Genomic DNA, 128909 nt, shown 5'->3' with positions numbered 1-128909 from the left:
AGACGAGTCAATTGGCTAGGAAGCTCCTAGGAAACAAGTATTGGTAGAGACTTAATAGTCACATGAAAAAAGGTGGTTGATCAGGATGAGTCAGCAGAGTAGGCAGACAGTTCATAGATAAAGTTCAGTGCAGAAAATGTTGAGATGAACATAGATAATAAAAGACATAAAAAGAACACAATTCTAAATAGGGGAGCAAGCGTGTAGAGGTATACAGATCACTCAAGTTGGCAGGACAGGTGAAGAATGCTATTACTAAAGTATATAGTATCCTGGGCTTTATTAACAGGGTTGTAGAGCACAAGAGCAAGGAGTTGAAGCTAAACTTATACCTCAGCTAAACATGTGCATATAGTTCTAGGCAAAATGTTATGGGAATAACGTGAACGTATTGCAGGGAGTAGAAGAGGTTTATAAAAGTGGTTCCAGAAATGAGGAACGCCAAGAGGAGATCTGAGAAAAGGTTTTAAAATCAAGACAGGGCTGGATAGAGTAGGTAGGAAGAAACTGGTCACACTCATAAAAGATCAAAAATGAGAATGCACAGATTTGAAGTGATTTGCAAAAGAAGCAAATGCAAGGTGAGAAAAAAACTTACAATGCATGACTCGAGTCTGCAAGGTACTAAGCAAATTTAACTGATTCGATTCAGACATTAGATGACAATTTAAATAGAAAAAAAACAAAGTCAAGGATAAAGGAAGAAGATGGCACTAAACCATGACACTTACTTGGAGCCCATGCAGACGTAATGGGCCAAATGGCATCCTTTTGTGCCATAGCACACCTGCACTTACTGGGATTTGGACAGTTATTGCCCGCTGCCCTGAGAAGGTAATGAGTTGCCTTCTTGATGTGCTTGGATTATAGGGATATCCACAGTGCTATTAAGAAGAAAGTTCCGTGGTTTTGATTCTGACAGTGAAGGAACTGCAATAAAATTCCAAGGCAGGAAGATGTGTGGCTTGGAGAGGAACTTGAAGTTGTGGCATCTATGGTTTAGTGCTGACATCTTGTGTATTAATATTGAAATGACGCTGATTAAGAATATAACCCAAAATGGCATAAAAAATGGACAGTTATCAAAGTACATTTTTAAACAATCAGGTAAAAAGTCCAGAACACTATCTTTGGAGGAAAAAAGGAATTTCGACTTAATGGGTTACTCAATAAATCTGCTGTTTATTCCTATGTGGAATAAGCAACTTTATTGTTATAACGTCTCAAATTCGCCATGAGCAATGCCACAAGAAATCCCATTTTAAATAAAAATCATGCATGTAACATGCAGACTAGTTACATGCAAAGCTTTGGTCATAATTTCTGCCTTATCTGTCTATGTACTTATGCCAAACTTAAACTGATGTATTTTGCCTCAGTTTTCCCACCTTGTCCCCAAGGTTTATGATGCTGGTTTTCTCAACATCTGTCTTTGGAGTGTTTAAAGACAGGTATATTAATAAGTAAACTTTTATTTTCACTCCCAAGTCCCTTAAACCACCTCTTCTTTCCTCCAAAAGCCATCAGAACATTTTGCCCTCTGCTCCTTTCATGTCATATACTCAGTGTTAATTAATACCGTGCCTGAATAAATTACACATGCATTTCACTTCCAACGGATTAAAATTAATGTGTAATGAACTTGAAACAAAAGTTGTTGCCCACAGTAAACATCAGGTCACTTTCTACATTTCACAACTACACGAATAATACATATTACTTAAGTGCTTTGCAAACATCATCCCCCAGAATTTTTTTTAATAGATATTTTAATTGAAAAAGATTACTTTTTTTTACAAAAATAATACAAACTAGTGTATTCCACTTTACAATATAATAACACCACCAATATAAGATTTTTAAAAAACTTATCTATTTTACAAACAACCAAAACATAAAATAGGATATCATACATTACTAATAATAAACAAATAGGTAAATAAATAACTAAATACATACTCAAAATAGATTTACATCAAGTCATAACAAAATCCATATTTATACGGGAATACTCCTCCTGGGGGCCCGAATCCTGCCAGAACCATTACCACAGCTAAGCAAAGGCCCTGGACAAAATGGCTGAAATATCTGTGTCAATATAGTTCAAAAAGGGCTGCCATGTTATATAAAATAATTCCGTTTTTTGGTGCACCATATTCATAAGGAAGTCAAGGGAGATATATTCCATGACTATCCTGTGCCAGTTTGAAAGTCCTGGGGGACCTTCGGATATCCAATTCACTAAAATATTTTTCCTCTCACAAACGGAAAGGATAGTGAATAATTTCCTCCCATATAAGAGGGGAAATTTGGGGAGCCCAAGAATAGGGACACTTGGTCCAATCCAGTCTCCGTACCCAAACTCTTTGTGAAGGCATTTGCTACTCTATCCCAATACCTGCAGATCTTATGGCATGTCCACAGAAATGCGTGAGAGTACCAACTTCGATTTTGTATTTAGGACACATTGAAGATGCTCCTGCCTTGAACCTTTCAAGTTCTTCAGGTGCCATGTGAGCCCTGTAAAGTATCTTCAATTGAGTAGCCTGAGTTCTGTTACAGATAAAAATCTTCCTGGCATTTTCTCAGAGGTCACCCCACATTTCCAAGATCTCGAAACCTAATTCTTGACTCCAGGTTTTATATAACCGTTCCATGTCTTTCGATACCTTATTGCATAGAAAGTGGTAGAGAGTAGTGACTGAGGGCGGACCCATCAGCCGGAGCACTCTCTCTATCGATTTAAACGGATTGATTGTCAGTGTGGTCTTCTTTTGTATAAAGTCTGGTATTTGAAAATACCGAAAGAGGTCTTTGCTGGGCAGCCCAAACTTCTGGCGCAGCTGCTCAAAGGACATCACAACCTCCCCATCGAACAGATCTCCGAAACAGGAGATACTTCTGGACTCCCAGATTTTGAACATAGCATCGGTCAACCCTGGCTGGAATCCCAGTGGTCCCACTGTAGGGGTATAAGGGAAGGTTTTTTGCAGGTTACCCTCATCTTGTCGCATTACCCTCCAGGCTTAGATTGTATTTAATACAATAGGGATTTTAAAATAATCCATAATAACTCTCATCTTGTCAATAAATAGTAAATTGATGAGGAGACAATTTGCTTGGGAGGCCTCAATATCTAACCAGATTGATTGTGGGTCACAAGAGACCCAATCAGTTACATAAGAAAATAAGGAGCTCAATTGGTAACTCCTGAAATCCGGAAAGTCCAGCCCTCCCCTTACTTGTGGAAGCTGCAGCTTTTCTAATTTGATAAGGGGTCATCCACAACTCCAAATAAAGGAGCCGAGCCAACCATAAAGTTTACTCAGCGCCTGTCTCGGCAGCATCAAGGGGAGCATTCTCAGAGTATAGAAGATGAGGTGAAACATTCATCTTAACTAAGGCTACTCTACCTAGCCAAGATTTTGGGAGTTCTTCCCAGTGTTGAAGATCCTGTCTTATTTTCTCTAATAAGTGTGTATAATTGGCTTTATATAGCTGACCAAATGCCGGAGTAATGAAGATACCCAAGTACAGAAAACCTTTTAGTGAACACCGACAGTGAAAACAGGATCCGTCCAGAAAATTGGACATACTGGCAAGGCCTCCCAATGGCATGGCCTCAGATTTCACAAAATTGATTTTGAAACCTGACAACATACCAAATAAATTGACCATTTGAATTAAGCAGCGCACAGATGTCAAAGGATCACTGAAGAAAATGAGGACATCATCCGCATAGAGAGTAATTTTGTGCTTGCCCAATCCAACCTCCAGAGCTGTTATGTTAGGGTCAGTTCGTATAACTTCTGCCAGTGGTTCAATCACCAGCGTAAATAATAATGGTGAGAGAGGACACCCCTGACGACAATCTCTGCCAATGCTAAAGCTATCTGAAGTTAAACCGTTGGTGATCACTGCTGCTTTGGGATCATTATATAATACTGAAACCCATTTAGTAAAGACCTCTCCAACACCAAACCATTTCAGTGTACAAAAAAGATATGGCCATTCTACCCGATTGAATGCCTTCTCTGCATCGAGGGAGACAACTAAACCCGGTATCGCTCCCATATTTAAGACTCTTCTAATGTTATTTGTTGATCTGCGACCCTTTATAAACTCTGCCTGGTCCTCTTTTATAACGAATGGTAAAACCCTCTTCAGTCTTAATGTTAACCTTTTTGAGAGAATTTTAAAATCCACATTTAACAAGGATATGGGTCTATATGAAGAACAGTCTTCTGGGACCTTTCCCTTCTTAAGAATGAGAGAAATATTTGCTTTTCTCAACGAAGGCGGGAGGCAGCCCTGACTATGTGAACAGTTATACATATTTATAAGTGGCCTGGCCAGTTCCCCTATAAATTCTTTATAGAACTCAACTGGTCCAGGCACTTTGCTGGGTTGTCAGGAGGACATTCAAGAATGACACCTGCTCAGAGGTTAGGCCTGCGAGGGCCAGATTTTTAAAGAAAGACTCCATCTTCCTCGTTCTATCCTCACAGTCCTGCAACTTATACAATTCAAAATAGAACTTCCTAAAGGCTGCATTGATCTTTTTACGATTACGAGTCAGGGTACCAACACTCTCTCTAATAGACGTAATGGGAGCCTTTTTCTTTCTGGCAAGGTATGCTAGATACCTGCCAGGCTTGTCACCATATTCAAATAGTCTCTGCTTCACGAATAATATCTCCTCTTTGCTGTTTGAGTAAGTGCCGTGTTCAAGGTGATCCGCTGTAGTTTAGTAATGGAGGGACCATCAACATACGCTGTCTCAGCTGCCTTTAGGCAAGCCTCGAGCAGACGCTGTTGCTCTCCCTCGTCTTTTCCGGGTCACAGAAAATGAGATAACCAAGCCTCACGCGTATGACTTAGCAGTCTCCCACATTGTTACTGACCGTGCCGGAGTTGATATCCCAGAAGGTTTTAAATTCCTGCGAAAAATATTTTATGAACTTGCTATCCTTCAAAAGGGGTCCATACGTCAATGTCGGGGACCTATCCCATCATCACTAGTCTTAACCTCCATATATACTGCGGCATGGTCAGAAATAGTTATAATACTTATTTTAAAAGACAATATAGAGTTCAAAAGGGTCGAGGGGACAAAAAAAAGTCGATTCTGGTAAGGCACTTGTGTGGGTTAGAATAGAAAGTAAAGTCTCTACCCACAGGATGGAGACACCTCCACACATCTACCAGCCCAAACTCCCTATTCAGATCCGCCAGCTGCCTAGATCTCAAAGATATATCCACAGAGCTCCTAGGTATCCTGTCCGCCCCTGGGTCAATGATACAATTAAAATCTCCCCCTATAATTGTATGGTGGACCCCAAGAGCCATCAACTTGGAGAACGCTTATATTACAAATTTAAAAGGGTGTGCTTGGGGGCAATAAAAATTCAAAGTCCCGTATTCCTCTCCATATATTAGGGCTTTAATCAATATATACCATCCAGACTCATCTGTTATCTGGCTTAGCATTTGGAAGGGAAGATTCTTCCGAATAAGAATGGCTACTTCCCTGCTTTTTGAGCTGAAAGATGAAAAGAACACTTGGCTCAACACGCCCTGTTGCAGCTTCGAGTGCTCCTTATCAAGTAGATGTGTCTCCAGTAAAAGAGTTATATCAACCCTTTTTTGTTAAGACTTGATAATATCTTTTTCTTTTTGATTGGCGAGTGGCTCCCCTTGACATTCCAGGTGCACCACCTAAATGAATGGCTAGCCATGATCGTCCAGATAGACCCGAGACCCCCCAGGAGGAAGAACCCCACCCAAAAGACATTGCATACAGACCAAAAACAACTCACATATAAAAAACTCTTTAAAACAATTAAATCAAAACAACTAAGACTACTCCTACATAAAAATAACATATCATATTTAAAAGGAGACTTTCCCCCTTGCTCACAGGGGGCACTACTATCTTCCAATAACTCCACCATAACCTCTCCTAGCTAGAGCCCTGCCCTGGGCCCAGGTATTACAAAATAGAGTAAATAAATTCCAGTATCTTATAAAACAGGAGTTAAAAGTAGATTACCCACCCACCACCTAGATACGCTTAACAAAACAAGTTAAAAATATATAAGATTACAAAATTACAATCCCAGCAAGTATTAACCAACTAATTAAGGAAGAAACATTCACCCAAGAGACATCCCCCAATAATCAAATAAACCGTGCGAACTATAGATAAGAGACCAAAGACCAAAGAATAAGGAACAAGAGTCCCCTCCCCCACAACCCAGGGAAAGATGGAGAAAAGGAAGAGGGAGAAAGGAAGAAGGAAAGGCAAAGGGCGGGGGGGGGGGGGGAGCAAAATAAAGTCGTTATCCATACAGTTCAAGTCCCGCAGTCTATTTGAGAGCATCCAGGAATTCTTCTACTTTTTCCGGTGACCCAAAGTTATATACAGATCCTCCATGACTGAAGCGCAGCATTGCCGGATGTCTCATGGAATATTGAACATTTAAGTCTCTCAAACGCTTCTTCGCCTCGTCAAATGCCCTCCTTCTTGCAGACCACAACCGGAGAAAGGTCCTGAAACAACATTATCTTGGAGCCTTGCACATCATGGCAAGGGGATCGTTCCTCAAGGCTCTGCAGACCTCCAGCAGCATTTGTTTTTCCCTAGTGTTGAAGGCAAACTAGTACTGAGCGGAGGCACTGGTCTGACCTGGGCCCGCGCACAGCAACCTGGTGGGACCGCTCAACCTGCACCCAGCCCAGACTCCAATTTTAGCAGCTGTGGGAGCCACTGCTCCAGAAAATCCACAAGCTGGCCTTCCTCCTCCCGTTCCAAAAGGCCCAGCAACCGAATATCTTTCCTCCAGGGTGCGGACCCGCCACTCCAGAGCCCGGACCTGACCCACTGATCACTCAGCAGCAGTCTCCGAGGCCGCGGTCCTTTGCTCCACCCCTCCTACACGCTGCCCAAGTTTCTCAATCATGCTTCTGCAGCATGACCGAGATCGACTCCCATCTGGACCGGGTCTCCTCGATGGATGCATCAGTTTTCTCTTGGAGTTTAACGAACTCCGAGATCAGGCTCGCCTCTGCAGATAAGTCCCCTGGGGTGGCTGCGGACATCTCTGCTGCTGTGGGGGGGTGGAGGGGTCCCTGCTTGTTGTGAACTACGAGAGCCTTTGCCATTAGTCATTTTAAAAAGCACCAAACTGTTAGAAGTTTGATGCAAACTGGCCAAGGGTGCTGGGCAAAAACTATTTTAAGTAATTTAGCAGGTGAGGTGAGTGTTGGCACCCCACTTTGCCCAAGTCCTGGGCAGAGCTCTGTAGACTTAGACCTGCTGGGTCACCGCTATCTTGGATCTCCCCTCTCCCCCCACCCACTGAAATATTTTTAATGAATCACTTTCCAGGTTGCAGCCAAATCAATCACAGGATTGTTGAAAGTTTAACTTTCCCTTTTAAAAACTCCAAATTGCAACAAACATTTCAGAAGCACAAGTAAACTACAAGCCAGAATAAGATTATATTTCATAAAATGATGCCAAATGCCCTGCGGTGTATTATCCATGTTCTCCTGCTTCACTTAAAGCTTCCTGAAGCTTATTTCATGATTATTACAAAGGAATTCAAGATGAAAATTGCAAAATAGTACATTTATTTGATACTGTTTTATGTCCATACTGGATATAAAAAGGTACGGCTCTAAATCTTAACTGTTCGTGTACATAATCATAAATCTGCATAAACACCATAAATCAGCATGAAATAAACTTCAGGGATTGTCTGATTGCTCGTGCAATGACAGAAAATTGTTCAACTCACCATCATAACTTTTACTTCTCAACATCGACTGATCATTTCACTGTCTCACAGTTTTACATTATGCTCAAAAGAATACTTGACAAATATCTTTTGTATAGAATTAGTTCAGTCTAATGTAGCATTCAAATAACCTTATGAAGAAATGAGCAATAACTCTAAAGTGTGTTTGTTAATTAGGTACTGAAAAGAGTCCCCATCTCCAGCCATATTCCACAGACTGCAATATTGTGAAATAGCAAATGCTGGAAGGTCACCATAACAATAACGTGATGGAAGCTTAATGCTGACTGTACATGCAAAGAAAATGGAACACAAAACACCATTCCCAGCATTATTAATAACAAAAGATTGCCAAGGGGAAAATAATAACTCTAAGCAATTAGAAAATTTACAATAAAAAAACAAGTTTATTGTTTTATCATAATAGAGCATAGATGGACCAGAAAGTACCCATTCAATCTGTTCTGCGTGTGAATAGCATTTAAGAAGTAACTGAAAATGGCACCTTGTAGAACACAAGGTAACACAGATCCAGTGTCTTCATTGCATTCTGCATGGCTGGTGAAGTTTAGCATATGACTTATTAATAACTTTAAATGCTGCTAGCTCTAATAACTAAGCCAGGAGTCCAACTTGAAAAAGGGAAATGGGAACACTTGCATTCATAGTTAAAGAATTTAATATCAGAAAAATGAAGTTTTACAATTCAGTAAAGTATTTAATAATTGGATATAGAATTGTAACTTGACATTACTTGATTTCTTTTAAACCCTTAGTGGCTATGATGAGGTATTTATAAACAGAACAGAAATACAAATAAATACATTCGGTAAAAGACAACAGTTCCTGGGACGTGCACACATTCTGCAACAGCAGTGTTTAATGAAGTATATGGCACTATTGTCAGTATTCAAGGATCTATTCTAATGATGGGAAACTACATTTGCAGATTTCATAATGTGAGATTACAGAATACATAGATAAGAACTACTAACGTGTTGCCATAAAGAATTTTCATCAATCCTTTTGCAAGATTTGATTTTCCCGATCTTTAAGTCCAACCTCATTTTCTTTTCGCAAGGTGCTATAATTCTGTTCAAATAACTCTAAACTCTCATACAATTAAGAGTCTTATTAGTACAAATAGAGTTCCATGGAGATGTAGTCAAGAAACATTTTCTTTACTAGGAGAAAGTGAGGACTGCAGATGCTGGAGATGAGTCGAGAGCTTGGCACTGGAAAAACACAGCAGGTCAGGCAGCATACAAGAAACAGGAGAATCGATGTTTCGGGCAAAAGCCCTTCATTTACTGACGAGCTATCATTATGGGTAGGGCAGGAGCTCCCTTTTTTAATTTTAGGGAAAGTGACAGAAGATTTGTGGAGACCAAGCTGTTGAATGAAAAATCTTTGTCTCAAACGTTTGAACATTTTTCTGGTGTTTTATCAGGTTTGTACCTGAAAACTATAGAACGACAGAGATGCATCAACAACTATTAAGCTCTTCAGATATTCCAAAAAAAGTACATCTTACATTATATGAACAACTCAAACATTCAACAAGTTCATTTCAAATCTGCAATCAGATGCACCTTTCTGTCATCACAATTAATTTTTGTTCTGCAAAAAAAGGCAAGTACTGAAAAATTTAACAGTATGCCACTTTCTCAAAAACAAAATGAGCAACATGTAGTGACAGCAAAAATAAATGAAGAAGCACCATTTACCACAACTTATGAGCTGCAGCTGTCAGTTTATACATACAAGGGTGACCCAGAGGCGCAAGTATTGTTTTACTATGCTTAAACAAAACATTAAAAAAGAAATATATTAACCAGAGATATTTTAACTTTACCAGCATGAAAAGAAATTTAGCCTTCAAAATATACAGCTCCTTTCATTTCACATTTTTTTTCCCTGCACAATTGTACCAAAAGTGAAAATATAAAATTTATCAACTTGGTATATTCTTGGAATACACAAACAGATTTTTTTTCTACTTTTAACTTTGATACTGAAATGCTACTATAGTCAGAGTCAATATTTAAAAGATATAAGAATAGCTATAGACAAACATTAGTCATTACAGTTTGCAAAATAAATGGGTACTGTATGAAAGGTTGCAGAATTACATATTCAAAACAATGGCCATAGAATTACATAGTAGAATGAATTATTTCCAAACTTCATTAGTGATCACTGGTCAAGAATTACTCTTCAGGGTACAACTATTCCATAAAATTACAATGCTTCAATAATTCTTAAAAATGAACTTTATAATATTCTAATCTCTGTTCAACTCTGCAAATAATCTTATTTCAAGACAGAACATTTAAAACGCACAACTAAATTACAGTAATCTCAACCACATGAAGTTATCCTAGAATTGCAAACTGTCAATGGTAAGAGATCATGATATGGAACTGGAAAATAAAAATAATTAAAATTTCCCTAAAGGAGCAAAAAACACTTAGTTTATTAACCAAGGACTAAAGTACTCTCCAAGCATGCCCTCATGAGTATACCCTATTTTAATTGCTCCATCATTGGTGATTATTAAGCTCTGTAGCACTTTTTCTACACCTCTATTTCTCCAGCTCTTGGGCATTTAACTTTATATTGCCTGGATTGGTTTGGTTTCATGCTTCATTTTTATAATGCTCGTTTGAAGTAGATTTATTAAATTAAGGTGATATACAAATTGATGTTATCACTAATCGTCATCAATACTACAGGCTGTTTTAAGGATTGGGGATTATAATAGAACCACTGTAAATGCTACCCGTCAGGACAGCAAAGTCAATCAAGAAAATTCTGTGTCTACCTTCAACTATCACAGGCTAGAAATTAGTATGAATTATTACCACCTTTTAGGCATAAAATAGTTCACAAACCATATCATTTTAGCTTGTGTTCAATTACATTGGTCCCCCTCTTATTTTAGACATATTTAAACCTCTCGCAAATATGTTAGTATAGAGACTCAATGTGTGCAGAACAACCATTTTTCAAAATTCATACTTAATGAATTTGGGAGATATTGGGTCTAACTTGCCCAGGATTCTACAGACATCCAATTTGCATAAGAAAATTTCAGGAAAAATTAAAAATAAACCTTCCTGTGGAATGTTTTCACCAGCTACAAAATCATTGTTGCTGTCTCTTTGTGCCTACAACATATATTGCTTCTTTTCTCGTCCTAGATCTCAACAGCAGGTCACTACCAGCAAACAAGTCAGCCCAACAAAGACTCAATCAATCACTGGAGTTCAAGTTAAGGTGCAACCAACACCAGAATCTCGTGCAACTATTTAGCTGAGACCCAAGGGCCAAATTCGTTCAATCCTTGGACCTCTTGGTTAAGGGGTACACTGGCTGCATAATTAGGTCTGGACTAAATATCCACTCCAAAGACTATAATTAAGACATAAAACTCTATATTGTAGGCACAACTTGCAAAGTTGTCTAAGTTGAATTCTAATTCTTGACAATTGTTTAAAATTGCCAAGCTTACCTGAATTGGCCATTACATTTTGTGACCACCTGGATCAGGGGAAAAAAAAAACTGTCCTTGCAAACAGGTAGTTCCAAACAAGCATTCTTCAACCAGAGAAAACTATCACATTAGAAACACTATGACCACCAGATTCAATTTTCAGAATTGCTTAAAAAAAGCTAAAATGTACAGGTACAAAAATAACTTACATGAGTAAGAGAATGCTATGCTTTATCATAAAGGAATTGAATTCAAAGGGATTGAAGTTATACTGCAGTTGCGTAAGATTCTGAGTAGACTAAATCTGCATACAGTTTTGGGTGCCACATCTCAGGAAATGATTAAATTATGAAGGAATAAAGCCTACACAATGATGAAGGAGCAATCCGATCATGTTATTTAAAAATAATATTATTTGAAAAACTTTGGGACATAGGTCTCTGCTCCCCACTCTTTAATTGGATTGCCAACTTCCTGACCAACAGACTGCAGTCAGTAAGGACAAGTGACAACACCTCATCCACGATAATTCTCAACACTGGTGCCCCACAAGGCTGCGTATTAGCCTCCTACTATACTTATACACACATGACTCTGTGGCCAAATTCCACACCAAATTAATTTACAACTTTGCTGACGACACCACCTTTGTAGGTTGAATATCAAACAACAACGAGACAGAGTACAGAAAGGAGACAGCGCTAAGCAGTATGGTGTAAAGACAACAACCTCTCTAACCAATGTCAGCAAAACAAAGAGCTGATCACTGACTTCAGAAAGCGGAGTGGAAAGCAGGTCCCTCTTTGCATCAACGCTGCTAAGGTGGAGGTGGTTGAGATCACCAAGTTCCTGGGAGTAACGATCACCAACAATCTGTCCTGGTGCATTCATGTTGACAAGGAAACACAATGCCTCTACTTCCTCAGGTAGTTAAGGAAATTCGGCATGTCAATAATGCCTCTTTCAAATTTTTACAGAGGCACCACAGAATGTATCCTATCTGGATGCTATGGCAACTGTTTTTTCAAATATCACAAGAAACTACAGAGAGTTATGAACACTGCCCAGTCCATCACATAAACCAGCCTCCAATCCATTGACTTCATCCATAATTTCTGCTACATTGGGAAAACTATTAACATAATCAAAGACTCCTTGCACCTCATTTACACTCACTTCCGCACTCTTTTATCATTAAGATATAAAATTTTGAAGACACATTTGAAAAGATTCAAGAATAGCTTCTTCCCCCACTGTTATCAGACTTTTGAACGGACATCTTAGTATTATTGTTGATCTCTACACCTTGGCAACTCTATACCCTGCACTCTGTTCCGTTATTCTGATGCACTTGTATAATACGATCTGCCAGTAAAGCACAGAAGTCAACGCTTTTCACTGTATCCCAGTACAGGTGACAGTAATAAATCAAATAGAACAATGAAATATTTAATGGAAACCTTTCTTGGAAAAATTCAGAACAGGTGCATGACATTAAAATTAGTGCTGGTCCATTCAGAAGAGATGCAGAAAGCACAGCTTCACTTAACGAGTTGTGGAAATCTCCAATTTCCTCCCTGCCAAAAAGATTTTCAACCTAGGTCAATGATACATTTGAAACTGAGATTCACAGATTTTTGATAGGTAAAGGTATTAAAGGATATGAAACTAAAATGGTCCAAGTGAATGACAAATAACAGCTTGAAGGGTAGAATGATCTCTTATTGTTCCTAAATTAAACTACATAAACGTTTAGATAGGAGGTATCCTTTATTCAAGGAGGGGTTTCAACTAATAATTTTTCAGCATTTTTACCTAGAACTACTGTAAATAAGTGCTATTTTCAGCTTTTATTGCATATTCTTACCTTTACAAGACATTAATCAATGTTGTATTTTGAAATAGAAATTAAGTTATAATACATTAAAATTAAAAAGTAAGAAAAATGAGTTGTAAAAGTTGTATTCATCCACAGGTGATAGTACTCGACTTCTTTATTGATACAACAAACAACATGGCTAATAAAGGGCAGTAAATATTGAATAATTATTTACCATTAGGTAAGGAAAATATTAAGTGACAAACTAATCAATGTGTGAGGGATCCACAGCAAGCCAAGGAATGGGGAGATTTCCACCTCAAATCGTGAACAACTTTTGAGCATATACATTTAGTATGCCTTAAAGTAAAAGTTAAAAAAAAACCACCCAGAGCTCTGAAAATGGAAGACCTAAAACCATTTGAATCACAATGGCATTAATATTTTTCCACAAATATTTTTGGTTTTGTGAGGAATTAAATGCTGAGTTTTAAAATAAAACTACTAAATACTTATGAAAAATTCTCAACTGCATTAATACAGAAGATGCAAATAGTTTTACACTATGCCAGGTAAGCAGCTAAAGATATTTCAGTGACAAAACTGAAGTAAAATGAATATAAAATTGTGATTGATTACAACATATATACTTTAGTCTGCAAAAGTATTACAAAGCATTTTCAAATGACTACATTTAATGTTACCCCTTTAAACAACTTGATGGATTTCTTGTAAAGTTTAAAATACTATCAGCCATGCTCATCATTATTAAATACAAATCAATACGTAAAATTCAAATTAGAATTGAAATTCTTCATTAAAGGCAACAGGGCTAATGCAGTCTGAAACACAAACAGGTTTTAGCAAGACAAATTGTAGCGTCATCTTCAAAATACTATGTTTAGCCTGTGTCAGATTAAGTTATGAAAACAAGTTTTGACAGAATTTAACACACTTTGCTTTCAAAATTCTGGATGCATGCTTTGGAATGTGCAATGCCATGGTTACATCATACTCAAGAGAAAGATGTCTAAATAACAATCATTGTTGATTAGTTACAAAAAAAAAAGCTAAGCTAAGGGCATTAATGCTTGAATTTTCTGCAATCCGACATGGAGCTATTTTAAACAAGAATCCAAATTTTGCTCAGAAAACATCTTATTTCAGTCTCTAAAACATTTCCAGTAAAACTAAGCTGGTTTGATTATTCATACCATAAAACAACCAAACAACTCCTGCATACAGTTAGCACCCTTCCAAATATAACAACAGCAGTAAAAATTCTGTATTTTAACCTAAGTTGGAGGGAAAACAAATTAAGATTGTTGATTCTTTTCCTCATTATCTGTGCTCTTATCTACTTTGTCTCTTATAATGTTCTAAATCTACAAAGTATTTTAAAATGCACCAAAATAAACAGTTTTGTCAAAAAAAACCTTCAGTTCACCATTTATATTAGGTGATTATTAACACTGAACAACAAAAAATGCTCACTTCATTACAGAAGCATTCACTATGTCCATTGAATTTTCCTTCATTTAGTCTAGAGGTCACCATTTTAATGCAGACATTTTGTGGATTTGAATTGGTACAGGGTTTGTAGTCTTCATCTGTAGTGTTTTCACATAAGCACTTTATGCCAGACTTCGCTGTCTTGGTTTAATCCTTGGATAAAGCTGTAAAAGGAACAACAGAAGGATTCAATCAACTTAAAATGTAATTATTTTCCTCATCAACTTGTCCAGAGATATTTTGACGCAGCTTGGTCCAAATGGCACTTGAACCCACACAATACTACTGTGCCATGAAGTCCTAATAAATTAAACTCACAGTGAATTTCCCAAATTGTTTATCACCCATTAGCTTATGTAGAACATTAAATCCAGAACAACACTTGTACCACAGCTAAATTATGCTCATGAATTGGTGTTGGTTGATGGAACAATGCTCAGCAAGTGCCATCAACTTCAAGAAGGATACAGAAAGAAAAGTAAAGGAAAAATTACTTACACAAGCTACACTTGGTTCTGCTTTGGTGCACTGGAGGCTGAGGGGTGACTTTATAAAGAATGAAGGACATGAATAGTCAAGGTCTTTTCCCCTTGCAGGGGAGTCCTTGTAGGGGAAACCTATGAGGGCATAGGTTTAAAGTGAGAGGGAAAAGATTTAAAAGAGATCTGACGGGCAACATTTTCACAAAGAGGTTGATGCGTGTATGGAATGAACTGCCAGAGCAAGTGGTGAAGTCTGGTGCAATTACAATATTTAAAAGGCATCTGGATGGGTATATGAATTGGAATTGTTTAGAGGGATATGGGCCAAATGCTGGCAAATGAGACTAGATCAATTTAGGATTTCTGGTCGGCATGGATGAGTTGGACCGAAGGGTCTGTTGCTGTGTTGTATGGCTCCATCTTTCAATAGTAGGTCATCTGCAGCCAATTAATGCCCAAACATAGTGGGGGGGATTCATTTTCAGAGATTATACATTAGGAAGCAATTATTTATTATATATGAAACTTCAATTGAATATTGAAACCACTGATGTTCACAACTACCATTTCGGTTCCCCTACACTAATTGGTTCCCTTTCAATATTTCACCACAATAAATTAATAACATCACAAAAAAAAAAACCAGGTCTTATTCTTGGAAAAACCTACACCAAGTAAGTTGCGCGACACATATCCTTCCCCATCATTTAGTCGTGCCCACCACCATTCAATCTCAACTTCATCTTCTCGCTGGATAATTGACATACAGTCTCCTTCCTTAAATGATAACTCATCTTCAGTTTGAGAGTCATAATCCCACAGACCATACACTACTCCTCTGTTCATTATGCCCATTTTCTCTTGCACACCTGAAGGAAGAAGCAAACATATATTTCAGTAGTTTTACTTCTCTACCAAGCCAATTACAGGATTAATTTCCCAGAAACATTTCATAGGCTCCTGATATATAGATCAAAACTAGACAGTCTCAGTTCACAGTTTAAGTCAAAAGTCAAACACTTCTGCTGGATTATTGGAAATGAACAATAAAGCTTCTAAAGTGCAGAAATCCAACATATGAATGCTTAGAAACAAAATAAGAACATTATCAGTTTCTACTGTCACAGAGCGACACTGAGGTACTACAGTGGAATTCCAATTACTTATTGCTATTACTGGAAAAATACACATGCAAGAATTGAACATGAACATTGGAATTCCCTTGGGAAACATTTACATTGCAAGTTCCAATATAGTGCGAGACTGTCATGATCCCAAATGATGTTAATACTGGACAAGCAGATCCTAGAGTGAGGACTGGCTTGAGAGATAAGTTTTATTTTTCTTTTCATTTACCGCGGTGGTTACTGAACATATTCACAAGAGGCTACCAATTATTTGTAATAAAAGAACAGAAAAGTTAATTAAATAAAAGAAAAATATTGTATTACACTATGTAGCAACTACTTGAAACAATCTTATTTTGAATATCAGAGAGAAAGATTGAACTCTCTTACAACAACACTGCAGATATCAAAATCTCTGAAAGATCACCTTGCCAATTTGCCAAGCCCCCTTGCTCAGGTGGCAGTGTTGCTTTTGGTTTCTGTTTGGAAAACTTTTGTATTCACTCAATGCTATTTCCTTTCATTATTGCCTCTTCCGGAGACCCTGAAACAAACTAAAATCTCAGCACGCATTCCTTAATCTATATTCTCAACAGCCTGATAGGATGTCTTGCTCATTCATGTTTTAAAGTCTTCTGATTCTCCAGCTTTTCTTACTAACTTCTAAGGCACTCAGGACTTTGCTTTAGTCATGACTGCCTGCACACTGCTCAATTAACAGCACTTCTGCTGTTCAGGATTGTTCTGACTTTGTGTCACTGGATTCCTGTCACGCGGCTTCTGCCTTTTCAAAAAAAATCTATAGCACTGACTGTTCACCTCAAGAATTTAACTACCTCATTAAACGTAAACAAAAATTTCCAGGCTTACTTGCACCACACAAAATCCAATAACATTGTTCTTCTTCCAGTAAGTCAAACATAAAGCTATTAATTTTCTTCAACTTCAAAACAAAAGTTTCCAAGTAAAACCATGAATCTTCATTACACCATATATTAAAAAGCCTTTTTAAAAGATCCAAGTTCCTGCCAACGGCTAGAAAAGCATCAAGAGCAGTCATGTACTTGTTAAGGAAAACAGTATGGACCAAATACACATGCGCAACTGTTCTTGACGCTTTACATGTCACTTGGAGTTAATTTAAAAAAAATACTTTTCATGTTGGTGACGGTTCCTTTGAGGATCAATGGTTAAGAACATAAGAAATAGAAGCAGGAGTAGGCCATTCAGTCCTCTGAACCCCTTCTGCCATTCAATGAGATCATGACTCATCTTCACCTTCAAAACCATTTTCCAACACTACCTTTATATTCCAAGATTTCTTATGTAGAAATCTATTGATCTCAGTCTTGAACACACCCAAAGACTGAACCTGCACAGTTCTCTGGGGCATTTTCAATGATTCAACCCTCTGCGACTGAAGAAAAACATCAACTTACTCTTAAATAGCCTGCACCATATTCTGAGACCCTGTTCCCTAGCTCTACAGAACACCCAACAAAAAGAAACACCCTTTCTGCAGCCTCCCCCCTCCCATAAGTTTCTCTAATTCATACTTGAAGGAAGTAACCACTCTGCTCTAAACCAGCAAATTTCCTCACAAGACAGTCCTTCTCCCCCAGCAATTAGTTTGGTGCACCTCTGCTGCACCCCTCAATGGCAAGTATGTCCTGTAACAGGATGTACTCAAATGCAGTGTGATATCTTTATTCCTACAATCAAATCCTCCTGTAACAAAATAAGTCACAATAAAATAAGACATTCTCCTGAACACAGTGAACCAACAGCACTCAAATCAAAGCAACTCAACATTACAAGACCTGCTTGTGGTATTAGGCACACTTCTAACATGTAATGAAAGGCTACTTTGTCCATCATGTCATACCCATTTTGCATCTGTAATATGGGCAATTTCAAGAAAGGCTTATTAACCAATAGGTAGACAGCTCAGACAATCCAAATTATTCTTGCATAATGTTCATGAAGAACAGCTCCCCAAGTTACAAAGAACCATGGGTATTGCTTCAGTCAGTAGTAGTTAATATACATGAAACCACAAAACAAAATAATAGTATGCATTGAGATAACATATTTGGCCCATGGAATGTACTTAGAAATGGAAAGAGCAGAAGCAAAAGTGTCAGAATTGTTGACTGAAATTGTAGAACAGTGGAAACAAGAAATCAAGACAGAAGACAACTATACCATGGAGTAGGGCATCAGGAAGAAATTAAGAAAAGCAGAGTTGTAACAATGTATATGTGTTAAAGGAAAACATACCACATAGCTAAGCTAATGAAGCTGAGAACTGTCACCATTGGACAGTGTGGGTGCACAGAAAATTAGAGGATTGAAAATGCAGCTTGGGATGGATGTGTGAGAGTCAAGATTATAAAACCGGGGGGCAGGGAGGGGGTGGAATTGGTGGAGAAGAGGGCTGAGAGATAAGTAGGACGGTGGGAATGGGAAGGTAGCTGGGAAGGCAATAAGGAGATGCAGGTAGGGGGTGATGGTGATAGGTCAAAAGGGAGGGTGGAGCGGATAGGTGGGAAGGAAGATGGAAAGGAAGGACAGCTCAAGAGGGCGGTGCCGAGTTAGAGATTTGGATCTGTGATGAGGTGGTGGGGGTGGGGGGGGGAGGGGAGATGAGCAAACTGGTGAAGTTGACGTTGATGCTATGTGGTTCTTCCTCCAAGCGTCAAGTTGCTTGGATTTGGTGGTGGAGGCGGCCCAGCACTAGCATGTCCTTGATGGAGTGGGAGGGGGAGTTGAAGTGGTCAACCACAGGGCGACGGGGTTGTTTGGTGCGCATACTAGAAATGTTCTGTGAGTTGGCATCCTGTCTCCCCGGTGTAGTGGAGACCACATCGAGAGCAATGGACATAGTAGAAGAATGGACAGGAAAATTTCTGCCAGACGTGGAAGGATCCTTTGTGGCCTTGGATGGAGGTGAGGAGGGAGGTGTGGGCACTGGATTTACAACTCCTGTAAAGGCAAGGAAAGGTGCCAGAAGTGGAGGATGGGCTGGTTGGGGGGGAATGGACCTAACGAGAGAATCACAGAGGTACTAGTCTTTGCGGAATGCTGATAGGAGTGGGGTGGGAAATATCTCTCTGCTGGTGGGGTCTGATTGTTGGTGGCGGAAATGGTAGAGGATAACGCTTCCTCACTTTCTCCAACTAAACTATGGAGCAGGGTTTCAGGAAATGAAGGGCAAAAAGCAGACAGTATTAAGAAATAGAAATAAGCAATTATGGCAATAGATAGAAATAGATTAAGTACAGCAAGGCCACAGTTGGACATACACCATTTGTTTAAGAGTCTTTGTCAACAGAGTGGTGATTACTATTTTGGGTACACCTGATTGGAGATTGCAAAAGGGCCACACTTTCAAATTGTTATGAACTTTTCTGATGCGCAATGGCTCTTCAATAACTTTGCCTAATGAAACTCGTTTAACTAGTGCAATTTTAGTGTTTAGCAAAGTGTATATGTCATCATATATGGGTCCTGGTTTTCAAATTTCATTCTGTATGAGTACAAAACACTAAGGAATACTAACTATATAAACAAAAGAACAGCATTTCAGTACATTGATATTTTCATATTATGCCCAAATAACAGTCCATCAAATACCACAACACATACCATATAGAAACTGAGAGCATTGGATATAACCCTCCTCCATTTCCTCACATTTATCAGCAGCAGTCTGCAGGTCACTGTAGGTTGTAGCAAATACTGCTGCCCCAGATTCAACTAGGAACTTGCAAACTTGCACATTATTACAGGAGGCTGCACAATGCAAAGGGGTCCTAAAGAAGGAAATTAAGAGTTAGTGATATTTAGTAAACTTAAACATGTTTTAAAGATTCACTTTTCTCACAAGCTTTTGCTCAATCTGAAAGAAAAAGGTAAGAGAGCTTTCTTAACACAGTCATCATGAACAGTATCTGGAATCATCAGGTGAGACACATTAAATTATTCCCAATCATAGAGTGATGCACAGAGTACCCATTGCGCATGGGTTGGTTCCATCCAATTAATCCTACTCTCCCCCTGCTTTTTATCCCCAATAGCCGTGAAAGAAAGCTTCACGTTTATACTCAATTTCTTTTCAATGTTACTGCTGAATATACTTTCACCATATTGCTATTCATTCCAGATCATCCCACGGGAACATGACTTCATAATTCCCGCCAGTCTGAAATGTAAGAGGACACTAACACCTTATTCTTTTTCACCCTCTATCAATTTTGCATCGTGCCAATGGCTCTTTAATTCCAATGTTTTAATTTACCAATTATCTGGTTTTTCAGTCCACACGTACCATGAAGAACCATCTTGCTCTAATTAATCCTTTCTGTTGTTTCAAAAGAAGATTTACAAGGATGTTGCCAAGGTTGGAAGATTTGAGCTATAGGGAGAGGTTGAATAGGCTCGGGCTGTTTTCCCTGGAGTGTTGGAGTCTGAGGGGTGACCTTATAGAGGTTTATAAAATCATGAGGGATAAATAGACAAGGTCTTTTCCCTGGGGTTGGGGGAGCCCAGAACTAGAGGGCATAGGTTTAGGGTGAGAGGGGAAAGATAGAAAAGGGACTTAAGGGGCAACTGTTTCATGCAGAGGGGGTATGTGTTGGGAATGAGTTGCCAGAGGAAGTGATGGAGGATAGTACAATTGCAACATTTAAAAGGCATCTAGATGGGTACACGATTAGGAAGAGTTTGGAGGGATATGGGCCTGGAGCTGGCAGTTGGGACTAGATTGGGTTGGGCTATCTGATCGGCATGGACAAGTTGGACCGAAGGGTCTGTTCCCATGCTGTACACCTCTTTGACTCTATAATTCAATCAAGCTATTCAAACATGATTTACCTCTAACAAAACTTGAAAGCTTTTATTTTTAGACTTTGCCATGGATTGTCTCTGGAAGTTTCCCAATCACTGATCTTAGGCTGACTGACAGGTCACTGCTGGGTTTACCTTCTATTTTTTGCACAGTGACTTAACATATAAAATCCTCTACCGGCTTGGCCACATTCTCAAATTGAAGAAAAAACTGGAAGATTGTTATTAGAGACCCTGTAATCATTACCCTTATGTCTCTCACATAAGTAGGATGGATCAAATCAGTCATTTCTATCCCCATTTTCATTTACTGGATAGAAACATGGCTGGCTAAGCCAGGATTTATTGCCCATCCCTAAATTTCTGCAGGAAGGTGAACTGCCTTCTTGAATCATTGTGATTCTTGTGATATAGGTATACCAACATTGCTGTTAAAGGATGAATTCCAGGATTTTGACCCATCAACCAAAGAGAATGACAACACATTTCCAAGTTGGAACGGTGTGTGAATTGGAGGGAATTTGCAGGTGGTGGTGCTCCCCTTCACCAACTACCTTTATGCTTTACATAGCAGAGTTTGCAAATATGGAAAGGCACTGTTGAAGGTGCATCTTGTAGATGGTACATACTACTGCATTGGTGGAGGGACTAAATGCTTGTATGGTGCCAATCAGGGTGCTGCTTTGTCCTGGACAGTGTCAAGCTTCAAGTGTTGTTGGAGCAGCATTCATCCAGGCAAGTGGGAGAATTGGATCATATTCTTGACTTCCACTTAATAGATGATGAACAGACTTTATGGAGTCAGGAGGAATGTTACTTGCCACGGAATTCCTAGCCTCTGACCTGCTCTTCTATTTATATGGCTAGTCCAGTTGTGTCATCATGAGAACAGTCAATGCTGTCAATATACCAGTAAAGAAGTAGACAGTTAATACACAGGACAGGACAAATATAAAGAAAGAGTACTTAAAAGATTGGTCACCCTATGGCCAAATATCTTCAGCTGCTTCACCTTGTCTCCACTGTAAGGTCAGAAATGGGGTGATACAGTTCGGTGTGGACATACTCAATTCTTGATAAGACTTTAAAATATTCATTTAATACTTCAGCATTGCTCTCTGTATCCATAAGTGATCTCCTTTCAGATCCCTAATCACTCTAACCTTCTTGTGACTATCTTTTTACTGTACTGCAATTTATAAGAGACTTGTGGGTTCCTTTTCTGTTAGCTGATAATTTTATTCTTTTTTAAATCTACCCTTGCACTTCTCTTATTCAGCTTGGTAATAATCTTACCACAGACTCTCGAGTTCTTCATAGTCAATGATACATGAACAGTTGAAGGATACTCGATCTCCAAATCCCAAACATATGGCCTCATTCTCCTAGATTAGCTCTTTTGTTTTGCCATGTTAGAATTTGAGATTACTTATTTTAACCTAATTTGATTATTTTTCATGTTAATATTTTTATGAGCACAACAAAATCTATGTTTAGACTACATTATTTTTGAGGCGTACAAAGTTGAGGTTTGTGGGCAGCATGGTGGCATGGTGGTTAGCACTGCTGCCTCACAACGCCAGAGACCCAGGTTCAATTCCCGCCTCAGGCGACTCTCTGTGTGGAATTTGCACATTCTCCCCGTGTCTGCGTGGGTTTCCTCCGGGTGCTCCGGTTTCCTCTCTCAGTCCAAAAATGTGCAGGTTAGGTGAATTGGCCATGCTAAATTGCCCGTAGTGTTAGGTGAAGGGGTAAATGTAGGAGAATGGGTCTGGGTGGGTTACGCTTTGGCAGGTCGGTGTGGACTTGTTGGGCCGAAGGGTCTGTTTCCACACTGTAAGTAATCTAATCTAATCTAATCTAAAGTAATCTAATCTAATCTAAATACAGAGCATAGATACTTAAACTGCTATTTAAAAGTGATTCAGTATTTTACCGTAGAAGTCTGTATTTCAAGACAAAACAATAGCAGGCTTTTAGCTTCACAACATTTGAACGACTCCATTTCAATAGCAAACTTATCCTAATTTGGAGAACCGGAAGAGTACACATCCTTGCAAAGAACAAGTGGAATTGGAACTCTCAAGGACACTCATAGCACAGTTCTTTCACTGAATGATGTGTGTCTCAGACAAACAACTTTGTAAAAAGCTTGTAAGTAATGAGCTCAATATTAGCAGATTTTATTTTCTCCCTTACAAATGAGAAGCAAAAGTTAACATGATTAAATTAAATACTCCAAAAATTCTGACAGTGTACACCGAAAATAAGTTGGCCTTAAGTACAGAGTTTAAATTACATTTTAGGAGAAGCAAAAGCTTGTTTCTCTATCGAATTTTGATTGGTAAGTGCGCATACAGACGAACAAATCTAAAAATAATCAAAATCAAGTACAGTTTTGGACCCCTTGGAAAAATCAACTTGTGAGCATGAACAGTTTGCTTCCATGTACCTAACTATTAAAATATAGGTTTTATTATCTGGAATTATTTAATGGTAGAAACGGGCTTTTTAAACAATTGCACATGCTTTCTCCTAAAATATTAACAGTGCATAAAAATTACTTCCGCATATTTTCAATAATGAAAAGATATCACAAAGATATCAGGAGATGGCTTTATTAACACAAGGTAAGAATTGAATACTCTTAGTTCAGCAATTCTGACATGAATCCAATTATGAAAGAAGCCACCATCTGTTCATAATGTTCAATTCTGCAATAATTGTAACCATAAAATGAATGGGGTGCGTGAGAGAATAACTGAAGGAAAATTCAAACCATATGCAATAACTAAAAGAACTATTTTCTCCAAACATATTTCATTTACTATATTTTATATCTTCAAGCACTACCTATTGTTTAGAAATTCAATGTAATTCTGTTAAACTACTGAGTTTTCTGATAAAAAACGTATTTTGAGAAACAGTCCCCCACAATGCTGAAAGAACATGCTCCAGCTGTTGTACAAAATGTGATTATACACTTGGAATTAAATAACCATGCGACTCAACAAATATCAACCATATTTATTTTCCAACTCACCATCCATCACTATCTGCTGCATTAACATTTACCCCAAACTGTACTAAGAACTTCACAATTTCTGTGTGACCTGCACAGACAGCATTATGTAGGGCTGTAATTCCTTCATCATTTGCTTGGCTAGGATCCTCTACCTATACGAGAAAAACAGATTACAAACAATAATGTACTGATTTTTTAAACCATTAACGACAAAAATTGATTGTGATTGCGCAACCACAATCATTAGTAACAAATACAATGTTCCTCGGTTACATACTTGACACTAGAACAATTTCCAACACAATTCAACAACAAATTAGAGACATCTGCATTGTCCAGATAAATTGAGAAATAAAGTCCATACTCAGCAACTGTTTTCCAACTGAGTTCTTCAATATTTTGAAAATCAGTTCTGAAAAATTAGCATATAGTTTACAGCTTTTCCAAGAATGAAACTAATTATGTGCATTAAATTCATTCTAAATCAAGTTGCCCACAATGCTCCTTATTCTGTCAAGTAGGGGTAAAAGACTCACATGCAAATAATACTTGGCAGGAAACCATCAAGCATAAAAGATAAACACTGGGCTAAGTTTTCCAGCCCTTTGTGGGTGCAGCGAGAGGCTAAAGAATATCATGGGTAGGTGGGAGTGGAGTTTCCACCATCTTTCTGCTACCATGACATTTTATTAGCAGTAAGAAAATGGAGGATAGTTGTCCTTATAGCTTCTTGCTGCCACTGTTGGCACTTTCTGAGTGGTGGGTGAGCTGTCTAAATGTCGAGAGACCATCCGTGAACAGCGGTGGTTCAAGTTTGGGATTCTCTTCTGGCATCCTTAGCACATGGAAGACTGCATGGCAACACTGACTTTCCTTCAGTAACAACAACTGTCCTGTTTTGCTTGGTTGGGAGGATGGTATTCTTCTTTAGCATCCTCCTTTTCAAGGTGCAGTCCCAGAAGTGACCACAGACATTGGCAGCAATGCCAAAACTGCAATCTATCAACTTTGTGAATAGCCAGCAGTTGCAAGGAGTGGGCAGGTGCCCTTTAAAGGAATAGCTGGGATAAGAACTAATTAGTTACTCAACAAAGGGTAGAGTTAAGGTTGCACACCCTTCATGTTTGACCCCCACACCCTTTGCCATCAACCCAGCTTCACAGCAATTGAGCAGAATGCATTCAACCCCAAGAATAAAACAAAGCCCTTTGTCTGGGTTTCAGTTCAAATTGTTCCAGATCCAGTAAAACTGGGTAGAATGAAAATTTAAACACACTTTATATCAAGTGACATCAAAGGTCATAACATACCTCATAAATAATGCGCTGGACTAGATCAAATTCACCTTCCAGAGAAGAATCAAGCAACAGTGCTAGAGGATTGAACTTAACCCTCATTCCATGACCAATACGTTCTGAGCCTAGCTTTTTCAGATTTGTCCTCTTTCCCTGAAACCAACAAAAACAAAATAAAAATTGGGACATGAACAACTAGGCAATGAATTATACTTCTGCCCAAAGGGTCGAGTGCAAGACATAATTTGGGCTCTTAGCAATAACCAATAGCACATGTACAAGTCACTGCGGAGCTTTAGTTTATTTCCTTAGGAGATATGGGCTTTGCTGGCTGGTCCAATTATGTTTTCATATCCCTGGTTGCCCTTCAGGCATTTGTGGTGATGGTGAGCTGCCCTTTAGAATCACTGTAGCCCATGTGATGTAGATACATCCACAGTGCGACTAGGGAGGGAGTTCCAGAATTTTGATTCAGCAAAAGGTGAAGAAATGGTGACATATTCCCAAGTCAAAAAGTGTGGCGCTAGAAAAGCATAGCCAAGTCAGGCAGCATCTGAGGGGCAGAACATAATGTTACAAGATTAAATTGTGTTCTCTCTCTGGACATTAATGTAATAGTAAAGAGTTTAGCTGCACTCTCTCTCAGTGGGGACGACATTCATGCAAGAATGCGGATGACTTCCATTCCATTTAGACAGCCATTTGCTCCTACTCCCCCTACTATTATCAAATTAAACTATCATTCAATCTCTTCCATTAAGAAATGCTTTCTAGCCATCCCCTGAAGCTTGGTATATCACACCGACATTGTCTTGGGAAATCACTGAGTCAGGAAATCATCTGCATAACGATTCCCCAGAATTAGGGCATTTACATTATCTCAGAGGATGGTCTCATCACACCATCATACCTGGGGTAACATGTGACTATGAGGGAGTGGCTGAGGGGTTTTCTTGAATGGCATGTGACTGTGGGAGAATGGCCAAAGTAACCGTGAGCGTGACCAACTGACCTGTATAAAGGGGTTATGTTTTCTTTGTTCAGGGCCTCACTTTGACTCGACTTTGCATGCCTGTGAAGAGTGTCAAAAGTGGTTACCTATCTTGTAACAAGCCTTAATAAACTTTAACTGTTTGCATAAGTTGGTGTGTGTGAATTGCATCTCCTGTATGAAACCTCAGGAAAAAAACCTAACAAGGAAGGTCAACGTTTCGAGCATAAGCTTTTCATCAGAAACATAGGACTCTGATCTCCAGCATCTGCAATCCTCAGGCTTGCCCCAATGTAATCCCAAGGCAGGAGATGAATGTCTTGGAGGGAACTTGCAAGCGTTCCCATGTAACAGTTGCCCTATCTTCCTAGATGGCAGTGGTTGTGGATTCTGAAGATGCTGTCTAAACAATACTTGGTAAATTTTTGCAGTGAAAATGTGCCGGTGGTTGAGAGAGTGACTGTTTGTAAATATGTTGTCAACCAAGCAGGTTTATTTTTCCTAAATGTTGTCAAGTTTCTTCAGTATTGTTGGAGCTGCACTCATTCCATCACATTTTTCTCTTGGAGTTGGTGGACAGGCTTTGGGGAATCAAGAGATGCAGGATTGAGAGCCTGTGACCGGTCCTTGTAGCTACAGTATTTATATGGTTAGTCCAGTTCAGTTTCAGATCAATGGTAAACCCAGTATGTTGATGGTGAGGGATGCTGCAATGGTAATGTCACTGAATGTTAAGGGGCAATGGTTGGATACTCTATGGTTGGTGACGGTCATTGTCTATTACTTGTGTGGTACTGTTGTTTGCCACATTACTCCCCAAGCCGAGATATGTTCAAGTCTTGCTGCATTTGAGCATGGACTGCTACAATATCTGAAGTGTCACGAACGGTGCTAAACATTACAGTCACCAGCAAACATCCCCATGTCTGATTTCGTAACAGAGGGAAAGTCACCAATGAAGCAACTAAAGATGATTGGGTCTAGGACATACCCAGAGGCTCTCCTGCAGAGATGACTGACGTCCAAGAGACACAGTCATCTTCCTTTATATGACTCCGACTGGCAGAATGTTTTCCCCCAAACTGATTTTGATTACCCAATAAGCACCTCTGAGTTGACAACTCGTACAAATTCTCAGGTTTTCTCTTTTGCGGTGGGGTTCCCCACAGATCAGGATGGGGATATTCATACAGCCTTCTCCTCCAGTGAGTTATTTAATTCTCCACAACTCATGATTGAATGCGGCAGGACCAGAGCGCGATTGATGGTGGAATCATTTAGCCCTGTCCAGTACTCGTTGTTTATGCCATTCGCCATGCAAAGTTGTATTTTCACCAGATTAACACCTTGTATTCATGTATGCCTGGTACTGGGCCTGGGATGCCCATCTGCACTCTTCATTCAAGCAAGACAGATTTCCTGACTTGGTAACACTAGAGTGGGATATGCCAGGTTATGAGGTTGCAGATAATTTCAGTGCAAATCTGCACAAAGCTGATTATCCACAATGTTTCGTAGACATTTAGTCTTGAGTTCTCAATCTATTCAAAATTTATCCCAATTAACAGAATGTTACTAGCACACCACACATTCTCGTGCATCCACAATGGGAATATAATGCTTCAACTCCACAAGGACTGTATGGTGGTCACTCTTATCAAATTGATAAAGTCACATCTGTCTGAGGCAGAAAAATTAGTGATGAGGCCGAGAATGTATTTCTCTCTTGTTGCTGCCTTCACCATTTGCTGCACATCCAATTCAGCAGCAATGTCCATTAGAACTCTTACCAGCTCCATTAGTAGTGGTGCTGCCGAACCACTCCTGGTGATGGACGTTGAAGTTGCTATCCCAAAATACATTCTGCACCTGTGCCACCCTCAGTGTCTCCTCCAAGTGGTGGTCAACATGAAGGAGCACTCATTCATTAACAGAAGAAAGGGAGGTAGTAGGGAGCATAAAGTGGTAATCGGAAAAAGGTTTCCTTACTCATATTTCACCTGATGCCATGAGACTTCATGGGGTCCAGAGTCAACGTTGACAATGTCCAGAGTAACTCCACCCTGACTGAAAACCATGACAACTTTGCTGGGATGGTGATGGTGCTGTCTGGGATAGTCATTCTCACGGAACCATAGCTCGTACTCATTAGCAAGATATTACTTAACTAACTAGTTTGAGTGTTCTCTCAATTTTGGCACTAGTTCCCAGGAGTTACGAAGGCTGACTTTGCAGGGTTGACAGGACTATATCTGTTGTCATCGTTTCTGGTGACGAGATCAATGTCAGGTTATCTATTGAGTTTCATTCCTTTTTTTGATTCATAGCAATTGTTACAATTAAATTGCCAGCGAGGCCATTTCAAAGGGAAGTTGAAGGTCAATTACACCGTTGGGCGTCTGAAATTACACGTGGGCAAACGAGGTATTTCCTTCCGAAAGGACATGAGTCAATCAGATTTTTTTTTAATAACAAAAATCGACAACAGTTTCATAGGGATCGAGAGAGTTTTAATTTCAGACATTTTTTCAAATTCAAATTTCACCATCTGCCATGGTGGAATTTGAACCAAAGTCATTTGAGCATTACCTGGGTCTCTGGATTACAAGTCCAGGAATGGTATCATGTGCCATTGTCTGTCCAATCTTGCCCCAATAGCTCAAGAAGTTTACATGTGAACAACTGAGCCCTACAAGTTAGTGAAGTCTGAACGGACTTAAGGTCTGAGTTAAGATTGGCAAACAAAAATATACCTTAACAGCCCAAACTTAAGAAGGGAAAACAATTGCCAAGCTATTTTACAAATGCAATCACTGTTCAGTGACCATTGTTGGAAGAGTGTGTGGGAGGTATAGGGCAGACCAGATATGCATATGATTCAAATTGATGGTGATGATGTCATATAATGCTTCCATTCTCTACCTTGGTCAGCAACAAGCAGCTACATTTATGCAGAAAATCTATGGTAGTAAGACATCTGAAGGTGCTTCACAGGAGTGCTATCAAACAAGACTGAAAAATTGAATGAATCATGGTATATCGTAGGTCAGTATCTCTAAAACTATACCAGTGACTCAAAGCTTTTAGTGAAGGTGATGGTGGGGAAAAAAAAACAGAAGTTACTAATTTACCCAGCAATCTTTGAAAATCATTTATGGGATGATGACCAGATTGGTAAGCAATGAATCATGGATCAGAAATTCTGATTCTTATTCTTATTTCATTTGCATGAGGGAAGGAGGATCATGGGAACCCATGCAGCTTTTCTTCCTAGCCACACACCACCCTGACTTGGAACTATATTGCCATTCCTTCACTATCACTGGATTCCAATCTTAGAAACTTACAAACAGCACTGTTAATGCACCAACACCATATAGTCAGCAGCGATTCGAGATGAATGGGAAATAATTTCTGGTCTTGCCAATGGCACACTCTTCTCATTTAATAATAAAAAATATGAAAAAACTTGGGAGGTGATAATGTACACAATATATTTTCAACTTTATAAAATTCAGTTTTCTATGGCATACTTTTGAATAAGAGTTCTTTGTATTAGAATAAAAGAAAAACATGTCAAATAATCTTTAAGGTCCTACACCATAAATTAGAAAAACAACAAAAAAGTGTTTTACAGACTTATATGTCCAAGTTATATTGTTATGGTTGTACATTTATATGGGATGATCACTGGATTGAAAAATCCATTCTATGTTACATTCCATTCAAGGTTTTATTTTGCCAGGTTCTCCATCACGGACCAGCAGCACGGTGGCTCAGTGGTTAGCATTGCTGCCTTACAGCACCGGAGACCCGGGTTTAATGCAGAGGCTGTATGGAGTTTGCACATTTTCCCCGTATCTGTGTGGGTTTCCTCCTACAACCCAAAAATGTGTAGGCTAAATGAATTGGCCATGCTAAATTGCTGATAGTTTTGGGTGCATTAAATATAGGGTGGGGGAATGGGTCTAGGTGGGTTACTCTTTGGATGGTTGGTATGGACTGGTTTCCACACTGTAGGTAATCTAATCTAAAACAAAACCTGTCAAATTCCATTACTTGTCCATTATGGCAGTGAAGTGAGATTCCACTGAAGCTTCTTCTGAAGCTTTTTTGGAAAAGATACTGAATGCAATACAGTTGATATTAGATTACATTACAGTGTGGAAACAGGCCCTTCGGCCCAACAAGTCCACACCGACCCGCTGAAGCGCAATCCACCCCGACATTTACCCCTTTAACCTAACACTACGGGCAATTTAGCGTGGCCAATTCACCTGACCCACACATCTTTGGATGATGGGAGGAAACCGGAGCACCCGGAGGAAACCCACGCAGACACGGGGAGAATGTGCAAACTCCACACAGTCAGTCGCCTGAGTCGGGAATTGAACCCGGGTCTCTGGCGCTGTGAGGCAGCAGTGCTAACCACTGTGCCACCGTGCCGCCCACATGGTTTACATGATATGGTTTACATGAACTTTAGTAAAACCTTTGACAAGGTCTCACATGGAAGGATAATTCAAATGTTAAGAGCCCATGGAATCCAAGGCAGTATGGCAAACTGGATCCAAAACTGGCTAACAAACAGAAGGCAAAGAGTCATGGTGAAGGGCCATATTTGTAATTGGAAGCTTGTGATCAGTGGTGTTCCCCATGTTTTGTTATGGGACCCTTGTAGTTTGTTATTTACATTAATGACTTGGATGTGAGTGTAAAAGTTAGAAGTTGTAAGCTTGCAGATGATCCGAAAATTGGTGATGGTCTTGACAGTGAAGAGAATGTTCTCAGTCTACAGCCTGATATTGATCAGCTGGTAAATTGGGCACAGCAATGGCAGATGGATTTATTCCTGATAAGTGTGAGGTGATACATTCTGGGAGGCCTAATGAAGGAAGGTAAAGCACAAGGAATGGTCGATCCCTTGGAAGTATCGAGGAACAAAGGGTTCTTGGTGTACAAGTCCATAGATCCCTAAAAGGTCTCAGCACAGGCTGACAAGATGGAGAAAAAAGGCATATGGGATGCTTGTCTTCATTAACTGGGGAAGAGAATATAGGTGCAAGTCAGTCTTGTGACAACTTTATAAAACTTTGACTCAGTCACAAATAGAATACTCTGTGCAGTTCCCGTTGCCACACTATTGGAAGGATGTGATTGTTTTGAAGAGGATGCACAGGAGACCGGGGGGGCGCACGGTGGCTCAGTGGTTAGCATTGCTGCCTCTCAGCATCAGGGACCGGGTTCAATTCCAGCCTTGGGTGACTGTCTGTGTGGAGTTTGCACATTCTCCCAGTGTCCGCATGGGTTTTCTCTGGTTTCCTCCCACAATGCAAACATATGCAAGTCAGGTAGATTGGCCATGCTAAATTGCCCATCGTGTTCAGGAATGTGTAGGTCAGATGCATTAGTTAGAGGTAAATATAGAGTGGTAGGGGTCTGGGTGGGTTACTCTTCAGAGGGTCAGTGTGGACTTGTTGGGCTGAATGGCCTATTTCCATGCTGTAGGGCTTCTATTCTATTCTAAAAGATTCACTAGATTGTTTCCTTGGTTGAAAAAACTCAGTTACTATGAGAGACTGGATAGGCCAGGTTTTTTACCTTGGAGTAGAGGAGGCTAAAGCAGGATCTGATTTAGGTATACAAAAGCATGAGCAGCATAAACAGAGGTAGATCATGTGAATCTCTTTCCCACGGCAGACATGGCTGAGGCCAGAGGGCATAAGTCTAAGAAAAGGAGTAAGTAGTTGAGTGCAGATCTGAGGACAGGTTATTTTTCAACCACAGGGTGGTAGATATATGAAACATGCTGCCTGAGAGGGTGGGTGGAGGCAAGTATTCTCGCAAAATGTAGGAAGAATCTGGCTAAGTACTTAGAGTCATAGAGATGTACAGGACGGAAACAGACCCTTCAGTCCAACTTGTCTATGCTGACCAGATATTTCAACCCAATCTAGTCCCACCTGCTAGAACCCGGTCCATATCCCTCCAAACTCTTCCTATTTATAGACCCATCCAAATTCCTTTAAAATGTTGCAATTGTACTCGCTTCCACCACTTCCTCTGGCAGCTCATTCCATACATGTACCATTGTCTGCATGAAAAAGTTGCCCCTTAGGTCTCTTTTATATCTTTCCCCTCTCACCTTAAACCTATGCCCTCTAGCTCCGGACTCCTGCAACCCAGGGAAACCCAGCCTCTGACGCTCCAGGGAAAACAGCCCGAGCCTGTTCAGCCTCTTCCTATGGCTCAAATCCTCCAACCCTGGCAATGTCCTTGTAAATCTTTTCTGAACCCTTTCAAGCTTCACAACATCCTTCCGATAGGAAGACCAGAATTGCATGCAGTATTCCAACAGTGGCCTAACCAATGTCCTGTACATCTGCAACATGACTTCCCAACTCCTGCACTCAATACTCTGACCAATAAAGGAAAGCATAACAAACACCTTCTTCACTGTCCTATCTACCTGTGACGCCATTTTCAAGGAGCTATGAACCTGCACTCCAAGGTCTCTTTGTTCAGCAACACTCACTAGGATCTTACCATGAAGTGTATAAATCCTGCTAAGATTTGCTTTCCCAAAATGCAGCACCTCATATTTATCTGAATTAAACTTCATCTGCCACTTCTCAACCCATTGGCCCACCTGATCAAGATCCCAATATAATCTGAGGTAACCTTCTTCGCTGTCCAATTGCGGTGTCATCTGCAAACTTACTAACTGTACCTCTCATGCTCGCATCCATATCACTTATATAAATGATGAAAAGTAGTGGACCCAGCACTGATCCTTGTGGCACACCACTGGTCACAGGCCTCCAGTCTGAAAAACAACCCTCTACCACCACCCTCTGTCTTCTACCTTTGAGCCAGTCCTGTATCCAAATAGCTAGTTCTCCCTGTATTCCGTGAGATCTAACCTCGCCAACCTGTCTTCCATGGGAACCTTGTTGAATGCCCTACTGAAGTCCGTATAGATTACATCTACTGCTCTGCCCTCATCAACCTTCTTTGTTACTTCTTCAAAAAACTCAATCAAGTTTGTGAGACATGATTTCCCATGCACATAGCCATGTTGACTATCCCTAATCAGTCCTTGCCTTTCCAAATACATGTTCATCCTGTTCCTCAGGATTCCCTCCAACAACTTGCTCATCACCGATGTCAGGCTCACTGGTCTATAGTTCCCTGGCTTGTTCCTACCACCTTTCTTAAACAGTGGCACCATGTTAGCCAACCTCCAGTCTTCCGGCACCTGACCTGTGACTGTTAAACTGTCAGGGCACAGCAGATGATGGACCAACTGCAGGTAAATGGGATTGGTGTAGTTTAGTGTTTGTTGGACGGCAGAGACATGATGGCCTGAAGGGCCTGTTTCTATGCTTTATGACGCCATGATGCTATAATAGAAAGAGTGAAGGTAAGACCAAGAGATAACAATGAAAAGACAATTTCAAAGAAACAAGTAAAGAAATGCACCAAATAATAAAGGAAATTTCTTCCTCCATTTCATTTGGACATGCAGATGAACTGTATAAGATGAAATGCCAATTTTGAAATTATCCTGGAGCCCATCTCTATTACAACAGTGTGCTCCAAATAGTTTAGAATTAAATGGCTTAATAAGTTTCACTGCAGCTAGCTATCTCAGATACAGCAGTAAGGAAAGTTACGTATACTGATCCAAGGAGGGGGTCACAGCAAATAAAGTGCAATTCAAATCAGCAATGTTTCTAAAATACAGATTTATCCATGTTCTTGTCAAAATGAGAACATGTATTTTTGTTCTCTCTTTAATACTAAAGCTGTAACTAATATAGAACATTAAAGAAAGTGTGGACCATTAGCATATACATGCATCATTTCAGGACCATTAGATCACAAGCTAATGTTTTAAACAAAATTCTAGGTTATAGGTAATAAAATTTACCAATGCTAACAATAATCTAATTCCAAAATAAAGCATAATTTTCAAAAAGATCTTTTTGAAACCTTTTTGCATATTATACATGAATGAACAAAGTACAGCAATAACTAGTGGCTAAAGGAGTTAAAAATATCAAAGCTAAATTCTGCGAATGCTGGGAATATGAAATAAACACAAAACACTGGAGAAATTCAGCAGGTCTGGCAGTAAAGAGAGAATCAAGTTAATGTTTGGAGTCCGGTATGACTCTGCAGACTCTTCAGATTATTTTACGAATTAAGCTCAGGAGCCTTGAGGTCCTAATCAATGATCTTTTAATAAGACCATAAGACATAGGAGCGGAAGTAAGGCCATTCGGCCCATCGAGTCCACTCCGCCATTCAATCATGGCTGATGGGCATTTCAACTCCACTTACCCGCATTCTCCCCGTATGATATGGATAATGAGCCAATGTTGGGAGACTCGACCCCAAAATGAATTCAAAAGTGGCACTACATTACTTGACTTCCAAAAAAAGTCTGTTTTAGACAAACACATTCAAAAAGTGGCAAGGTATCCATGATGCCCCTGGCTCCACTTATCTTTCTAAGTGCCATACTATTTCCTGTCCAATGCCTGTGTTTTGTTTCATCATTGTCTCAGCCCCATTACTTTGTCTCAGGGTCAATACTGTTTCAGCCACATTGCATTTTCACAGAAACTCTGCCAGCTGCATCAGCACCCGAGTGTCTTTAATCAGTTCAACTAATTTTTCTTTAAATATCTCTTCTTGAATAAGAATAACAAAATTAATCTTAAATGACTACTATGATTTGCTTTTGAGGTTAACTAAAACTCTCTACCTCATTCTAATCCCTGGCTTACATGTTAATGGATAATAAACCTAAGCTTCCACCTAAGAAACATACCAACTCAAAATGTTAACTGTTACTTTCCCCACAGATGCTGCCAGATCGGAGTTTCTCCAGCACTGTCTGTGTTTTTGTCTAAATCTTTCCATTTTAGAAAAAAAGCAAGCATGTATTCAGGAAAACGAACTGCATTTGATAATTGGAAAGTTAAGTTAATATTTTTGGAAATTTAAATGAAAGAAATAAAGCACCTGGTCAAAAATACAAATTGCATCGCTATCAAAATTATTTGTGCAAACTAAAATGAGATCAATTTATGATTTCAAATTTTCAGCAAAAATCTTAACAGTGTGGACTACTCACAGGTGGCAAGATGGTATGTCCAGTAATTTCAGGTGCGCGCATATTAAAAGTATCATCTCCTACATTCTCCTGTTCACCAGTAATAGGATATGGAGGTGGGGGGTATGGGGGATATTCGTCTGTTAATTCTTCTGAAGAGTGTGGGCTATCTTCACTTTGGTGCTCTTCCACAGAAGATAGAACAGAAGATGTTGGTATCTGTCCCTCCAGAAAAGAACCACGTGGAGAAGATGAAACATGTTCTTCAGCATCTGAAGTTTCAGCTTCCTTCTTCAGAATTAGTTCAGACTGATCTGAAGGAATATTTGTTACAGCTGGAGAGTCTTCCTCTTGTTTAATACCGTGATCTGTGCTTTCATCAACAACATTCGCTTCTGCAGATAAAAGAGCAGGTTGTTTTGGCTGGTAGAATGGCATTGGGCTACCAGTCTCCATAGCAGCCAGTGTCGTGCGCTGGTACAGCAGCTTCTGAATATTAGGTCCATTTGGTCCCTCTGGTTCTGTAATTGAGCTACGCTTTTTCAGTGGCCTGGGAGCGTTGGACAGTTTTTTCCTTAATGCTTCCAAGTCAGCATCACTCTGATTTCGGTATGGATTGTACATAAAAGGCAGGAGCTTCGTGGGGCTCAGTGGTCGTGGAATGCGTTCAGTCTCCGAATGGTCTGCTGGAGATGCAGCATTATCAGTCTCAGAATCAGGACCATCTGGTTTATCTTGGCTCTTTGAATGTGTACTACTAATCTCCTGGTCATTTTGATGCTGATTGCCTACGTAATTCTGAGAGGACCCAGGAATAACTGGTTTGCCATACACTGCAATTGACAAAATAACACGGAACACAAATTTAGAAATAGCCAAAGTTAATTTGATTTAACATTTCACGGAATAATTTTCTGCTTGCGAATTTTCCTCTTAAATTTTATACACTTACAAATAGGTTTGTTAAAAATGTGATACTGAAATGATCCCCATCATTTTGTTTTTTATCCAATGTTACCAATACACTATCCTGTTGTTGTTCATCACAGAAGCTAGCTAACCTGTGGCATTTCCATCATTTCCTATTTTTATAGGGACAACTTTACTATTGCAAACTCTGCTTGAACACACAAATAGCAGCAGTGGTGGGCCACCCTTGATAACAGCTGATCACATCATATTCTGTTCTCGCCCCAATAACCTGAAATGCCTTAAGTTCGAAAAATGTATCAATTTCTTTAAGTATATTCAGTGCTATTGCCTCCAGTCTTCTGTCAAAAATTCCACAGATTCATCAACCATCTGAGCCCTGTCAGAAATTTGTATGTTTCAAGAGATCCCCTTTTATTCTTCTCAATTCCAGTGATGACTGACCAGTCGACCCAATCTCTTTTTACAGGAATAATGAATTTGCTATCCCAGCAAAAGTCTGGTGAACTTTTTCTGCACTCCCCTTAACATTAAGTAATTTTTTTTTAGGTAAAGAGAGCATAGGGTCATAAAGACATAGAGATGTACAGCACGGAAACAGACCCTTGGGTCCAACTCGTTCATGCCGACCAGATATCCCAACCCAATCTAGTCCCACCTGCCAGCACCTGGCCCATATCCCTCCAAACCCTTCCTATTCATATACCCACCCAGATGCCTTTTAAATGTTGCAATTGTACTAGCCTCCACCATTTCCTCTGTAGCTCATTCCATGCACGTACCACCCCCTGCTTCACAAGTTGCCCCTTAGGTCTCTTCTTTATCTTTCCCCTCTCACCCTAAATCTATGCCCTCTAGTTCTGGACTCCCCCACGCAGGGAAGAGACTTTGCCTATTTATCCTAACCATGCCCTTTATGGTTTTATAAACCTCCATAAGGTCACTCCTCAGCTTCCGACGCTCCAGGGAAAACAGCCCTAGCCTATTCAATATGTCCCTATAGCTCAAATCCTTCAACCCTGCCAACATCCTTGTAAATCTTCTCTAAACCCTTTTAAGTTTCACAACATCCTTCCAATTGGAAGGAGACCAGACTTGCACGCAATGTTCCAAAAGTGGCTGAACCAATGTCTTGTACAGCCGCAACATGACCTCCCAACTCCTGTACTCAATACTCTGACCAATCAAGGAAAGCATACCTTATACCTTCTTCACTAGCCTATCTACCTGCGACTCCACTTTCAAGGAGCTATGAACCTGCACTCCAAGGTCTTTTTGCTCAGCAACACACACGGTCAAAACTCCAGTCAAGGTTGTTTGCTGGGAGGCGTTGTGCAACACAACTTCCTAGGTTCATAGGATGGGAAGGGAGGTTTGGAAAAAGTTTTCTGCATGTAGAGTCCAAATATTATGTGCAGTCTACCATACACCATTAAAAGTAAAAACTGTCTGACAACAAACCCATCTTAACATTTCCACAATTCTAATCTGAGCATCATACAGCATATGGATAAAAACATTTTTTTAAAGAAGAAGTTCTATCTTATGGAGAGATTTCCACTGTAGTATTTATTTCCTTAGTCCAAAAAGATTTTAAATTCACAAACTCCGTTATTGGACAAGCGCTACAAAAACAGCCAGAGTACACGAGCAAAAAATAACATGACTATCTTCCCTATCAGAAAGTATTAATCCACACCACTATCACTTAACATGAAGACACAAAATATATATCTCAGAGCAAAAATCAATTGTTTAGAAATAACAATGTTGGGAAAGGGAGAAGGGAATATTACATGCTAACACCAGATCACAATGGAACCATCAGAAAACAAAATCCAAAAATTCAATTCAAAACAGCCAATAAATGAAATCTTCCTTACCACTTGTGAATTGAGGCCGTGTCTGTACTTTGGTCAATGCACTCTGAACAGCCTGTTGGAAGTTTTTGCCTGGTGCCTGTTGTTGTGTGTACATGGTGTAAATAGAACTTGCAGCCACTGTCTCTGGTTTTTTCAGGGGTTGGGGTGGAGGTTCTTTAGATGGTTGTGGGGTGAAAGGTCGTACTGTAGCGGCAGGTGGCGCCTCTGGAGAAGAATGAATTTGCATACTTGAAGCACAATGCTGTGATCCTGAAGTTTGCGTTGGTTTCAGCTTATTGACTATGGTTCCTACATTCCCAGGCAACTTTTGAGTGATTGACTCTGGCTTATTCTCTGCTATAGCAGCTAAATTAGATGGTCCAAAATAAGGTAAGGAAATCTGCTTTGGTTTGGAAGGGACAGGGGGTGGTACTTTAACGACATTCTTGTTAGCAGTCTGAAAATCAAAATTGAATAAAATTAGTTTACATAAAAATAGAACTTCAAACATTTTGATAAATGAGGATCTGGATTATTCCATATTTTTACTGATCTTCAAAACTTTGCACTTAGAACGGAATCATTTTACTCTTCACAAATTAGTCACTGTGCGTGCCACAAAAATCCTCTCCTGGTCATAGAATCCTCCCCTCACAGGTTGAACCAGAACACCACCAAATGTGAGATCTTGTTAAACTTGATCTCCTATCGTCTCCAGTGTAAAGAGACCATAAGATGTAAGAGAAGAATTAGGTCAGTCAGCCCATCGAATCATCTTCACCATTTGATCATGGCTGGTGTTTCTCAACTTCATGGGGACTCTCTAGTCCGAGGTACAAATAGATGTTTCTGTGGCCAGCAGCGAAAAGTCAGAATGGTGTGTTGCCTCCCTGGTACCAGGATCAAGGATGTCTCAGAGAGGGTGAGAATGTTCTCAAGGAAGAGAGGGACCAGCAGGAGGTCATTGTACACATTGGAACCAACGAGATAGGAAAAGGATGAGATTCTGAAGGGAGAATATAAAAAATTAGACAGGAATTTAAAAAGGAGATCCTCTGGAGTACTAATATCTGGATTACTCCTGGTGCTGCAAGCTAGTGAGGGCAGGAATAGGAGGATAGAGCAGATGAATGCATGGCTGAGGAACTGGTGTGTGGGAGAAGGATTCAATTTTTGGATCATTGGAATCTCTTCTAGGGTAAATGTGACCTGTACAAGAAGGACAGATTGCACCTGAATTGGAAGAGGACTGAGACACTGTCAGGGAGATTTGCTAGAGCAGCTCAAGAGGATATAAACTAATAAGGTGGTTGGGGGGGTTGTGGAGAACCCAGGGAAATAGTGAGGAAAGAGATCAATCCGAGATTGGCACAGTTGAAAAAAGAAGCGAGTCGAACAGTCAGGCACAAAGCAGACAACAATGTAGGGCTGACAAATAAACGCAGTTTTATTTCAATGCAAGAGGCCTAACAGGGAAGGCAAAAGAATTTAGGGCATGGTTAACAACATGGGACTGGAATATCAGCAATTACAGAAACGTGCACAGGGATGGACAGGACTGGCTGCTTAATGTTCCAAGAGACAAATGCTACAGGAAGAACAGAAAGGGAGGCAAGAGAGGAGGGGGAGTGGCATTTTTGATAAAGGATAGCGTTACAGCTGTACTGAGGGGAGAATATTCCCGGAAATACATCCAGGGAAGTTACTTGGTTGGAACTGAGAAATAAGAAAGGGATGATCACCTTACTGGAATTGTATTGTAGACCTCTAAGTAGTCAGAGGAAATTAAGAAACAAATTTGCAAGGAGATCTCAGTTATCTGTAAGAATAACAGGATGGTTATGGTAGGAGTTTTTAACTTTCCAAACATAGACTAGGACTGCCATTGTGTTAAGGGTTTAGATGGAAAGGAATTGTTAAGTGTGTACAAGAAAATTTTCTGATTCAATATGTGGATGTACCTACTAGAGAAGGTGCAAAACTTGACTTACTCTTGGGAAATAGGGCAGGTGACTGAGGTGACAGTGGAAGAGCACTTGGGGCCAGAGACCATAATTCTAGTTTTAAAATAGTGATGGAGAAGAATAGACCAGATCTAAAAATTGACGTTCTAAAGTGAAGGAAGGCTAACTTTGATGGTATTAGGCAAGAACTTTCAGAAGCTGTTTGGGGGCAGATTTTGCATGAAAAGGAATGGCTGGAAAATGGGAAGCCTTCAGAAATGAGATAATAAGAGTCCAGAGACAGTATACCCCCATTAGGGTGAAAGGAAAGACCGGTAGGTATAGGAATACTGGATGACTGAAGAAATTGAGAGCTTGGTTAAGAAAAAGAAGGAAGCATTTGTCAGGTATAGACAGGATAGATTGAGTGAATCCTTAGAAGAGTATAAAGGAAGTAGGAGTATACTTAAGAGGGAAATCTGGAGGGCAAAAAGGGGACATGAGATAGCTTTGGCAAATAGAATTAAGGAGAATCCAAAGGGTTTTTACAAATACATTAAGGACAAAAAGGGTCACGAAGGAGAGAAAAGGTTCCCTCAAAGATCAGCAAGGCGGCCTTTGCGTGGAACCGCAGGAGATGGGGAGATACTAAACGAGCATTTTGCATCAGTGTTTACTGTGGAAACGGACATGGAAGGTTTCGACTCTAGGGAAATAGATGGTGATATCTTTAAAAATATCCATATTACAAAGGAGGAAGTGCATAAAAGTGGATAAATCCCCAGGACCTGATCAGACATTTCGTTACCTTACTAGGTAACATCTTCAGTGGACCTTATGCGAAGCGATGCTGAAAATTCCTGCTTTCTATTTACATGTTTGGGTTTCTTTGGGTTGGTGATGTAATTTCCTGTGGTGACTTCACCACTTCGACTGGGCCAACACATCCATCCTAGGACAAGCCAAACAAAGACACACACGAGAATTCCTAGAAGCATCGCGTTCTAACCGGAACTTTATCAACAAACACATCAAGTTAGACCCCATCTACCACCCCCTGAGAAAAGGAACAGGAAGTGACTTCACCACAGGAAATTACATCACCAATCCAAAGAAACCCAAACATAAAAATAGAAAGCAGGAAATTTCAGCATTGCTTCACATGAGGCCCACTGAAGGTGTTACCTAGTAAGGTAACGAAACATCTGGAAATGAACCTTTCAGCTCAGCGAGCAAACCTACATCCAAAATTCAGAAAATAGCCTGTGCCTCTATTCTTCTTACTGCATTACCTTGCACTTTTCACATGGCATTCCATCTGCCACTTTCTTTGCCTGCTCTTCTAGTGACCCACTACTTCCTCAACACTATCTGTCCCTCCAGCTTTGTGCCATCTGCAAATTTATTCACAATGCTGACAGTTCCATCATCCATATCATTAATGCATAATACGAAGAGTTGTGGTCCCAACTCTGACCCCTGTGCAACTCCATTAGAACACATTTCTCTATCTCTGCCCATATTTCAGCCTCCTACTATTGGAACCCTTTTGTCACTGTCACATTAAATTAATTCAGTTCATCATCCATCCATTACTTTACTGAAACATCAGTTTGACTAAAACTTTATATTCCAACATTATGCACTGTTTATTTATTACACTTGTCCTCACTTACCTACATTTGACTCTGACTGCCTCAAATCCTTGAATAGGTGAAGGTATTAGAGATAGGAGGTCAAATTTATTTAAGGCTCAGGATTATGAAATGCAGATAACAAAGTGGAGCTAAGACCACAACCAGATGATCCATGATCTTACTGAAAGGTGCAGAAGGCTAATAGGCCCAAATGGCCTACTCCTGCGCTTACCGTCTTAGGTTTTACATCCTTCATCTTCTCTTCATATCGGTCAACCATTTTGTTCCATCTTATTTCTTAAATCTCCACCAGCCATATTTTATTTTGTTGAACATTCTATATCTCAAATTCTCATCGTTCTCACCACCCCATTACTGGCAGTATATCCTTCAGCTAGTTGGTTTCTCGACAATTCTCTCCAGATCCCTTCCTCTTAAACTTCCAGTAGCTAGCCCTTGCATGAAGCTTTTGCGATTCAACTCTAGTGCTTTTTCATCATCTCACTATTCCTTTTACATATTCTGATCCATAAATCAATTTGACACATTCTCTATATTAAGGATGCAATCTGTTCTGATATAACACATTAGTTCTGTTCCTGTGCAATCCAAGAAAATCATGTAATAGCAGCACCATTTAAACAAATGGGGCTGGCTTTGTCTAACAGCCAATACAAGTAAGGAAAGTTTTTGTTTTATAAATAATGGTCTAAATTCTTCAATTGGGTTATAACCAAATCAAATTGAAGAAATGCTTGTTATAGCAGAACCGATATTATATAAATAAATCTAAGTTCTTATTGATACTCCTTTAATGATCAAATGCATAAACAATCTAAACAACAAAAAGATACCTGTACTAACAAATAAGATAGCTTAGTTTGATCCAGGGAGAAATTGCAATATCAAACTGATTAATGTTTTAAACTTCCACAGTTACATCAGAGCAAGAGCAAATGTATTTTCTAATTATTCAGTCCCATAATTTTCATATATTTATTGCAAATAAGATTTCAAAAAACAGGTTTTCAATTCTGAAATACATTTTCAATTAAATAGAGCATTTCACTGAGAAAACTATTGCAGATTTGAAGAATTCATTAACTAAACACAAAAATGCAGTGATTAGATTAGATTACCGACAGTGTGGAAACAGGCCCTTCGGCCCAACAAGTCCACACCGATCCGCCACCCACTCATACCCCTACACTTGCTCATCACCTACCACTACGGGCAATTTAGCATGGCCAATTCACCTGACCTGCACATCTTTGGACTGTGGGAGGAAACCGGAGCACCCGGAGGAAACCCACGCAGACACGGGGAGAATGTGCAAACTCCACACAGTCAGTCGCCTGAGGCGGGATTTGAACCCAGGTCTCTGGTGCTGTGAGGCAGCAGTGCTAACCACTGTGCCACCGTGTGTAAAGGTTTGAAACTTCAGGGAGGTCCCTACTTAATGCCACCTAAACATAATTGTTACTTCATACAAAAGATTCATTTTGTCTTAATTAACACCCATAGATCCAACATGAAATTTTCTGAATTCCGACTCTTACTCAAAAACCCAATTCTCTCAGACACAGTGGTAGTCCAGCACCAGAGACTCAGGCAAATTCAGAGCTGAATCTTGTGAATATCGGGAGTCTGACAGCAGAATTATGCATTGGTCCTGAGCCTGTGCATGCTGATAGGAACTATATGAGGCATCTTTTATGATAGTTGTGCAACTAAGGATAGTGGACAGATCAGGCAACATGAGCAACTCAACTGAAGGGTCACAGCAATGTCCAATGTGGAAAATAAGTGCTGCTGGAAAACAGGGAATCAAAGGAGGTAATCTCAAAGTGGAAGTGCCTATGAAGGTTCCCTCTATCAGCATTAACTCTATGATGAAAATTTCTTTGAGAGGTTTCCGTACATACAGTTGACTTTTCCAGATCACCTATGGTTGCCCTGGAACCCTATGAGCACTGCAGCTCTTCGACACTGCCAATTTAATTCAATCACCATGGCCTCTCAAATTCCTTGAGATAAGGCTGCCTTTGTAGCGTTATTAGATTCCTGGCCGGACAGGGTATGCATGTGATACTAGGAAAGTTGCAGCACTGTTGGAGGACGGTCCTTGATTGGGACCTTATTTAGCTTCATTACTTATCCATCTCGATGAGTTGCACTGCTGATTCTCTCAGCTGCAACTCTTCCCTTCGTCCACGTCTCCTCTATTCTAGCAACCAACATTACAATGTAAATGTATTCCCTTTCACATTTTCTCCTGGCCTGCTTCATGACAGGACTCTATTCAAATCTCCCAGTTTCTCCATATCTGTTTTGAGAATACAATCCTTGATACAATGTTTTCATTTTCCTCAAGCATTCTTTTTAAAATCACAGAATTATTACAACACATGAGGCCCCTATTTAGCCTACTGCATCTGCGCTTCAAGAGAACAATTTCTTTTTTTTCCTTTATGCAATCTTCACTTTTAAAGAACATCCAATTCCCTCTTCAATGAACCTGTGTCCATCACACACACAATTTATTACAGATCACAACTACTTGATATGTAAAAATATTTTTATGTTGTATTATTCTGCTTAATTCTGTGCCGTCTTGTCCTCAATAATTCCTGTCATTGGAACACTTTTCCTCCTTAGTCTGCCTGGGTCTCTCATGATGCCATGATCAAATATCGTCTCATCCTTCTCTTCAATCCATTTTTAAAAAACTGAACTTCCTCATCCCTGGGAATATGGTAGTGAACTTTTTCTGATCTCTCTAATGCTTTCACATCTTTCCCAAAGCATAGTATCAAGATATGAATACATCACACCAGCTGAGCTCTGGACAAGTTTAACACAACCTCTGACACAGACACAAATAGCATGGCCAAATCCGCTTTTCTGTATCTGCATTCATAATATGGTAAAACTGAAACCTTCAAAGACCCTCAAAATTAACTCCAATATTTCCTGATTAGACTTTTGAACAACCAATTCCAGAATAACCTGCCTTCCTTCATGACAGGACTCTATTCAAATCTCCAAGTTTCTCCATATCTGTCTTGAAAATACAATGCAAATAATCAATTCCAGACACCAGCTATTATTTCTTTTAAATTCATTCACAGGCCAAGGGTGTTGCTGGCTAGGCCAGCATTTATCACAAATTTTAAGAGGGCAGTTGAGAGTGAATCACATGGCTGAGAGTCTGGAGTTACTTCTCGTCCAGACAAGAGAAGGATGGCAGTTTCCTTCCCTAAAGGACTTTGTGAGCCAGATGAGTTTTGTAACAATTAACAATCATTTCATGATTGTCACTAGACTCTTAATTCCACATTGTTATTTAATTTAAATTTCATATTTGCCATGGTGGGATTAAAAAACCAAGTCCACAGAACATTATCTGGATCTCTGGATTAATACTCCACTGATAATATAACAAGGCCATTGCCTCCCCTTAATACTTGTATGTTATACAAAAGACTTCACAATTTATTTACAAAAAGTAACTTGGAGTGAAATTAAACAAAGTACACTTGAGTAAGTCAAACTTTTTTGACTACTTTTAATGTTAAATTTATAGGGTCGACTATTACATGGATACTACCTTTGAAGGGCTGAAATTCATGTTAGTCAAAATTCATACCATATCATTAGCAGAGCCCTAACTGATCTCCAAATGAAAAAAAAAGTGTTATGGTAATTCTGAAAACCCAGAGCAGAATGCATCAGTCAACAGACTGGAAGAACGAGAGTGGAGCAGAACAACCAGCAGACTGGAAAGCTGGAGCGGGATGTGACGGCCAGCGCACTGACACATTAACAGTGATTTGTTGTCTGTGAAGAACTAGGATCGACTTTTACAAGATATATGGAAAATTCCAGGTTATGTGGCCAAAAATAGGAGGTCAAATTTTACATGAAATCAATTATTACCAGAGTATTATCTGGTCTATTCTCTAAACCCACAAACTTTTGTTTTCAGCCTCATTAACACAAAAGATAAACAGAAAAACGCATGCAGAGATAAGGGATAAAAAAAAATCAAAATTGGTGAGGTTACTTTAGTTTTCACAATTGTTATTCCAATGAACAGATGCTGGTATCGTGGTTGATTTTCTGAAATGTTAATCAGGTCACCTTTGGGAGGTGACTTAGATCAAGGCAGTAATACTTATAACTTAATTTGTTATTCTCTGAACTTCCAAAAGCTGCTCATGGACGGTTAGGCTTGGAGCTTTCAAATCTAAACACTAACATCAACATCCAGATTCCTTTTCCTCAGAAAATGCCCAAAATGCAATGCTCTTCCCAGTGACAAAGCTCTATAGAACCTTATGATCATGAACAAACCTGCATTCAACTTACAGCCTAGCTTCACGCATAAACAAAAGCTTGTTCGGTTTGTTTCCTCTTTAACACAAGCTGTTACCCACAGTCCAAAAGTCACCTTTAGCTCACAATTTATAGCTCATAACTCCAAGCCAAAAATAAAACAAATAATGAAAAATTAGCAAGGGTTCTAGCACCTGTTAGTAAAATCAAAGATGCTCCAAAAAACCTTTTTAGCCACAATATAGACCTGTTTTTCTCCCTTGTAATTTATGCACATATTCATCCAAATTCCTCTGTTCCTTCACCCCCTTTAGATTTGTAATATTGTCCCACCATATTACTCCTATCAAAATACATTTCTGCACACACACAAGGTTCCACATGGTAGGCTGATGGAGAAAACGCAGAGGCATGGAATTGGGGGTGATTTAGCAGTTTGGATTAGAAACTGGCTTTCTGAAAGAAGGTAGCGAGTGGTGGTTGATGGAAAATATTCAGTCTGAGTCCAGTTACTAGTGGTGTGCCACAAGGATCTGTTTTGGGACTACTGCTGTTTGCCATTTTTATAAATGACTTAGACGCAGGCACAGGTGGATGGATTAGTAAATTTGCAGATGACACTAAAGTCGGTGGAGTAGTGGACAGTTTGCAACAATGTTACAGTTTCCAGGGGGACTTGGATAAACTGCAAAATTGGGCTGAGAAGTGGCAAATGGAGTTCAATGCAGCTAAGTGTGAGGTGATGCACTTTGGGAAGAATAGCAGGAAGGCAGAGTACTGGGTCGATGGAAAGATTCTTGGTAGTGTGGATGTGCAGAGGGATCTTGGAGTCCATGTGCATAGATCCCTGAAAGTTGCCACCCAGGTGGATAGTGCTGTTAAGAAAGCATACGGTGTGTTAGGTTTCATTGGTAGAGGGATTGACTTCTGGAACCGCAATATCATGCTGCAATGATACAAAATGCTGGTGCAGCCACACTTGGAATATTGTGTACAGTTCTGGTCCCCCCATTACAGTAAGGATGTGGAAGCATTGGAAAGGGTGTAGTGATTTACCAGGATGTTGCCTGGTCTGGAGGGAAGCTCTTATGAGGAAAGGCTGAGAGACTTGGGTCTGTTCTCATTGGAAAGGAGGCGGCTAAGGGGGGATTTGATAGAGACATACAAGATGATCAGAGGATTAGATAGTGTGGACAGTGCAAGTCTTTTTCCTAGGACGATGACATCAGCTTGTACGAGAGGGCATAACTACAAATTGAGGAGTGATAGATTTGGGACAGAGGTCAGAGGCAGGTTCTTTACGCAGAGAGTGGTAAGGACGTGGAATGCCCTACCTGCTAATGTAGTCAACTCAGCCACATTAAACAATCCTTAGATAAGCACATGGATGATTTTGGGGTAGTGGAGGGGGACGAGCTGAGAATAGTTCACAGATTGGCGCAACATCAAGGGCCGAAGGGCCTGTTCTGCACTGTATTGTTCTATGTTCTCCACTGTGAATCACAGGATCCTTCATCTTGCTTGGCCAATTTATTTTAACTCCTGATCTCACCCCTACCTAGCTCACTCAGAACCACAATCAGGCACCCTTGACTTCACTTTTTACCTTACCAACCTCCAATGTCAATCATATACACAAGATGATGTCACCAACAAATACGCAGTTTCCCTCATATTTCAACATTCGGAAAGGACCATTCCCTCCATACTGTTCTGTATCACTCTTCAATTAACCCCAATGATCCCAAGGTACCTTCTTATGCAAAGAGATGCAACACCTTTTTTAATCCCTCTCTTTCCACCATCCAAAAAAATTGTTGTGCCGGATGAAATAGTGATCGACTTGCTTATTTCCATTTAGTAAATTGTATTTACAGTTAATGGCGAAAGCTCTTGTATACTGCAGGGAATCCTGTCAAAAATGGGATTAGATTAGATTCCCTACAGTATGTAAACAGGTCCTTCGGCCCAACAAGTCCACACTGACCCTCCGAAGAGTAACCCACCCAGACCCATTCTCCTGCTCTATATATACCCCTGACGAATGCACCTAACACTAATTTAGCAAGGCCAATTCACCTGACCTACACATCTTTGGACTGTGGGAGCACCCGGTGGAAACCCACGCAAATACGGGGAGAATGTGCAAACTCCACACAGTTGTCTGAGGTCGGAATCAAACCCAGGCCCCTGGCGCTGCGAGGCAGCAGTGCTAACCACTGAGCCACCATGCTTGTTTTGAAGAGTACCTCTGTTCAGTCTGTTCAGTGACCCAGAGGTTCCACCATCTGTATTTTCAATCTCCACCTTCCTCCTATCTCATACCATTGTCTTCTAAAATGTTTCACTGAGGTTTAATGCAACCTGAGGGATCTGCACTTCATTTGTCAATAACACACTTTACAGCATTTTAGACTCAAGAAGGAGTTCAACAATTTCAGATAGTAACAACTGCCCCCATTTTTTTTGACTGCAACTGCTGGTAATGATTTAACTCTTTCCATTTATACTCTCTTATTTGTTTGTCCTTAACTCCAATGAAAGACGTTGCAAGTAGGATTCAGCCATGTTCCCATCAAAACACCTTTCATTTAGAAGGAGTAAAAAAAGTCAGCCAGGAGTAGAGTGGTCAGTGTTCAAAACACCTAGGGATGGTGGACCAATTCATTCTTGAAATCCATCAAAATGCTTTTGCAAAATCAATCCAGGGGCAATTAATCAGAAAAAAAGTCATCACATGCATACTGGGCTGACAGGATCAGTAAGGAGCCACTCCTCCAATTATAGGCTGTCTCTGACTAGATTCATTAGTGAACCTATTAGTAACAGAATTTTCAAGGGGCAGGAGGCTTCAAGACATGAAATGAAAAGCTGGTGGTAGTTTTGGAGCGGAGCAGTGGAAGGACAATTTAGGAGAAGGAAGGCAGTATTGGAGCAGGAAAGGGAACAGCTGGTGGCTTCTGGGAAAGGGGGAGAAATGGGAGGGATTTAAAAATGCTTCACATCAAGATCTGCTATTTGTATTACATTTTGTGATTGAGGAAGAATGATGTCAACATTAGAAATTACATCATTCTTTTAAACATGGTTTAACAACATTCATATCTATACCTGAACTTCCCGCAGAAGGTCCTCACTGCTCTGGTTTTTCCTTAATGTTCCAGTAGATGGAATTCCTGTAGGAGGATCCATGGATTCAAACATGGAGAAGCAACGGACTCGCTTATCATTCTTGTCTCTCATCACAACATCACCATCACCCACTGTTAAAGTCACATTAAAAAATCTGGTTCAACTATTTATTTTGGTTGTGCTTCAAAATTTAACAAAAGCTAATAATGATTAATGCAATGAGTGGCTATGGCAAAAACAAGACTTCTATCTGAAATGCACTTTTAAACTTTTTCTTTGAATTGCCAACAAGTTCTCACAATTTTAGCAGAGGCAACTTGACCTTAGGTAACAATGATGAGGATTTGGTGTCGGACTGGGATGGTCAAAGTTAAACTACGTGATGAAGGAGCAGTGCTCCGAAAACTAATGCTTCCAAATAAACCTGTTGGACTAAAACCTGGTGTTGTGTGATTTTTAACTTGGGTAACAATGGCATAGATCAAATAACCAGGTGCAGTTTAGGTAGTGAATTTGATTGAGAGCTTTGATTGGCGATACCTTTGAGTACGGGATATGTTCATTGGTCGGCTGTAGACCTCTTGGATCAGCCATTCCTAAATAAACTACTCATTAAAGTCTATATTGATAATATTCTTTATTATGTTCCAAGAGTCAACATTGTATGTTATTTATTGTTTATTCAACTACTTATATTTATCTGACATTATTTGTTGATTCAAAGTTTGATACTTGGTCAGGTACAAGTTATATCAGTCTTCTTCTGGATCAGACAATCATTTCACATGCTGCCATTCTAGTAGCTGGTATATAGAGAAGGGGTTCTGCTATGATTGCTAGAAGTCTACTTATTTAGATTGAGAATGGACAAAGATGAATGTCAGACCATGAGGAACACTTGGGCCACTTACAGGAAGTGTGTGTAGAGCCAGATTCTGTAAAACATGTGGTGCAAACATTAAAAAAACCTGATGCCAGTCGAGCAGTACCGGAATCTGCTACCAGATTTTCTAATAAAAATACAAGTTAGGAATAAGAGCAGGCAATTCAGTCACTTGTGCCTGCATCACCATTTAATAAGATATTGGCTTCCTGGATTACTCCACAGTCCCACCCCCCCCATCAATAACCCCTTATATCCCCTTGCTCATCAAGGGGATGAATATTTAAAATCTCTGGATGAGCAAAATTCTCAACTTTCCTCTTAGCTTTATCGCCCTTACCTTAAATCTGGCTATCAGTCTCTCTATTAATGGAAGTGTCATCCTATCCATCCCTTCTATGCCACATAATTCAGACACTTTAGACCCCCTCTCAACCTTCACTGCTCCAAGATAAACAGCTCTAGCCTACTCAATCTTCCTTTTTGGCTAAGAGCCTCCAGCCCAGTAGCACCCTAATACATCTCCTCTGCACTGTCTTGAGTATAATCACATCCTTCTTACAGTGTAGAGACCAGAATTGTTTGCAGTCCTCCAGTTGTAACTTAACCAATTTATACAGTTTCAACATAACCTCCCTGCTCTATGGCACAGCTAATAAAGGCATGATTCCCCTATGTCGTCTTAATCTCATCTACCTGACCTGCTACCTTCACTGATTTGTGGAAATGCATACAGAGGTCCCTCAGATCTCAGTATTTTCAGGGTCTTAGCATTCATAATGTAATCCCTTGTGCTAGCAATCTCCAACTGCACTTCCTTACACTTTTCCAGGCTGAAATCCAATTGCCACTGTTCCGTCCACGTGACTAGTTGGTTATTCCCATTATTTACCACCTTACTAATTTTCATGTCATTTTCAATTTTCTTGATCACGCCCCCTGTATTTCAGTCCAAAGTATTAATAATTACGCAAGCAGTAAGAGCCCCAGTACCGAGATCTTTGAAACCTCACCAGAAACAGATTTTCAATTTCAGAAACATCTCTCTACCATTGCACATTACTTCCTGCCACTCATTCAATTTTGGATCCTCACCTACCCTTTCCTCCTATTTAGAATAATGGGATAACAGTAGCAGCTTTCCAGGCCATTTGCACCTCATCTGTGACATTTCAAATCTGTACTTTTTCAGTCTCATTCTGAAAACTAATACTTTGGGAAAGAAGTTAGGTCGCACCAAATTCCCAATCTGACTCACTTATCAAATGGGGAGACAGGAAAAAAGTCACCCGGTTATTTAATCATATAGAGTATCGAAGTATCTGTGCAAAAGGTGGCATCAGGAAAGGCTAAAAGTCAGTTACCCATTCATTTCCTTAATTGGAAAGAGATTTTTTTTGAAAAAAATTAATTTGCTTCCCCATCTAGTCGTCTTAAAACTATTTGATTGCAATTGTAATTTCAATTTTGCATTAAAAGTGAACAAACATGCATGAAAGAAATTTCATTTTACACAAAATAAATAAAATACTGTAGATGTTGGATATCTGAAATTAAAGTTGTCAATGCTGGAAAACCTCAGCCGGTCTGAACTCATCTGTGGATACAGGAACAGTGTTAGTATTTCAAGCCCAATATGACTCTTCCAGCATTTTCTGTTTTGTTTGTTGCTCAAAAATGAATGAAAAAAAATCCAATCATAACAATACATGCCATTCATGGTGTACCACAAAGTTCAAATGCAAAAATAATACACGGACACAGATATTACCTTGACATGTGTTGGATATCGATGCTCCTCTAGCTAAGTTTGAGGTACCGGTACTCAAGGAAGCTGCAGGTTGATGAACAGGGACACCAACAATCAATTCATTCCGTTCGGGAAGAGTCTGAGGTGGCGTCTGCAAAGGCGTCTGAGACCCAATGCAAGCTGAGAACAAAAAAAAATGTAACTGCTATTAATGTTTTGAGAACAGAGATTGTCACTGTTGCTGAAAACTTGCTTCACTGGAATTTTGGGTGGCTGTAACCTTTAAATGGACAATAACACCTTCTGTTCGCTGACCCAAGCCTACTTAATTTGCAATTCACAACCACTCAACATAACTCGTAATCATACACTTGAAAACTTCATGGAAACTCCCTATTAAGCAAATATCCCCAATAGCTAAGTAGACAGTCATTGCTAACTTTTTGCATATATGTATGAGTTTTCACAATTTAGGAGTATTTCATCTACCTTCTCAGTTTCAAGTTGGTGCCCAATACGTGAATAGCAAAAGGAGTAGAATTACTGGATGATTATCTTATGAACAAAAGAAAAATCATATACATTCAATTCATAGGGAAAAAATACAGTTATCTTGATTCAGCATTCTTTTAGTTACTTATCCAAAACCAAGTATCATAAAAATTGCCTTCAAGTCAAGTAATCTAAAACTAATCTAATCTAAAGTCCAGAAAATGAGCATATTAAACATTATGAAGTTTACATTTCAAAATAAAACAATTCTTACTTTTTCTTCCATCACTTTGCTGTTAAATCAGAAAGGAACAAATGAGATGACTGACCTTTAGTACATGCAAGCACACAATAATCTTTTTATACTCATACTTGAACTACCCCTCCTCCATGCATTCTGAACAATTATCCACTATTGTGACTGGAGATTAATGAGTATTGGAGGATTTTAGCATTCTGTACAAATAGACATTAACAAGACCTATATAAGGAAATGTTAACTGCCCAATGACATGAAATGTTATACCGCCCTTTTAAAGTTGCATGTCACTTGCACCCAGGAACACTTGCTATTAGTAACACCACTTGCAAGATTTGCTGGCCAAGTCAGTACACGTTCATATTTATTGCATTGGTACAATTCTAGTAATACTTTGCAAATTCCCAGGCCTCCATGAAATTTAGCCTGACACATTCTCACAACTTTACTGTCATCAGATTGAAAAATTTACCATTTTCTCATCAAGAGAAAGCAATAACTGGGAAGGGCAGAAATGACAGCGATTTTAAATATTTCCAACTCATAAAAGTGAAACCAGTGTACTCTAAGAGGCTAATTATGCCGAATTGCAGGTTGAAAACAGAGATGTAGTAACATACTAATTTCGGATTTAGTTTATGAAAAATGAAAATACTGATTTAAATACTACAGATTTACATTTTCAATATTTTCCACTGCCTTTTTTGTGCTAAGTTAAATGTATACTTGTAGGTAAGTAACTGCTCATATTTATGGTAATGGTGCTTTATTGGATATGCAAATGCATGAGTTTGTCAATAATATTTTACATGCTTCACAGCATCAAATAAAGTTCAAATGAACGGGGAAGTCAGATAAATAAGAAACTTGCTGCTAGTCATTTCAACACCACAACAACACTGCAGGAGGTCCTACGGTGAACATTTTCTGATTGACCTATTCAGAGATGTTACTACACAACTTGATAACTTGTGGGATTCGAAACTGGGTCTCCTGGTTCTGAGGGAGGTCCTTGGATAGCGCTCTTGCCCCAACTTGCCTCTGAGATGATCTTCCCTCCATCATAAGGGCGGAATGGGGAATGTTCACAAATGGTGCATAACGTTTGACATGATTCACAGCTCTCCAGGTACTGAAGCAACTCATGTCTAAACGCAGAAAGACCTGGACAACATTGAAGTGTCCAAAAAGAGCATGGTTGAAGGGGAAAACGGATAAATTATCTGAAGATTTAATACTTTCTGTTGTATGTGTGACGATGCTGTCACTTGAGAACACAGAATATAAAACAGTACAGCATAATACAGGCCCTCCGGCCCTCAATGTTGTGGTGACCTATTATCCTATTTTAAGATCAACTTAACCCTCATACCCCTGATTTTACTATAATCCATGTGCCTATCCAAGAGTCACTTAAATGTCCCAAATGTATCTGACTCTACAGCCACTGCTGGCAGTGCACTCCACAGATCCCTCAAAGTTGCAAATCATGTCTCAAAAACTTGATTGAGTTTTTTTGAGGAAGTAACAAAGAGGATTGATGAGGGCAGAGCGGTCGATGTGATATATATGGACTTCAGTAAAGTGTTCGACAAGGTTCCCCATGGGAGACTGATTAGCAAGGTTAGATCTCATGGAATACAGCGAGAACTAGCCATTTGGATACAGAACTGGCTCAAAGGTAGAAGACAGAGGGTGGTGGTGGAGGGTTGTTATTCAGACTGGAGGCCTGTGACTAGTGCAGTGCCACAAGGATCAGTTCTGGGTCCTCTACTTTTTGTCATTTACATAAATGATTTGGATGCGAGCATAAGAGGTACAGTTAGTAAGTTTGCAGATGATACCAAAATTGGAGGCGTAGCGGACAGCGAAGAGGGTTACTTCAGATTTCACCAGGATCTTGACCAGATAGGCCAATGGGCTGAGAAGTGGGAGATGGAGTTTAATTCAGATAAATGAGAGGTGCTGCATTTTGGGAAAGCAAATCTTAGCAGGATTTATACACTTAATAGTAAGGTCCTAGGGAGTGTTGCTGAACAAAGAGACCTTGGAGTGCAGGTTCACAGCACCTTGAAAGTGGAGTCACAGGTAGATAGGATAGTGAAGGCGGCGTTTGATATGCTTTCCTTTATTGGTCAGAGTATTGAGTACAGGAGTTGGGAGGTCATGTTACAGCTGTACAGGAAATTGGTTAAGCCACTGTTGGCATATTGTGTGCAATTCTGGTCTTCTTCCTATCGGAAAGATGTTGTGGAACTTGAAAGGATTCAGAAAAGATTTACAAGGATGTTGCCAGGGTTGGAGGATTTGAGCTATAGGGAGAGGCTGAACAGGCTGGGGCTGTTTTCCCTGGAGCATCAGAGGCTGAAGGGTGACCTTATAGAGGTTTACAAAATTATGAGGGGCATGGATAGCGTAAATAGGCAGTCTTTTTCCTTGGGGTTGGGGAGTCCAGAACTAGAGAGCATAGGTGGAGGGTGAGAGGGGAAAGATATAAAAGAGACCTAAGGGGCAACTTTTTCACACAGAGGATGGTACGGGTATGGAATGAGCTGCCAGAGGGAGTGGTGGAGGCTGGTACAATTACAACATTTAAAAGGCATTTGGATGGGTATACAAATAGGATGGGTTTGAAGGGATATGGGTCAGGTGCTGGCAGGTGGGACCAGATTGGGTTGGGATATCTGGTCAGCATGGACGAGTTGGACCGAAGGGTCTGTTTCCATGCTGTACATCTCTGACTCTATGACATCTGCCTTTAAAACAAGAAAAAATTCCAGAAAAATTCTTGAAATACTTTGAGGGGATCTGGCCTGGTCCATAACATAAGCAAAACCTTTCTCTTTTCTTGCCTTCTGTGGAAGATTAGTTCCTTTCTGAGTTCTTTCCAATGATACAAGTTACTCCTTGGTATCTTGTTCAAGTAGCCATTATTTTTACAAGCACTGATAAAGACAAAACTTTTCTCAACAAAGACACGTGTACAGGCTTCAAGCAGATCATATTGTTCACAGTAAGGGGCAGGGAAGTTTACACATTTAATTGGCCCTAACCTTTGTTAAACAAAACCAATTAAAATATAGGTTCAGTAAAATGAAATCGGTTAATTTATTCAGGGAGAAATGAGAAAACTTGAATTGAACAATTCTGTCAATCATTTGATAGACACACAGAACCATTTTGGGAGCCTTTCCATCACAAATCTATTGGAAATTGTGTGAAGGAACATATTTCTGTTTCCTACAAGGTTAGCCAAATTAGATATTCTAATATTATAAATGGAGCATTTTTAAAACAGAAAGGGAACTGGAGATAATATAGAGTAACGTGCTGGATAGGAAATAGTTACAACTACCAACTTGCTAAAATGGAAAGCAGTTAAGACACAAGAGCAGAGGTAAACCATGCAGCCTATTGAATCTACTCTGCTATTCAATGAGATTGCAGCTGATTTGATAATCCTCAAATCCACTTTCCTGCTTTATCCCTGTAACTTGATTTTTTTGCTGATTAAAAATCTCTCAGTTTTGGATATACATAATTACTCAGCCTCAACAGCCCTCTGAGGAAAAGAATTCCACAGATTCTCAAACCTCAGAGAAGATGTTCCTCTTCAACTCTTCCTTAAATGTGTGACCCCTTATTCTGAGATGATGCACTCTGGTCTTAGACTCTCCCACAAGAGAAGAAACAATTTTTCTACATCTACCCTTTCAAGTTCTCGAAGAATCTTTTATGTTTCAATAACGTTGCACCTCATTCTATATTCTAATGAACACAGGCACAGGCTACTCAACCACTCTTTATAATGCAGTCCCTCCATAACTGGTATCAGCCTCCAACGCCAGTATATCTTTCCTTACGGAAGTGGCCCAAAATTGCAGGCTCTGGTCTGACTAGTACATTTTACAGGTAGTTCTTCTATAATGTGCGTTGAGTTAATGTGAATTGGCTATAACGCAATTAACAAATTGTGGATGTTTTGTACAAAACGCAAACTTTCTGCCGAACAGGTGTATCGGGTTTTCCAAAGTGCAATCTTCGACAGCGCAATTTCTACAGCGGTTCCCCACAGTTAAATTTTCTATAGCGCAAGGTTCCAGAAGAACACAACTGTCATGTTATAGCAGAACAACCTGTATAATTTTAGTAAAGTTCTCCACATTCATGTTACATTTCCCCTGAAGCAAAGATCAACATTTCATTTGTCTTCCCTTTTACCAATCTAATTTGGATGTTCTTTAGCTTTCCGCAGTCTTGTTCCTCCACTTTTCCTGTTAAAGTGCATAACGTCACATGTCCCCACACTGAAATAATTGCACAGGATCATCCTTTATTTACACACGAACAGTCCATGACTTTAGTACTGCTTCATTCAGTCATCCAGAGGGTCAGCATCTCTGACAATTACCGGTTTGTGTGTCAGTCAGGGCTTTCAGATTGGACCAGATTAACAGCCCCAATCAGGGAACTCATTGCAATCCCTATACCCTACACCATTTAGTGTGAAGAAATAGACTGATCCTTTCCCATGGAGAGCATCTTAAGCACTGGGCTAGGCTCCTCCGATTCGGTGTCCAGTACAGGCTGTGTTTAACACATGGGAGCTCACCTCTTGATTCGGGGTGACCCAGTAAAATTTCACGATTTCTTATGGCAGCTATGGTGTTGAAGGAGCTACATCTGTCACGTCCATCTTATTCTGAGGACTAGTCAACGCCTGATGGAGAAGGTGAACTCATGGGTTCCGGGAGCCTTTCTGACTGTTCCAAGGGGTTGGGCATGTTTTGCTCCTGTACTGTTTGCAAATTTGTGGCTATGATATGGTTGTTGTGCTTGTTCAGGATCACACCTACCTGAGCTTTATACATCACTGATCCTGACCTTGTGTTGTCCATGTTTCTTACCCAGGAAGGGCCATTGCTGTGATTCTTAAACTAAACATCATCCCCTGTATCAAACTGTGTCACTTGCTTGGCGAAGTCTTGTGTCCAGAATTGGCATTGCTAATGCTGTTTCACCCCTAGGTCCAAGAAGATCAGACTTAATCTGGAGAGGAGTCTCTTACCCATTTTCAACTCTGTCAATATTATCCCTGGTACAATTGCAACATTTAAAAGGCATCTGGATGGGTATATGAATAGGAAGGGTTTGGAGAGATATGAGCCGAGATATGGGCAGGTGGGACTAGATTGGGTTGGGATATCTGTCGGCACAGACAAGTTGGACTGAAGGGTCTGTTTCCATGCAGTACATCTCTATGACTTGCATAGTTGATATGCAGCATATTCCAAGGCTTACTCCAACTCAAAGATGACTACTGTTAGAGAGTTTCTTCAGAAGCATGATTTATTTCTGTCACCACTGAAATAACTCCAGAGACCAGTATCCATCACCAAGTCTCCCTTTATTTATACATGAACGGTCCTTGACTGTCTCATGGATTCAGCCACCAGAGTGTCAACATCTCTGACACTTCCCTTTTTGTAGATTAGCCAAGGCTCCTTCATTGAACCAGATTAACAGCCCCATAGAACTAATTCTATGAGATATAGCTGGCTGACTTCATTATAATCACGACAAACATGACATTCCATCTGCCAAGTTTTTGGCCACTCACTTAACCTGCCCATATCTCTCATCTTCACCAATTTCCTTCTCACCTATTTTTGTATCACCTGAAAATAGTACGTTCATTTTCTTCAACTAAGTCATTAATATACATTGCAAATAGTTGTGGCCCCAGCACTGATTCCTGTGGGACTCTGCTCGTTACAAGCTGCCAGCCTGAAAATGCTCCTTAACTCCTATTTGTTAATCTATACGCTATCCATGCAATATATGACCTGCTACATCATGGAAGCATCTTTTCTTATGAAGTAACCCAACGTGTGGCGTTTTATCAAATGCCTTCAGAAAAATCAAAAAATATTACATTCACTGCTTCCACTTCGATTATCCAGCCTGTTATCTCTTCAAAGAATTCTACTAAATTGTCAGGCACAATTTCCTTTTCACAAAGCCATGCTGACTCTGCTTGATCAGTGTCTTCATTGCTTCCCTCAACCTATGGATTCTCCATCTTCAGAGTCAGGATTATTTCTTTATATTGTACTTATTTTGTCCCATACCAACATGCTATCCTACCACACTTTTCTTTCTGCCTGTTTTTTCAGAAAGTCACTTCCCTGAATACTTAGTTCCAGCTTTTGATCTCCTTGCAACAGTGTTGCTATATTGGCTGTAAGGTCATCCCCATTAACCTGTATTGTTGCAGTTAATTATCTATTTTGTTTGAAATACTACATTCCACAAGCGCTATTAATTTTGCCTTCTTACCATTATTCCCTCCTCTTCTATATCTGTACAGTCTGTCCCTTCTTATCCCACTATTGGCATCATTATCCAAATAGATGCTCTGCAACTCTACCTTCTCCTCTTGCTTTATAAGCCTACATTTATCTCTCAATCTTTCTTCAAGAGGTCTTGTTTGCAATATTTCAGATTACTTGAAAGAATAAGCAAACAGAAAAAGTACTTTAAATTCTTCACAGAAACAATGAGATTGCTTTGTCAAAAGGAAATCCAAAATTGTAAAAGAATTACAAAGAAGGTTAACACAAACAATAAGGGCACACTGGTGGAGTTCAGGATGTCTTATAAAGTTTCAAACAAAATGTGTGTGTTTTTAAAAGAACCCCCAATTTGAAATGTGTCATATTTACCTGCAAGTAAGAAACATTCTGATTGATTGCATATTGATAATTCAGCCATCCTGAGTGCAAAGATCAATGGCAATTAATACAAATATTTAACTCAATTTCAGCACTGTATAAGCACCTGTACAAATGCTAAAACTTCCTTTCTTTCCCCACCCCATAGTGGTACCAAAATAAAGAGAGACAATGCAAGTGCTTACCACCAGGTGTTTTAACTGGAGAAACTCCAGATTTGGTCACAGGAGTCTGAGCATTCACTGCATGCACTTGCACATTCGGTAGAGTAGATGATCCATTGGGAAAGGCTGGCTTTACCAGAAGTTCAAGTTTCTGTGGGGCACGAGGCAAGGTGGACGACTGGATATAGGGTCCAACTGCAGCTACTCGGCTGGGTGCAGAAGATACTGCTTGTTGAGGGACATTCTTGTCGGATGAAACCTAGGTATAAAGTTCAGTTCATCAACACTTTTTTGTTCTAGTTTTATTTAGCAGTTATCTTAGGCCATTACCCACCATACGTGACCTCAAAAGGGCCCCCTGCAATCAGGTTTCTGTCAATCAATAAACTTGAGTTTACTTGACTTGTAATATAAAGTGTCATTTCCTTTCTATCAGGCAAAGCACATCATAATTCACCAAACTTAAAATTCTTGTTTCAGCTTGAAATTAATTAATTTTACAAAATGAAGCTGTTTACCTATTACATGTCAAAGATATAATGTACTCTGAACTAATACAACATGATGGTTAAAACAATTCTTTTACTAGGAAGCCAAATCAGAATCCTTTTGAAAGAACTGAAACTTGCTTGATAGTGACAATTGGGAGACTCAAAAACACAAATTTCATCATGCATGAATGCACTTATCCAAGAGTTCTTTGTAAACCTGTTTACACTTAACACACTTTCTCTCAATCAAATTTTAGGATTATGTACAAAGCTTGCTCACCTCATGCCAATTAATTTAAAATGAGAGTATTATACCTTGAAGCCATCAGCAAGTAGGTGCTTTTATTAAGCTCTATCGAGGGAATCAAATGTATTGATTTGTTGAGAGGAGAGAGAGAGAGAGAGAGAGAGAGAGAGAGAGAGAGAGAGAGAGAGAGAGAGAGAGAGAGAGAGAGAGAGAGAGAGAGAGAGAGAGAGAGAGGAGAGGAGAGAGAGAGGATAACCATGATCATTTTGAATGCTAGCTGGGATAAATGGCCTAAACTTATGTCATTTTCAACATTTCAATGTTAGAATTAGCAAATTATCTATTCATCAGCATTGGGGTCACAGCTCAGATGCTACCACTTTCAGGCCAGAAATAGCAGAATAATAGCTCCATATATGTCTCAACATCCAAGATGAATTTTTTATTGTACCAAAATCTCTCATGTCAGCTATTCTCGTGGTTCTCTACGCGAAATTGACAATCCTTCAACAATAAATAATGAAACAAGTTTTAGATTTTTGTACACCCCAAGATGCTGCCAGTCTTTCTAACATTTCTGTTTATTCAGATGCAAGTTTACTTGTCTTTCATCTGCTTAGTCTTATACGTTGCTATCAATAACAGCAGGTGAGTGAGAAAGAGGGAGGGAAAGAGAGTCAAAAATTAGCTCGGAAACAGCATTTGAGGCTGGTCAACAGAATGCTCCAACTGTCAGAATGATAGCAGGCAATGCATGATGAATATACCAAGATAGTGAGAATTTGGTTAGAATTTATCATAAAACATTGTTCAGGAAAAGAACCAATTGGGGATAAAAGGAGAAATATTAAGAGAAAAAATTATATCGTTTATTTTGTTCAAGTAGTACAAGGCAAAAGCACACCGACATATAAATATGGTCTGTCTGCTAACAATAGTCATTTGAAAATTTTTCATTATTTGTACACAAAAAAATGTGACTTTACTGTTGATTTTGTTGTTTACTCAAAGAATGCAAGTTATTTCCTAACAATTATCTGGTGCACACTTTAAACTGTCCGTAATGCACCATTTGGAGAATTTGCACATTTCCAAGTAATACGTGCTTGTGTAGAAATAATTGAGTGCATCTGCTGTTTTACTTCGCAATTTTTTGACCTAGCTCACTCATCAATACTCTGATGTAAAACGAAAGCTCATTTGAACAAAATTGCTGTCATGGAGTGAGAGAAAGGATTCTTGGAACACAAATGTTAGCACTGTTTATAGAGTTGCCAGAGCTTGTGGGTATTAAAAACTCCATGATCACAATTAATCTAGTTACAAAACCATATCCATATCAAAAAAAGTTTTAGGAAAACAATAGGGAGCAATTATTGAATGGGACCAGCAACTAGAAAACACTAAGGACTGCAGATACTGAAAGTCAGAGTCAATATATGTGAAGCTGGAAAAGGACAGCAGGTCAGACAGCATCTGAGAAGCGGGCCGAAATCCTTTATCAGGACTGGGCAAGAGGGAGGGGAGCCCAGAAGAAAGTAGAGAGAGGGGGTGGTGCTGGGGAAAGGGAAGGATAGCAGGATAGTGATATGTGGAATGCAGGTAGGGGGTTATTGTAATTGGTCAGTAGGCAAATGGACAGGTTAGGTCAGAGAGGAAGGGAAGAGGGGTGGAGCAAGACATGCGATAAGGCTGGGGGAGGAGGGACTTTGAAGCTGGTGATGTCGGTGTTGAGGCCATTGGGCTGTAAGCTTCCCAGGTGTTGTTCCTCCAGTTTCTGTTTGGCCTTACTCTTGGAGGATGCCAAAGATGGACATGTCGCAGGGGGAGTGGAGGGGGGTTAAAACAGATGGCAGCTGGAAGGTTGGGCTGTTTAATGCATGTAGAGCGCAGATGCTCCACGAACTGATCCCCCAAGTCTGCATTTGGTCTCCCCGATATAGAGACCACATGAGGAGCAACAGATGCAATATATGAGGTTAGATGACGTGCGGGTGAACCTCTGTCAGATATGGAAGGATTATTTTGGGGATGGAGGCGAGAGGGGAGGTGTGGGGTGCAGGTGTTGTGCCTCTTCGTTGCAGGGAAAGGTACCGGGTATGGTGGAGAAGTTGATGGCAAGTGTAGAGTTGACAAGGGAGTCACAGAGTGACCTGTCCCTGCAGAAAGCAGATAGAGGTGGGAAAGGAAATATCTTTTTGGTGCTGGGGTCTGATTATCGGTGGCAGAAATGTTGGAGCACGATGCATTGGATTCAGAGATTTATGGGGTGGCATGTGATGACTAAGGGGACTCTGTCCCTACAGTTGTTGGGGGGAGCAGAGGTGTGGGAAACGGAGGAGATGCGGTTGAGGGCAGCCTTAATTACTGAGAAGAGGAAACTATAGTCCCTGAAGGAGGAGGATGTCTGGAATATCCTGGAGTGGAATGCCTTATTCTAGGAACAGATGTGGCGGAGAAATTGCAAGTGTGGGATAGCATTTTTGCAGGAAGGTGAGTGACAGGGAGTGACTAGCTAGATGAAAAGAAAACAGGAGTAGATTGCAAATGAAGCTGCATCCAAACAACTAACATTTTTTTCATTTATTCATTCATGGAATATCGATAGCGAAATCAACATCAACTGCCCACCCCTAATTGCTCTTCAGATGGCAATGGTTAGGCACTCCAAGGGGCAACGCTGGGAGCTGATATTCATGTTCTGCATCATTGAACAGGAATAGAATTAGGACTACTAGTACTTGCTGATGACATCAAGAATAGTAGGGTTTGTAGACAAATAATTGCAGGTGACTTTGGTGCACAAAAATCTGGATACTTTGGAAAGTTGGTTTGAGAGATAGTAAAATAAAATTCAGGATGAACACTCTGAAGACATCAGACAAAATGTAGATGGAAAACAAAGCATAGCATGGAAAAATGAATAATTTTAGCCTACAAGATACACAACAATTAGAAGGCACTTTCTTTTGACGAAGTTAATACAGTGCAAATGTGGATCTTTCTGCGATATTAGTTACCTTTGCTAGTACTGACCATGTGAAGCCGAGAAAATTTTTATCAAGTTCCCAAAGACAATGCAAGAGATGTTAATATTCAGAAAACGAAGGTGACTAGGCAGACCAGATTTCATACAGTAAAAGTTTAATGTTTGGAATGTAGACCAATCAAGGCTGATAACTTTAAGCCATGATTTGGAGGTGCTAGTGTTGGACTGGGATGTACCATGTTAAAAAAAAACACAACACCAGGTTATAGTCCAACAGGTTTATTTGAAAGCACTAGCTTTCGAGCTGCTGCCTCTTCATCAGGAGTTTCGAAATAGTATTGCAGAGGCGAAGACAATAATCAAGGTTAATTAGCGAACTGTGTTTTCAAATTCTGGGTCTGCCAATGGCCAAAAATGGTCTTCTTGAGCATGTTCTTTTTTTCACTATCAAAATTAGCATTTTGCAAATAATTTAAAAAATCCAAAATGACAAAAGCAATTTGAAGCAAGCACTTATAAGGATACTTATAATGAATGACGAAAAATAGTGTATGCTGACCAGGAATAAAAGTGAAAAATAGAGAGACTTCAGGACTCAGTCTGGTGACTACCTGTAGTCACCCCAATCCTGGTCATGGTTAACACTGGTGCTGTTGGAAATATAGAGCTGCTGGCCAATCAGACTGATCAGCAGGAGAATTAAATGGCTGCAGGATGACCTTCATGTGGCCCCTGCCATCTGAAAAATTCTGTACTAACATTAAAAATCTTGTGCAATATAACTCTGCATGTTGATAATAAGTTGCCAGCCTAATGCAGACATGAAACTTACTGGCACATTCTCTTTGTGTTGTAATGCTGCCTTCTTTTTCCACAAGCGCTCACGCAGATCCCCAATACGTCTGTCCATTGATGCAACTTCAGAATTACGCTTGTTTAAGGACTCTCTTTGATGCTGAAGCTTTGCATTCTGCTCTTGATTTAGTTTATTTCTTGCCTGATTGTAACACAGAAATAATCAAATTTTGCTCTTGTACTTAAAAATAAATCCAACTGTTATGAATTCTAGTTCATTTTCAACTGTCTAAAAAAGCAAATAAGAATACTTTTGCTGTTGCTGTATTCAGCAAGAAGTCTGAGTTTTAAAATTACTGCTCTCCATTGAAACACTAAAACTTGAACACTGAAGCACAGCAATAAATTAGTTGATTTCCTGTGGCACTGTACACAGGATGACAAAACCAAGGCCAATCTGCAGATCATGAAGGGATGGGTTTCAAGAAGTAATTGGCCAGCAAGCAGAGGAGGTGAAAAGGGAAGGAGACAGTACATCTGCTTCAAACTTTAACCCAGCAACAGAAGAGGTGGAACAGACTTTCCACCACCCTGAGTCAACCTAGAACCGGGGGGGATTTTTCACCCATGACCCATCAAATTCAATTCTGTAGCAGGGGAAGGAAGATCCACCAATGAATGAATTGCTACTCACTGAGGCAAAAAAAATTAATGAATTATCAAATTGAGCTTTTCAAATAATTCATACAATTATCATCAGAAATGAAGGGTGACAGCAAGGTCACATGAAGCAGAAACTGACTTTGCAGAAACAGAAGGTATTGGGTGAAAAGATCAACTTGAAATGAGAAACTAAGAGTGACTGCGAAAGTCATTACACAGAAAGCCCTGCAGCCAACAAATAGCTTCAAAAACTTTAATGTCACTCATTTCAGCAAAGGTGGAATTCAGAGTCAGTATTGAAGACATATGAAATCAATTTTTTCAGACATGTTATGACAGACCTCTGGAGCTGGCAGGATCTGAAACTGATCCTTCTGGCTCAGAGATAGGGAGAATCAAGTGTTGTAGAGCTGTCACCTACAACCTAGTGATACAATAATGCATTCAAAATTCAAATCCAAATTGTTAACATCATCATGTAAAGGTTTTACAGATGTGGAATTTTAAGTTTATCATGTACTAATTACCTGCAACTCTTTGTAGAGTCTATCAAGCTCAGCGACAACAGATTGGTTGTCATGATAACCATCAATCTTTCCACTTTTCAACATGTCTAGTTGCCTGGTGAGCTCCTCCACCTTCGCAACAGCAACAACTAACTCTCTCTGCTTCTGTTGGAAGAGACTATTCATCTGTTCAATCTCCTCAACTGCAAGAACAAAATTTCAAGTATTTAACGCCAGAATTAGTTACCATTTTATCAATAAAATTAAAAATTGTACCAGGCATCCCCCTTCAAACATATATTAAGCAATGCTAATAATGCTTGCACATATATCGTATTTGAATCCTGGAAACCAATTGGCTCTCCATGAGCTTCACAGTCAACACAAAAGTAACTGAGGCCACGTTGATGAGGTCATAATGAAATATGATGTTAAACTGAATTCAACCAGAGTCATTTAGGATAGAGGAGCAGCAAGAATCAGATTGAAGGGAGGGCAATTTAGCCAACACAATGCATTTAGAGGGAGGTCAAGGGGATTTAAAGAGAGGTTTAAATACAGAATAAGCCAATTATAAGCTATGCAGTTCTCGTACAAATTTGTAATCTTGCCCTTTAAGTAGCGGAAACAAATGTAATGTTGACTTTAAAAACAATGTGGATAAATATTTGAAAAGGAAAATATCACCAGACTGTAGAGAAAGGAGGTTAAGGGACAAATTAGATAATTCTTGTAATTGGGGGCACAACATAACGAGGAGAAGTATCCACTTTCTATGATTTTTGAAGCTGAACTATTCTGAATGAACATACAAGAGAAAATGGTATAAATGGAGATTATTTATTATTATTTATTCATTAATGAAACATGAAAGAAATGACTGAATAATTAAAAAAAAATGAAGTTGCAAGACAAGTATTATTTGAATAAAGCCTTGCCAACTTCAAAATGCAGCAGCACAATTCTGGAAATAAGCAAGATACCCTACAGACATGGAAATACCATTTCAAATTTAATTGAAAATTCTTCATTCATCTCAAATGAAAGGACAGCTTGGAGATCTACTTCCAGGACAGCTGTGATAAAGAAAATAAGTGCACACAATAATCAACTTTCCTGTACTTTACCTATAGACTAGCATTTACTCAAAGGTGCCAAGAGGTCTGACGTCACTTTTAACCTAAATATTTCAACTGTTATTCAGAATCATGTTTCCCGAGCAACCTACAAGTTCCAGCTGTCAATGGCAATCAGAATTGAGCTAATTCTGACCAACTAATGTGAATACAATAAAATCGTCCAACATACCCTGCTACTTGCGTCAGCATACTACTTTGTGTGTCTCTTCTGCCCTTGTCTTATGCAAGTATTATTACATGGAACATTGCAGGAGAAGAAATGAACTGTGATGTCTTGGATTATATGAAGTTTAAAGGTAAATGATAAAGTGACGAAATACTTGATTAGGATTTCACAATGATGCATAACAGGGCAATGCTTCAGAAGAAAAATAAAGCAGTGCTGGGAAAGAGATGCAGACAGAAAAATTGGGCTGAAAGGAAAATACCCACATTGGGAATTAGTGGATTTAGCCCAAGAAGGAAGATAACATACAATTGATGGAATAGAACCTGCTGCATGCAGGGCTTAAAAACGTTTGGCCAATTTGAAGTGGAAGAAAATATTAAGCCATTCAGGATTTGACATCATGTGGGCAATTAGAAAGAATAGCAGAGTGTTGGATTTAGTTATGAAAATTCAGTTATCAGCTGCCATCAGCACATCTGATTCCTTACCTGAAGTATACATCACCAAGGATTTAACAGATTTGAGTAAAAGGTTGAACAAGGATGGTTGTAGAAATTGGTGCTGAAATGCACAAGTGTGCGAGGAAAAATCCAATTGAGGACTTTCAGCAATTGCAATAGGACTAACTGCACCAGCATGTCCCAGTGCTATTATTGACGTGATGGAATTGGACATCATGAAGTACTGGAGAAAGAAGGTGTACAGTACATGTAGTTGTGAAGCAACAATGTACTAAAGGACATTAAAGAGAAAATGAAAATAAAGTTGGTTAAGATGATAGAAAGGCAAAGTGACAATTTTTAATATATGAACGAACAGTTGATGCACATATTGAAGTGGACCGAATCCATTCTCGGCAATATGGATAGGCTGTCAACTGACAAGAAGAGCAGTTAGACATCATAAGCTAAGTTGAAGGGGAATTGTGAAAGTTCAAAGAGTGGCCTTCAAAGTGAAGATGGGGTTCAAATAGATGGTGAAAATATTGTGACATTAGATGCATGAACCAAAAGAACGTTATCACGTGATCAACTCAATTTGCCTTGGTGGTTGAGAAGCCAATGAGTTTCACACATTTGTATCAGAAGTGAAGAAAGTTTAGCAAAGTGGTTGTGTTATGTGAAGCAGTCTGTTGTTGTCCTTGATCTCCAGGACGGTCTGTGCATAACACTCTCTGTGCTGCGCAGTTGCTCCAAGGTTCTGTGCATGCCAATTGGCATGCCAGAGCATTAACCTCTGGTTTTACAAGTCGATACCACGCGTGGACCTCTGAGGTCTGCGCAGTGAAAAACCAAAATTGGAGGGAGCACTGCCTTTAGATTAGGGGAAGGTTCAAATGTCACTGCAACTATTAGCTGCAAGAATTCATTCATTCACAACAAATTGGAAAAACAAATAGGACAGCTATGCAGATTATGTATAAGCAATCCTGAGGCCTTGAAAATTTTTACTGGAATATGATGAGAACACTCATTTAGCAAGCTTGTTCTTAAATTTTCTATTTAAAGACCACTGGGCTTGTCTCGAATTATGGATTGCAAACAATCAAATCACTCATTTCAAACGAATCAAAAGTAACATTACAAAAAGGCATCCATGTTCCAGATTCGTTTCCAAGAACCTATTTAAATGCAAACTGTATTACCTCAAGAGTGAAAGGTAAAGGCTTCATTGTGGAATTAGTGACCAAGAAATAATACTTACTTTTAAATACTTATAGGTACCAGATATCAAGCAAAACAGAATATAATGTATTAAACACAAAGAACAGGCAAAAACTTTGAAGACAACACAAAGAACTGCAGATCACATAAAACTGATTGCTTTGAATGTTGAGTGATCGGCAGTTTGCTTACAGTATTTTCAATTTTTGTTTTAAAAATCTATAAAATTGTGCTTTTACAGTCCCCATTTTAGCTTGAATTGACTTTTGGTGGTCTCAAAACTAAGTGTAGCTCCCCTATCTAGACAGATGACTTGTATAGCTGAAAAATGTGTTGCTGGAAAAGCGTGGCACGTTAGGCAGCATCCAAGGAGCAGGAGAATTGACGTTTCGGGCATAAGCCTTTCTTCAGGAATGAGGAGGGTGTGCCAAGCAGGCTAAGATAAAAGGTAGGGAGGAGGGGCGTTGGGAATGCAATAGGTGGAAGAAGGTTAAGGTGAGGGTGATAGGCCGGAGAGGGGGTGGGGGCGGAGAGGTCGGGAAGAAGAGTGCAGGTCAAGAAGGTGGTGCCGAGTCCGAGGGTTGGGACTGAGATAAGGTGGGGGGAGGGGAAATGAGAAAGCTGGAGAAATTTGTATTCATCTCTTGTGGTTGGAGGGTTTCTAGGTGGAAGATGAGGCGCTCTTCCTCCAGGCGTCGTGTTGCCATGGTCTGGTGATGGAGGAGGCCAAGGACCTGCATGTCCTTGGCGGAGTGGGAGGGGGAGTTAAAGTGTTCAGCCACGGGGCGGTTGGGTTGGTTGGTGCAGGTGTCCCAGAGGTGTTCTCTGAAACGTTTCGCAAGGAGGCGGCCTGTCTCCCCAATACAGAGGAGGCCACATCGGGTGCAGCGGATGCAGTAAATGATGTGTGTGGAGGTGCAGGTGAATTTGTGACGGATATGGAAGGATCCTTTGGGGCCTTGGAGGGAAGTGAGGGGGTGAGGTGTGGGCGCAAGTTTTGCATTTCTTGTGGTTGCAGGGGAAGGTGCCGGGAGTGGAGGTTGGGTTGGTGGGGGGTGTGGACCTGACGAGGGAGTCGTGGAGGGAGTGGTCTTTCTGAAATGCTGATTGGGGAGGGGAGGGAAATATATCCTTGGTGGTGGGGTCTGTTTTGAGGTGGCGGAAATGACGAAGGATGATACGATGTATCTGGAGGTTGGTGGGGTGGTAGGTGAGGACCAGTGGGGTTCTGTCCTGGTGGCGATTGGAGGGGCGGGAAGTGGAGGAGATGCGGTGGAGAGCATCGTCAACCATGTCTGAGGGGAAATTACAGTCTTTGCAGAAGGAGGCCATCTGGGTTGTTCGGTATTGGAATTGGTCCTCCTGGGACTTGTATATCTCAACACAGCAAAATCCCAGAAATAAACTCATTGATCCCCAAACTAAAACTTAGCAGAGCACAAATAAAATGAATTAAGAATTTAAAAAAACACTGCTTACAAGAACTCTCAAGTTCAGTAATAGTGGTTTAACTAGACATCACATTTCGAAATATTGTTTTAGATTAATTCTTAAGTCAAGGCCAAAGATTCTGATAAAGATTCTAAGCCTCAGCAGATGAAAAACAAAGTTAGTTAGAGCAATTTTTATTAAGTTTAAGAAATATGGGAAAAAGATACAATTCCTGATGTGAAACTGAAGCCATTAAAATATGCTCATTTTAATTCCGCGTTTTCAAATGCAGGTCACAAGGAAATTGAAGGCTGCAATGATACAAGTTTTAAAACATTTGACAAGTGGAAAGTCTTCATAATTATAACTTACCCAGCTTTCCATTGCTAAGTCGGTTTTGTTCCACTTGCCCTTTAAGAGACCTTACGTTCTTCAATTTGGCTTCCTGGCACTCAGCAATCTCACGAAGCTTTTGTAGCTTCTCTTGCTCTGCTGCCTGTTGCTCCCGATGGTCCTGCTGTTTCAAGTATCTCAGGTGTTGTTCCTAAAAATCCAGTGTGGAAAATAAACAGATATTACACACAACCAGCAAAAATATTAGACTTGCACTTGGAGGCAAACTTAGGCAACAGAACACTTGATATAAGAACTTCAAACTGCTATATCAAACAGCCTCCTCCTTCCCTGACAGAAGATAATTTAAGATCAAAGAAAGATTCAAGAACTAAGAACACAAGAAATAGGAGGGATAGATTATATGGTGTCAAGTCTGTTCTGCCATTTAAGTTCATCAGAACAGATTTCAGGCTTCAATTCCACTTGCTTACCTGTTCTTCATATCCTTCAATTCTTTGAGACTGAAAAATGCATCAATCTCATCTTTCAAAGCACTCCATGATGGTATATCCACAACATTATGGAGTAGAAAGTTACTGACAACCAAACCCTTTGAGTGAAGACATTTCTCATCTCAGTTCACAATTCTCCTGGTCGAGAGACTGCTCCCACATGTTTTAGCTTTCTCAAGCAGCAGAAACAATCTCTCAGCATTTACCCCATCAAGCCCTTTCAGAATTATGTCAGTTTCAACGAGATTACTCTCATCTTTCTAAACTCCAAGTATACAGACGCAATTTCCTCAGCCTATTCTCTCAGGACTATGCCCTCTACACATGGATTATTTTAACAAACCTTGTATTACATATTATAGAAAACAATAAAATTTGGAAATAACTATTGCTGCTAATGACAGACACTAAATTCATTCATTAAGCATTTTTCTTTAACACATGATTTAAACATTTCAGGTGTTCATCCACGGATATCAGTAATAATAATTTCCAGGTTGCAATGCAGTTACCACACAATTGCAATGCAAGTCACTTGCAAAGTTAATCTGTAATCTGTCAATAAACCCAGATTCTTTCTGGTACCAAAAGATTATTATAAACACAGGAATGAAATTTGGGAAAAAATGCTCTCTTGGCAGAAAACAACACTGAAGGACTTGAATGATAAGGAACAATTTAATTCGAGACACTGACGTATTTTTCAACCTGTATTGTAAAGGTAGCATTAGCATAGCACCCTCTATCAGACAAATAGCGCAACTTCAACCAACTCAAAAGATGTTAGAATTTAAAATGTAACCAACCAGTACTTTAAGATCATCAAAGTTTGTAGATGACAAATTTTGAAAGTATTGTGACCAGTGTGGAGGATCACATAGATTTCAATCGAGAACAGAGAGGCTGATAGAATGCGGAAACACATGGAAATGAAATTTAATGCAAAAATTGTGTAAAATGATAGATGCTGCTAGGAAGAATGACAAAGACAATTCTAAAGAGGTTTCTAAAGAGTATTATATAAATTTTAATAACAAGGCTAACAAAGTAGTTAGGGAGACATAAGGAACCTGGCTTTTATAAATAGAGGCACAGTGTATAAAAGCAACTAAGTTGAAAATTAAATCCACTAAATATTGTAAATAAACTTTTACAAAACACCAGTTCAGCCTCAGTTCAACGCTCATAACAAATTCTGGACATCACACTTTAAGGAGGACATGAAGGCACTGGAAAGAATGTAAAAAATGTTTTGAGAATGATTCTAGGAATGATGGGACTTAACTACATGCATGAATTGGTGACACTGGGGCTACTCTCCTTACAGAAGGGAAAACTGAAAGAAAATTTGATAAAACTGTTCAAAATAAATGAGGGAAAACGACAGACCCAGATGGGCAGCAACTGTTCCTGTTGCTGGAAGGGTCGATAACCATAGCTATTAAGTTAATGTGATCAGCAAAGATCTACAGGTGATATGACCACAACTCTTACTTTAATGCAATGAGAGTTTAGAATCTGGAATGCATTGGTTGAGATTGCAGTGGTGCTATATTCAATTGTGACATCCAGAAGGGAAATGGATTAATTATCTGAAGAGAAAAAAAAAATTGCAGGTCTACAAAGAAAAGCCAGAGAATTAAGATTAATGGAGGAGAGGACGGGCATGAACACAACTGGTCAACTGGCCTCCTACCAAGCTATAATCATTTTACAATTGTATGGATTTCAGAACACTAAAACTGTATCATTTTAAGAAGTGTTCTAAAAAGAAAGTTGAAAAGCAAAAATTCAAACCCTCAATCACACAGCGGATTCACACTGATTGATTATTCAGCCACAATTCTAATCATGCAACAAATGACACAAACAATTTGGGAATTTTTAAACCATCCCAAGATTCCCTGACTGTTCTTTCTTCCTTTTATCTAACTTTTTTAAAAAGTGTGAATATTCAATAACATCTATTGCACCAAACGTCTCAAACAAATTTCTTCTTCACAACAGATTACATGCGACAGTTCTTATATGGGTAATTGCAACAGCTAAGACTATTGGCAGTATCTATCTACTGAATAATGTCAAAGGTGCTCGAAAATCTATTTGATTGGACCACTGTGATTCCTTCCTCAGAGAACCTTAGATGGCACTGTAATTTTGAATGATGAGGAATCACTGAAGGACAAATCTTTTATTATTAAAGAAAGATAGGAATGTGCAACTGTTTTATTTCTCAACAAATTATTATTTTTAATCCAATTCTCAATTATTCAATTTAATTATTAGGTAGAGAAATGGCAGAAATTGGTATTATTCTTAGGACAGAGAAGGTGAGGGGGACATTTAACTGAAGTATTTAAAATTAAGAAGTGTGTTGAAAGAATAAATAAAGAAGCTACTTTTGGTTTCCAATCCTCCCTCCAGTAAAAGAAAACACAGTTAAGGTGATTGTGGCCTATAGTGTAGTGCTGGAAAAGCACAGCAGGTCAGGCAGCATCCAATGAGCAGGTGAATCGATGTTTTGAGCGTAAGCCTTAATCAGGAAACCAACGTCGAATCTCTTGCTCCGCGGATGCTGTGCTTTTCCAGCACTACACTCTCGACTCTCATGTCCAGCATCTGCTGACCTCATTTTGTCCGAGTTAAGGTGACTGGCCAAGCAATGAAAAGGTTGAGGAAATGTTTAAAAATATAAACATTGTGTTATGTTCTGGAAGGATCTGGAAGCAGATGTGATAGAAACTTTCCAAAAAGGCATTTGACACACTCTTGATTGGGAACATTTGCCTGCTGATAACAATTTTGGATAGCAACACATCACTATCTGCACATAAAGAATGTGTTTTGCTGGATATTTTGACAAAAAGTATATTGTTTATTAAGAACTAAAAATTAATTCAGAATTCTACAGACTAGGAGGAGAACTTGGTGCCTGGGCCAGGTTTTTGAAATGGGAAAGCCACTGTAAGTCTGAGGATTAAAGAATAAAATTTGAGACAAATCAGCAGTGATAGTTTAAGTTTAACAACTGCCACCTCACGCTTGAACCTTAAACATAATAAAGCATCTGACGGACCTTGGAGTACTATGTACAGTTCTGTACATAGGAAGGATGTTATTAAATTAAAGGCGGTTTAAAAATATTTACCAGGATAAGATTGGGACATTTTTCCACTGGAATGAAGGAGGTTGATGTGCAACCTGATAGGAGGTTTATAAAGTCATGAGGGGCTCAGATAAAGTGAAGAGTAAAGATCTTTTTCCTGTGATGCAGGAGTTCAAAACTCGGGGGCATATGTTTAAGGTGAGAGGATAAGGATTTAAAAGGGACCTGAGTGGCAACATTTTCATAAAGGATGATTCATATGTGGAATGAACTGCCAGAGGAAGTGGTAAATGCAAGTACAGTTACAACCATTTAAAAGACATATGGACAGATAAGTGAATAGGAAATGTTTAAAAAGATATGGATCAAATGCAGGCAAATAGGGCTAGTGTAGTTTGGGAAACTTGGTTAGCATACATCAGTTGGTGTGAAGGGTCTGTTTCCATGCTGTATAACTCTATGGCTCTATGAACTTCACAGAAGTATTATAAAGGAAAACGAAAGACACCAAACCACATAAGGACGTATTAATCGGGATTTTACGAGGTGGTAGTGGAAAGTCCACCAGGCAGAAAGTCAGATGCAAGCCTGTTTCCTTAAGTCCTCAAAACCATAACTCAATTTTGTGTTGCTCATGCACTCAACTGCTTGCATTCAAGGCTTCAATCCCTTTAACACAGAATACTCCACCTCCATGAGTTGTCAATCAACTGGAGGGACAGCAGTGACAATGAAACAATGAACAATGTAAACAAGTGGGAGTTTTCAGCATGGTGGGAATAATCTTTCAGTGGGGGCAGACAAACTTGGGCCAGATGGTTCTCAACCAACAGGATCCCCACATCAACCTGTGTCTCCAGGCCAGTTTTCACAAGGCAGAATCTCACTTATGAGCCCCAAGTGGCCGAAGAGCCGGAGGGCTGCCAGGTACTTTTCACATCACTGCTAAAATACCAACAAAAACAAACGTCCCCCGGCTCACCGCTCGGCACAAGCCTATTTCAGGTGTGGGAGACATATATTAGCTGTTATTAGGTCACATTACTAAAATCTTGGTTTAAAAGACAGACCTTAATAAGAATTTAAAGCACGTAAATCAAGCTAGAGAGACAGGAAAGTACAGGGAAGAATTTCAGAGCTCAGGACTGCGGCAACTGAAGTCGCGGCCATCAAAAGAGGAAGAAGTAAAACAACAACACACAACAGGCCAGAATTAGATGAGCACAAATGGTTTGGAACAATGTGGGACTTAGGGTCTTTACAGAATTACAGAGAAATGAGGCTATGAATGATTTGAAAACAAGACTGAAAGTATTATAATTAAGATTGCATTTGACTGGGATCCAAAGTCAGTCAATAAGCACAGGAATCATAGGTGAATGGTGAACATCTAAGTGTGAAACACAGGCCGACGAGTTTGGATGCTCACACATTTGTGGAGGGTAAATTGGATTATCAGATCAGGGTATGTTGGAATTGCCAAGTCAAAAGGCAAAGAAGACATGGATAACAAGATGAGCTGAAACAGGGATGAAATTGGGCAATGCTACATCAGGTGGAAATTGGGTGCCTTGACCTTGGCAGAAATGATGAGGTCAGGAGACATATCAGGATCAAATATAACACAAGGGGCTCTTTTGGTTCAATGGCAATATCCTTTCTTTTGAACCAGAAAGCCTGGGTTCAAATCACAATTGCTCCAGAAATGTGTAATAACATCTCTGAACAGGTTGATTATGAAACATCAACTATGATACAAAATTATTAACAGATTGTGTTTAAACACAGAGTCATGGAGTCCACACACATGGAACAGAGTATGGAGCAGGGATCAAAGGAAATAGTTTCAGTTTTACCAATGTTTAAAGGGAAATTTTTGCTCATCCCATACTGCATGTTGGATAAGAAGTCTAGTAACTGAACAACAGCATAGAAAGCAAGAGATGAAACCGAGACTTAAATCTCAATGCCATCTATGTGCCTATGAAAATTACCATTAAGCTTTCCAAGTGATCTTGCCAAGGGACAGCGAGCAGATGAGAAATAGTAGGGAGTTGAGGATTGGTCCTTTATGCGCACTAGATGTAACAGTACTGAATCAAGAAGAGACGCCTTTGCAAATGATGATCTTTGGTAATTAGAGAGGTAGGAATGGAACTGGGTGACAGCTGTGCCACCCAGCAATGACAGCCAAGAGGCACCGAAGCAAGATGGTGCATCCAATTGTGTCAAAGGGTACAGACAGGTCAAAGAGTAGAAGAGAGGTTTACCCATGTCAAAGCCACATGGGATCGTAACAGCTTTGGAACTGTTGTGGTACTGTGGGGGATGGCATGCTGAAATCTGTGAAGAATTCAGATATGGTGTTCTGGAAAAGATGGGGATAGATTTAAGAACATAAGTAGGGGTAGACTGTCGGACCTGTTGAGCCTGTTCCACCATTTAATATGGCTGACTTTCGATTTCCACTCCACTTTCCTGCTTGCTTCTCAATAAGGATGCAACAACATATGTTAGGTATTTTATAGAGTAGAGAAAGAAAAAGCGAGATACACAGAACGATAAATAGAAGGTCAAGACAGAACAACCAATATGTAACAACATGTTTATTAAATGATACCAGAAAAAGAGCTCCTAAGAAACAGTGATTTAGCATTCAGTGTGACTAAGAGGAATTTGGGTTGGGAATAACTGTGCTCAGCTTAAAGAAGGGCAATTACAAAGAAATTAGGACAGAACAAGCAGGTGTGAACAGGGACAGGAATAAAGACAGTTGAGGAACAATGACAGATGTTTAACAAAATAGTTCATAGCTCACAGCAAACCATACATTGCAGCGAGGAAGGAGAATTTTAGCAAAGGGAGAAACTAACCGGAGTTTATCAGTTAAGTAAAGGATAGGATTTTATTAAAATAAAAACATACAATGTGGTAAATGTTAGTGGTAAACCAGAGAATTTTGCAAGTTTTAGAAACCCACAGAAGACAACCAAAAAAAGAAAATAAATTTTGACAGTCAACTTGCAAGTAAATGGAGAAAGATTGCAGAACAAAACTACAGAATAGAGGGATTCTTGAGACACCTTGCCAATGAATCACAAAATATTAGCACCCAAGTTTGGCAGGTAATAGGGAAGGAAAATGGAACGTTGGCCTCTATTTCAGAAGGAATGGAGTATCTAAGCAAGAAGGTTTTGCTGCAACAGTCAAACCACAACTAGAATATTGAACAGTTTTGCTCCACTAATTTAATGGAAGATATATTGTGATTAGAAATAGTTCAGATAAGGTTCACAATGCTGATTCCAGGTGTGGATTGTTTTATGAGGAGTGGTCAAGTAGTTTGGGGCTCCACATTTTGAATATAGTAGATTGAAAGGCTACCTTATTGTAATATAAAGGATTCTGAGGGAACTTGATATGGTGTGTGTCTTGGACCAGAGGCATAATCTCAGAATAAGGTTGCTGCATACTTAACACAGAGATTCGGGTAATTTCTTCTCTCAGAGGGTAGTAGAGTATGTGGAATTACTTTACAGCAGAGGGCTGTTAAGACTTGGCCGTTAAGTATATTTAAGTTTGAGACAGACATATTTTTGACCAGTAAGAGAACCAAGGCAAATTGAGTTGAGGATTCTCAGATTAACTATGATCTTATTGAATGGCAGAGCAGACTTGATGATCTGAAATGGCTTACTCCTATGTCTTACAGTCAAATGATAGAAGAAGCTGCAGGAACAACAGCAGTGAAAAAAATAAACATTTTTACTCTTGAAGCAAAGATATTGAAATCACCTATGACACAGGTCAAGGAAAAAGTGGATGCCTACGGAATAAGGGAAATAGATTCAGGGCAGAATGAGAATCACAATATTTTAGATGAGGCCAGGTATGAATAGGAAAATGAATAGTCAAGGTGCCAAAAAGTATACATCCAAAGGCAACAGAACTGAAATCCAACCAATACAGACAAGAGAAGAAAATTTGAATGCTGTCGTCATAGTAATGTATCAAGTCAAAACTCGGTACGTTTCCACATGGAAGTGAGGCAAAGGAATATAAGAAATGTACTGTATATACAGAGTAACAGTTGATCTCGTAGAAGTTGATCCCTTATTTTTGGCCAAACAATCTAGAATTTTCCATATATCTCGTGTACAAGTCAACCCTAGTTCTCCACAGTTAACAGATCAACGTTTATGAGTCAGTGCGCCGGCCATCAAGTTCTGCTCCAGCTTTCCAGTATGCCAGTGTTCTGCTCTGCTCCCAGTCTTCCAGTTCGCTGGCTGTCGTGTTCTACTCTCGGACTTCAGAATTACCACAATTCGTAGGTTTTTTACTTTATTCGTTTAGAGATCAATTGGTTTCTGCTAAATGATACGGTATGAATTGTGACAGGCAAGAATTTCAGCCTCTCAAAAATAGTATCCATGTAATAGTCAACCCCATAAATCTAACTTTATAAAGTAATCAAAAAAATTCAACTATTACTCGTCTATATACGGTAGTTGTTTTGGACAGTTCTCACCTTGCTTTAAAATAATGATTATGTACGTGTACCTTTGTTGCCAAAAGTTGCTGCTGGGAATCAATCTGCTGTTGCTGCCGAGTTGCCATCTCCTGTAGTTCCGCAAGCGTCATGTCCATACGTGGCCCACTGACCTGCAAAGCATGAAGGAAGTTGTGCCTTAAATCAGAATTCTAACTTTGTTCAGCGTAGATTTTAACAAGGCTAACAACAGCAATCTCAACTCATTAACTTTATCCACTTAGTTATTAACTTTCATTTTCTTATCAATAATTCCTGTTTGTAGTCCAGCATGGAAACAGACCTTATGTCCAACCAGTCCATGCTGACCATAATCCCTGCACTTGGCCAAAAGACATCCATATGTTTCTTATTCATATTCTTATACAGGTCTTTTAAACATTTTAACTGTACCCTCACCCACAACTTGCTCTGGAAATTCATTCTATAAATGAACTACTCTGTGTTAACAAAAATGCACATCAAGTCTTTTTTAAATCTTTCTCCTCCCAACTTAAAATCTGACCCCTCGTCTTGAGACCTCCCACCCTAGGGAAAAAGACCTCGCATTGACCCTTCTTTATATACCTCACGATTTTATAAACCTCTCTAAAGTCATCCCTCAACTCTTACGCTTCAGTGAAAAAAAGTCCCAGCCTCTTCTTGTAACTGAAACTCTCCATTCCTTGCAACTTCCTGGTAAATCTTTTCTCAACCCGCTCCAGCTTAATAATATCCTTCCTGTAAAATGGATAGAGTACTCCAGAAAAGGCCTCGCCAACATCCTGTACAAACTCAACATGATGTCCTAACTTCTATACTCAAAAGGTGTGAGCAATGAAGGTAAGTGTGCTAAATGCCTTAACTACTCTGTCTACACAAAACTCAAATAATGATGTACCTGAAACCTTAGGTCTCTCTGTTCTACAACATCCAAGGCCCTACTTTGCTTTCTACATTTCTTACTTTTATAACAGGAAAGCATCATGCACCACTTCATCTTTTTGCAGCTTTTTAGGAGATGAAGAAATCCATTAACAAGCATGCTCACAGATAGTGGATTTGTTGCAGAATCTGCTGTATTTCATTAGTTGTATAAATGCACTTATTCATATTCATTTATGAGCAAAGGATTAATACCTTATCTTTTTTGAGAGTTTTAACTCTGCAATTTTTAAATATAAACTTCAAACTGATTTGACTGTCTTTCTTCTTTACTTAGGAAACAGAAATCTTTGTTTTCAAACATTGCTCTCCACAAAACTTTGAGGGGTGCAATGACCTCCCCTTCAAGTATTTTTGTTCTCTTTTCTTCAATTGATTCATTATCTCTGTAAGTAAACATTTTATGAAATTACTTTATAACCATGAAACTGGAGTCACCTGGCAAAGCCATATATGCTCATTCATGGGCCATTCACCACTGATCTATCAGCTTATTTTCAATGCAAAGTCGATGGCTTCTGCATCATTTCAAAACTCCAATGGCTTGAATTTTTCAAAAGTTTAGATGGTGAGTTATTGATATTTTTATCACCATTCTTTGGAATGGACTGAAAAGTCTGGATATAGTGTGGATGCAGAAATCCTCAAATTGTGGCTAATCACTCTCTACTTTATATCCTCCCTACCACCAGTAATCAATGAAAGAAGCCGATTTGGCAAGAACTTCCCCTTTCTCAGTCTTTTATCTCTGTTAGAATGCCATCAAAAGCACATTTCATTTGATCAGGCAAAAATTTCCAATTTTATTTCACATTTTCAATCTGATTCATTGCTAACAGATTTGATCCTGAAAATGTCATGTTTGTGGCATCTTGTTAAATGTCTCCATATTGATTAATTATTAGATAATTTTAAAGCAAAATCTAAAATATTTTTGCTTTACAATTTCTATTACAATATTTTAGCCTGCATTTTGACCAATGTGCACGTTGCAATTTTTGTGGAGTTGAAGTGCCCATCAGCCATGATTAAATGATGCAGTGGACTCGATGGGCTGAATGGTCTTACTTCCAAGTTGAAACTTTATTGCTGGAACAGCACAGCAGGTCAGGCAGCATCCAGGGAACAGGAGATTCGACGTTTCGGGCACAGGCCCTTCTTCAGGAATGGCCTGTGCCCGAAACGTCGAATCTCCTGTTCCCTGGATGCTGCCTGACCGGCTGTGCTGTTCCAGCAATAAAGTTTCAACTTTGATCTCCAGCATCTGCAGACCTCACTTTCTCCTGGTCTAACTTCCACTCCTATGTCTAATGCAATTTTTAATTCACTCGAGAAAATCTTTTAAAAGCAATTGGTTTTATTTCATTTCTTGTTTGGTTCTTTAATGTGACTGGCTGCTTGGTCAGCATGACTAAATCACTGCGGGCCCATGATTCCAATTAAAGAACACTGTAAGCAATTGTACAAGGCACAAGGAAAAGACAAGTTGCCATCAAAATAATTATTCAAACTCAAGGAGGAGTAAGATACATTTCTCAGACCGAAAGACATCAAAAGATATGACAAGAAAGAAAGAACAGGGCACAGAGTTAAATGTTTAGCCATGATCATACTGAATGGCGGAGCTGGAGCAGGCTCAAAGGGCCAAATGGTCTACTCCAGCTGCTACATTTTTTGTTTGGATGTTGACATCTTTTCAACCGAAACTTCCTTTGAAGTCGGCAGCCTGACTTTGCTGCAATATTTAGGCTAATGGTCACATTATTTCACTGAATTTCTGAAGGAGATTAAAAATGGAAAAGTCACAGGCAACAAGCAAGTAAAGATATTCGGTGAACAGAAGATATATGAGTGAAATGATGGATGAGCAAAACCCTAAGACAATGGAGCAGTGTTTAAGAAAGTTAAAATGCATGTATTACATTGCATAAAAGAACATGAACTTAGTTCCAACAAATACTTTTCTAAAGCATCATTGTAATAGGTCTATATGGGTGAGTGCTGATAGGTCTATATGGATCAGTGTTGCTAGATGTGGCTTGGAGTAATTGGGTAAATTAGTTACTTGTGGGTGGAACCAAGGGTGTGCTGATCACAATACAAGTAAAGGCTCAAGATTCCATTTTAAAATAAATTCATTTCAAAACCATATTAACAGACTGGGGTCAGGCATACTTTACGAAGGCAAGGAATCAGCTGGCTGAGGTAAAGTGGTGAGACAAACAATTTACTGGATTGGAGTATCATGGATAACAAACAGATAAATCTGTGAACAAGGAAAAAAGGTAGGTCATTCAGCCCTTGCAGCCTGCTCCACTATTAAATAAGATCATAGCTGATCTGATTTTAACCTCATCTTGATATTCCTGCCTGATAGTTTTTCATTCCCTTGATGAACAAGGATTATTTTGTCTCTGCCTTAAAATATCTCAAGACTCTGCATCCAAAGCCTTCTCAGGATGGGAATTCTTAATAATTTTCAGAGAAAACCATTTTACTCATTTCGTCTTAAATGGATATCACTTTATTTTTAAAAACAATGAACCTGGTTCTCGGTTCTCCCACAAGAGGAAACACTCTTCCCACATCCACCAGGTCAAGTGCCTTCAGGAACTTATATATTTCAGTTAAGACACTTCAGACTTTTGTAAATAAACATGGATAAGCCAAGAAACCAAATAAATTTTTGCGAGAGAACAAGAATAATAATGCAAACATTATGACAAAAATAAACAATTTAAGAATGGGATAAGAGAAGACAAGTGAGGTCTGAAAATAAATAAGCTACAAAAAGTAAGGGTGTTTGAAATTATAAAAGTGCAGATTTTCAAGAACAACCAATTTAAGATCATCCGATGTGCCTGCAATTTTGTTCACATGCTAGCTTTAAGCTGCATGTATTAATACACAAGAGCTTGTCCTCTTCAAACAAAAAGATGCCCAAGCACTGCATTTTTTTAGTTTCCAAATAAACAAAGACATAAGGACAATTAGACTCTACTGCATTCCACATGGGAACATCTCAACCAATGTCCATTTAGCAAACTATGAGCACTTCTTCTCATGCGGTCTAACTTGTTGTCCTCTAAAATTTGGGATTTTTTTTGGTCTATCCTGATTAGTGCAACATAAAATGCTTCGACATCTTTTTTGCTTCAGTAATACTTCAAAACAGATCTATAAAAAGTGAAGTCAAACCCAAAATTGTCAATTTAAAGACAGTGACCAAAATATGGCAGCTCCAAGAGATCAATTGTGTTAGGGGAGTCTGTAGTCCGAGGTACAGACAGACGTTTCTGTGGCCAGCAGAGAAAAAGCAGAATGGTGTATTGTTTCCCTAGTGCCAGGATCAAGGATGTCTCAGTGAGGGTGCAGAGTGTTCTCATGGGGGAGAGGGGCTAGCAAGAGGTCATTGTCCACACTGGAACCAACGATATAGGAAGGGAAAAGGCTGAGATACTGAAGGGAGATTACAGAGAGTTAGGCAGAAGTTTAAAAAGGAGGTCCTCAAGGGTAGTAATATCTGGATTTCTCCCAGTGCTACGAGCTAGTTAGGGCAGGAATAGGAGGATAGAGCAGATGAGGAGCTGATGTATGGGAGAAGGATTCACATTTTTGGATCACTGGAATCTCTTTTGGAGTAGAAGTGACCTGTACAAGAAGGACAGATTGCACTTCAATTGGAAGGGAAATTTGCTAGAACTGCTTGGGAGGATTTAAATGAGTAAGGGGGGGCCCAGGGAGAAAGTGAGGAAAGAGATCAATCTGAGACTGGGACAGTTGAGAACAGAAGTGAATCAAACAATCAGGGCAGGCAGGGACAAGGTAGGACTAATAATTAAACTGCATTTATTTCAATGCAAGGGGCCTAACAGGGAAGGCAGATGAACTCAGGGCATGGTTAGGAACGTGGGACTGGGATATCATCGCAATTACAGAAACATGGCTCAGGGAAGGGCAGGACCGGCAGCTTAATGTTCCAGGATACAAATGCTACAGGAAGGATAGAAAGGGAGGCAAGAGAGGAAGGGGAGTGGCAATTTTGATAAAGGATAGCATTACAGCCTTGGGGAGGGAGGATATTCCCAGAAATATATCCAGGGAAGTTATTTGGGTGGAACTGAGAAAGAAGAAAGGGATGATCACCTTATTGGAATTGTATTGTAGACCCCACAATAGTCAGAGGGAAATCGAGAAACAAACTTGTAAGGAGATCTCAGCTGTCTGTAAGAATAATAGGGTAGTTACGGTAGGGAATTTTAACTTTCCAAACATCGACTGGGACTGCCATAGTGTTAAAGGTTTAGATGGAGAGGAATTTGTTAAGTGTGTACAAGACAATTTTCTGATTCAGTATGTGGATGTACCTACGAGAGAAGGTGCAAAACCTGACCTATTCTTGGGATACAAGGCAGGGCAGGTGACTAAGGTGTCAGTGGGAGAGCACTTTGGGGGCAGCGACCATAATTCTATTTGTTATAAAATCGTGATGGAAAAGGATAGACCAGATCTAAAAGTTGAAGTTCTAAATTGGAGAAAGGCCAATTTTGACGGTATTAGGCAAGAACTTTCGAAAGCTGATTGGAGGCAGATGTTCGCAAGTAAAGGGACGGCTGGAAAATTGGAAGCCTTCAGAAATGAGATAACAAGAATCCAGAGAAAGTATATTCCTGTCAAGGTGAAAGGGAAGGCTGGTAGGTATAGGGAATGCTGGATGACGAAAGAAATTGAGGGTTTGGTTAAGAAAAAGGAAGAATATGTCAGGCATAGACAGGATAGATTGAGTGAATGCTTAGAAGAGTATAAAGGAAGTAGGAGTATACTTAAGAGGGAAATCAGGAGGGTAAAAAGGGGACATGAGATAGCTTTGGCAAATAGAATTAAGGAGAATCCAAAGGGTTTTTTACAAATATATTAAGGACAAAAGGGTAACTGGGGAGAGAATAGGGCCCCTCAAAGATCAGCATGGCGGACTTTGTGTGGAGCCACAGAAAATGGGAGAGATACGAAATGAATATTTTGCATCAGTATTTACTGTGGAAAAGAATATGGAAGATATAGACTGTAGGGAAATAGACGGTGACATCGTGCAAAATGTCCATATTACAGAGGAGGAAGTGCTGGATGTGTCGAAACGGTTAAAGGTGGATAAATCCCCAGGACCTGATCAGGTGTACCCAAGAACTCTGTGGGAAGCTAGAGAAGTGATTGCTGGGCCTCTTGCTGAGATAATTCCATCACCGATAGTTACAGGTGAGTTGCCGGAAGACTGGAGGTTGGCAAACGTGGTGTCACTGTTTAAGAAGGACGGTAAAGGCAAGCCAGGGAACTATAGACTGGTGAGCCTGACCTCAGTGGTGGGCAAGTTATTGGAGGTAATCCTGAGGGACAGGATGTACATGTATTTGGAAAGGCAAGGACTGATTCGGGGTAGTCAATATGGATTTGTGCGTGGGAAATCATGTCTCACAAACTTGATTGAGGTTTTTGAAGAAGTATTAAGGAAGATTGATGAGGGCAGAGCAGTAGATGTGATCTATATGGACTTCACTAGGCATTCAACAAGGTTCCCCATGGGAGACTGATTAGCAAGGTTCAATCTCATGGAATACAAGGAGAAATAGCCATTTGGATACAGAACTGGCTCTAAGGTAGAATACAGAGGGTGGTGGTGTAGGGTTGTTTTTCAGACTGGAGGCCTGTGACCAGTGGAGTGCCACAAGGATCGGTGCTGGGTCCTCTACTTTTTGTCATTTACATAAATGATTTGGATGCGAGCATAAGAGGTACAGTTAGTAAGTTTGCAGATGACACCAAAATTAGGGGTGTAGTGGACAGCGAAGAGGGCTACCTCAGATTACAACAGGATCTGGACCAGATGGATCAATGGGCTGAGAAGTGGCGGATGGAATTTAATTCAGATAAATGCAAGGTGCTGCATTTTGGGAAAGCAAATCTTAGCAGGACTTATACACTTAATGGTAAGGTCCGAGGGAGTGGTGCTGAACAAAGAGACCTTGGAGTACAGGTTCATAGCTCCTTGAAAATGGAGTCGCAGGTTGATAGGATAGTGAAGGCGGTGTTTGGTATGCTTTCCTTTATTGGTCAGAGTATTGAGTACAGGAGTTGGGAGGTCATGTTGCGGCTGTACAGGACATTGGTTAGGCCACTGTTGGAATATTGCGTGCAATTCTGGTCTCCTTCCTATTGGAAAGATGTTGTGAAACTTGAAAGGGTTCAGTAAAGATTTACAAGGATGTTGCCAGGGTTGGAGGATTTGAACTATAGGGAAAGGCTGTACAGGCTGGGGCTGTTTTCCCTGGAGAGTCGGAGGCTGAGGTGTGACCTTATAGAGGTTTACAAAATTATGAGGGGCATGGATAGGATAAATAGGCAAAGTCTTTTCCCTGGGGTCGGGGAGTCCAGAACTAGAGGGCATAGGTTTAGGGTGACAGGGGAAAGATATAAAAAGACCTAAGGGACTCTAATTATTCATATTATCTTGTGGTGGGAAGAACTGTAACAAAGTCTCCGAGGATGAAATTGTTAAATATCCTGATAGACGAAAGAGAAAGTAGCTTGCACCACTAAGATACACAGGAAAGCCACACACACACAGACCAAGTCCTGAACTATGAAAGCAACCACCCCAATACACACAAACAAAGTTGCATCAAGACTCTGTTCAAAAGGGCCACAACACACTGCAGCACACCGGAACTGCAAAAAGAGGAAGAGGAACACCTATACAAGGTATTCGCAAAAAACTGATATCCTCGCAATTTCATCAACAGATGCCTAAGGGAGAGACAACAGAACAAGGACATGCCGCAACCCAAAGGACTAGCCACACTACCATACATCAAGAACATCTCTGAAATGACAGCCAGACGACTGCGACCACTAGGACTCATAACAGCACACAAACCAACAGCCACTCTCAGACAACAACTCACCAAAACGAAGGACCCGATACCCAGCATGAGCAAAACTAACGTAGTGTACAAAATCCCATGCAAGGACTGCACAAAACACTATATAGGACAAACAGGAAGACAGCTAACGATCCGCATCCACGAACATCAACTAGCCACGAAACGACACGACCAGCTATCCCTAGTAGCCACACACGCAGACGACAAGCAACATGAATTTGACTAGGATAACACTACCATTATAGGGCAAGCGAAACAAAGAACAGCCAGGCAATTCCTGGAAGCTTGGCACTCATCCACAAACTCCATCAACAAACACATAGACCTGGACCCAATATACCGGCCACTACAGCGGACAGCTGAAACTGACAACCGGAAGCGGCAGGGACAGGCCACTATAAATGCCAGAGGAAACACCACAGAAGCGCTTCACAGGAGGCTCCCAAGCACTGGGGACGTCACCTAGACAGGGGACGAAACGTTTGCAACAAAAACTTCCAGCTCGGCGAACAGAACCACAGCAAAGAGCACCCAAGCTACAAATCTTCTCACAAACTTTGAGTAACTTGCACTGATTTCAACAGACATATGTGCAGACCAAACTCCAGAATGGTGTGGAACAGATTGTGCAGTTTTGGGCTCCATAGCTCAGGAAGGAGGTAATGGCCCTGGAGCGGGCTCAGAGGAGGTGCACGAGAATAGTCTCAGGAATGACAAGCTTAACATATGAGGAACGTCTGAGGATACATGATGGGAGTTTAGAAGGGGGATCTAATTGAAAATTACACAATACGGAATGACCTGGACACAGTGCATGTTGGGAAGATGTTTTCATTGGTAGAAGAGATTAGGACCTGAAGACCTTTTAGAAAGGAGATAGGAGAAACTTTTCAGTCAGAGTGATGAATTATTGGTAATCACTGCCACAGAAGGCTGTGGAGGCCAGGTCATTGATTACATTTAAGGAGGAGATAGATAGATTCTTGATTGTCAAGGGGATCAAGGGTTACAAGAAGAAAGTAGGGGAATGTTGTTGAGAAACTTATCAGCCATGATTGAATGGCAGAGCAGATTCAATGGGCTGAATGGCCCAATTTCTGTTCCTATGTCTCGTGGTCTTATTGTCTAATTCTTTGAACGTAACGAGGCATAGTAGAAGGACAAAATATTGGAGATGCGGTGTGTATCGATCTTGGGCAAGTTTCTAACATGAAACCACATTCAAAAATGTTATGGTTTGAAAATATGGGAGAAAAGTTGGATTAAAATTTTGTTAGAATTCAGAAAACTGAGCAAGTGTTAAAATTATGTTTTCGGAGTGACTTGAGAAAGGTTGTGGTGCCCACATAGGGTTCACTTTTGTAGACTACCTCTGTTCACCATCAATAATTCAGGCATCAAAATAGATGGAATGGTACTTACATTTGCAAGGGGCTTAAAAGCAACAGAGTTATCTGTCAAGCAGGGGAAAAATAATTACACTCAAATCAAAAGTTTACAGACATCAAGATTGAAGTAGATATACCAGTTACTGATACTAACATCAAATTCATTAATTTAAGTCACTACCAGAAAGCACTGTCTCAAATGCTTTTTTAAAACTTTTGTCACAGAACCATTTGTCTAATGCAAACATGCATTTGTTATTTTGTAATCCTAAACTGGCAACCAAAAGCTTATTTATTTAACTATTCTGACTGTCTTTACCTGATCCTTGTCTAATGTCAGCACAACTAATTCTGAATGTTAATCTTGCAACTGACAATGCAAAAGGCCTCTCATCCCACTCATAAGCTCTTTAAATGCAAATTCAATTTATATGATTGCATGACGTGGATACATTTGCATGATGAATATTTCTTTGATAAACATCTCACTCAACAACCAATACAGGTTTGTGTTCTTCCTTTTTAATGATCATTCCTCCATCATGTCAACCTTGGTAACCTTCCTGGTAAAATGTGACAAAAAAAGTGGCAACTCAGTTGCCTGAATCTTCTGAACTTTAACAAAAATAGTGAACTGCTATTACATTAATAAATTTCCTTGACTCAACAAGAGTATTGGCGTGTGGGTGTGTATGTGCATGCGGTTTGCAGGAGGACGGGGTGAGCCTGAAAGGTCAGGAATGCAAGTGGATGAGGTAGACGAGATATAGGTGAGTCACTGGGCAGTTGAGTTGACTTGAGTCAACTCAATGGTGTTCTCAAATTTGGTTGGGCAGGTTACTGGGTTCCAGGATTGAATGGAATGACCAATAACATGTTATCCTGATGTTAGCTTTAAACATGTAACCACCCAAGCAATACTGTGTTATCCAAATTTTGACTTTGACTCAGAGTCACAGGTACCTACAAAGGGGTCCAGGACCCAGGCGAAACAGCCATCCGAAGCGGAAACTTGTCAAGCAATTCCCATTGATGTCAGCATGTCAGGTCTCTCCCAGAGAGACATCTTCTCTGTACATCTTCAAGCATACACAAAGACTTTGATAACTCAGTGACTTGGAATATTTTGGTTATTTCACAATAATTCATTTATTTTTGATTTGGAGGTGCCGGTGTTGGACTGGGGTGTACCAAATTAAAAATCACACAACACCAGGTTATAGTCCAAAAGGTTTATTTGGAAGCACTAGCTTTTGGAGTGCTCCTCCTTCATCAGGTGACAACTGGAGCCCCGAAAGCTGGTGCATCCAAATAAACCTTTTGGACTATAACCTGTTGCTGTGCCATTTTTAACTTTATTTATTTTTAATTCATTTATGGGATGAGGGCATTGCTGGCTTGGCCAGCATTTATTGTCCATTCCTAACTGTCCAGAGGGCAGTTCAGAGTCTGTGGGTCCCATTGCTGTGGGTCTGAAGGACATTAGTGAACTCGGTGGGTTTTTTCAACAATCAACCATGGACATTTGGTCATTAGATACTTAATTGCAGATTTTGTTTTTTAATTGAATTCAAATCCCACCATCTGCCACAGTGGGATTTAAACCTGAGGCTCTGGATTAATAGTCTAGTGATAATACCACTAAGCCATTGCCTTCCCTATGAAGCCAATAACAATGAATGGGGTAACATTAGAATCGAGCAAATCCAGTCAAAGAACATCAACATAATTAACATTGTCATCGAATAAAACATGAAGATTCCATGCAACGCCATGACCATGCAGCAACCTGAAGGCCATGTACAAACGTGCACATGTAACTTTGCAAAAAGAAGTTTAAGTTGCTGCATTCTTCAATAAATTATGCATGCATTCCAAAAAGAAGGGGAAATTTTCATCCAAACTATATTTGCAAATGGTCTCTGAAATTCATGGCACCACTAAGAATTAATCGGCTTTCAGTTCCATACTTCATCAAATAGAATCTATAAAAAAGGTAATTTTCAGATGCTGATTGGAATACAAATACCTGTTTAATTCAATGGAGGTGAGGGCAGGGAGAAGGTGAGTAAGGGAGAAAATGAGGAAGGGAGATAGCTGAAATAGATCAGACAAAGACAATGACATGAAAAGGGCAACGGAGAAAATTATATTTCTGCACTGACTAGAGAGATGCACAGGTACAAAATATTTTACTGGGGAAATAGAAGAAGTCGCATGGGCTGAAGGACAATAAATACTCACCATGGTGGTACCAATGTGGACTAACATGTATACTATGTTCCAGCCTTCAATTTTTACGGACATACTCACACAGGACTGAATTTGTTTTTGTAAGGAACAAAGCTTATAAAACTAACATTTAAACATGAAAATTATGCTGGCGTAATATCTACTACTTAAACTTCAGATTATCAAACGCTCCCCTTCAATCATTCACATCCACACAGCTTCCAGTAAGTATGGAATTTTTTTTGTATTTTGAACCATGCCAGTAAGCAGAATACTGACAAAATTAATTCATTTTCTATGTGAGGTCAAAGTGAGGATTGCAGATGCTGGAGGTTAGAGCCAAGAGTGTGGTGCTGGAAAAGCACAGCAGGTCAGGCAACATCTGAGGAGCAGGAAAATTGATGTTTTGGGCATAAGCCCTTCATCAGGAAGGAGGCTGGGAGTCTCGTGGGTGGAGAGATAAATGAGAGGGGGTTGAGGCTGGGGGAAAGGTAGATGAAAGTGCAACAGGTCGAAGCGGAGGGTGGAGCAGATTGGTAGGAATGAAGATGGACAGTCGGGACAGATCATGAAGATGGTGCTGAACTGGAAGGTTCGAACTGGGTACGGTGGGGGAGGGGGGGGAAAATGAGGAGGCTGGTGAAATCCACATTGATGCAATGGGTTTGGAGGCTCCCGAGACGGAAGATGAGGTGACCTTCCTCCAGGCATTGGGTGGTAAGGGAGTGGGGATGGTGGAGGCCCAGGACCTGCACATTCTCGGTGGAGTGGGAAGGGGAGTTGAAGTGATTGGCCCTGGGGCGGTGGGGTTGGTTGGTGCGGGTGTCCTGGAGATATTCTCTGAAGTACACTGTGAGTAGGCATCCTGTCTCCCCAATGTAGAGGAGACCACATCGGAAGCAATAAATTCAGTAAATGACATGCGTGGAAGTGCAAATGAAACTTTGATGGATGTGGAAAGCTCCTTTGGGGCCTTGGACGGAGGTGAGGTGAGGGGGGGGGGGGGGGGGGGCAGAGGAGAGTGTGGGTGCTTTCCCTTCAGTCCCACCCGACCTCTCATTTATCTTTCCACCTTCGTGGTTCTCAGCTTCATTCCTGATGAACGGCTTACACCCAAAACATTGATTTTCCTGCTCCTCGGATGCTGCCTGACCTGCTGTGCTTTTCCAGCACAACAATCTTGACATTTTCCATGTGAATCTAGTGCATGAGGAAATTTAATGTTGTTGTTTGTATCCATCCTAACACTGCACTTCACAAGCTCACAGATCCTTCACCGTCTTCTCAAAGAAGATGCTCGAAAAACCCAATGAAACAAGAAGAAAATTTAAACTTCACTGCAGGATTTGCAACAACAAACTTATTCCTATTTATATGACCTCACCATTTTAGCTTCATGTAGAAACAACAAATATAATCACTGCTTTTAAATAGGGGTACTTAATCTGGAATTAGATCTATTGATGAGTTAATCGGTTTTGATAGCAACAGCAAATTTTTTTTTCCCCTAGGTGTATTTAGAAAAATCACTTCACCACCAGCATGGGAATAATGCATTATTACCACTTTAATAATGTCAGGACACCACTGTAAGTGACCAGCACTGACTTTTATACATAATTTATAGACAAGTATCCTCTAGCACCACAGCTGAAACAGAAAAATCTGGAAAAGATTGAGAATCATAATACCAAAAAAAACAAACATTAAACCTTACAAAAATGAACAATTCATTCGACTTACACCATTTTCCATCTGTCTATCCATAGTACCCTGGGCTCGATTTCTCTTCAGCGTTGGATCTTGGAGTCTCAGACAGCCTGTAAGAAATAGTTGTTTTAAAATAAATATAGTTACATTGAATAACCAAACTCATTGTGTTCAGCAGCTGTGATTTCTGACTCCACCCAGAAACAATTGTTTGGCAGATACAAAGTTTCGTCATTGCACAACATTTTGTTCCCAGTGAAATCTACCCAGATCTGGGTGAAGGTAGGGAATTGCACTGAAAGTGAAATATCAAAATTCACAGCAAACAGAAGAAAAGATAAACCTTCATTTATTCTCTCGTGGGAAATGGCATTGCCAGCTGGCCCGTAATTATTGCCTGCCCCTAGTTGAGAAGGTGACCACAATTCGGTGACTTTTACTCTAGTGATGGAGAGGGATAAGTGTGCACTACAGGGCAAGAGTTATAGCTGGGGGCAGGGAAATTATGATGCGGTGAGGCATGACTTCGGATGTGTGGCTTGGAAAAGTAAGCTTCAAGGCAAGGGCGTAATTGATATGTGGAGCTTGTTCAAGAAGCAACTATTGAGTGTCCTTGATAAGTATGTACCCATCTGGCAGGGAGGAAAGGGTCGTGTGAGGGAGCCGTGGTTTAATAAGGAATTGGAATCCCTTGTTAAATGGAAGAGGGCGGCATATGTAAAGATGAGGCGTGAAGGTTCAATTGGGGCGATTCAGAGTTATAAGGTAGCCAGGAAGGACCTGAAGAGAGAGCTAAGAGCAGCAAGGAGGGGACATGAAAGGTCCTTAGTTGGTAGGATTAGGGAAAACCCTAAGGCTTTCTATAGGTATGTCAGGAATAAAAGAATGACTAGGGTAGGAATAGGTCCAGTCAAGGATGGTAGTGGGAAGTTGCGTGTGGAGGCTGAAGAGATTGGGGAGACACTGAATGAATACTTTTCATCAGTATTCAATCAGGAACAGGACATTGTTGTCAATGTGAATACTGAGTCACAATTAAGTAGAATGGATGGCTTTGAGGTATGTAGAGAAGAGGTGTTGGAAATTCTGGGAAGGGTGAAAATAGATAAGTCCCCTGGGCCTGATGGCATTTATCCTAGGATTCTCTGGGAAGCAAGGGAGGAGATTGCAAAGCCATTGGCCTTGATTTTTATGTCCTCGTTGTCTACAGGAGTAGTGCCAGAAGATTGGAGGCTAGCAAATGTGGTTCCCTTGTTCAAGAAGGGGAGTAGGGATAACCCTAGTAACTATAGGCCGGTGAGTCTCACTTCTGTTGTGGGCAAAATCTTAGAGAGAATTGTAAGGGATAGGATTTATGAACATCTGGATAGGAATAATGTGATCAAGGATAGTCAGCATGGTTTTGTGAAGGGCAGGTCGTGCCTCACAAACCTTATTGAATTCTTTGAGAAGGTGACTAAGGAGGTGGACGAGGGGAAAGCGGTAGATGTGGTGTATATGGATTTTAGTAAGGCGTTTGATAAGGTTCCCCATGGTAGACTACTGCAAAAAAATATGGAGGTATGGCATTGAGGGTGAGTTGGAGGTTTGGATTAGGAGTTGGCTGGCCGGAAGAAGACAGAGGGTAGTAGTTGATGGCAAAGGTTCATCTTGGAGTGCCGTCACTAGCGGTGTTCCGCAAGGATCTGTTTTGGGACCATTGCTGTTTGTCATTTTTATAAATGACCTGGAGGAGGGGTTAGAATGTTGGGTGAGCAAGTTTACGGATGATACGAAAGTCGGAGGAGTTGTAGACAGTGAGGAAGGACGTGGCAGGTTACAGCGGGATATAGATAAGCTGGAGAACTGGGCAGAAAGGTGGCAAATGGAGTTCAATGGAGCTAAGTGTGAGGTGATTCACTTTGGTAAGAGTAACAAAAAGATGGGGTACTGGGCTAATGGACGGATACTTGGTAGTGTGGATGAGCAGAGGAATCTTGGTATCCATGTACACAGATCTTTGAAAGTTGCCACCCAGGTAAATAGTGCGGTGAAGAAGGCATATGGCGTACTGGCTTTTATTGGTAGAGGAATTGAGTTCCGGAGTACTAAGGTCATGTTGCAGTTGTATAAGACTCTGGTGCGGCCGCATCTGGAGTATTGTGTGCAGTTTTGGTCGCCATACTACAGGAAGGATGTGGAGGCACTGGAACGGGTGCAGAGGAGGTTTACCAGGATGTTGCCTGGTATGGTAGAAAGATCGTATGAGGAAAGGCCGAGGCACTTGGGGTTGTTTTCATTGGAGAAAAGAAGGTTTAGGGGTGACTTGATAGAGGTGTACAAGATGATTAGGGGTTTAGATAGGGTCGACAGTGAGAATCTTTTTCCACGTATGGAGTCAGCTATTACAAGGGGGCATAGCTTTAAATTAAGGGGTGGTAGGTATAGGACAGATGTTAGGGGTAGATTCTTTACTCAGCGAGTCGTGAGTTCATGGAATGCCCTGCCAGTAGCAGTGGAGGACTCTCCCTCATTATGGGCATTTAAGCGGGCATTGGATAGGCATATGGAGGATAGTGGGCTAGTGTAGGTTAGGTGGGCTTGGATCGGCGCAACATCGAGGGCCGAAGGGCCTGTACTGCGCTGTATTCTTCTATGTTCTATGTGATGTGAACTGCATTCTGAACCCCTCGAGTACAGCTTTATTCCAAATCAGTTCCAACAAATCTAGTTCCGTCGCAAACTACCTGCCTTCACCCACATCTCCAGTCTTACACAGCCAGAAGTACTGAATGGATGTTTTTTTTTCATTTAAAAAACATCTTTCTATACCCAACAATCACTAGAGCAGTTTGGTTTTGTATAGTTTTGGCACATTGAAAACAAACATTAGAGTTTGACTATCATGACAGTTCCAACAACCCAAAGGCATTTCTTACTAACGCAATGTAGCAGTTACATATATTTGGTGTACCAGAAGATCTGATAATGGGTCCCTACTGTAATTTGGTTCAAAGACTTTACATGGTAGCTTTTCCTTTGAGGCAGTGTTCCCTCAGTAAGGAACGCCTTGGGCTTGTTTTGTTCTTCATACTTAAAGACTACAGAATCAAAGTGCTTCAGCTACTATGTTTGTATAAAAAAAGAATAAAGTAATTTTTGAAATTAAAGAAACATAAAACCCTCAAAAGGAAAGACCAGCTCGTGAATATTCTCAACAGCCCTCAAAATCACCACCAAACACCAGCCTTCAACAAAAAAAAGTGTTGGACTTACTGCACGAAGTGAAATTGACAACCTTTTACAGAAGTGACTCAGAAGTAGCCAAACCACTATTGAAGCTGATCCAATAGAACATTAATCAATAAAGGACAGCATGGTGGCTCAGTGGTTAGCACTGCATCTCACAGCACCAGGATCCCAGGTTCGATTCCAGCCTCGGGTGCCTGTCTGTGTGGAGTTTGCACGTTCTCCCAGTGTCTGCGTGGGTTTCCTCCAGGTGCTCTGGTTTCCTCCCACAGTCCAAAGATGTGCAGGTTAGGTGAATTGGCCATGATAAATTGCCCATAGTGTAAGGTGCATTTGTCAGAGGGAAATGGGTCTGGGTGGGTTACTCTTCGGAGGGTCGGTGTGGACTGGTTGGGCCGAAGGGCCTGTTTCCACACTGTAGGGAATCTAATCTCTAAGGAGGAATACTGCTCTGGTCCATCCCACCAGCATGACTCCTCCAGCTAATAACAATTATTATTAACCTATTCCTAATAAGAAATCCAATAAAAGAAACTACCAGTGCTCCAATATAATTTACTCAATAATGCGCTCACCAATAATCAGTTGGATTTCACCAGTTCCACATGGCACAGCCTCTTTTCAGCTGTGAGCTAATCATGAATTAATCAAGAAGAGCAAAGCACAATAGCAGCATTGGAATTGGAGAAATGGATTTAATTTACATCTTTGTTTAGCTGAAACCCAAATACATAAAAATGTATACATGGAGTAGCTTAACAAGAGGCCACTCTCTGAAGTAAAATATAACAGTGAAACATCTAACAAAATTAGCAAAACAGCAAATCTTCGAAGTGCAAGCGCTAAAGGAATCATTAATACTACCAGACAAATCACTGATTTACCATAATCCAACATTAATGCAATTACATCTGAGTACAGCACAATTCAATAAACTATTTAATGGACAAAGTAGAACACTTGAAAAAAGACCAGCTTCTTGAATTCAGCTCTTGTAAAAAAACAAACTGTTTTGATTGCAAAGTCTACGTGCAGACTTTAAATTATTCATGAATTAATCCAGCTTTTTGCTATGCACCAAATGGAAAAAAAAACTATGGATAAGTTGAAGAAAAAAAGTTAAACGCTGGGGGATTATAGTGTGTCAGTACGGTGAACAACCTATCTGGTGCTCAACTTATTTGTCAGAACTAGCACTGATACTTTACTTTTATCATTAGTCATCCGAGTATAATGAGTTTTGAGAAGATGTTTTGCTCAGGTGGAAGTTATGGATGTCGGTTTGCTTGTGGAGCTGGAAGGTTTGTGTTCAGACGTTTCGTCAGTGATATTTACCATTTTACGCACTGAGAAAATGACATAGTCATAGGAAATGATGTCACCACAGGAAATGACATCACAAAACCAAGGAAACTCAAACATATAAATAGAAAGCGGGCTACACCAACAGTGCTTCATTTGGAGGATCACTGAAGATGTTACCTAGTATGGTAATAAACCATCTGAAAATGAACCTTCCAGCTCAGCGAGCAAACCTACATCCTTTCTAGCATAACATTAATGTGGAGGAGAAAGTGAGGACTGCAGATGCTGGAGATCAGAGCTGAAAATGTGTTGCTGGAAAAGCGCAGCAGGTCAGGCAGCATCCAAGGTCAGGCTGCTCCTTGGATGCTGCCTGACCTGCTGCTCTTTTCCAGCAACACATTTTCAGCTAACATTAATGTGGACCCTCACAAGGGTGGTCTGAATAATTTACTTCTTTTTTGAAAGGAGGACTGAACAGAACTCATCCACCACCAATCTCCTGAACTTTGCTGACCTTGCACTAATTGTAAAAATTTGGCTTTAAGTCATCTCACTATTTCCAGGCTCAAGGTATGGTCCTAGTTATGCCTGTCTCTTATTGGGGTCTGTGAAACAGTCTTGCTTCCAGTTCTACTCAGGCATCCTCCCATTAATCCTTTGCTGATACATCAATGATATCATCAATCCTGTCTTGCTCTCATCTGGAACTGGAAAAATCAATCAGTTCCGCTTCCAATTTCCAACCTTCTCTCACTGTCAACACCTCCATCTCAGATTCTTCCCTTCCCTCCCCTGACTTTGCTTATTCTATTTCTGGGGATACACTGTCCACTAATGTCTCATGCAAACCCGCTGACTCTCATAGTTACCGCACACCCTTATTTGTACCAGAACTGCATTCCATTATCCCAATTTCCCTGAATCTGTTGCTACTGATTTAACAATTCCATCTTCCACAGGGGTGCTTATGACATGCCCTCCTTTTTCATCAAGTGAGAATTCCATCCCCACTCCTCATCCAACCACAGTTGGCACGGCTCTAAGCTGTGTCTGACCCATTGCCTACACTTCTGCCCTGACCCTTTCCACTTCCTTATGAAACAGCGGTAGGGTTCAACTTTGTCCTCACTTCTCACCCTGCAAAACATCATCCTGTGCCATCTCCAGGGTGCCACCAACAAGAACACTTTCTCCTCTCTTCCACTGCCTGTCTTCTCTGGATTCATTCCCTCAGTGACACCCTGGTTCACTTTATCACTTCGAACACTCCCTCACCCTTCCTGAGCAATCAGAGCTGTTTTTTTAACCTCCTCCTGTCTATGGTCCCAATCACACTTTCCAGATAAAGCAGTGATTTACTGGTACTCCTTTCAATTAGGATTGTCTGCTGGATTTACTGCGCACAACACAGTCTCCTTTACATTAACAAGACCAAAACACAGACTTGGTGACCACTTCACACAATGCCTCCGCTCTGTACATAAGAATGACCCCTACCTTTTAATAACTTCGCATTTCAACAAACCATCTTTCTCTATGCTGATGTTTCTGCCCTAGTCCTGCTATAGTGCCCCAGTGAAGCTTAATGCAATCTCGAGGAACAGCACCTCATTTTACACTTAGACACTTTACAACTTTTCAGAACTCAACAGTTCAACAATTTCACAATGCAAACATTGTCCATCATTTTGACCACCTGTGGTGAAACGGTTAAAAATTATGTCCCAATACATGTGTGAATCTAACCGGAATGGAGGTGTTGCTTAGTCCCGTGTGAATCTTATTACACACCTCCCCGTGTGAATCTTCTTATCTGTATGTAACCAGAATGGAATGTGTTTTTTAGCCTTGCTCTGCTGTTCACATGAATGTTTATATCTGGAAAAGAGTATATCAGCTGGAAAAGTCTCCAGTTCGGTGAGTCTGCTCCGGGGTTACGTTTAACCGCCGAGCGTGGGTTGTTGGCAACCGCTCTACGAGAACTGACGGCTCCCAGTTCCGGTAACATGTAGAGTGAGTATAAGCCAGACCCGTTGTATGAGACCTGGTTGTGGCGACGCTGCGGGGAATAAAATGCCCATATTCTAGCAGACTCGCCTCTTGGTCGTTTGTTCTGTGTCAGACGACTCTCCTACGAACCTGACCTTGAGAATTTTTTAAAACACCACCATACACATACACACAATGCCTTGTAGGCTTTTCTCTCAGTACAGATTTAATCCTGCCTGCATTCCTCACCATCTATTCCATTTGCTCTCCTCCCAGTTTGTCAAGATTTTCAAAAAAATTTTCAAGTCTGCATATCTCTGAAGAGGAGATTTTGGATTTGAATCGTAAACTCGGTTTTCTCTCTGCATAGTTGCTGGTAGACTAGCTGAATTTCTCTGGCAGACTCAATTTAATTTCAGATTTCCAACATTCAGAGCATTTTGCTTTCATTTAAGGACCTTAATCTGATTTGTTTACCCTTGAATTTGTATAAAGTTTGCTTCATGGAAGTGAGGCTTTCCATTTTGTAAATTTACCACAGTATTGGCTTGACCCTTTTTTGAACAAAAGGTGAATTTAGTTGGAGTAGATTCATGTAAATAATGATCTGCAAGTAGAATTTGCTAAGAAGCATTCCTGCATTCCCTTCTCCCCTTAAATTGCTTTTGATTCTGTTCCCACAATGTTTAACCATTTAAAAATTGTTTTGACTAGTGTTCCCATCTTGGAAGTAGTGGCATTATAGTGAAGAAGAAAGAATATCAACCTCAAAGCTGGTGGTACACCATTGCTCACCTTCCAAAACTTAACAGGTACATTTATTGGTCCTTCCTCTTTCCCCACTTCCAGTAGAGCTAATTATTACTTTTTGAGAGTCAGGATACATACCTAAAGGCTAAATTCATGAAATATACTTGAAAATAATTTGGAAAACAGGGACAGATGTTGAGATGGAAAGGTTTTCACAGAGCAAGTTCCATTTAGGTGGTCTTAAGTGGCTGAGTGCCTTGTTAAAAAAAACATATACACAAGAAGCTTGCATCAAAAGACTGAAGTTTGCAAAAAGCAATGCGAAGTTGAGAAGGGCACAAGCTAAGCCAGATCAAGGTCATGGAAAGACATCTGGGATAGCAAGGATGTTCAGTTAATTGCATTGATTGGATTAATTAAGAAAAAGGAAGCATATGTCAGGTATAGACAGGATAGATCGAGTGAATGCTTCGAAGAGTATAAAGGAAGTAGGAGTATACTTAAGAGGGAAATCAGGAGGGCAAAACGGGGATATGAGATAGCTTTAGCAAATAGAATTAAGGAGAATCCAAAGGGTTTTTACAAATATATTAAGGAAAAAAGGGTAACTGGGGAGAGAATAGGGCCCCTCAAAGATCAGCAAGGCGGACTTTGTGTGGAGCCACAGAAAATGGGGGACGTACTAAATTAATATTTTGCATCAGTATTTATTGTGGAAAAGGATATGGAAGATATAGACTGTAGGGAAATAGATGGTGACATCTTGTAAAATGTCCAGCTTACAGAGGAGGAAGTGCTGGATGTCTTGAAATGGTTAAAGGTGGCTAAATCCCTAGGACCTGATCAGGTGCACCCGAGAACTCTGTGGGAAGCTAGAGAAGTGTTTGCTGGGCCTCTTGCTGAGATATTTGTATTATCGATAGTCACAGGTGAGGTGCCGGAAGACCGGAGGTTGGCAAACGTGGTGCCACTGTTTAAGAAGGGCGGTAAAGTCAAGCCAGGGAACTATAGACCAGTGAGCCTGACCTCAGTGGTGGGCAAGTTGTTGGAGGGAATCCTGAGGGACAGGTTGTACATGTATTTGGAAAGGCAAGGACTGATTCGGGCTAGTCAACATTGCTTTGTGCGTGAGAAAACATGTCTCACAAACATGATTGAGGTTTTTGAAGAAGTAACAAAGAAGATTGATGAGGGCAGAGCAGTAGATGTGACCTATATGGACTTCAGTAAGGCGTTCAACAAAGTTCCCCATGGGAGACCGATTAGCAAGGTTCTATCTCATAGAATACAGGGAGAACTAGCCATTTGGATACAGAACTGACTCTAAGGTAGAAGACAGAGGGTGGTGGTGTAGGGTTGTTTTTCAGACTGGAAGCCTGTGACCAGTGGAGTGCCACAAGGATCGGTGCTGGGCCTCTACTTTTTGCCATTTACATAAATGATTTGGACGCGAGCATAAGAGGTACAGTTGGTAAGTTTGCAGATGACACCAAAATTGGAGGTGTAGTGGACAGCTAAGAGGGTTACCTTGAATTACAACAGGATCTGGACCAGATGGACCAATGGGCTGAGAAGTGGCAGATGGAGTTTAATTCAGATAAATGCGAGGTGCTGCATTTTGGGAAAGCAAATCTTAGCAGAACTTATATGCTCCATGGTAAGGTCCGAGGGAGTGGTGCTGAACAAAAAGACCTTGGAGTTCAGGTTCATAGCTCCTTGAAAGTGGAGTCACAGGTAGATAGGATAGTGAAGAAGGCGTTTGATATGCTTTCCTTTATTGGTCAGAGTATTGAGTACAGGAGTTGGGAGGTCATGTTGTGTTTGTTCAGGACATTGGTTAGGCCACTGTTGGAATATTGCATGCAATTCTGCTCTCCTTCCTATTGGAAAGATGTTGTGAAACTTGAAAGGATTCAGAAAAGATTTACAAGGATGTTGCCAGGGTTGGAGGATTTGAGCTACAGGGAGAGACTGAAACAGGCTGGGGCTGTTTTCCCTGGAGTGTCGGAGGCTGAGGGGTGACCGTATAGAGGTTTACAAAATTATGAGGGGCATGGACAGGATAAATAGACAATGTCTTTTCCCTGAAGTCGGGGAGTCCAGAACTAGAGGGCATAGGTTTAGGGTGAGAGGGGAAAGATATAAAAGAGACCTAAGGGGCGACATTTTCATGCAGAGGGTGGTACTTGTATGGAATGAGCTGCCAGAGGAAGTGGTGGAGGCTGGTACAATTGCAACATTTGAGTGGCATTTGGATGGGTATATGAATAGGAAGGGTTTGGAGGGATATGGGCCAGTTGCTGGCAGGTAGGACTAGATTGGGTTGGGATATCTGGTCGGCATGGACAGGTTGGACCATGCTGTACATCTCTATGACTCTAATTGACACAGATCGCCCTAGTCACTTAAGTAACATTTCTCCTAATCATGGATTTAATATTCATACTTAAAATTAAAAGATTGTACTTAAATTACTGAAAAGTTCGCTTTATTCCACAAATCTCTACTTGACCGTGGCCTATCCAAGTTTGGAACGTTCACAACACAAACTAGCATCAGAAGACTGGACCTTACGTAGTTAGTGTTTCGATGAGAGTGGTGCTGGAAAAGCACAGCAGGTCAGGCAGCAGCCGAGGAGCAGGAAAATAGAAGTTTTCCGTCAAAAGCCCTTCACCATGATTCCTGATGAAGGGCTTTTGCCCGAAACATCGATTTTCCTGCTCCTCGGATGCTGCCTGACCTGCTGTGCTTTTCCAGCACCACTCTAAACTCTGGTTTCCAGCATCTGCAGTCCTCACTTTTGCCTAGTTACATAGTTAGTGCTCATATTCGCATTGCTGTTGATGCTATGCCATTTCTATGGGCAGTTAACAGTCAACCATATTGCTGTGCATCTGGAGTCATTGTTCAGTGCAGCAAAGGTTCATTAGTGAATGAGATGGGATTTTAGAATTTGCATTGGTATACTACTGAAATCATATGTTAGCCTGTCCTTTCAAAATCTTGTAATTTGCCTGTTAGAAAAGATGCAGAATTCTGAAAACCTTTTACCATTTGGGTATCAACTTCAAAATTATTCTCAAGACACAATTCTGAAATAAACTGTTGTTTAAAATTTTCAAAACAGGAAACCTTATCAATGTAGAACCAATTGCGCCACAGAGGTCAGTTCCCATTCTACATTTGCAAATTTAAGAATAAATATGAATTACCCTATTGAAGATGTGGTTGTGCCAATGATTTTTAAAACATTATTTGTACTTCTCAGCAAACTATAATAGTTCTTTAGTCTTTCATAAAACTGCTGTCTGTTGCAATGATCATGAGAACTCTAAAAAATCTGGCAAGCTGCATCAGACTGGATTTACTTGTTTTGCTTATACAAACTTGTTTATCCACTAGGAACTAATTCCAGAAATGAGCATTACACACAACAAAAAAAGATATGAAAAGTGAATTGGAACAGTTTGAGAATATCTGAAAGTGAATGGATTCTCATGTATGAAAAAATCCAGTAAATTAGGCTGAACAAATGTGACACACATCTTACCTGCATCCCTGGTTGTGCTCGGTGGACGCTCATGGCGCAGATAGAAACAAACATCCTTTCTTTGAACACCCCACTGTTGTAGAATATCATATATACGCTCATTATCTGCTATGACACGCTCTACATGGAAGAAAAACTAAATTATTTCTGTTCAACATAACCGAATACTACTAAAAAGCGTTTTCAACCTACAAATCATGAGACTTGACATTCTTTACACACTAAAGACTGTATCTTTTTAAGTTTCTGTATTCTTGATCACAGACAGAACTGGGTAAAGTTACAAGTCATGTTTTTCAGACTCTGTGCTGGTTTCTTTCCTCCACAGTGAGAGTGAGCACACGCGGCAAAAGAGGGTTAAGTGAGATAGAAAGAAAGGAAAAGGTGGGAAGAGACATAAGGGGAACAACAGGGGGGAGAGCGCGAGAGAAAGAGAGAGAGATGAGCAGATGAGAGAACAAAGAGGGGGAAACGGACAGAGATGGGGCAACGGCAGGGGAGAAACAGGCTGGGGTGGGGAGGGCAACGGAGGTGGGTGGGACATGAGGGGGGACAGAGAGGGATGGGGAGCGTTCAGAGAGGGTCAGGGAGTTGAGAGGACAGAAAGGGACTGGGGTAAGGGAGGGGGTGGTGGGTGGGTGGGGGTGTTCCTCTGCAACAAGAACCACCTCAAACCTGAAGGAAGCTTTTTTTTCCCTCAGCCATTGTAGTAAACTGTGCCTTTTAACAAAGACGTCATAGACATCAGAATTAATTGCCTCATGCATCCTACAAGCAAGTATTGGAGAACAAGGACTGAGCCGTACATACTGACAATCTAAATGGATCACCTCAGTGAAACCTACAGGGAGTCAGTGAACTTCCTTCCAAGTCTCTCTCTCGCTCTCTCTGCCCTTCACACTCTTCTTGTGTTTGTATGTTTGTGTAGCATGAGTTTTATAAGGGGTTTAAAGTTTTAACTGAAGTCATATGCTGATGGCTCAAATTGTAGGCTTGTAGCTAGAAATTATTTATTTGTAATAAATGGCAATTCTTATTAAGCACAAACTGGGCCATGCTTTGATAACCTAGACCTAAAAAGACAGGTAAATCAGAGAATCTTGTGTACTTTAATAAAGTTTTTAACATTAGTGACAACACTGAGAACACTCAATGTCCAGCATATTCCTTCAGTAAGGCAATAACAACACGTATGATGTACAAATTATTCTTCATAGCAAATTGAAAACAAACTAGGAATTTTGTTTAGCATTTCATCCAACAAAACGACACTGTCTCAGCTGACAATCTGTTCCAAAGTGCTTTCAGTTAAGATAGGTTACTACCTACCCAGTATGAGCAAAACATGTAGGAGAAAGTGAGAAAACATGAAACTGCTCTGTAGGATTCATGAGAAAACTATTTCAAGTTAACTGGTTCAATTTTTTTTTGCCTTTGCTAATGTCTGTTAATTTGCAACAGCCTCAATGCTACGTTATAGCCAGAACATACAATATAAAATAGCCTTTTTGCAGTATTCTAAAAGAAACCAAGTCAATAGTGTCTATCCAACAAAATAGCTTGAACATGTAGCAGCTGAACAGATTTCACTTACCAGCACCATGCCAACGCTCAGCCAAATAACAGTCTCTCTCTCCTGGTTCTTTGCAATAACCAATAACATCTCGACACGTGGTATCTGGAGTGATTGGTACCTCTGTGTAATGTTGATCATTGTTCCTCAGGTACACAGTGAGAAACATCTACATCAAGCAAAGAGAAAAGCTTTACCTAGATCAATTTTTCCTCAACACTGCCAAGCTCATAATGAAGATCGTGTAATTCTACACTTAGTCCAAGCATCAAGTTTATCCACAGTGTGAAAATTATACATGATCAGAATTGATCTTTTACAGTGATCAACCAACAGCAGACGACTTACACAATATTATCTCATGGTTTAGCAAATGATTTAAAATCTTTGAAGTTGTACACATGGCTACCACTGCATGTTAGTGCCTCAAGTATAGTTGGAGCTGCATTTGTCCAGGCAAATGAAGATATTTAATCATACTGTTAACATCAATTGTAAATGATGAATGTTCGTGGGGCATCAGATGAGTTAATCACCACAGAACTCCCAGATTCTGACTTCCTGTAGATATTGCAACTGATTCCATTTCTGGTCAATGGTAACCCTGAGCATATTGTTTCTGTGGGATTCAACAATGATAATTATAGATTGAGGAAGATCATGTGGTTGCAGATTATGGATGAATACCATTCTGGAGTTGCTGATGGCTTCCAGTGTCCATAATACCTAATTTTAAGTTGCTACATATGTATCCAATTAGCATAGCAGTGATGTCAAAAAACATAATGAAGGGCATCTTATGAAAGAAATGTTTCTCCTGGCTTGGGGTGCCTCAAACTCGGGTTCTCAGATTAATGCATCTATCATTTAGGACTGAGACGGAAAGAAATACCTTCATACAGAACTCCGAATCCATGGAACTGAATACATCAGATACTGTGGATACTTAATTTATTTAGAGTCATTCAGCACAGAAGTCAGAGTCATAGAGATGTACAGCATGGAAACAGACCCTTCGGTCCAACCCGTCCATGCCAACCAGATATACCAACCCAATCTAGTCCCACCTGCCAGCGCCCGGCCCATATCCCTCCAAACCCTTTCCTATTCATATACCCATCCAAATGCCTCTTAAATGTTGCAATTGTACCCAGCCTCCACCACATCCTCTGGCAGCTCATTCCATACAAGTACCACCCTGTGTGTGAAAAGGTTGCCCCTTAGGTCTCTTTTATATCTTTCCCCTCTCACGCTAAACCTATGCCCTCTAGTTCTGGACTCCCCGACCCCAGGGAAAAGACTTTGCCTATTTATCCTATCCATGCCCCTCATAATTTTGTAAACCTCTATACGGTCACCCCTCAGCCTCCGACACTCCAGGGAAAACAGCCCCAGCTTGTTCAGCCTCTCCCTGTAGTTCAGATCCTCCAACCCTGGCAACATCCTTGTAAATCTTTTCTGAACCCTTTCAAATTTCACAACATCTTTCTGATAGGAAGGAGAGCAGAATTGCATGCAATATTCCAATAGTGGCCTAACCAATCTCCTGTACAAACACAACATGACCTCCCAACTCCTGTACTCAATACTCTGACCAATAAAGGAAAGCATATCAAACGCCTTCTTCACTATCCTATCTACCTGCGACTCCACTTTCAAGGAGCTATGAACCTGCACTCCAAGGTCTCTTTGTTCAGCAACACTCCCTAGGACCTTACCATTAAGTGTATAAGTCCTGCTAAGATTTGTTTCCCAAAATGCAGCACCTCGCATTTATCCGAATTAAACTCCATCTGCCACTTCTTAGCCCATTGGCCCATCTGGTCCAGATCCTGTTGTAATCTGAGGTAACCCTCTTAGCTGTCCACTACACCTTCAATTTTCTGCAAACTCACTAACTATACCTCTTATGCTCGCATCCAAATCATTTATGTAAATGACAAAAGCTAGAGGCCCAGCACCGATCCTTGTGGCACTCCACTGGTCACAGGCTTCCAGTCTGAAAAACAACCCTACACCACCACCCTCTGTATTCTACCTTTAAGCCAGTTCTGTATCCAAATGGCTAGTTCTCCCTGTATTCCATGAGATCTAACCTTGCTAACCAGTCTCCCATGGGGAACCTTGTTGAAGACCGTACTGAAGTCCACATTGATCACATTCTACTGCTCTGCCCTCATCAATCTTCTTTGTTACTTCTTCAAAAACCTCAATCATGTTTATGAGACATGATTTCCCAATCACAAAGCCATGTTGACTATCCCGAATCAATCCCAAATACATGTACAACCTGTCCCTCAGGATTCTCTCCAACAACTTGCCCACCACTGAGGTCAGGCTCACTGGTCTATACTTCCCTGGCTGGTCCTTACCACCCTTCTTAAACAGTGGCACCACGTTAGCCAACCTCCAGTCTTCCGGCACCTCACCTGTGACTATCGATCATACAAATATCTCAGCAAGAGGCCCAGCAATCACTTCGCTAGCTTCCCACAGAGCTCTCGGGTACATCTGATGAGGACGACCATTAGGTCAAACCAGTCCAGGCCTAACATAATCCCAAACTAAACTCGTCCCACCTGTCAGTTCTTGGCCCATATTCCAATTATTGAGCCTATTCGGAATTATTTTTGGTTACCAAAGGAATTAAGAGCTAAGTGGTTAGTGTGGGAAGGTGGAATTGAAGATCATCCATGAACTTACTGAATAGTGATGTAGAATTGAGGGATCAATGGTGCTCCACTGGAACCACTGAGCAGGTCAGGCAGCAAACGTAGAGCACAAAACAGTTAATATTTTAGGTGGATGATTGTCCTTCACCCTCTGTACCATTCAAGCATAACTTCTCTCCTTTTTTAAGGCTTTGGCATTCTGCCTAAAATTTGACCCCCAGAATTGTATGCAGCATGCTGGCTGAGGACTAACCATTAAATAACGTAAATCCAGTTAACTGACTTTATATATTCTATGTCACTATTTATAATGCTTAACAAGCCACTTGTGCTTTATCACTTGAAAAAAAACACAGCTTTATTAATTCAATATGCCACTTCTACGATCTGTGTCTATACTAGATCTCTCTGCTATCAAGTAAATGAAGTAGAAATTACCTCACCCTTCCTCTCAGAGTATTTGTTCAAATGACTGTGGACATAATTAAATTCCATTTGTGATGTACCTTCCTATTTCACAATCGAGAGTGTGGTGCTGGAAAAGCACAGCAGGTCAGGCAGCAGAGCTCTCTTGCTTCTCAGCTGCTGCCTGACCTGTTGTGCTTTTCTAGCACCAGTCTCGACTCTGACCTCCAGCATCTGCAGTCTGCACTTCCTTCCTATTTCACAGTCAGTCTATGTCTTCTTCAAGTTTGCCACCATTCTCTTCACAATGAACTAAGACTGCTCCAAGACCTACATTTAGTTTCCCTAATAAAGAGATATGCCTATGAAGCTTTGTCGAATGTGGATGATGAAATACTTACATCTAGGCACATCTATCTAGGAATGGCAGCTGTTCTGAATGCAATACCTAAATTTCAGAATTCACAACTGTGGTGCTGCTAAAACTCTCTTTGATTTGCCGTGCATATTCTTTCCAAACTTCACAAACAAATGCTCCATCAGCCTTGGCCTGATGCTCCAAAGATTTAAAAATATTTTTGTGTCTATTCCAATGGTTTTGGTGGATGGTCTCATCGCACATTATAAATTGCTTAAAATGTTCATAATGTAGTCAAAATTACTTTAAATTTATCACTGAAGAATATTTTGAAATACACTTTATATATTATCTAATGAAGTAATTGTTCATTTTTCATCAACTAATTTCAACAAATCCAAATTTGTATCTCCAATTTCAGATTGAGAAACATTATCTGGTTTGAAGCAGTTATCAAAATAGAAACTTACAGCCAACTAAAAGTTTACTGAAACACAAAACTGCATATCAACTTGGTAAATAGAAATATTTCATCCCGAAGTCGAGAATCACTTTCATTCTCTGGGATTGCCTTTTTTATTTCACTTCATTTCTCATTCATGACATGAACTTCTCGCTCTTAGGCACTTAATACTTATCAGCGCCAATGATACAAATACATCTCAGAAACACTGCAGTACTTTACTGAGAAAACCTTGTATTTTTATGCTTGTATGCTCAATCAAATATTTTCGTTGAAGCAATAGGACATCGGCAGCATTCTCCCCGAGAATTGCAATGCACTGTATTTGCAGTAATTATCTTCTGCATTGACAACACACGTATGATGATTTACAACGCATGCACATTTGGCTTTAAGAGATGAAATTAATTCCATTGTGTACGCAAGCATACACCAATTAATTAAAAAAAAACTTAAAACAGCAACATTATAACAGTGTTAAATTAGTCAGCAATTATTTGGTTACCTTCTGCAAGGCCTGACCTCTTAAGTTTACTGTCTATGTGGTCTAACACAAAGTTGGGCAAGAAAACAGGAAGTGATGCTTTGTAGGTGGAGTCATGATAAGAATTATCGTTTTTCACGAACAATTGCAGGGTCACTGTATTCATCACCCACAGGAAAGCTTGCATCTCAAATTGAAGCTAAACTTCCTGCTATTAGGTTGTGACGCAATGCAAACCTTTAACTATTTCTGCCTTTCCCAAGTAGGGTAGGAAATGAATATCAAAACTCCAGCAGGTTCTTAAAAACTTTATAAAAAAAAAGTTGTTGTATTACCAACACAAACATTTCCATATGTATGTAAGCCCAATTTCCCAAAATTCTGCCATTGTTCATCTATCTGAATATTGATTGTCATGAAGCTATTATTTTGTACACGTTAAACCTCTAAATTAACTACTTTACTGGAAAACAATACAAAAGTGTAAGGATTGAGTAGATACAAGAAAACAATTATTTATTCTGCTTCAGTTCAAAATACCAATAAAGTATCTAAATATGATCAGCAAGAGACAAGATATGAAGGTCTGAGACATTATGACAACTTGGATAAAATTCTTGAAACTCTACCAAATCCAAAAGCACTTTGTAGGGAATTCTATGTGCCCTAATACTGTACAAATAAAGCACTTAGCAACCATCATACATTCTGCTTCCTCATTCCCAAAACAGTGTACACGTAGATCCAGAAAAGTAAACAAATCACCGTCAGTCGAAACACTTCCTCCAAACAAGGGCACAAAATACAGTGAAATGGAGGTGAAGTAGCCAAGAACTATAAGAACAAACACTTTATTCTCATGTCCCAATAAGATTTGTGTTCGTCATTGCATCTTGGGTCATGATAGTACTGAATCTGAAATTTTAAAGGTTCCATCATACATCGGGGAATTTAAATTATTTGAACTATTTAAGGATTTCACGAACAGAAAAAACTCCCCAGCTTTTGTCAGTCTTACTCATGGAGGCAAAATTAGATAAATTATATTGGGAAACAGAAGTTCTAAGCATTTCTAAACTGAGTTGAACGGTTCGGAGTAAAATAGATATTGTATGATTCTGCACTCGAATTTCAGCAAAATTCAGGTATTTTTGATGCAAGTGACACTATTTTAAGCAAATTAATGGTGATTCTAACAATTTTTGTCAAGACACAGGAGTGTCCTACATTGGCACATCCATGCCAAATTTACAATTTGGTTCTGCAATTCCATGCTGCGCTTTAGAGATCACTTGCACTTTTCCTTCCAATGCTGTTGTCAGGACACATTACACAACAGGGATGCATCTCAGATTCAACCAGGGTACTCGGGTGGAGGAAGTTACATTACTGATAAAAGTGTATCTCACAGCTGTACTGAGGGAGGATGCATCAGAGGATTTGGACAGTTAAGCAATATGATCAGAACTTACAAACAGGAAAGATGGAATCACACGCTGGGGTACACCACAGGCCTCCCAACAGCCAGCCTAAGATAGCGGAGAGAATACGCAGACAGATTTTGGAAAGATATGAAAACAGCAGGGTTGTTGTGGTGAGCAATTTTAAGTTTCCCTGTATTGATTGGGACTCACTACGTGCTAAGGGTTTGGATGGAGCAGAATTTGGAAGGACCATTCAGGAGGGATTCTTGAAACAATATGTAAACAATCCAACCAGGGAATGAGTTACACTGGACCTGGTTTTGGGTTGTTAGCCCAACCAGGTGAGTGAAGTTTCAGTGGGGGAGCATTTCGAGTGTAGTGACCACAATACCGTGAGTTTTTTGATACTCAGATAGGGATAACAGCATTCCTCAGGTCAAGGTGTTAAAAAAAAAGGGGTGGGGGGGAAGGTGAACTATAACAATATTAGCCAGGAACTGGAGAATTTTGATTGGAGGCAGCTGTTGGAAAGTTAACCTACATCGGACATGTATTTCAAATGGCAGTTGTTAAGATTTCAGGAGCAACACGTTCCTGTGAGAATGGAGGATATGCATGACAAGTTACATGAACCTTGGATGACCACAAATGTCATGACCTTGGTCAGAAAGAAAAAGGAAGCATACACAAGGTGGAGGAGCATGGGAACTGATCAATCCCTTAATGTATATAAGAACTGAAAAAAGGAATTAGAATGGCTAAAAAGGATGAAAAGTTAAAGAAACATAGAACATTACAGCACAGTACAGGCCCTTCGGCCCTCAGTGTTGCGCCGACCTGTAGAACCAATCTGAAGCCCATCTAACGTACACTATTCCATTCATATCTATATGTCTATCCAATGACCATTTAATTGCCCTTAAAGTTGGCGAGTCTACTGTGGCAGGCAGTGCATTCCACGTCCATACTACTCCGACATCTGTCCTATACCTACCACTCCTCAATTTAAAGCTACGTTCACTCATGCTAGCCATCACCATCCTAGGAAAAAGGCACTCACTGCCCAACCTATCTTATATGTCTCAATTAAATCGCCTCTCAACCTTCTTCTAACGAAAACAGCCTCAAGACCTTCAGCTTTTCCTCATAAGATGTTCCCTCCATCTCAGGCAACATCCTAGTAAATCTCCTCTGAAGCTTTCACATCCTTCATATAATGCGGCAACCAGAACTATACGCAATACTCCAAATGTGGCTGCATCAGAGTTTTGTACAGCTGCAGCATGATCTCTTGGTTCTGAAACTCAATCCCTCTACCAGTCATTAGCAAACAGAATTAAGGAGAATCCCAAAGCTTTTTATACATATATAAAATGCAAGAGGGTAACCAGGGAAAGGGTTGGAGACAGTGAGATCTGCAGATGCTGGAGATCAGAGTTGGGAGTGTGTTGCTGAAAATGCACAGCAGGTCAGGCAACATCCGAGGAACAGGAAAATTGACGTTTAGGGCCGGAGCCATTCATCAGGAATTGGGGTTGGCCCACTCAAGGAAAAAAAAACAGGGAATCTATGTACAGAGCCAGAAGAGGGGGAATGAAGGACATGGAATAGTACAGCAAGATACACAGGGAGTACAGAGCACCAAAGTCTTTTGTCCTTGATGCCATTGCCCCCAGCTGGACAAAGCTCAGTTTTTTTGTTGCAGGCTGAATATGTCCCAGATCACTGTCACAGAATAAAGCCTGCTGGATTATAACCTGCAACATAAAGGAGTGGATAGCCATCCTATATCAGTAGATGTCAAGGTGATAGCTACATTGAACTTGAATGCAACTGGCTATTTCCAAGCAGCCACAGTGAACTTGTACAGGATCTGTCAATTGTCAGCCCACAAATGGATGAAGGCTGTTTCCAAAGTAATTTGTGCAATATCACAGCTCTTCACCTAGTTTCTACATGGTGAGATGAGTGCTGCAGTCCAGACAGTTGGCAATGGCAACACAGGCAGCTTCAAACAGGTGCAAGGCACAATAGATTGTATGCACGTGACATTTAGTGCGCTACATAATAATCTAACAAAGTTCATTGACAGTCCGAGTTCTAACCCACCAATGTACAAGTCATTGCGATCATCAGCACCTGATTTTAGAACTTTACTCCATGTACTTTAGCAGTTGCCATGATGTCTATACCATTTGAAAAGGCTTATGTTCCAGATGCATTTCAAAGGCCTAACTGAGGGAGCTGATGGCCATTACGTAACCCCCAGACTGAAGCACATCGTAGGTACAATACAGCCTACTTATCGATCAAGGCAGCATGGAGCAGATGGTAGCTGATGCTGAAAAGGAGGTTCAGCAGCTTGGGTCAGACTCGGTGGTTGCAACGAAACACTTCTGATACTGTGTGCTGCACGCTGTGCCCTCAATTGGAGCAGGCAAGGAGGGGAGCTGGCAGAGCGGAAACAGTCTTCTGAGGAAGAGAGGGGCATGGAGCAAGAAAAATAATCAACTTTTGTGCGAGATAATATAGCAGCATTGGGTACCACAAGGCCAGACACTTCTTAATTGAACCTGATTTCCAATAAACATGAGCTGGGAAATCAATAATTTATTACATTTGTTGACGCTCAGAAGGCAAGTCATCCATTTGTGCTCGGGAGCAAATGCACCTTGTGTTTTTATTTTGGTTCGCTTTTGCTATTTAAGAAAACAATGCTTTGAAATGTTTGTACACTTCCTTTACATGCAGTCCTGCATTAAACAATGATACAACACTAGGCTACAATGGGCACAGCTGTAACATGAGATGTGACTAAGGAAGAGTAAGCTATGGGGCTTGGTGCTTAAAAAGCAAATATGAATGTGCAATCTCACATGCAAAACATATCAGCTGTGCTACTTAGGCGCCTTGAATACCAGTGGTTTGTAATTGCTGTCCCACTATGTTCATGGCCACTCCAGATGCCAATAACTGACGAGTTGCATTGCTGGGCTTCCCAGCTTCAAAGGTGGTGCTGGTACCAGAGATCCAGGGACATCCTGGAATGTCCCTGCAGTAATGTTGCAGCTGGACAAGACTTTGGTTATACCACAGCTGGTATAATGTGTGCAGTTCTAGGTGTCACACTAAAGGAAATATGTGATTGCACTGGATGGGATGCAGAGGAGATATATCAGACTGTTGCCTGGCTTGGGGAATTTTATAAATGAAGACAGGTTGGATAGACTTGGGTTATTTTCTTTAGAACAGACAAGCTTGAGGGGAACTTGACTGAGGTGTTTAAGAGATGTTACTGCAACTTCTAGAGTAGGTGGGACTTGAACCCAGTCTCCTCACTGAGCGACAGGATTGCCAGTACTGCACAAGAATCCTTAGTGAAGTGTATAATATTTTGAGGAACGTGGACGAGGTAGGTAGACAGCATCTGTTCCCTTTAGTTGAAGGGACAATTACAAGAAAGCATGTGTGGTCAATTAAGATGACATAATTTTAAGGTGACTGGCTGCAGGTTTGAAAGGTATTTGAGGGAGGAAAAATCATAACTTTTACAAATTATGTGAATGTTCACTTGCAATGTCATTACATTCAAGGCTAAGGGCTCAGTGCTGGAAAGTGGGATGAGTATAGATTGGTCAGTGCAGACTCGATGCAATGTTGGGTACATCCAGTATAGCAAGTGAAAAAGTTTGAAGTGGAGTGTAACGGTGCATTTTGCAGAGTAAATGAGACAACTATAGAACGATCATCTTAAGATAAGGCTATAAAACTTGCCATAAATTACATCAAGCTGATTTCTACTAAGATTCAGCCCAAATGCTTTAACAGCCTACAGTGTAGCCCTGCTTGGCACAGAACTGATTTTGAACAAAATATTTGTTCAAATATTTTGTTCAATAATTTAAATGAAACAACCTAAATTGCACAGTGGGAATTTCCTATTAAATCTTAAAACTGTGAACAATGCAAATTTACTGTCTAGATTGAGACCAGATGTATTGCCCATGTCTATGCAAAGTAATTCAGGTGATAGCATCACTTTGGTATTTCTATTTCTCCCAACCACACCCTCTCCCAAGAATTCAGTTGCTGAGAAACCAAGACAAACAAACATTTCTTTCAAAAATTGTTCATTAGATATGAAGAATACTTGTAGGGGCTCACAAAAATGCTAGCTTTAACGGGTCCTTGAGAAGATAGTGGTGAACTACCTCCCTGAATTTACAGTTCTCGTTGTCTAAGTACAGTCCTGTTAGGAAGCAAGCTCCAGAATTTTGATCCATCCACAGTGAAGGAGCTGTGATAGAAACAAATCAAAATGGTGAGCAGCACGGAGAAGAACTTGCATGTAGTGCCTTTACTCTTATCTTTATATTTGGTAGAGGTTGTTGGGATGAAAGGTGCTGACAAAACAACATTTGAAAGGTTCTGCAGTGCAATTTATAGATATTACCCATTATCAGTATGCCTCACTGGTCGGGAGAGAGTGAGTAGTTAAGACGGCATACAGTATGCTCATCCTGCAGGTTGATTTATGCTGGATCTTTTCTAAAGGTCTGAGTGTGTTGTTGGACCTATGCTCATTCAGACAAACATCAAACAGGTACATCATCACATTCCTTATTTACCACAAAATTCTCAGCTTCTGGCTTGGTCTTGTGGGCATAATATCTGTATGGCTGATCTGGTTACAATTCAGGTCTTTGCAACCCAAATGATGTTGATGTGGGATGCAGCAATGGTTGATTCTTTTTTGTTGGAGATTATCATTGCCTAGTATTTATATGGCGCACATGTAATTCATCACTTTTTCGACCAATCCTGACTGTTTTGCAGGCCTTTAGGCCAACAAACATGGAGTGTTTCAATATCTGAGAATGGCAACGAACACTGAGCAATCATCACTGATAACCTTTCATTCTTACCCTATGGAGAAGGAAAGGTCATAAATGAACCAGGTGAAGACGTCTGGACTTCGATGCTATACTGAGGAACCTCAGTAAAAATATCCTGGGCTGAGATATTTGCCCTCCAATAGCCTTTCCTTCTTGGCATATTTCTAACCAGTGGCGAGTCCCCCACTTCAGACTGATTTCAATTTTGACAGGGCTCCTTAATGCTGCATTCAGTTCAATACTACCTCAATCTCATCTCACCTCCAGAATTCAGCTCGGTGGTTCATATTGGATCGAGGTCAACAAAATGTTGGGAACAAGGTGATCCTAGGTGAACCCAAACACAGTAACAATAAGCAGTGTAGTGTAGTGCAAGTACGGTTTACTAACACTTTTAACAGCACTTTCCAACACTAAGTATGAAAATCAACCAATGGGCAATAATCGATTCGACTGGATTTGTCCTCTTTCTGAAAATATATACCCGATCACTTTTCCACACTGTTGGGTAGGTACCCACATTGTTGCTAACTAGAACAGCTTGGATCGGGGTTCAGGACTGCAAGTCTTTTGTAGGGCCTTCAGTCATTTCTTCACATACACGAAGATATTCCAAGCTGCAGCAAATATGTCCAACACCACAAAAAGTACGAATTTATCAATAATATTGAGTAAAAGTGATATTTGTAGACGACAGTTCCTCCTATGTTATACTCACTGTTTACTAAAGTAGGAAATAATTACAAATTAATAATTAGTGCAGCAAATGCTAAAGCTGGATATCACACACTGCAAACAACAAATCACTTCAATATGAAAACTAAAACTTGTCTTGCAATTATATTGAAATGTATTACAGGCAATATTTCACATTGCAAGGGAGATTCCCACACTGAAGTTGGACTGGAACAGCTTGACTATGACAAGCACAATTAGTCAAAACTACTGCTAAACTTTTGCCAAGACCCGTAGCCTTTCGCACATTCAATGTTTTCAGCCATATAGAGTCAAAGAGTCAGAGAGATGTACAGCACGGGAACAGACCCTTCAGTCCAACTCGTCCATGCAGACCAGATATTCCAAACCAATTTAGTCCCACTTATAGCACCCGGCCCATACCCCGCCAAACCCTTCCCGTTCATATACCCATCCAAATGCCTTTTAAATATTGCAATTGTACTAGCCTCCACCACCTCCTCTGGCAGCTCATTACATACACGTACTACCCTCTGCATGAAAAAGTTGCCCCTTCGGTCTCTTTTATATCTTCCCCCTCACCCTAAACCTATGCCCTCTAGTTCTGGATTCCCCACTTTGTCTATTTATCCTATCTATGCCCCTCATAATTTTGTAAACCTCTATAAAGTCACAGCCTCTGACCCTCCAGGGAAAACAACCCCAGCCTGTTCAGCCCCTCCCTGTAGCTCAAATCCTCCAACCCTGGCAACATCCTTGTAAATCTTTTCTGAACCCTTTCAAGTTTCACAACATCTTTCCAATAGGAAGGAGACCAGAAGCGCACGCAATATTCCAAATGTGGCCGAACCAACGTCCTGTACAGCCGAAACATGATCTCCCAACTCCTGTACTCAATACTCTGACCAATAAAGGAAAGTATACCAAACGCTTTCTTTAGTATTCTATCTACCTGCGACTCCACTTTCAAGGAGCTATGAACCTGAACTCCATGGTCTCTTTGTTCAGCAACACTTCCTAGGACCTTACCATTAAGTGTATGTCCTGCTAAGATTTGCTCTCCCAAAATGCAGCACCTCACATTTATCTCAATTAAACTCCATCTGTCACTCCTCAGCCCATTGGCCCACCTGATCAAGATTCCATTGTAATCGGAGGTAGCCTTCTTCGCTATCCATTACAACTCCAATTTTGGTGTCATCTGCAAACTTACTAACTATACCTCTTATGCTCGCATCCAAATCATTTATGTAAATGACAAAAAGTACAGGACCCAGCACCGAGCCTTGTGGCACTCCACTGGTCACAGGCCTCCAGTCTGAAAAACAACCCTCCACCACCACCCTCTGTCTTCTACCTTTGAGCCAGTTCTGTATCCAAATGGCTAGTTCTCTCTTTATTCCTAACCTTGCTAACCAGTCTCCCATGGGCACCTTGTTGAACGCCTTATTGAAGTCTATATAGATCACATCCACCGCTCTACCCTCATCAATCCGCATTGTTACTACCTCAAAAAACTCAGTCAAGTTCATGAGACATGATTTCCCACGCACAATGTCATGTTGAGTATCCCTAATCAGTCCTTGCCTTTCCATATACATGTCCATGCTGTCCCTCAGGATTCCCTCCAACAACTTGCCTACCACCGATGACTGGTTCGCCGGAGTATAGTTCCCTGGCTTGGCCTTACCACCTTTCTTAAATAGTGGCACCATGTTTGCCAGCCTCCACTCCTCCGGCATCTAACCTGTGACAATCGATGATACAAATATCCCAGCAATCACTTCCCTAGCTTCCCATAGAGTTCGAGGGTACCCCTGATCAGGTCCTAGGGATTTATCCACTTTAAGCATTTCAAGACATCCAGCACTTCTTCCCCCGTAATATGGACATTTTTCAAGATGTCACCATCTATTTCCCTACATTCTGTATCTTAGATGTCCTTCTCCACAGTAAACACTGATACAAAATACTCATTTAGTATCTCCCCCATCTCCTGCAACTCCACACAAAAGCCTCCTTGCTGATCTTTGTGGGGCCCTATTTTTTTCCCCAGTTATCCTTTTGTCCTTAATGTTTTTGTAAAACCCTTGGGATTCTCCTTAACCCTATTTGCCAAAGCTATCTTATGTCCCCTTTTTGCTCTCCTGATTTCCCTCTTAAGTATACTCCTACTGACTTTATACTCTTGTAAGGATTCATTCGATCTATCCTGTCTATACCTGACATACGCTTCTTTCTTTTTCTTAACCAAACCTTCAATTTCTCGAGTCATCCAGCATTCCCTACATCTACCGGTTCGAGTCCCCCTGGAATTCGGAGGTCAGAGTCCTGAAACAGTAAGGTTTGAGCCTCCGGAGCACAGTGCGTAAGGTTAAAAAAAACCTCCTGCCTGTCTCAACCACCCTACCTTAGACCGGTTGTTAAGAGGGGAAATCCCCACGGGAATTTGTTACTGAAATATTAAGTGAGACCTCTTTGCTTGTTTAAGTTTTAGTTGTCTGCGTTCACTGTGTATGGTCAAAATTTGAAGATGATTATAATGCCTCTGAAACTGTTGAAAAATCGACAAGAAAGCCATGCTAAAGACTTCCAGTAATTTTCAAAACCCAAGAAGAATGATGACCAGATAAAACAGCATTGTCACATGTACCGAGGCACAATGAAAAGCTCTGTTGCTTTATTCAGGGAATAAGGAGTGAATTGGCAGAATATTTGTAATTACAGGGAATTGGTTTTATTGGTGTGTGCGCACGTGCATGCAATCACAATCCTTTTAAGTAATTGTGTGACTTATTTGAATTAGGATTCAAATGTTTTGTGGGCTGTGTATTAGGGCAGATTTTGTTTTTACATTAGCATAATACAACATTATGGGCGGCACGGTGGCACAGTGGTTAGCACTGCTGCCTCACAGCGCTTGAGACCCGGGTTCAATTCCCGCCTCAGGCGACTGACTGTGTGGAGTTTGCACGTTCTCCCCGTGTCTGCGTGGGTTTCCTCCGGGTGCTCCGGTTTCCTCCCACAGTCCAAAAAGATGTGCAGGGTCAGGTGAATTGGCCATGCTAAATTGCCCGTAGTGTTAGGTAAGGGGTAAATGTAGGGGTATGGGTGGGTTTCGCTTCGGCGGGTCGGTGTGGACTTGTTGGGCCGAAGGGCCTGTTTCCACACTGTAATGTAATCTAATGTAATGTAATCTAATCTAATCTAAACATTAGGTCCTTTTTAAAATTATCAAACATGTAACCTTAAAACGAATTTATTGAGGGCTTTGAGCCCCTGACTTTTTTTTGAAATTCTACAACGCCTGTTCCAAAAAACAATTGTGTTACTGGTCATGCTTTAGCCAGATGAAAGTATTGCATTGAAACATCTTTGCTGCTTTTTTAGTGCAAAGTGTTCACAAAAAGAGTGCATTTTAATTTTGATGGCTTGTTAAAATTTTGGAGAATATTAGAACTTGAGGCTGAGCTATTTAAGTTCTGTCAATTATTGTTCAGACTTCATTGCCCCCCTTTAAATTGCAAATTCAAAGAATGCTGATCTCTACCAAAGTTGTACAGTTACTGGTCTGTAACCACTATAATTCCGACTGTTTTATTTGGAAAGTTGAATTTACACTGTCAGTTTGTCAGCAACCACACATTTTATTCAAAACACTGATGAAACTTATAAAAAAAATTAGGACAATTTTTGTCATTAATCTATATCTGAAGTTAGATTTAATATGTATACATGAGACATTGAGTTGTTAGTTCGTTTTAACAGAAATTAGAGTTTTCATTTGGAGAATTGATTTTAATATATTCTGCATTTGTTTCCTATGAATATTTGAGATTTAAATCTGATTCAGTGATGGTTAACACCAACACGTCAGGTGCAGTGGTTAGATTGCATCCTATTGGAGATAGTCACTGCCTGGCATTCATGTGGCACAAATAACAGCTTATGCCTAGAAGTTGTCCACGTCTTGTTGCTTTTGAACATGGACTGCTTCAGTACATGAGCAGTCACGAATGGTGCAATCGTCGGTGAACATTCCCTTATGATGGAGGGAAGGTCAACCTGCCTGAGTGGCTCAACTCGTTTGGTCAGTAATGGAGCCACTAAGAGTTTTGGTGGTGAACACTGAAGTTTCCCATCCAGAATATCTTGTGTGCCCTTGGCACACTCACTGGTTTCTCCAAGTCACTTTCAAAATGGATTCATTACTTTTGAGTGACTGGGTGAGTGGTTACCAGCAGGTTTTTCACCCTTTCCTCTCTACGAACTGTACACCACTGTAATGCAATCTCTGATGATGGTATCTTGGACACTGTGTGTTAGGTTCAATTTCACAAGTATCACTATGTTTGGCTGTTACAGAGTCAGTGTGTTAAACAGCATGGAAATGGACCATCCCATCCAACTCATACTCGCCAGAAATACACCCCAATCTGACCTAGTCCCATTTGCCAGCATTTGGCTCTTATCCCTCTAAACCCATTCTTATCATTAAACCATCGAGATGCCTCTTAGATGTTGTAATTGTACCCACCTCCTCCACGTCCTGTTGTAGCTGATTCCATACGTGCACCACGCTCTGTGTGAAAATATTGCCCCTTTAGGTCCCTTTTGAATCTTTCCTCTCTCATCTTAAACCTATGTCCTCTAATTTTGGAATTCCCACCCTTGACAAACGACCTTTGCAATTCATCTTAACTGTGCCCTCATGATTTTATGAACCTCTCTAAGGTCACCTGTCAGTCCCCGTTGCTGTAGGGAAAAAAGGTCCCAGCCTCTCCTGACAGCTCAAACCCTCCAGATGCACCAACATCCTTGCAAATCCTTTTTGCACCCTCTCAAGTTTAACAACCTCCTTCCTTTGGAAAGGGTGACCAGAATTTTGTTTGACGAGTGTTGTTCAGCAGGTCCACCAATTTTGAAATAACCTCCACGTGTTAATAAAGAGGACTTCACGGGACTGACAGGGTTGAATGCGCAGTTGTCATTTCCAGTGCAGAAAGTCATGCCGTGTAGTCCACCCATTTTCATTCTTTTGAGGACTTTTTAGTTTTTTGATACAACTGAATGGCTTATTGGATCATTTTAGAGGGCAACTCTAAGTGAACTACATTGCAATTGATCTGGAGTCACAAGTAGGCCAGTTCTGCCAAGTACATGACTCGTTCTTCCCTCCCTAATGGACATGAGCAAATCAGATACTTTTTAGGTAAATTTCCTCTTCCTCAAATACTGATAACATGTGGATATATTTTGAGTTGAGGATTGGGAGATGTCACAGAGATCGCCAGTTGTTTCTTGAAGTACAGGCTGTAATGAGGGAGGCCAAAATCGGTGCACAATGTCAGACACAGAATACCATGGTAGTACATCAATCCTCAGTGCTCGTATCAATCACAATAAACTGTCATGCTATGTCCTAACAGAGTGTGTTATGGAGGCTTCACAAGAATACCTTCTGAGAATTTAACATTAAAAAGAGATTTGGTCGAGGCGCTCAAAATCATGATGGGTCTGGATGGAGTAGCCAATCTTTCTGTTGGAATAATGATCAAGAAACCAAGAGACACCAATGTTTGGTGATTCGCAAAAGAAGCAATGATGATATGAGAAAACTATTTTATATGTGAGTGGTTAGGATCTGAAATACACTGCTTCAGAATGTGATGGAAGAAAATAGAGGCCTTCAAAAGAGAACTGAATAATTATCTGAGGAGAAAAAAATGAAGACTTTTGAGAAAAAGGCAAGGGGGTGCATCTGCGTGATTTACTCCTGCAGAGAAGGGACCTGCGAGGCTGCATTGCCTCCTTCTGTGCTGTTACCATGCTATGATTCAAAGTGTTGCACTTACTGTACTAAATTTACCCTCACTAATTGTGATTTAAATCTTATCTCAGCTATGAAACTGGCAATCTAGCTACCGTTAGTTTACAGGAAACTTTACACTATCAGATTATGTTTCAAAAACATATTACTACAATACTGACATAATGAAGCTGATTCTAATTGGGGTACAGTTTTCCTGATGAGCTACCTTCACTCAGTCACCTGACAAACAGTTCTGCAGGTTTGCCCAAACACACTGATGCCCAATTACTCAAAAAGTTGATAATGAACTGCATCATACATCACTACTTGTTACGAGGAGCAAACAGTAAATCAACACAGTTGAAAAGAAAGGATGCTGACAAAGTCACAATTCTTGTTGGATACAAGTCTATTTGCTCATTTGATGCCAAGTAGGGAATATCAATGTGCAGTTGAGAAACCTTGCAAAAATCTGATAAGAATCCAGAGAAAATACAATGATCAGAAGGAATAGTGGCTCTCCTCAGAAATATTTTCTTATAAATATCCAGATTCAATTGCAAAAGTATTTTAATGATTTTGAGTTAATATAAATTTCCAATAAAAGTCTGGATTTGAAGTCATTAATTTAAGTTCATTTACATGATTTCAAACCAGTAATCACAACACTAACTTTGCAGGTGACAATCCAAACAATGGATTAGGACAGACTTGAGCTATTTCACTGGATACAGAAAACTTCCAGAAAGTTAACAACTCTGCAGCGTCAACACAGTAGTTACAAAAAACAAACTGGTTATCTCATTTTGTTTTAAAGAGACATCATCAAATAATTTGAATACACAAATTTGCAACAACATGCATTGGAATAAAAACAAAATCCTGAGTTCATGTAATATGGGAGAAATGCATTATAATTTAGACTTTACAATCAGTTCATGTGGGTTTTCCATGTGTCATGAAACATAACAGTTGTTGCAGCCAAATACTTGGGATAGAAACAGGACAGAATCATCCTCACCAAAACATCCAAGTGACTTGCAGCTAGGATGACAGCTGGCAGACATATTAAATTTAAGCATCAAAAATGAAAGTAGCAGGAAACAAAACAGATTAAATTATGGAAGCAAATGTCATTCATTTATTCACAATATTCTTGAATTGAAACCAAATGAATGGAAGATCGATTTATGTTGGCATGTAATTTACTCTTCTAGCTCTCAAATTTGACATTTCAAAAGCAATCTTGCCACCATGAAAATTCCTACTTTTGGTAACACAATAAAACTAAAAGCCTCCTATTCTTTCATGCCATCAGCTTTGTTTTAAAAATCTGGTTTCAGTAATACCACACAGCTGCAATATTGGATTGTACTATTGTACAATGTTTCTTGATCTGTCACCAGACAACTTTGATGGTCACTTGGTGGGACAGAACTTGAAAATTGCTGCAAAGAGAGACATGTGGTTGAAGTTTTTCATTTTGCACTCATCGGAACAAACTCAAGATTGCCAAATTTCAAATGATTACAACAATTTATACTACAAGAGTTGACAAGTTAATTGTTAGCTGACAAGTCAATTCTGACTGCAGCATTGCATTCTTACACTTGCCTTGATGATAAGTGCAAGATGAAAAGATTCAGCAATATACAATACCTTTGCCTCAGCTTCCATTTTCCATAATTTAAACAGTGAGATCAGAGAAGGTACAAAAAAGATTTTTTTCTGGTTGAATGCCAAGCTGAATTTCTGAAGTCAGAACTCTGCATAATGAATCCAAGCAGATGCCACAAAGGAGTGTGCAAGTGAATTAATTCCAGTTGCCCTGTGAATTTACATTTCAACTTTGTCTGTAGATCATCTCAGTTGGCTTGAAATGCCAATGTTCAATATTGCACCTAAAGCTAGTGAAATGGAAACAATAAATAAATGGAGCTCTCTTTCTCTCTCCCAACAGTTAACTGCTGAAATTATTACAACAGCAGAGAGTAAGGAATCTCAGCTGTCAATATTGACATCAAGTTAAACCAGGTTTACAAGATGTCCAAGTTATCCAAATGACCTGCATCCAATAAATTAGGTTTATCGCTCTAACAAATACATAATCCACAGTATCTAACCCAAGCAACCTTTCTGGGAAATCTCGTATTGTCTCACTTCACAGTCACTTTGCGCTCTGATGCTAAACTTACGTTGAAATCTGTGTCAGCGTTAGTATACAAATATCCAGTCACTACACTGTGGGGACGGGCCATTTTGCCCAACAAGTCCACACCGACCCACCTAAAAGTATCCCAAACAGACTCATTCCCCCTGATTAATGCACCTAACTTGAACATTTAGCTTGGCCAATTCACCTAACTTGCACATCTTTGGACCGTGGGAGGAAAACGAAGCACCCGGAGGAAACCCATACAGACAAAGGGAGAACGTGCAAATCGCCCGAGGCTAGAATCAAAGTCAGGTCCCTGGCACTGTGAAGCAGCGGTGCTAACCACTGTGCCAGCCACTGTTGTTATGTTTCACAAATAAACAAACCTTCAGTGCAAACACATCCTATGTTTAAGCTTTGCAAATGCAGCTATAAAGTATGTTGATAAAAATACTTTCCTTCAGAGTTAGACTAAAAGTAGTCAAAACAAAGGTTAATCCTCAGAAAGTGTCTTAGCTTTCTTTGTCACCATGTTATTCTGATCAGTTAACATAAATGTAGGACATGGATACTAACTTCTCAAAACTTAATAATCCCTGGGTTCTGACCATTTCAGCCAACAGAAATTGCACACCATTACAATTAAACAAATTCCTTTAGGCTGAGCCCAGATATTAGTGGGCGACACTTTGGTTCAGTGGAAATGTAGAGTAGAGGAATGGGTCTGGGTGGGTTACTCGACGGTCAGTGTGGACTTGTTGGGCTAAGTGGTCTGTTTCCACACTGTAGGGATTCTATGATCTATGATATTAATACAAGATTTAAACATGATGTAATCAACAAAATAAGGTGCTGATAATAATTCAATATCTTAGTGTTTTTTTAAAGTTGTCTCTTTTATAAAGAGTTTATAGTGAAAGAAAATCTAGTTATTGGTATTGATAATCCACACATTTTCTTTCAGAAATCACAGCATTTTCAAGTACGAACTGATATAACAACAATCAAAACCACATTTAAAATCCATATTTGCTTAGTAGATCGGCTTGATGCTCCTAAAATTTGTGCTAAAACAAAAAAAAAACACAATTGAGCCCTTAAAAATAACCGTAGGTTCATTGAGAAATCACATTATTTCAATAATTCATGATAGAATGGGGGCTGGAGGGGGAGGGGAGGAACAGGAACTTAAACATTAAAAACGAATGGATTAATTTGCATGTTAATTTATTTTCCCGACTGATCGCGGCGATATCGTTAAAACAGAAGCTTCAATGGCGACAGACTGTACGTAGCAACCTAGAAGGTGCATATTTAAAATAACAGTTTGGTCTAGTTACTTCGAAAATTGAGTGTGTAATCAACTGGGGGAGAAGAGACTATGGTCCTTCTTTCAACAACTCTTCCAATTTCTTAAAAGTATAATTTTCGAGCGGGGTGGGGGGAGAAAAAACTTACAGGCATCATTTTGGATCCGAACCGCATTTATAACCTAGATCTTTCTGTTTCTTCTTTCTTCCTCACTGAAAATAAAGGAGGTCAACGGGGAATTAAACAGCGAAACGCTCCCGAGCCGGTCGGAGGAGATGGCTGGACGAAGGAGCCTCCTGAACCCTTGTTGTGTTGTGTACTGTGCGGCCTGCTCGACCAGTCTCTCCCGCTCACAAACTTTCCGAGTCTCTCAGATAGGAGCAGGCTCGCCCGCCCCACAGACTCTTCTCTCTTTCCTCGGAAAGTCTCCCGTTTGAACTGCTGGGGGAACCAAGAGTGGAAGCGCAAGGAAGGTGCGAGTTCTCTTTTTTTTTGTCGCTGATTTTGCTGTTGTCGCCCGCTTACATATTGCTCCAGAAACGGCGGAACGATCTTTCCAGAAAATCCCTTTTCCAGCTTCCACAGGCTGCTCCGTCACAACAATCGGCCACGCACTGACTCAGACCGGCTGACGTCAGAACCGGAAATGGGCGCACGCGCGCCAGTGCCGGTCTCTTCTTCCCTCAGTCGATGAACTTGGAGCTGCAGGTGTTGGACTGGGATGCACCAAGTTAAAAATCACACAACACCAGATTACAGTCCAACATGCTTATTTGGAAGCACTAGTTTTCGGAGTATCTGATGAAGGAGCAGCGCTCCGAAAGTTAGTACGTCCAAACAAATCTATTGGACTATAACCTGGTGTGTGATTTATAACTCAATATATGAACTCAAACTCTGATTCCAAGATCATGCTCTCTCCTTCTCCATCACTGTCTTCCAACATAATTGTCTTGTCATCCTGGCTTAATCTCTCCTCCATGTCAACTTCAAATTGATATTCATGGTCTAAAACTCATACAGCATGGAAACAGACCTTCCAGTTCCAATAGTCATAGAGTCATAGAGATGTACAGCACAGAAACAGACCCTTCGGTCCAACGTCCATGCCGACCAGAGATCCTAACCTAATCTGGATTTGGAGGTGTCAGTGTTGGACTGGGGTATACAAAGTTAAAAATCACACAACACCAGGTTATAGTCCAAATGGTTTAATTGGAAGCACAAGCTGTTGGAGCGCTGCTGCTTCATCAGGTGGTTGTGGAGTATAAGGTGGATTCCAAATATACTAGTGCTCCCAAATAAACCTGTTGGACGATTTTCAACCTAATCCAGTCCAATTTGCCAGCACTTCGCTCACATCCCTCTGAAACCTTCCCATTGATATACCTGTCCAGATGCATTTTAAATGCTGCAACTGTGCCAGCCTCCACCACTTCCTCTAGCAGCTCATTCCATGCACACACCACACTCTGTGTGAAAAAGTTGCCCCTGATGTCCCTTTTATATCATTTCCCACTCATCCTAAACCTATGCCCTCTCGTTCTTGACTCTGGATGGGTATATGAATAGGAAATGTTTAGAGGGATATGGGCAAATGCTGGAAAATGGGACTAGATTAATTTAGGATATCTGGTTGGCATGGATGAGTTGGACCAAAGGGTCTTTTTCTGTGCTCTACATCTCTATGACTATCTGTGTGAGTTTGCATATTCTTCCTGTGTCTGTGTGGGCTTCTGCCGAGTGCTCTGGTTTCCTCCTGCAGTCCAAAGGTTAGGTTGATTGGCCATGCTAAATTGACATAGTATGCAGGTTAGGTGGGTTAGCCATGAGGGGTAGGGGGTGGGTTTGGGTGGGATGCTCTTTGGAGGATCGGTGTGGACTCAATGGGCTGAATGGCCTGCTTCCACACTGTGGGGATTCTACTAGATTATTTTCTATGAAATCACTCTGTATCCTCCACTCAGGGAAAACAGCCCCAGTCTATTCAGCCTTTCCCTATAGCTCAAATCCTCCAACCCTGGCAACATCCTTGTAAATCTTTTCTGAACACTTTCAAGTTTCACAGCATCCTTCCGATAGGAAGGAGACCAGAATTGCATGCAGTATTCCAACAGTGCTATGCTGACCATGTCCCCAACCTAAACTCGTCCCATTTGCCTGCATTAAGCCCATACCTTTCCAAAACTTTCCCATTCATGTACTTATCCAAATGTTTTTTAAATTTTGTAACAGTACCTGCATCCATCACTTCTTCTGGCAGTTCATTCCACACACAAGCCACTCTCTGTGTTAAAAAGTTGCCCCTCATGTCCTTTTTAAAATGTTATTCTCTGACTTTAATGTATGTTCCCCAGCTTTAAACTCCCCCACCCACGGGAAAAAAACCTTTGCTATTCACCTCATCTATGTTCTTGTGATTTTTTAAAGGATATGATGGGAAGAGAAAGGCCACATGTTCTGGCAAAATCAAAGGGAGAGCATCACGAGGGGTGTCAGAAACTGAGGGGTGACCACATAAAGGTTAATAGAATCATGAGGGGCATGGCTAGGATGAATAACTATGGTCTTTTTCCTCGGATGGGGAGTCCAAAACTGGAGGGCATAGGTTTAAGATGAGAGGGGAAAGATTTAAAAGGGACTTAAGGGGCGACTTTTTCATGCAGAAGCTGGTGTGTGTAAGGAACAAGCTGCTAGAGGTGGTGGTGGAGACAGATACTATTGTAAAATTAGGAGAAAGGGAGGACTGCAGATGCTGGAAATCAGAGCTGAAAAATGTGTTGCTGGAAAAGCGCAGCAAGTCAGGCAGCATCAAAGGAGCAGGAGAATCGACGTTTCGGTCATAAGCCCTTCTTCAGGAATCAATTGTAAAATTTAAAAGGCACCTGATTAGATACATGAAAAGGAATGGTTTAGAGGAATATAGACCAAATGCTGGCAAATGGGATTGGGTCAGATTGAGATATCTGACCAGTACAGAAGAGATGGACTGAAGGGTCTGTTTCCGTGCTGTCATGATCCTAATCAGTCCTTGCCTTTCCAGATGCATATAAATCCTGTCCCTCAGAATCCCTCCAACAACTTACTCACTACTGATGTAAGGCTCACTGTTCTGTAGTCCCCTGACTTTTCTTTTTACCTTTTTCATAAATAATGGCACTATATTAGCCAGCCTCCAGTCTTCCAGCACCTCACGCATGACTGTTGATGATACAAATATCTCAGCAAGAGGCCAGCAATCTCTTCCCTAGCTTAATACAAAGTTCTGGATCCCTGGGATTTATCTACCTTTTATGTTTTAAGACTTCCACCATTTCCTCTTCTGTGATGTGAACTCAAAACATCACGACTTATTTTCCCAAATACCCTAATTTCTGTGTCTTTCTCCACAGTAAATACTGATGTGAAATATTCCTTCAGTATCTCACCCATCTTTTGTGGTTCCACACGTAGACAGCCACGTTGATCTTTAAGGGGGACCTATTTTCTCCCTTTTGCCCGAACATGCTTATAGCATCTCTTTGGGTTCTCCTTAACTCTATTTGCCAACACTATCTCATGTCCCCTTTTTGCTCTCCTGATTTCTCTCAAGTATACTCGTACTGCTCCTATGTTCTTTTAGGGATTCACTTGATGCCAGATGTCTATACCTGATTAATATGCTGCCTCCTTTTTCTTGATCAGAGCCACAATTTCTCTAGTGATCCAGCATTCCCGACACCTCCCAAGTTCTGCTGGTCCATTCATGCTCTATTTTCTGTAGCACTGCATAGAATATTGAATAGAAATTAAGAATCTTTTCTAACAGTGCATGAACTTTTTATGGATCTTGGGTGAATATATTTTTCAGAAATACATAAATTCCACATGTCTCATTCTATATATTAAGTAAATTCATTTTCTTTGCCCATTCTCTATTCTGTAAATTAAAGTACTCTCTTTTGGATAGCAGGATCAGAATCAAATCCTTACATTGTTTGTTTACTGACCAAATTTGCAACTTCAAGAAAGTGGTCTTCATTACAGAACAGTTGTTGAAACAATTTGACCAAAAGTTTAAGTAATTCATATTTTTTTAGAACTGCATTGTTGACAGTAACGATTGAAATTCAACATCACCAGTATTGAGGCACTGTCTATGACCAATTATCTGCACTTGGCAGGTCACATCATCTACATGTCTGACATAAAAGTTCAAAAACAATGTCTCTATTCTGAGCTTTGTCACAACAAGCAGTTATCAGGAGGGCAGAAGAAACATTTCAAGGGTAATCTCAAATTTCCATGAAAAGACTGCAATGTCCCCACCAACTCTTAGAAATCCCTAATCCAATAATATGTAAATTGGAGAAGCAGCATCCATGAAGAAGCTTGAGCATCTTTGACAGGTCTGTACAGAGAACAAGCA

The 128909-nt window shown here is 40.2% G+C and overlaps 1 protein-coding gene across 2 annotated transcripts; it reads right to left on the bottom strand.

The window, feature by feature from the left end:
- Positions 1 to 7618: 7618 nt before the first annotated feature.
- Positions 7619 to 125109, bottom strand: LOC122552713 (apoptosis-stimulating of p53 protein 2-like). Of its 2 annotated transcripts, XM_087991255.1 has the most exons (18): positions 124649 to 125107; positions 103848 to 103995; positions 102254 to 102373; positions 91465 to 91541; positions 78254 to 78355; positions 70112 to 70283; positions 65358 to 65539; positions 64205 to 64369; positions 59667 to 59904; positions 52018 to 52176; positions 49343 to 49494; positions 38335 to 38770; positions 35543 to 36354; positions 25422 to 25559; positions 24130 to 24263; positions 19887 to 20053; positions 15781 to 15980; positions 7619 to 14793 (listed from the first exon to the last, which is right to left on the bottom strand). In XM_087991255.1, exons 1-18 carry the CDS (start codon positions 124673 to 124675, stop codon positions 14752 to 14754), a joined length of 3471 nt encoding a protein of 1156 aa, XP_087847381.1. In that variant the 5' UTR covers positions 124676 to 125107; the 3' UTR covers positions 7619 to 14751. The 2 variants fall into 2 exon arrangements, with proteins under 2 accessions (XP_087847381.1, XP_043551547.2); XM_043695612.2 differs by lacking the exons at positions 7619 to 14793; positions 15781 to 15980; positions 19887 to 20053; positions 24130 to 24263; positions 25422 to 25559 and adding an exon at positions 26440 to 26478 and having other exon boundaries at positions 124649 to 125109.
- Between the last annotated feature and the right edge of the window lie 3800 nt (positions 125110 to 128909).

Source organism: Chiloscyllium plagiosum, unplaced genomic scaffold, assembly GCF_037043375.1.
Source record: "Chiloscyllium plagiosum isolate Xiang-an unplaced genomic scaffold, Cpla_swu_hap1 HiC_scaffold_10, whole genome shotgun sequence".
NCBI classification, from domain to species: Eukaryota; Metazoa; Chordata; class Chondrichthyes; order Orectolobiformes; family Hemiscylliidae; genus Chiloscyllium; species Chiloscyllium plagiosum.
Note: the sequence above shows the minus strand (reverse complement) of the source record. Positions and strands in the feature narration are given on the sequence as shown.

Excerpts from the sequence above, each read along its gene's own strand:
- LOC122552713 (XM_087991255.1), bottom strand. The coding sequence starts at position 124,675 with ATGCGGTTCGGATCCAAAATGATGCCT. Across the intron at positions 102,374-103,847 it reads TGAGCGTTGGCATGGTGCTG|AGCGTGTCATAGCAGATAAT; the intron begins GTAAGTGAAATC and ends TCTTCCATGTAG. Across the intron at positions 49,495-52,017 it reads GATATCCAACACATGTCAAG|TGGGTGATGGTGATGTTGTG; the intron begins GTAATATCTGTG and ends TGACTTTAACAG.